General features: G+C 33.6%; 10 protein-coding genes and 1 long non-coding RNA gene across 18 annotated transcripts; 7 read left to right on the forward strand and 4 right to left on the reverse strand.

Annotated features, from left to right (window-relative positions):
• Window positions 1-6,332: 6,332 nt before the first annotated feature.
• CDC25 (Rhodanese/Cell cycle control phosphatase superfamily protein) lies at window positions 6,333-7,940 on the forward strand. Its single transcript, XM_078299534.1, has 3 exons — window positions 6,333-6,500; window positions 6,589-6,727; window positions 7,595-7,940. The coding sequence occupies exons 1-3, from the start codon at window positions 6,418-6,420 to the stop codon at window positions 7,763-7,765; spliced, it is 393 nt and encodes a 130-aa protein (XP_078155660.1). The 5' UTR covers window positions 6,333-6,417; the 3' UTR covers window positions 7,766-7,940.
• A 1,407-nt stretch (window positions 7,941-9,347) lies between these two features.
• On the forward strand, window positions 9,348-11,645 carry G1 (transmembrane protein G1P-related 1). Its single transcript, XM_078299539.1, has 2 exons — window positions 9,348-9,889; window positions 11,197-11,645. Exons 1-2 carry the CDS (start codon window positions 9,405-9,407, stop codon window positions 11,456-11,458), a joined length of 747 nt encoding a protein of 248 aa, XP_078155665.1. The 5' UTR covers window positions 9,348-9,404; the 3' UTR covers window positions 11,459-11,645.
• A 5,302-nt stretch (window positions 11,646-16,947) lies between these two features.
• SEX4 (dual specificity protein phosphatase (DsPTP1) family protein) lies at window positions 16,948-23,629 on the forward strand. 3 transcript variants are annotated; one of them, XM_078299536.1, is made up of 14 exons: window positions 16,948-17,098; window positions 17,198-17,285; window positions 17,373-17,424; window positions 17,806-17,892; window positions 18,314-18,390; window positions 18,473-18,549; window positions 19,079-19,159; window positions 19,679-19,811; window positions 21,195-21,254; window positions 21,607-21,663; window positions 21,862-21,957; window positions 22,282-22,341; window positions 22,782-22,889; window positions 23,209-23,629. In XM_078299536.1, the coding sequence occupies exons 1-14, from the start codon at window positions 17,073-17,075 to the stop codon at window positions 23,332-23,334; spliced, it is 1,128 nt and encodes a 375-aa protein (XP_078155662.1). In that variant the 5' UTR covers window positions 16,948-17,072; the 3' UTR covers window positions 23,335-23,629. The 3 variants fall into 3 exon arrangements, with proteins under 3 accessions (XP_078155662.1, XP_078155661.1, XP_078155663.1); XM_078299535.1 differs by having other exon boundaries at window positions 17,373-17,420; window positions 17,796-17,892; XM_078299537.1 differs by lacking the exon at window positions 21,862-21,957 and having other exon boundaries at window positions 17,373-17,420; window positions 17,796-17,892.
• Window positions 23,630-24,567: 938 nt separating this feature from the next.
• Window positions 24,568-25,398, forward strand: LOC144552039 (Pollen Ole e 1 allergen and extensin family protein). Its single transcript, XM_078300140.1, has 2 exons — window positions 24,568-24,798; window positions 25,055-25,398. The coding sequence occupies exons 1-2, from the start codon at window positions 24,621-24,623 to the stop codon at window positions 25,360-25,362; spliced, it is 486 nt and encodes a 161-aa protein (XP_078156266.1). The 5' UTR covers window positions 24,568-24,620; the 3' UTR covers window positions 25,363-25,398.
• Window positions 25,399-28,530: 3,132 nt separating this feature from the next.
• Window positions 28,531-37,152, forward strand: LOC144551542 (UDP-Glycosyltransferase superfamily protein). Of its 2 annotated transcripts, none has more exons than XM_078299540.1 (14): window positions 28,531-29,100; window positions 29,286-29,372; window positions 29,699-29,802; window positions 29,904-29,954; window positions 30,375-30,546; window positions 30,803-31,117; window positions 31,696-31,899; window positions 32,655-33,131; window positions 33,620-33,829; window positions 34,196-34,384; window positions 34,759-34,919; window positions 35,331-35,483; window positions 35,948-36,026; window positions 36,497-37,152. In XM_078299540.1, exons 1-14 carry the CDS (start codon window positions 28,702-28,704, stop codon window positions 36,881-36,883), a joined length of 2,988 nt encoding a protein of 995 aa, XP_078155666.1. In that variant the 5' UTR covers window positions 28,531-28,701; the 3' UTR covers window positions 36,884-37,152. The 2 variants fall into 2 exon arrangements, with proteins under 2 accessions (XP_078155666.1, XP_078155667.1); XM_078299541.1 differs by having other exon boundaries at window positions 36,502-37,152.
• Window positions 37,153-39,356: 2,204 nt separating this feature from the next.
• On the forward strand, window positions 39,357-50,859 carry LOC144551544 (coiled-coil protein). 2 transcript variants are annotated; one of them, XR_013510831.1, is made up of 25 exons: window positions 39,357-39,742; window positions 40,391-40,558; window positions 42,214-42,288; window positions 42,446-42,524; window positions 42,640-42,704; window positions 42,811-42,900; window positions 43,300-43,389; window positions 43,631-43,717; window positions 43,829-43,912; window positions 44,022-44,141; window positions 44,432-44,457; window positions 44,561-44,693; window positions 44,852-45,340; window positions 46,052-46,569; window positions 46,956-47,019; window positions 47,136-47,235; window positions 47,833-47,996; window positions 48,336-48,458; window positions 48,721-48,787; window positions 48,988-49,050; window positions 49,205-49,277; window positions 49,401-49,520; window positions 49,949-50,026; window positions 50,398-50,448; window positions 50,560-50,859. XR_013510831.1 is itself a non-coding variant. In XM_078299544.1 (25 exons), exons 1-25 carry the CDS (start codon window positions 39,539-39,541, stop codon window positions 50,668-50,670), a joined length of 3,246 nt encoding a protein of 1,081 aa, XP_078155670.1. In that variant the 5' UTR covers window positions 39,357-39,538; the 3' UTR covers window positions 50,671-50,859. The 2 variants fall into 2 exon arrangements, 1 of the variants encoding a protein (XP_078155670.1); XM_078299544.1 differs by having other exon boundaries at window positions 48,721-48,791.
• Window positions 50,860-54,181: 3,322 nt separating this feature from the next.
• On the reverse strand, window positions 54,182-54,903 carry LOC144551964 (uncharacterized). The gene is made up of 2 exons (XR_013510896.1): window positions 54,796-54,903; window positions 54,182-54,708 (listed from the first exon to the last, which is right to left on the reverse strand). It is a non-coding gene; the product is annotated as an uncharacterized LOC144551964 (long non-coding RNA).
• A 5,594-nt stretch (window positions 54,904-60,497) lies between these two features.
• LUT1 (Cytochrome P450 superfamily protein) lies at window positions 60,498-65,413 on the forward strand. 3 transcript variants are annotated; one of them, XM_078299547.1, is made up of 10 exons: window positions 60,498-61,031; window positions 61,516-61,812; window positions 61,954-62,151; window positions 62,736-62,837; window positions 62,927-63,067; window positions 63,655-63,762; window positions 63,846-63,928; window positions 64,176-64,338; window positions 64,852-64,910; window positions 65,097-65,413. In XM_078299547.1, the coding sequence occupies exons 1-10, from the start codon at window positions 60,570-60,572 to the stop codon at window positions 65,125-65,127; spliced, it is 1,644 nt and encodes a 547-aa protein (XP_078155673.1). In that variant the 5' UTR covers window positions 60,498-60,569; the 3' UTR covers window positions 65,128-65,413. The 3 variants fall into 3 exon arrangements, with proteins under 3 accessions (XP_078155673.1, XP_078155674.1, XP_078155675.1); XM_078299548.1 differs by having other exon boundaries at window positions 64,852-64,942; window positions 65,097-65,331; XM_078299549.1 differs by having other exon boundaries at window positions 64,852-64,931; window positions 65,097-65,331.
• A 7,841-nt stretch (window positions 65,414-73,254) lies between these two features.
• On the reverse strand, window positions 73,255-77,514 carry LOC144551545 (uncharacterized). The gene is made up of 7 exons (XM_078299546.1): window positions 76,632-77,514; window positions 75,970-76,082; window positions 75,323-75,871; window positions 74,590-74,899; window positions 74,024-74,189; window positions 73,764-73,866; window positions 73,255-73,605 (listed from the first exon to the last, which is right to left on the reverse strand). The coding sequence occupies exons 1-7, from the start codon at window positions 77,340-77,342 to the stop codon at window positions 73,488-73,490; spliced, it is 2,070 nt and encodes a 689-aa protein (XP_078155672.1). The 5' UTR covers window positions 77,343-77,514; the 3' UTR covers window positions 73,255-73,487.
• A 26,176-nt stretch (window positions 77,515-103,690) lies between these two features.
• Window positions 103,691-111,964, reverse strand: LOC144551543 (uncharacterized). 2 transcript variants are annotated; one of them, XM_078299542.1, is made up of 8 exons: window positions 111,638-111,964; window positions 110,477-110,674; window positions 109,947-110,069; window positions 109,321-109,358; window positions 109,118-109,223; window positions 105,824-108,649; window positions 105,279-105,325; window positions 103,691-104,065 (listed from the first exon to the last, which is right to left on the reverse strand). In XM_078299542.1, the coding sequence occupies exons 1-8, from the start codon at window positions 111,716-111,718 to the stop codon at window positions 103,909-103,911; spliced, it is 3,576 nt and encodes a 1,191-aa protein (XP_078155668.1). In that variant the 5' UTR covers window positions 111,719-111,964; the 3' UTR covers window positions 103,691-103,908. The 2 variants fall into 2 exon arrangements, with proteins under 2 accessions (XP_078155668.1, XP_078155669.1); XM_078299543.1 differs by lacking the exon at window positions 109,947-110,069 and having other exon boundaries at window positions 111,638-111,962.
• A 14,672-nt stretch (window positions 111,965-126,636) lies between these two features.
• On the reverse strand, window positions 126,637-127,994 carry LOC144551965 (uncharacterized protein At1g08160-like). Its single transcript, XM_078300074.1, has 2 exons — window positions 127,587-127,994; window positions 126,637-127,118 (listed from the first exon to the last, which is right to left on the reverse strand). The coding sequence occupies exons 1-2, from the start codon at window positions 127,883-127,885 to the stop codon at window positions 126,806-126,808; spliced, it is 612 nt and encodes a 203-aa protein (XP_078156200.1). The 5' UTR covers window positions 127,886-127,994; the 3' UTR covers window positions 126,637-126,805.
• Between the last annotated feature and the right edge of the window lie 16,185 nt (window positions 127,995-144,179).

Consider the following 144,179-nt stretch of genomic DNA (forward strand, 5'->3'; position numbering starts at 1 on the left):
ATTCTAGATGTGACCTGTTGTGTATCTAAGAAACCAAGTTAAATGAAAGAAATTTGAATTATGTTTTGCGTGTTCTTCCTAGCTTTTTTCATAGACAGGTGGTAAGTGTTGATGCAAGGGGTACGGCAGGAGGAATAGTGATTGCTTGGAAGCACACCTACCAGCTAATCTCGAGCTGGGCAACACCTCATACATGCACTGCGATCCTCAAACAAGTCTCATCTGGCCAGGAGATGGCGGTTACCAATGTGTATGGGCCTAGTAATGAGGCCTTTAAAACACAGTTCATTGAGGAGCTAAGAAACATTCTACCAAAAATTACCAAACCATGGCTCTTAGTTGGCGATTTCAATTTGGTCAGGTGGTATGTGGATAGACCTACTGATTTGAGAGGGTTTGTCCTGATGTGTTCCTTTAATGATTTAATCAGACAAATGAGGGTTATGGACGTGGAACTGAAAAACCGTTCTTACACGTGGTCAAACAAGAGACCATCACCTTCCTTTTCCAAAATTGACAAAGTTCTCATGTCTAATCACTGGAATCTCAATTTCCCGATAATCGACCTTACAGCTCTGGAAACTGTCTCTGACCATGTTCCTCTGCTGCTGTCATGTAGAGGCACGGCTACACGCTCGGTGCAGTTCAAATTTGAGAACTTTTGGTTGCAATTTGAGCAAATGCAGCAACTGGTTCACAACACATGGAACTCACATCAGGAAGGGGGTGAAATACAGCATCAACTTAATTCCAGAATTGAGAGGATGCATGAACAGCTAAGAATCTGGCATAGGACTAACTATGGCCAGGCACAATTGCAATTAAAGGAGTGCAAACAACTCATATTGCAGTGGGATAAAAAAGAAGAGCAAGGGCCTTTAACTCAAGAGGAGTTCTTTCAGAGGCAGAAAATGAGAGAAAAGGCTTACTTCCTAGCAAACGTCATAGAGGAACGATGGCGGCAGAGATCCAGATGTAGATGGCTACAGGGCGAGGACAAAAACACGAGATTCTTTCACGCATTTGCGTCTGCAAGGTTGAGAAGAAATTCTGTTTTATCTATCAAAACGGAGCACAGAATCATAACTGACCGGCAAGAAATAAAGGAGTTATTCTTCAACCATATGAGGAATACATTGGGAGTCACAAGGGAGACATCTGGTTTCAATCCTGGTGTTTTATACCAACCAATGCATGAGCTAGACTCCCTTCAAATCTCAATTTTCACAAGAGGAGATATTCCAGGCAGTGTGTCAATTGGCCAACAATAAAGCCTCGGGACCAGATGGGTTGACGAATGAATTCGTTAAGCATTACTGGGAAATCATCAAGATTGATATTCTCGAAATCTTCGCTAGGTTCTATAATCATGATATAGACCTATCTGAGTTGAATAAGGCTAACATCGTAATGGTGGCTAAAAAGGAGGCAGCTGAAGTGGTAGGAGAGTTTAGGCCAATAAGCATCATTAATTTGATCCCGAAATTAATCTCAAAGGTATTGGCAAACCAGTTTAGACCATGGCTTCCATAGCTAATCTCTCCAAATCAAACCGCGTTCATAAAAGGAAGAAGCATTGCTGAGACTTTCATTTCAACAAGGGAAATCCTACATCATATTTCCTCTTCCAAACGGAGTGCCATATTCGCCAAAATTGATTTCCGCAAAGCGTTTGATTCCATAAACTGGAATTTCCTGCTAGGGGTAATGAGAAGTAGAGGTTTCCCAGACAGAGTGATCAATTGGATTGCAGCACTTCTTGAGACATCATCTTCTCGGATTTTGATCAATGGCGATCAATCAAACTTCTTCCTCCACAAGAGGGGACTCCGACAAGGAGATCCCCTATCGCCTATGCTATTTCTCTTAGCTGCTGATGTGCTTCAGCGGATGGTACAGAGAGTGAACTGTACTCTGCACACCGGTTTCACAAATAAACTAACTGACCCAATTACGGCACTCTAATACGCAGACGATACTGCGCTGGTAACAAATGGGGAACTGGAAACAGTTATAACAGTTAAAATCATTCTCAGGATCTTTGCAAAGGTATAGGGCCTAGAAATAAACTATGGAAAGAGTTGCTTTGTGCCTTTCAACATGTCAGAGGATCAACAGCTACTCATTGGGGCGATTCTGGGGTGTCAGAAGACAGCCCTACCTGTCACTTACCTAGGTATGCCGCTTACAATCTCCAAACTGGGTAGAGATCTCTTTGCTCCTCTAATACAAAAGCTGGATCAACGATTGCAAGGTTGGAAGAGTAAACTTATCTCTAGAGGGGGCCGGTTGCAACTGGTACGATCGGTTTTATCGTCGATACCGGTATACTTCATGACCTGCTTCTTGCTACCTGAGTGGGTCATAAAAAAATAGATCACATTCGAAGACAATTTCTATGGGGCAAAAATGGGAAAGTCAGTGGGGGAATGTCCCTAATAAACTGGCACATTGCTTGCAAGCAAACAAAATGGGGAGGAATGAGAATTCTGAATCTGGAAATCCAAAACAAAGCTCTACTATTGAGATGGTGGTGGAAACCGCATTCGGAGGAACTGTCAATTTGGACTGAGGTGGTCAACAGGCTTAAAGTTAATGCAAACATCCATCAGGGACCAAAACTTTGGATTGCAGTGGGCAGTTTCTTCTGGAAACAGCTCAGGAGTTTGTGGCGCTTATTCAATTGGTGTACTAGATGGGAGATTGGAGATGGAAAACTCATCAGCTTCTGGTACCATGCATGGCAAGGCTTGCCTCTGAGAGATAACGGACCTCCAAGGCCGGCAAGACCAAATATCAGCCTCCACTCAGGGATTTCAATCATAACTGACCTATTGCCAAACGACCCATTACCAGAATTACCAGTGCTTACTCAGTGGACGGATGTCATAGTCTGGAAATGGTCAGCTAGTGGCGGATACACGGCAAAGTCGGTTTATAACAAGCTCAGTGGAGGAGGGATGATCAGGGATCGCTTCTCCAACATCTGGAAATGCAAGGTACCACCAACAGTGCGTATCTTCGGCTACTTGGTTCTTAGGGAGAAGATCCTTGCAAGGGATGTGTTGACCAAACGGGGGGTCAGATGTCAAACAAACTCTGTCTTGTGTCAGGGATGTGATATGGAAACAGCAACACACCTATTTTTCAATTGCTCGTATGCGTTGCAGGTTTGGAGAGAAATATATAGATATGCAGGTCATTGGGAGGTAATACAGCAAAACAAGATTAGAGATATTTGGGAGTTGTCAATAAAATTTAATGTACGCCGGGCAGAGCACTGGTCAAAGGCAGGACCGGTACTGATGTTGTGTGTTTGTTGGTACATCTGGACTCAAAGAAATGCTGTAATCTTCCAAGCTGCAAGGACGAAACCCCCACTGGTGCTGGCAGATTTGATATGTAGACAACTCCATTGGTGGTTTAAACTATGTTAATTGGTAATAAGCTACCTAGATAGTGTGGTGTTGTGTACTAAAAACTGTCTAGCTATGTTGTTGTGAGGATGTACCACTGGTACTGTTTCTGTAAATATACACATTATTAATGCAATCTTGGGAGCCACTTCCAAGTTTTTCAAAAAAAAAAAAGAAAGAAAGAAAGAAATTTGTGCCAAAATAAAATAGATGATTTGGATTTTGTTCTACATGGTCCGGTACCGCATGGGAGGAATTGGATTGACACCCATTGTTTTATTTCGCTTTTTTTTTTTTTTTTTTCTAGCTAAGCATTTTTCTTCTCTTTTGATTTTCCTTGTGTTTCCATTTTCTTTTTCCATACGTAAATACTTCATAAAAATCAATGAAATATGTGCCGGACAATATATAATACATGATTTTTTTTATAAATAGAAGTGGGTAGATAGCCTAGATTAGACTCATCGATTTCATTGAATTCATTTATCATAATAGAGAAGCACCAAGTATCTTATGCCTAACTCTTAGAATAATAATACACGATTATGATTGCATAATTAATTAATTACATCTCTCAATTGAATTATTGTTTTCAATTTTTAATTAAATGATTTCAATTGAGAAATTAAAACCGAACTGCTTTTGTTAGCTCATACTGCTCGATGACAGATCAAAAGTTAAGAATGTTATCTGAAATTTGAATTTTTAATTGTTAAAATATAAAGAAAAAAATACTAGTACGCTCACTTTATCTGCAATATGTTTGAATACTTACTGCTAATAAAGTCAACGATAGCTACTTTGCAAATGCGACAAATTATATGATGATGATGTGGAACTATGGACCGAAATTTTTATTCATATTAAATAGAAAAAAAAATTAAAAATGGAAAAATAAATGACAAATTTTAAAAATGAAAAGACAAGTATACGGTATGGTGTTTCTCTGGAATGTCGTATCGTAACAATAGCAGCAGCAGCAACAATAATAATTGTACGCATATTAATGAATATATTTTATTTTATTTGTTTTTGCTCTTGGTTTTTCACGGGTCCCACCAAGAACAGGGCTTGCATGAGAATAACAAAAGTGAGAGTTAGCGATATCATTGTAGCCTGCATAATCATAGATACGGTGTTTATCCTCAAGTGGACAATAATACACATGACCTCCCGTCAAACCAGAATGAGAGGGGAAGCAAAGCAACAGACATGAAGAAAGGAGAATATTGAATGTAGAGAATGCTAATTTTCCTGTTGCAACTCTATGTTAGGTCTTCGACGAACAGAGACAGCTGAAATTGAGGAATCATTTGTTTGTCGGATGCTTAATTGCTCATCTATTTACAAGGGGAAGAGGGATACAAAGTTAACAGCAAGTAGGAAGGGAAGAGGTTGAATTAAATTTAAAATTAATTCCAGAGTTAATAGCGGGAGTAAACAATTTTTCCTGTGGCAAAACAGGGGAAGTAGAGAGGAGGGAGAGGTAGAAGGGGTAAATGTGGGTCCTACAGGGTATTTTGTCAAAAAATTTAGAGAAGGGATATTTAATTTGTTTGATGATTTTGAAAAGTAGGGTACTTTGTAAAATTTTCTTGACATGAAACCCTTGGTTGCTCCATTTCAGTTTTTGTTCAACATTCCTAATATTGAGATAGAAAAGCAAATCAGAGAAAAGAAGTAATAGAGAAGTTTTGAATTACTGTTTCATTGATTTATCTCATATTTTTTTGATTAAAAAGGCCATAGGCCCATCTTCATTGAAGAAAAAACGTTAACTTACACCCTGATAACTCAGTTAGCTACTGCATCTTAATCAAAAACAGTCCTGTAAACACGAGAGCTTGCATGAAGCAGCTGCTCGAACCCAAAAATAGCAGCAGACAAGCTGCTACCCCCCAGAGATGCAAACAAAATAAGCAAATTCATAACAGAGTGCTTAATTTATCACATATAACATACATAAAGTTATATAGGTTTCTCAATATTCTAACTAAGGTTTACAAGACGAGTTATTATCTAACCACGGTATAACCAGTGACTGACAATGCTGACAAATGATTATGTTATCTAACAAATATCTTCTAAACAAACTATATTGAATGTCTGCAGTTGTGTGAGTGAATGGACATCTCTATTGGAGTGTGCATCACCTAATAATTTTTTCTGAATACTAATTTGGAGTTACAAATGGAGATCTCAACGCATGAAACCAGACTCCCCTAAAAATGGATATGTTATTCTCAAGGCATGACTAGTTTACTTTTCTTCTTTTTTAGTTGTTTTTTCTCAAACGAATTTATAATTTATAATGAATGTGAGAGTTGTAGGGAAGAGAAGAAAGAGAAGGAGGGGAAGATCATAACTGACATTTTATAAATTTAAAATGATTTTTAATAGAAAATGTAACAAAAATACAAAATGGATAAATTTGTGAGTTTCTAAAGTTTAAAAGGTTAAATATGATATTATGAAGTTTAGAGAAAACAAATACGTAATTTCAAATTTTTTAAAGGATATACATGAAATTTCTCCTTTTATAAAATCCAGTCACAATCGCTTCCCTTTCTTCTTGGAGTCTGTGCCCCCAAGGTACCTGAGGTGCCATTGATAAAAATGGACGGTTCAGATTAATTAAATCCAGACCAAACTCAATTCAGTAGTGTTGAGTTTGTAGAGTTATACTTTGAGATTCGTGCCAAATGAAATGAACGATTCAGATTTACCGCTTGCACCTCAGGTACCTGAGATGATACGGATTCCTTTTCTTCTTTGAACTCGTATCTTTCTTTTACTCGACGAAAAGATTCTATATTTCTAAGTCGTAAAATTTGCAAAATATCTTTCCCGTATCTTACTATATATAATTTAGTATTTTCCGCAAAAAAATATATAATTTAGTATTATTAGTATTTCTCCAGGACCCGAGATTGACCGTGTCGAGTGCCGACCATATTTGCTCCTTTCAGCCGGATAAAAGAAGGAAAGGAAAAGTGCAACAATGGCGAAAGGCCTCTCGTACGTCACCTCAACGCAGCTCCTCTCTCTCGCACGCAATCCTCGCGTGGCGATCGTCGATGTCAGGTACAAGATCTTAAAACCCTAGTTACTGATCTCTTCTTCCCTGGTCCCGACCTACTCTTGCTGATTTTTTTTTTTTGTTCTTATAAAGGGATGAAGAGAGAAGCTATGACCCGCACATAGGTGGATCCTTGCATTTCGCCAGTGAAACCTTCTCTCAGAAGCTTCCCGACTTGATCCAGGCTGTCAAAGGCAAAGATACCCTTGTTTTTCACTGCGCACTTAGCCAGGTTCTTTTCTGCCCCTTTTTCTGCTTTACTAATCTGTGCGTAGATTAGTTTTAGTTGGATAAACGCTCTTTGATTCGGCTTTGAAGGAGGCAAATGCGCTAGATATCCATGTTTTGTTCATGATAGGACCTACAATTTTTGTTCATGATGGGACCTACAATTTTTGCTCATGATAGGACCTACAATGCTAATTGCTGTATAATTACATTTTCATACTTACCCGTTTATATCTTAGTCGAGACTCTATGATTTGTGTGTTTATTACTTTATTGTAAACAAATCGAGGATCTATTTTCCCCATCCGAAGCAACATTTTATTTCATTTTGGGAACTGTTAGTAGGACAAATCTCTAACCAAGGATGCAAAGCATTCAATCCAGATGCTTTCACCAGAGCCTCCTCCCTTCCTTTGGTTAGTCTTGTGTTCGTTTTGCCAAGGTTTATTTGTTAGTTATACTACCAGAGAACTTATTGCCTCTAGATTCCCGAGAACCTTGTTCATTCTCCTAATAACTGATTGGTCGGAGTCTCTCCTATGGTGTCCGACCACACTTGAATACATCCACTTTCTCGTTTCAATTACTCTGTCAAATTTATTGTGCTTGCTTATGCCTCCCTCGGAGTATCACAGCAAGTTATTGCCCACCTACAACCTCCTCCTATTCTAGCTGCTAAATTTACAAGCTAAATTAGTAGTAGTTGAATGGATATGAAACTAATAACACTACATGTTTTCCAATTTGAGGAGAATCAAATTAGAGATTCTGTAAAAGATCAACCTGTAAGAGAGACAAATTTCTACAAGTTCCGAGATAAAATTAATATAAACTATGAAGTTCATCTTACAGATATAATTCAATGTTGCAGGTGCGAGGCCCAACCTGTGCACAGCTGTTTCTTGACCACTTGTCTGAATCAAAGGAAGATGTGGACATAAAGAATGTAATGGTTTTGGAGAGAGGATTTAATGGGTGGCAGTATGCGGGCAGACCTGTTTGCATGTGCATTGACTCTCCCTGCAAGGGGACTTTCTCCTAATCAACTCCAACTCAATTTCTGCATTTGGTGGGGGTAATGAGCTTATGGGATTATCATTTGATATTAATATTGTCTTGCCAATTCAAAGTCACTGATATAAGAGCTGTTTGTTGCAGTAATAGTGGCTGACACTTCTATTAAAAATTATGGTTATATATAATAAGGTATGCAATCATGTAAATGTGTCAATTTTATTGTCTTGCATGTTTAAGATGGGGATTGATTTGAACATACAGAACTGGGAGACGAAAAGGTTTTGTGTGTATATCCAACGGGAGTTCGTAACCTTGAGGGCTTGAGGCACTTAACTCAGGTAAGCAGCATGTGAACCATCCAATTGACTCATGGACACCTCTTTAGGGGGGCAGCTTGGAGATTCAGTCTGGCAATCAAGATACCTGAGATGCCAATTCTACCAGAAAATGTTGCCTTTAAAGTTGTAGTAGTCTGGAGCCATGAGTCTGGATCTTATGAGGTAACTCAAATTTTGAGTTTGGATCCGAACCCTCCGATTAAAATTCGGACCAATCCAGTTTGAGATGGAATGCATGGGTTCCTTTGATATTTGTGCCAAAGCAGGTTGGACCGTTCAGATCTAAACTCAAAATTTGAGTTAGCTTCGGGTTATATGAATTCCTGGAGTCACACTAAATGTTAACTTCGTTTTTTCAGAGTGAAGTGAGCTAATTTTACTAAAGAAAAAATATGACTTTCAGTCCCCTTCGACTACTGTTCTACACATATTAATGGGTTGCAAATTTTCGTTGTTTATGTCGTCTCTTGGTAAAATCGGGCTCAATTTTTCTATAACTTTTTAAATCGATAAAAGTGTATATTGTTTTGTGGGTAAATACTCATAGACGGGTCAGAAAGGATATTTGAAAAGGCAAGACCGGCCCATTCCCATTGGTTCAGGTTTCTGAAACTAGGTCCATTCCCCGTTCCTTTCAGTTTAACCGACATTTGGTAAATGAACCGCAGATGTACTTGTATCAATTTCGTGATTTTTAAATAATATAGTAAAAATTAAAATTTGTAATTCAAATGAAAAAATTGGGTGAAGTTAAAAACACCTTGGTTCTACTCCTATACATATTACCATAGCCTCATAAAGATAAAATAATAACAGTATAAACGAGCCTACTACCGGTCCACGGCGGCCGCAACTACCGGCGTGAGTTCAGATCCAGAAAAATACACTACCGCGTAGAACAAGGAAATTAACCGTCCGATTTAATCTGATACGAATCTCAAAGCTCAAGGATCTCCGTGCATCTTTAGCTGGTAAAAATATTGCTCGGCTGGAATTGTCCAGACTCCAGAGTCCAGAGTGATGTTGTGCCCAGAGGTACGCTTCCGATCCGAACAAGTATCCCTCTTTACAGTTTAAGATTAACTCCCAGCCGCTTTGGGATTCGGACTAGCGCAGAGGGGAGTATCATTTGGCTTTAAGATTCGTGCCAAATTAAAAAGAACGGTCCAGATCCAATAATTGTAAAAGATTCCCTATTACAGTACCGGAGAGGATGTGAATTGGTACGGTTCCTTGGCGGCGTTGACCGACGCTCCATTTAGACCAGCATATTTGCTCAACAGACTTCTCGAGTCTCGTTGGTATAAACGAACAAACTTCTCTCCAATGGCATCTCGCCTTCTCACCTCTCGCCTCCGCTCTTCCCTCTCTCCCTTACTCCTTCGCTCTTCTCTTAACACTCTTTCCATTCCCTCCCCTCCGCTACCTCCCAACCCCCTCTGCCATCCTTTACCCCTCACCCCTTTTTCTCTGCCCTTCTCCACTTCCTCTCGCCGCCTTCCCTCCTCCCGTCCTCGCCACGTCGACATCGGCGCACGTGCAAGGCAACTACAAAACCGACGGTTATGGACTTACGCTCTAACCTTCGGCTGTGTGGCGGGGTTTATTGTTATCGTGCTGAGCACGTTTCAAGATCAGCTTGTGTTTTACATAACCCCTACGGATGCATTGTCGAAATTCGAGTCGGATCCTAAGAAGAATCGATTCAGACTGGGAGGACTTGTACTGGAGGGATCCGTTGTTCACCCAAGCCCCAATTCGCCTGAGATGGAGTTTGTTGTCACCGATCTGATCACTGACATCCTCGTACGGTACTATTAGTTAAAATTCCACTATAATTATGGATTGATTATATTCTCAATTGGAACCTCAATTATATCTGTCTGAATAGTGGGTATCTCTGGTAAAGAGTTTTTGTTTTGGCAGAATAGTATTACTCTATTTTTTTTTTTTTTTCCCAATTAATAGTTAAAAGGGGCGTTAATTGAAGTATTATCTGATTAAGGAATTCATCGTGAATTTACCATTGGAATTTGGAGGAAAGGAAAGAGAAGTGTAGGAAATTTAGAGAGAAGTTACCTGCGTACAATTACACCGGAAACTAAAGGGTGCATGAAACTTCGAAAAAATGTGTAGAAGGATTCACCCCATTTCTCTCCATTCCCTCTCACACCCTTCCTCTCGCTCCTTTTGTAACCTCCATGGAAACACACAATGTTTCCTTCCCTTAGTTAGGTCACTTGTAATGGGTATTAATAGCACATCATAACCTGATATTATGTCATTTGCTGAAGCTAACCAAAATGGAATTAATATGGCTATTCATGCTTCAATTTCCCTCTCTTTCGTGAAGTTAACTGTTAACCAAATGGTTTAGTTAGTATGACATTTGTACTTGAATTTGATAATTCATACTAAAAATCAACTTTGATTACCAATTAAACAACAAATTATTTGGACAAATGATTGATCTGAATAAACTGGAAGTTCATTGATATTAGTTTCAGAGTGGTCAGCCATGGTAAGTACATACAGGGTTGCAACTCTTACCATAAATTCTCTGACTATAATGGGGTGCATAATGACTGTTACTTGTGGGGTTTTTACATAGCCCAAGACCACCTGACTTCATACTAAGGTTTATTTGTGGCCTTCTATTATAACAGTGGGCTGGTTTTGTTAGCATTGGGTTGGAGTTTGTACTTGGGTTGTTATTCCTTTTTGTAAGATTCGAATTAATTTGAGTGGACTCTAACCAACACCACCAGCATATGGAGAATTTGACCTTAAATCTATAGTTTTATACTAAAGTTGTCAATGAGGTAGTGCTTGAATAGAATCTTTTCTTGATCTTGGGCTTTGTAATCTTTTAGCAACATCAATTGGAAAAATAATCCCACAAATAAGGATTTTTAGCTCTATATTCATTTTTTACGGTTATGGGGTTAAAAGTCTGCTCATGAATCATGACCTAATCCAATCTGAACTAAATCACCAGGAAATCAAGAATCTCTGAAACAAAATCAGTAAGCAAATCGCCTTTGATTCCTCAATCTCATGGAATTTGTCTTCTTCTTTTTTTCTTTTTTTTTTTTTTTTTTTTTTTTTTTTTTTATAGCTATGAGGGGTCTCTGCCAGATTTATTTCGTGAGGGGCACTCAGTGGTGGTGGAGGGTTTTCTAAAGCCATTTCCTGAGGAGATAAAAGCTCAAAAATCGAAAGTATCAGAGAAAGCAAGAAGCACCGAATGCTTCTTCAAGGCAACAGAGGTCTTAGCCAAGCATGATGAGAAATATATGCCCAAAGAAGTAGCTGAGGCGCTAGAGAGAAACAAGAAAACGCTTGAGGCTGAACAAAGTGCAGCAACCAGTGCAAGTTAATTCATTTTGCGAGTAACATTATACTTACCTTGATATATATGTTTTTGAATTTTGGTTGCTGTTTCGAGAGAGTGAGGGATAGTTTTATAGATCAATTTTGGAGGTTACGTAGAGCCTGCTGAGAGTTTCAAATGAATCAAATTCATTTTTGATTGGCAATAATATTGAGAAACAATGCCTAATTTAATACAATTTCTTAATTTGTTATTCATATACTCAGTTTCTGTGGTTTATTATGTACGGTGTATGTAATTGAACGCGGTAAATATCACATCTTCAACCAGGAGAGGATTGGCTTTTAGTTTTTGTTATTTTGTCTGTTTAACTCTGGAGGTGTTCTTAGATTCGAACTCTGAACTGTGTGTACTCCTCTACGGTGTAACCACAGCCAAACATTCGCAGCAGGTGTTTTCTCTACGTAATTTTTTTTATTTAGAAATATATCAAATATTTTGTTAGAAAGGAGAAAGATGATTTTTCTTTCGATGCACTACAAGAAATTGAATTATCGATTCGGCTTTATACATTTTCTTTAGAGAGGCATGGGCTGGATATTAATTGTCGGCCCGGACAAGATACTAAACGTGACATAACGAGTTGTCGGGTGTAAATAAAGTCTCGTAGTTTTAGGTCATATTTTGTAAACTCATTCTTCCGCACTTCAACTGTTGAATGAATTAAATAAGTAGTGTACATTAAGTAAAAAATAATTATTTAAGTATCTTCACTCTATTACTTTTAAAATTCTTCTATTTTATTTAGAGAAATTATGTACTATGATTCTCACTGATTATATAGTCTTCACTATTTATTATTCTAAAATTCCTGCAATACTTTTTTCTATGATTTTCACTAATTATATGGTCCCTACTAGTTATATAATCCTCTTTTTTTCAAATTATGCACTCGGTCCTGCGTCAATCTTTATAGATATAAATATTTGGAAGATAATATATTAACACTTGAAAAATAAGATATTAATACTTTGATGCGTAACTTGTTATGATCATTCATTTTCCAGTCCCCCAATCGTCCCTGCGTCAATCTTCCTCTAATAAAATAGTGGAGAATCACTGCATTAATAGTCCCCAATCGTCCCCGTGTCAACCTTTCTCTAACAAAAATAGTTGACCACATAGGTATAAATACTTTGATGGATAGGTATAAATACTTGCGGTACTTGATATTAATACTTTTAAACGTTATTCAGTGTAATATGTAAAATATGCTTGCATGTATATGTATAAATACTTACATGATGAGGTATAAATATTTGTGTGACGACAGGTCCAAAAGTACGCCATCATAGATCTCATTTGAAAGAGAAAATTGCGTATAAAATTTTCGTGGTTTTAGATTCGCAAAATTTCTCACATATCATTAGAAATATAGACGAGATTAAACAGAGAAAAAAAAAACTCACCTCTAGAAACATGTATGGCCCCCCCCCTACAAGTATTTATATTGCGGGTACGTTTAGGAGATTTGACTGGGGAGAATTATTTACGTAAAAATTATTCACATCATAGGTATAAATACTTCCGTTTATCGTTATAAATATTTCTTTACATAGGTGTTAATACTTTAGAAAAAATTCAGTGTTAGAGTTTTTGCAGTTCATCCAGATAGTTATAGTAGTAATAATGTGGGTATAGTGTAAATATTGTAGCACGGATACCATTATCAACTCTCTTAAGTAGAAGCGAAGTGAGTTAAATTATCTTTTTAGATAACTCAACTTATTTTACCTTTAAAAAATACTGTCATTGATCAACATCTTATTTTTTCGAATAAATTAATTTACTTTAAACTTAACCTGCAAAACAAGATATAAATTAAAAATAAGAAGAAATAAACAATTTAATTCTTTCTTAAATTTAAGTTGCAATCAAGCATAGCATAAACTCACAAACACGGCCAAGAATTAATGGAAGATGATTGCTTTGTAATGAGCAATACGGTGAGGACTGAACTCTTTCCTACTGTATTTTCTGCATGTTAAATTGGAGTAGTGGTACCGATTTTTTTATTTATATCCAAAAAATAAATTAAATTTAAAAAAATAACCGTACCCACTGTGGAATTTGAAATCTACCCAAACCAGTTAACCGTTAACCGGATCAAATTTCCGGTTAATGGTTAACCGGACCAAATTTCCGGTTAACGGTTAACCGGAAATTTGGTTTGGGTCCGGTTAATGGTTAACCGGATTCGTTGGTTCGGTTAACTGTTAACCGAACCCGATTTTTTTTTTTTTTTTTTTTACTTTTTTTTAAAACAGAAAATTATAAATTTTTTTATTTTTCTATTGAAAATATACATGAAAATTCGTATTTAGATTTATCAAATTTACACCAAAAAAATTTGTAAATCAAATATGAAATTTAAAATTTTCTGTTTTAAAAAAAAGTAAAAAAAAAAAAAATCGGGAACCGTATATGTATATGTATATGTATATGTATATGTATATGTATATGTATATGTATATGTATATGTATATGTATATGTATATGTATATGTATATGTATATGTATATGTATATGTATATGTATATGTATATGTATATGTAGATGTAGATGTGTATGTGTATGTGTATGTGTATGTGTATGTGTATGTGTATTTTTCTATAATTTTAAATTTCATATTTGATTTACAAAAATTTTTGGTGTAAATTTGATAAATCTAAATACGCATTTTCATGTATATTTTCAATAGAAAAATAAAAAAATTTAAATTTTTCTGTTTTAAAAAAAAGTAAAAAAAAAAAAAAAAAAATCGGGTTCGGTTAACGGTTAACCGAACCAACGAATCCGGTTAACCATTAACCGGACCCAAACCAAATTTCCGGTTAACGGTTAACCGGACTCTTTTAAAGGGTCCGGTTAACCGTTAACCGGAAATTTGGTCCGGTTAACGGTTAACCGGTTTGGGTAGATTTCAAATTCCACAGCCGGTTCGGTTATTTTTTTAAATTTAATTTATTTTTTCGATATAAATAAAAAAATCGGGTTAAATGTATTGAATAATGAATATTGGCAAAGGCTTCTATGGACATAAGGACCTATTTGTAAAATGAACATATTTTTATTTTCAAAATTCAAACAGTTGATCCGAACCGTTCATCTTGTTCTCCGTATCAATATGTGCTTGGAGACCAAATTTTACATTTTTCTGAATTTTTTTACTATTTATTAAGATGGGTACAAAATTCAATGGTCTGAATTTGATACTTTTTGTACCCATCTTAATAAATAGTAAACAAATTCAGAAAAATGTAAAATTTGGTCTCCAAGCACATATTAATATGGAGAACAAGATGAACGGTTCGGATCAACTGTTTGAACTTTGAAAATAAAAATATGTTCATTTTACAATTAGGTCCTTATGTCCATAGAAGCATCACTCACGAATATTTATATAAACCGCTATATTTTTTTTTATCTCGCTGCACAATTATTTGATCATAATTATTAACATGGTGTTTTATTAACTTAATTTTTCCAATATTTGCATAAATTTATGTAAACTTAGCGCACTTGATATGCAAAATTATTTAGTTATGATGTTAAAAAAATTTAGATCACTTATATGTTCAAAGTAGACAATGGTATGTGTGCATAAATATTTAAACTAGACAAAATCAAATAAATGAAACCGTTTTTTTGGATCATTGTTTTAAATGTGAGCCTCACTTGGCATTGAATGTATGTTTGTTTGTTTGTTTTAAATAAATTAAAAAATGCACGGCTACATTTGCGAGTTTACTTTGATAAGCCCTAACATAACTGTTCAAATCTTTCTTAATTTCATCGTCTACCAAACTTTTTCAAGATTGTTAGAATATTTATATTTAGATTAAAAATGTTTATAACGCCATATTTTATATTGTTCTTTGCATTACTTAGTACTGCGCTTTATTATGTTATTATTTCAAATAAATTAACCAACATTAATGTTCAGAGCGTATGAATTTGACATTAAAAAATTTAGTGCTAATTTTCTATATTAATTTATAAAAAAAAAATTCTTACGTCATGATTATTTTCTTTTAAATTGTGACAAATGGTTTCTAGGATGTGAATTTGTGTCTTGCTGTGATATGTGGCGATCAAAATTATAACAGTGGTCACAACACACAAATGATAACGATACATTAGTCACGTTGTGACTAAACATTATGTGACTGATTACATTTGATAAAGTATAAAGGTTTAGAAAATAGAGAATCTTGTATTGATCTTGTGCATTGATTAAAATTACATAAGACTTATTTAGAGACTTAATTCTGATTAATTCTGAATATCTTGACGTACTAATTATTTCCTACTTACTACCTTTATATTTCTAATTATCTCCCATACTGAACACTAGCTAATATCTCCAATGTACAACTCTATTATCACGTGTAGTCATATTTAATTATATATTTTATTTCTAATTTAAAATTAGTTTAAGAAAAAAAAAATAAGAATAAGAAAAAAAAATGTAAACTACACAGACAATTGTAAAATAAGTTACGTATGATAAAATAAATAATGAAATTGTGTTATTTTGGTCGCGTTAAGTTACGTATGACTTTAATTTGTTAATTGACTAAGAATAGTTATACTTAGAACTGTACCAAAACAGATTTTTTATTAGATTGGAAAAAATGTTGCAGTGTTGTGTATATCAATTTTATAATTATATTGTAATCAATATAGTTATAGGAACATAATTGTAACTGTGTATTCGAAAGAATTACGAGTTTAAACTCGATTAGTGTTATATTCTAATAGAAATTTTGAATGCGCCTCTAATGTCACGTCGTGATTTGTGACTAAATTAATTTATATATCGCAACCGAACTAGTTTATGCACAGGGTTGTACTGTGCTATTTATTTGAAACGATAATTAACACGTAAATCATGTCATGCGACTTATACTGTACTAAAACCGTAATGCGCCGGAACCGTACTGAGCTGTCGGATCACGGCGTGAATATTGTTGTGACGTTCTACTAATATGTTTCTTCATTTCTTGTTCTTATTATAGAAACTATTTTCGCGCAATTTCACACTCTTGACTTTTTTGACCCTTCCATTGGAACGATAAAGAAGGATATTCTAAAAAAATCCCCGAGATTTGCATCGCCAAAAAGCGTACTCTCTCTTATTCGAGTGCATATCCTCTGAGATATCTCAACTTTTGCGTGACCGACGTGTCCGCTGCCTATTCGGGAGTGATGTAGGGGATCGGTATTATGTGTGCTTTGAGATTCGTGTAGAGAGTATTTAAACGGTTGGAATTTTTCATAAAGTCACGCAAAGTTTGAGATATCTCAGATGATACGAATTCCTCTTATTCGGGGATGAAAAGGTACGCTGACGTGGCGCTATCCTAAAACCTCTCCATTTATATACACTGGAGAAGTCCTGATCCTTAAAGAACCTCGTCGGTCTATTTACCTCAATTTTAAATTAACTGGAGTGATACTGAGAATTGCGGATCTTCGAGACTTCCACGATATTTTTTTCTTATTTTTTTCAATGATGGAAAACAATAAATATCTCCAGACACGTTCCCTTCAAATTGCATCTCAAATATTTTCGCAACATACATTCTCTTCTCGCAATGAACTCCCTTCAGTTTATTTTCAAGTAACGATAACAAAGGATTCTTAAATTTGACCTATCGTTACAATTATTCACTAGAATTTCACTGATCGGATTCTATTTTATTATTTTTTATCACAACAGAGAGCCAGTAGTTCTGAGTCCAAGATCGCACAGTCCAGTTGCTCACGGTACCTCAATTAACCTGAAGAAGCCTTTTTCTGTTAATCTGGTAATAAATTTTTACTTTGATTTTTGTATTTTAAAGGTTTGTGATTTTAATTTGGCTGCAAATCTTGAGTTTTGCTTTCTTATGCAGATGCAAGGGACGAGGCTTGGTGATTTTAGTGTGAAGGTTATTGGAAAAGTAAGTTTGAACCCAATCATAAATTCACACAACTCAGCTGAAGAAGGCTCATTCCTGTGCAGATTGTATCGAAATGCTTAAAAGGATTTGGCAGCAAAACATTTCTGTGATAAATTAGAAATTTGAATAAATTACATACAAGTCAGGTCGGGTGTTATGACTTATGAAGGTACTGGTACTTGCTGTCTTGTCTAAGCTTAACACACCTGGTACAACTGCTAATTTAATTTTTTTTTTTTTTTACTTCAAACTTCAATGCGTATATGATTAATAAGATGACATAGCTAGGTATTAATTGGGGGGCGTTGATATGATATTTAACTGCTCACCATTTTATTAGTCAACATTCTAGAACTTTTGGTTTATTTCTTTTAGGCACAATCAGCTTCAAGTACTGAGAAAATGAATTCTGATAAAGAAGATGCAAAATCAGACACATATAGCCATGACATGACAAAAGCAATGGGCGCAGGTACGTTGTTTAAGATTTGATTTTCTTACTACTTATATTATTAAATCAGGGTTTGGTGTAAACATTAAGGCATTGTTTGCAAATAACACATAATACTACCAAATTTGCCCTAAGATACGAAGATGTTTTAGAAACTTGCAAACAACAGGTGACCATTGAATCACTCAATCACTATACTGTAGTATAAACATAATTCTTCTAATTCAAGTAACTCCTTGTTTCTTTGCAAGTGATCCCTTAAAAATGGCATGATGCAAAAATCATAATATCATAAATTACTAAATACCTCAGTGCAACTTGCAAGAACACATCTACTAGTGGTTTGGATTTTTGTTTTTTGATAGTTAATTTGAAATGTTTTTGACATCTATCTGAATACTTTCTGTGCTGGTATATTTTTTTTCTTTTATTTTCAAACTAGTGTTGACATATCGACATGAAATTGGGATGAACTATAATTTCATTCGGCCTGACCTGATTGTGGGATCATGCTTACAGGTTTTCTTTTCCAGACTGTTTTGCATTGAATATTGTGCTTTTCTTCGTGCTTATTTTAATGGTTTAAACATCTCTTTCTCAGACTCCTGCAGATGTGGACAAGCTTCGGAATATAGGAGTCAAAACTATTTTCTGCTTGCAACAGAATCCAGATTTGGAGTATCCTTAACTTTCTCAATCTATTAAATCTTTATTTCTTTTGCATGTTGCTTTTCTAACTGGAAGAATTGTATATTCATCTGTCTACACGTAACTTTTTGATAGCCAAACTTCTGATAATGGATGTAAATTGTACACATGGTTCATAATATACGTGCCATATTTTTTGAGGGAAAGATGGTGGTCAAGCCTCCTAATTTAAATATCTAAAGGGGATTCCCCAGCCGGATTTTTAAACTTACGACCTCCCATAGGGAGGGCACTGCTTAATATATGTGCCATTTTGATCCTTGATTTCTATATGGGTTAGAATGTTTGCCATGCCATAGTAAGTACGGTGACTGTAATACTTTAGCGACCAAACTGGAATATGTACTATTTCAGTGGCTGGCACAGAACTGCTTTAGTGTTTGGTGTGCTTTTCTGTTATTGTAGGAAGTAAAACACAGGCATGTCTATACTTTAATTGTTTATTATCTTAAAACTGTACATCAATTATCAGTTTATCACTCTATACTACTGAACTCAGGTACTTTGGAGTTGATATTGCTGCCATTCAGGAATATGCACTGAAATGCGGAGACATCGAGCACTGTCGTGCTGAAATCAGGTAAATTTTAAGGAAATTTGTAACATAATCAGTGTCATTGCTAAAGTACTCCCTCCAATTATGCAGTTGTGCTTTTTTTTAGGCCAACAAAGCTGTAGGTAATCTCATTAACCATCAATTATCTAATCTTATGCAGCTAAACCCTCTAATTAAATCAAATTTAATTGCACTGAAGTGACTGAACCCTATTCTAACAATTCAAACTCCATTGTTCTTCAGTTTTACCTCAAGCATGCATTTGAACACCAGACAACTCGAGAAGGAAAAAAGAAATGAATAAAAGAAAAAGGTTTAATTCAAGTACCTGGCCAGCTAAATAGCAACATCAAACTTAACAAACAATCATGTCCTGGTGATCATCAAGTCACACTGTATATTGTCTTATATTACAATCTTTTTGAATGATATATCAAGAACCAATATAATTTTACTGATTATAAAGGTTTCGATGCATTTGATTTAAATATATAATCTCTTGGAAGGAAACATCAACAAACTTTTTAATTTTTGTAAGTTTAGGGATTTTGATGCATTTGATCTGAGACTGAGGCTACCAGCAGTGGTTAGCATACTACACACATTGATTAAGCGCAATGGTGGGGTCACCTACATACATTGTACTGCTGGAATGGGACGAGCACCTGCTGTTGCGGTATGTTTTACACAAGCTCCTTGAGAATTAAACACTTTGTGCTTGCTTTTCCCCTTTTTATATATTTCTACGAGTCTATGGTACTATGCATAGCGCACTGTGGTCCGTACTATGTATGCACATCTCTATTTTCAAAGTCCAAACAGTCGATCTGAACCGCTCAACATGATCTCTATATGAAAATGTGCTTGCATGCCAAATTTTACATGTTTTAGAATTTTTTTACTATTTTTCTAGATAGGTACAAAATCACTTGTTCTAAAAATTCCGGACCATCTGAAAAGTAGTGGTTTTCTACCTTATCTAAAATATAGTAAAAAATTGTAAAAAATGTAAAATTTGGCCTCCAAGTACAATTTCATATGGAGATCATGATGGACTGACTATTTGAACTTTGAGACTAAAATATAGATCCATAGTACGGACCAAAGTGTGCTATGCTTAGTACCATAGCCTCACACTTTTTCCATCCCCATCTTTTGAAAACTTGACAGATATGCCTGGCCATAATGTGTCACCTATGTTGCATGACTACAGACACAAGTACTGTATCTAATAGCATTCCAATACTGCGATACAACATTTGTCAAAAATCTAGGATATGATATGGCTGTAAATATATCATTCTTTTCGTAAAGAGTTAAGTGTTTCTAACTTAAATAAATGTGAAATATACACCTCTGAAAAATATTAAAATTGAATTGTTTATTTTAAATAAATTCACAACAAGTGAGGCTATGGTACTATGCATAGTGCATATTGGTTCATACTAAGGATCAATATCTTCATTTTCAAATCCCAAACAGACGATATGAGCCATTCAACATGATCGCCATATGAAAATGTACTTGCATACTAAATTTTACATTTTTAGAATTCTTTGACTATTTTTTTTAGATAGGTAGAAAATTACTACTTTTGAATGGTCTAGAATCTTTAGATCAAGTCATTTTCTACCTATCTAAAAATATAGTAAAAAAATTCTAAATAATGTAAACTTCAGTCAATTTTTTCATAATGAGAAGACAGATGAAGGGAGAGAAATAATCAATTAGCGTCTGTCAGAATTGCTCTTACCCACAGCACTTAAATTCTATCTCTAACTTTGTTGTACATTTTACAAAACAAAGGGCAGGGGGAGACACTTGTCCCCCCTACTAAAAAAATGTAAGAATATGGTTACTTTTGTTTATGGTATTTTGACACTTTTTTGTTATAATATGCTTGTAAGTTGTAAGTCAAAATAATTTCCTGGCTGACTGGTTCAGATCCTGAAAGCAGACCATCAAAATATAAGAAATTACGAAGTACTCCCATACAATAACAAAATACCTAAAATATTTATTGTCTCCATCATTAATTAATGTTTTGCTTTTTTCACAGCTCGCATACATGTTTTGGATTCTGAATTACAGGCTTAATGAAGCATATCATCTTATACTGGTAACATTTCCAACTTTTAATGTGATGTCCTTGTTATATTATATATCTGTCAGTTATGTATTCAGGTGATGTTTTTAGAAAGCAAACTTGGTAGTAGCTAAATTTCTATACTATGTAACATCTTTTTAGAGAATTAAACTTGAAAGGCTTGTTGTGATATGTTTTAACCATCCAATAACCAATTGTTGGTACACAATTTTCAACGAAGTTCTGTATATAAATGATTTTTTATTTTTTTAGGAAGAAAATTCAGGGTAAAAATGATATTCTTTTGTCAAAGAAGAAGGATATTCATGTAATCATTTTGTAGCATGCACTTTGGATAATACTGACTTATTATGTTGATCTTTAGAGCAAGAGAGCTTGTTTCCCGAAATTGGAAGCCATTAAAAATGCAACTGCTGATATGGTAAGTTGTTTTCATTCCTTTCAGAATTCCAACTAATTTTGTAAAAGTTTGTATACGATATACTTGTTCATCATGATCTGCCAATTTTTTACATTGGTTAAATAATTTGATTCATAAATAGGTTTGCTTATTTTGTCACCCCTTCTCACCTAATGCTAATTGATTAACCTTTTATTTCTATTATTTGTGTAATCTTAGCTGACAGGCATATCAAAGAGTACTGTTACTCTTTCATGGCAAGGCAGTAACTGTTCCAGAGTAGAAGTTTCTGGACTAGATATTGGTTGGGGGCAGGTAATTTTGCTCAATAGATTGCATTGACTATTGAAACCTTTTTACTAATTGCACTGAGAAATCTTAGAATTTGCAATTTGCTCTAGAAACTTAACAGAGGAGACTAAATTATTGGGGAGTTACCTTACCTATCTAAAACTTTCTTTTTGATATGTGTAGTATGAGTGAGTTCAGTTCGGCATAGTGTGAAATCAGCGTTTTTATGGAACAATGAATGACCACACTTTCTTTGCTGTAGTTTCTCTCTGTTTCAGTTTTCAGTACTCATATCCATGATTTAATGAGTTGATGAGCTAAATAAAGCTTCCTTCACTTTTATTCCAGAGGATACCTTTGACATATGACAAGGAAAAAGGTGTATGGAGTCTTAAGAGGGAATTAGCTGTGAGTTGGTCTAATTTTGCAATGTTAACAATTATTAAATGATTTGGTTATAATGCTTTCTTCCAAGGATTTTTTTTTTTTTTTTTTCTGGTAGACCAAAGGCGATCTCTCTTCCAAAGATGTTGTAGCAGATTTTGGTACTTAGTGCTACATAATACCAATATAACCAGATGAATCCCTATATTTTTTTTCTCATCCTTTGTGGTTAAATTGTTGATGCTTAAGCATCAAGACACCATTGAACTGGTACAATACCATGCAAGTAACCTTTTGGTGAGAACCAAAACTATGCTAAGTCAACACTACAGATGGTAGGTCCAAATTGCAATCGATCTTGCAGGAAGAACAAAGATGCTTGTAAAAGTCTTATCTAGAATTACTGGCATCTCCATGGTATTGATCGAGTCTTTTTTATTTATTTATTTATTAATGTTTTGAAGGATGGGCGTTACGAATACAAGTACGTAGTTGATGGTAATTGGAACTGCAATGAAAATGAAGCTTTAACAAGCCCAAATGGAGATGGACATGTGAACAACTATATCGAGGTAAGGTTATATTCAAATTAAAAATGTGAAAGAAGAAACTTATCTGGATAGGTCCAGAAATGCTTTGTTTGTGTCAAAGTGTCTTTTATGGTTATCAGGCATGTAGGTGCAGGTCCAGTACCTACCCTGATTGTTTTTGGTACATCACCGTCATACAAAATTCATTTTGAGTTGAGAAAGCCACCTACGTACTCTGCTATTTGACATCACCCCTTCAAACTTTTGATTTGTGTGTCACTATAAAGTTTGCCATGTAAAATTGTGTAAATGTGAAGATTATTATTTCATATGCATAGTCTTATTATTATTTTTTATATAGGTTTACGGTAAAGGCTCAAATGAGGAGGAAAGAGAATTGCGTAACCGTTTAACCAGTAAAAACTGTCGTTTGACAAAGGAGGAAAGGTTGATGATTAGAGAATTCCTAGAACAATTTGGCGAGTGAGATACGGCACATATATGTGCAAATATTAACTTATGCTTCTCCTGTTCTCCAGCTGCAGCTGCTGCTTTTTTTTTTTTTTGTAATTAAGGAAAGACTGCTTATTATTTAAATTTTCTTTATATTTCAAGAGGAATAGTAAGTAATGCCCGGAGGCATCCGTGTATTTGATGAGACAGGTGATCCTCTTTGTAGCTAGTCAAATCCTGTACATGGTTTTATAGGGGTTATACATAAATTAATAAATGCCATACCTAATTATCAATTTATTACTCTTAAAACCAATTTTATCTGTCAATATATGTCTTCCCTTTTCCTTATTAAGAAACTGTGTCACCGGAATATCAATTTGTTGGAGGCATGGGCCGGATTAGCTCGGATTCTGATCGAACGGTTCGGAGCTAAGCTTAAATGGTGCATTAATGCATCCTCTAATCCAAAATCTCCATTCATAATGTGAATCTGTATCCTCTGCATTAACGCAGTGTGAGCTAATTTTTTCGCTCGTGTGATCAGAATTTGTGTCAATTCAGCCATGTCTATAACACACTGGACGGTACAGTTATGGCATGGAACGGTACGGCATGCGTGTCAATTATGTATTGTGATTCGTGTGTTTCGTACTGTGATTATTCGTGTGTTGTGATTATTTTTAGAAAATTTGGCACGGCACGCTACATGAAAGATCTAGTCACGACATGGCACGATACGTGAGTCTCATGTAATTAGGACTGTTAAATCTTGATCAAATGATGAATTTTGATTAAACTAACTTAAATTATGATAAAATAGTCACGCAAGTCACGTTTAGGCACAGCACGCTTAGGTACGGTGTGATTCACGTGGCGTGACTATTCGTGTGCTGTGACCATCCTTAATATTTTAATCACGACACGGCACGAGTCCAAACTCACAGCATATTACTCACGTCACGACTCACGACACGACACATTTTTTCCACTCTACTCATGAGTCATGAAGCTTTTAATATTAGTGCGGATTTGAATCGGATGTTCAGATCTTAACTCAAAATTTGAGTTAACGTAGAGGATGCGAGTTCCCATAATTTAATAGTAAAGCTAAGTCACGGCTAAAAACTTTGTCCGGCCTCTCAAAGAAATAAATTAATAAAATAATCTTACCGTCTTGCCTCATTTTATTGGAACGCACGTCCGTTGCAGTATAGACTATAATGGATCTCACGTCGGTCCATCTTTATAAATCGATACCATGAACTGTTATCCCTGTAAACCGTGTTCGTACCGTAGATCAGAGAGAGAAAGAGAGATATGGCTAGGTTTTTTATTCCTGCTTTGGTGGCTGTAGCAATGATTTTGATGAGTGCGAATAATGCATACGGTAATTTGTCTACCACCGCGCAAGAGTTCACCATTTATGGTAAAGTGTTGTGTCAAGACTGTACTCAGGGATGGAACACTTTTGCCAATGGTGCCACTCCAATTCCAGGTAAAGTTCTACAACATATCCAGATATTTATAATTTATTCAATGGATTTTCACAATTTCAATTTATTTTTTCTCGAAATCTGTGAAAGCAGTTGGAATCAAAATGATAATTCAGTTAAAAAAAAAAATGAAATAATATCTCTGTTCTTATAATTTTTGTAAAAAAACAAAGCAATTAAGTTAGTTTGATAAAATATATATTTTTATTTATGGTTTTAAAAAAAATTCATTACTAGCTAATTAGTTTTGATCTGCAGAGGCCAAGGTTGACGTCATATGCCCGGACAAGAACGGCCGTCCGGTGTACCACGTTTCTGACTTGACAGACGAGACCGGAGAATTCCGCTTTACAATTCCTTACAACTACAATGGATTGATCTTAGATCCAAAGGACGCGATCGTGAGGTTGGTCTCCTCTCCCTCAAGTTGCAACATTCTCACAAATTTCAATCGCGGAAAGGATGGTGTTAGCCCGCAAAACCCGACTACCTGGCGCCATGACAAGGTCGAGTACGAATGTGGTCCTTTCTACTTCACCATTCCACAGTGTGGTGTTCCGGAGTAGAGCCGAGCGGCGTTGTTCGTGTGGTTTTTTTTTTTTTTTTTTGCATGCTTTTCTTCTTTTTTTGTCCTGAGACTGTACTGGTAATAATGTGAAGAAAGGGTTAGTTATGCTTTTATGAGGTAGATTTGTGCAAGATGTGTTTTTACTGTAAATTGTGATGTACAAGAACATTGTAACGAGCTTACCAAGTATTTTGTTCTTATTATTAATTCCTTGGGCTTATGCGGAATCATTATATCGTCTAACTTAATTTTATGTTTAGTTTAATTGAAACCTTGACTATTAGGATGGTATCGGTAAACAAGGGTGTTCAAACGGTTCGGTTTGTTCAGTTTTTAACTGAATCAAAATATTTCGGTTTAATTGAAATTTTAAATAATTTTAATTTAAATGGATCGGTTCGGTTTAGACTTCTCAAAACCGACTAAACTGAAACGGCCGGTTTATATTGCTTCGACTATAATTTTATTGGTGTTATAATGATTTCATTAAACCAAACCGTACTAAATCAAATGAACTTCAATTGTTGTGTATGACAATGTTTTCTTTTCGTTAATAATAGTATCAATAGGTTTACTTCGATTTAAACCAAACAAATCAAAATTTACTTCGGTTTGATTCATAATCTGTTCGTTACAGTTCAATTTTTGAAAATCGAAAAAAATTTAGTTGAATCATTTTACTTCGGTTTGAACCAAACCAACCATTTGAACAATCCTATCGCTAATTGGTCCATGGACTAACCTACACAAAAAGGTATATATATGAAAAATACATAATTCCTCTATGCGCATCAACAAAATTAAGACTTTCAATATTAATAGTTTGCATAATTCATTGATGGGTCCCACTGATATATAATTTTAAAGAAGTTCAATTTATATAAGTTACATTCTTGAGTTCTATTACAAAAAAAGAAGTTGTGTACATTGTTTGTGAATATTGAAAAATGTAAAGTTAGATGTGCAAAGTTAGGGCCGAAATTTTTAAATATACCCTTGCTAAAAAAAAAAAATTAAAAGACTACAGATTTGTAAGAATTTCAAATTTATTTGGACTGCAACGTTTGTTACTGGAATTAAATAAAAAAATACTTTAGATCTAAATTATTAATTTCAGTTCAAAAATCACTTCTAGGTAAATAAAAATTATCGTGTTCTTTTTAGTACATTCAAATTGTAAGATACTTCATCTATTTTCGAAAAAAAAAATTTGCCATCTAAATTATTTTTTTTTTCGAAAATAGATGGAGTATCTTACAATTTGAAGGTAGTAGAAGGAACGCGGTATTTTTTTTTTATTTACTTAGAAGTGGTTTTTCAACTAGAATCAATAATTCAGATCTAAAGCATTTTTATTTGTTTCCAGTAACACACCAAGAAATAGTTTAATTTTTTTTACAGCAAAGAAAATCCCGCCGGAAAAATGTTTCAGAGTCCTTCTAGTGCATCTAAATTATAAGATGTTTTATCTATTTGGTTTGATGTTCTTTCTAACATATTCAAATTATTAATTATTCTTTCTATTTTTCAAAATTATTAGACAAATGTATTAAATTTCAATGGAAACAGATGAAAAATTTGAGTTTTGCAAGGCCGCAATGACAAATGGCGGCTTCCAAAAATAGAGCCATCATTTGTCATTGCAGTCCTGGTAAATATGGAATTTTTTAAAAACAGTGATCTTTTGGTTTTTTTTTTAGATTGAGATTATATTTAAAAATTTCGAATCTGAATTATAAGATGTTTTATCTATTTGGTTTGATGTTCTTTCTAACATATTCAAATTATTAATTATTCTTTCTAGTTTTGAAAATTATTAACAAATATATTAAATTTCAACGGAAACAGATGAAAAATTTGAGTTTTGCAAGGCTGCAACGACAAATGGCGGCCCCAAGAATAGAGCCGTCATTTGTCATTGCAGTCCTGGTAAATATGGAATTTTTCAAAAACAGTGATCTTTTGATTTTTTTTTTTTTTATTTAGATTGAGATTATAATTTCGGAGGTTAGGGATAATGGTAACTATCTTGAGCTGCAATCAGTGCCCCTAGTAATATAGAATGAGGAGGGTTCAAATGCCTCCATGTTTTTGTGCCTCCATCATGCCTTTATCTTTCTCTATCATTTTCAAAGTTCAAACAGTCGATCCGAACCGCTCAACCTAACCTCCATACTAAAATATGATTGGAGACCAAATTTTATATTTTTAGGAATTTTTTTACTATTTTTTTAGATAGGTACAAAATCAGTAAATCTGAACCATCTAAAAACAGTATTTTTGTACCTATCTAAAAAATTAGTAAAAAAATTCCTAAAAATATAAAATTTGGTCTCCAAACATATTTTAGTATGGAGGTTAGGTTAAGTGGTTCAAATCGACTGTTTGAACTTTGAAAATAATGGAGAGAGATGGAGGCATGACGGAGGCACAAAAACATGGAGGCATTTCAACCCTCCTCATATTGAATACTCACAAATGCAGATACAGAGGCTATTTAGAGAGACTGTGAGAGAGTCCATATCCCTAGTACGGATCCCCTAAAGTAACCCATAATTTGAGCTTGGAAGTGGACCGTCTGATTAGAAATTCGAATCAATCCGTTCGCTGATGGAATGCATGAGCCCCTTTTAATCTTCGATTCTTCGTGCTAGAGCAAATTGGACGGTCCTAATCCAATTTATAAAAATTGGGTTACTTTAGAAGATCCGAGTTCCCATTTCCGTCGAGGCAACAAAAATTTCTGCTTACATAATATTATGTGAAATTATATTTGATGTTTTTAATAGGGAAAAATATTATTTATGCTCATTTAAATTAAAAAATATGAAATGTTATTGTATATAATAATTAAAATTTGAAATATAATATAAAGTTGTGTGTGGCTTGAATTTTTCTTTCTTGTTTTCATACAATTAAAAAAAAAATGATTTAAACACACACTACAATCGTTTTATACATCCGCATACGAAAAATAAAAACGGATACGGTTATGGTTTTATCACTATCCAATCCGTATCTGATCCGTTTGCACCCCTATTTCGATGGCTGCCTATGTTTTTTCTTTCCCGGATTAAAAAAATGATCGGCTTTTCCAATCAACCTGTTTACCCGAATCCGATTGTAGCACAGAAATTTAACAATAGGATTTGTTTATTGTTTGTTCATCTTTGTTTTTCAAATTCAAGACGGATGTTTCAATCTCAGATAAACCAAATAATTAATTAATTATATTCCTTCCTGGCCCCATTAAACAAATCACACCCTGCTTTCACTCACTGTCCTTCTCTTCTCAGTCATGCATTAATTCTCCAATTCTCCAAATTCCTTTTCCCAGATGGCAACCGTAGTGTCGAGGCGGGGCCCACATGTCCTTCCCGACAGAGAACCCTCCGTCCGACCGTTAGATCGTGGCGGCGGCGTCCGGCAGAGGCGGGAACCACGCAGGGCCACGTGGCACCGCAAATATTGCGTCTACTGCGTCGGCCTTTCTATGGTTATCGCGTGGGTCATTGTTCTCGCCGTTTATCAGCAGGGTTCGATCAATGTCGATGTGCGCCGTACTGCGGCTGAGATGTTGCTGCACGGTGAGCTGCGGAGCACGGAGCAGCGTGCGCAACGGATGTTGCCATTGTCGTCGTTGTCGGTGGAGGCGAGGTGTGAGGATGGTAAGCTTGAAATTGAGAGATCTAAGCGAGGGAATATTGTCGGGCTGAGGTTGCCTCGTTTGGCACTCGTGAGTAATCATTTGTTTCTGGTTTAATGAATTACTTTTTCCTTTGTTTGTATCCTTGTTTTGTACAATTAGATGGAATTCTTTGAGGAGTTTTACATTAACTAAATGGTCTGAAAATGTATAAGGAATATTTTGAGGGAAATAAGAAAATTCCTTGTGCCTTACATATTGTTTTGTGGTTTCAGGTTATAGGAAGTGGACATAGAGACGCACAGTTGTTGATGCTGCTAACTCTGACAGAAGCACTTACTGGACTTGGTTATAGATTTACTGTGAGCTTCTTTTCTACACTTCAGTTATCTACTTTTGTTTATCGTGTATCTATTCTAGCTGAATACCCAACATGATGTCATGAGAGTTCAAGAGTTCATTATTCAAGTCAAACTATATCACTTCTGTTTTATTTTATCTAAAATTATTTTAGCAAAAATGATGTTTGTCTATTTTCTTTTTGATCATAATATTATAGGTTACCTTTTAGTTCTGTTTTTCTTTTTCTTTTTGTCTGACCTGTTGCCTGTTGGACACATAATATTTGATAATTCTTCTTCATTTCTTAGCAGTGTGAATTTTGGCATGATTTTAATAATTTGATTAGGTGTTTACATTTGAGGATGGAGGAGCTTATTACTTGTGGAAAAGTATAGGTTATCAAGTGCACATGGTCAAGTCCCTGGGGCTCATGTCCATTGACTGGTCAAAGTAAGTTTCAAATTTTTGTTGGCACTGTAAACCTTTACATTCTATTGTTCCTGATAATATTGCTTTACTCACCTTTGCTTATTTTATTTATTTTTAATTAGTTATGAAGGTGTGATACTAGGTTCCCTTGAATGTAGAAGAGTTCTCTCCAGGTAATTATTTTCTAATATTTATACATTTGGCAATTTTAATTCGCTTCTTTCTGGGAAGTTCATTAATATTTTCTGGTCTTTTAGTCTCTGCACCGTGAAAGCCTTGTATATGAATTTTTTTCAAAATTACACAACCAATACTTGCTTGGTGAGCTTGCAACTCTGACCTAACGTCCCAAATAAGAGCAAAAGAGAAAAAATGCTAATTTCATATGTGATATTCTCCTTGCTCTGAGCCATACACTATATTCTGATTCTTATGCTGAAATTATCCCAAAAAAGAAGAAAAAGCATCCAGTGGTTATGCTGCCGAGGTTCTTTTCGTGTGTTCTAAAACTGCCATCACTGGCTCTAGGTTGTGTTTTTTACTTTTAAGAGCCTTCCTTGCATCATGAACTCAGCATGTTACACTGCATGCAGTCTTATGCAGGAACCCTTCTTATCTATACCTTTAATATGGCTCATTCATGAAGATACTCTCGGGAAGCGTCTCAGAGAATACGAAGAAAAGGGTTTTGATGGTCTTATTAGCCAATGGAGAAGCTCTTTTTACAGAGCCAATGCCATCATATTTCCTGATTTCTCCCTTCCTGTAAAGCACCTTTGTCTCTCATTGTAATTTATAATTCTAAAAATGGTCTCCTTTTCATTGTTTTTAACTTTTTCAGCGAACTACCATATTCTGTATGATAGATCACTATTACCATCCATGTATGGTTTGATACATCATGCACCTGTTCATTTGTTTGTTTGTGTGCAACGGTCAATGATAAATTGATGCTACATACTTGAGTCAATCCTTTACCGACGCTCTAATTATTTTTTTTGTTTTGAAAAATGCCTTTCAGTTGCTGTATGTTGCACTTGGTGCTACAAACTTTATGGTTATTTCTAGTCCCCTTGCCGACGTACTGAAGACCGAGAATTACTTGGCATCTCATTCGCGGCATCATGTGAGGAAAGATTATGGATATGGTGAGAATGAACTCATAGTTCTTTTCGTTGGGAGCTATTTCCACTATGATGACATCATTTGGGATTTTGCGGCTGCAATGCAAGCCTTGGCCCCGCAAGTTTTAGAACTTGAGAAAAGTATGAATGGAGGAGTTCATTCTATCTTCTTGTGTGGAAATTCTTCGGATGCCTACAGCTCCTCATTTCAGGTAATACAACTTCTCTCCATGAGAAACTCTGATGGTGACAGTTTTGTTTTATTTAGTGGTTAACCCTCTATTAAAACTCATTGTTGTCCTACCAGGCCAAAAGTTTGAAAATAGTTCATAGCTAATGCGTGACCTCATCCATTATGGTACCCAAATTTACCAAAATGACACTACTTGACCTGCCTGAGAAATATATGAAATCGAATTTTACAAATATACATGAGAGAAAGGACATGATCACTCTTCTCTCTCTCCCCCTCTCTCTATGTTCCTTTTTGGTTGAAATGAAGAACTTTTCCATCACATTGCTGTTCGCCATTTGCGTGCACTACTAAAATTGGGAATCGTGATTCTTCTAGGTGGCAGTTCTGTAGTAGTCCTTAACCTGGCACATGAATTGGTGTTAGTCCTCTTTACGAGCTTTCAAGAAAAACAAATTCGAGAATTGATCACTTGTTATTAAACCATTTTTCTGTGATAGTTTGGTTGTGTGCTACTTGACTTCAGTAAGTCAATCAAACATATCTTATAACGAAGATATTACAAAAGCAACAATCTTATCTAACTTTTATGATTAGGAACTTGCGACACAGATGGGTTTCCCTGCTAGTTCAATAAAGCGCTATCCTTTTGATCATGACGCTAGTAGTTTGCTACTAATAGCTGACATTGTCTTACATGGTTCCTTCAATGAGGAGCCTAGCTTTCCTCCTCTGTTATTGCAAGCCATGTCCTTTGGAGTTCCTATTATCGCACCAAACATCAGTCAAATTACAAAGCATGTAAGTCAAGTACTTCAGTAGTTTCTTTTGGCTCAATTTCATGTGTACTGCTGTCAAAATGTCAATAAATAATTTATGACCCTGCAAGAGAGAAATATCATAGACTCTATCCTAAAAGCACCCCAACAATCCCTTTCCTCATGATTTCTTCTGTAAATAAAGAGGAAGGAATGAGGGGTTACTGGGATGTTCTACAAGGAATTAGTAATGCTGTAAAACATTATATTTGCATTGTTTAAATGGGTATGTGAGGAGCTTCTCATTGTGATGGTTGCAGGCAGATGTATTGACAATTTGTAGGGTGCACATGAAATAGTTTCTCTTTTATGAATATTTAACCATGTGATGTGTAATTCAACTTATGTGCCTGTTCATTTTTGCATTGTTTTATTTTCTTTAATACTTTTTTTTGTTTAGTTCTATCTTCAACATTCCAAATTAACATAACTTAGAAAAACTTCTAGTTGGATCTTACTTTATTCTTATTTACATGGATATATCCTCACAGGCAATCACTTGTTAAGCAACTTAACCTCAACCTCCCCATGATTTTACAATTGAGCACCTGGGTAAGGAAAAAAAAAAAGGAAGCCCTGAAACAGTGGTTATTTTGGTCCTAGTATTATAAGGGTTGGTAGATACTACATACCACCAATCCTTTACATCCACTGGAAGTAATGATTGTTGTTTGTGAATGCAAATCAAGAGTAAACTACATACTGTTGTTTCATTGCTAACACAATAGTTGATGGCAGGTAATTGATGGGGTTAATGGCTTTCTCTTCCAACCGAAGGACCTGGCCACATTGACTAAAGCCTTCTCACGTGTAATAGGAGAACAGAAGCTCTCAGTCTTGGGAAACAAAGTTGCTAGCAATGGTAAAATGCTTGCAAAAAATATGCTAGCATATGAATGTGTTTCGTCATATGCAAAACTCCTAGAAAACATGCTATATTTCCCATCAAATGTGATGCTTCCAGCTTCTTCCTCTCAAATCCAACAAAAGACATGGTCATGGGACTTGTTTGAGAGGAAAACAACAAATGAGAATGATCAGAGCATGGAATTAAGTGTCCTAGAAATGCTTGAGCAACAATTTGAGAAAAATCTTACTGGAATGTCCCATTTTGAAAATGAGACCTTGAGTGATGACTTCCCCTCACAGCTAGATTGGGAAGATTTAAATGATATGGAAATCTCGGAAGATATAGAGACACGAGAATTGCAAGAGGTTAGCTTCATTTATACTTTAATTTCCTTTGTATTATTTGTTACATGTATCACTTTGGAAGTACATGTCAGTTTATTGAATTATCAATTATGAGATACATCAGATATGTATCACTTTGGAAATAAATGTTGCCAGTTTATTTGCCTTGTGAGAAGTTTGCAGTTTTTGCTAATATGGGAAATTCCTTTAGAAGGTCAACCCATAAACAACTGCCTTGACCAAAGCTAATTTTGTATACAGAATACCTCAAGAAGATCAACCGGATAATTTTTTTTCTTTTTTTTTTTTTGGAAAGGAGGTTCGCTATATTCATTGACCTAAGCTGACCTTTACGACAGCAAAATTACCCAAATAGCAAGCTAGTTTACATTGGGAAGGTGTATTCTCAACAGTTAAATATTGAGAAGGCACATGCCCCATACAGAGGACAGTGTTTACCCAAAACATGACTTCATTTTAGTTATTACTAAATAATTCATTTGGTGTAGCTTGAAGAAAGGATCGAGACACCCTTGAAAACATGGGAAGAGGTGTATCACACTGCCAGAAAGGCTGAGAAGGCAAAATCCGAGAAAAATGAGAGAGATGAAGGGGAGTTAGAGAGGACTGGACAGCCTGTGTGTATATACGAGATTTACAATGGAGAGGGGGCATGGCCGTTTCTACATCACGGCTCCATTTACCGTGGCATCACCCTGGTATCAACTTGATAAATTATGAGAACTTGCAATGTCTTTTTGCCATATTTTCATGAAAGATATCTGTTTTATGTATATATTGCATGTGTAACCTGAAAAACATATGATATATAATCCTCTGTAGGTTTTATACCTACCAGTACCACCAGTAAAATACAGAGGAACCAATTAGATTGTAGTTTACGCTTTTTATTGCTAACTGTGTTTTAATGGGAGGTTCTTTGGTGAGTTAGCAATAAATGAGTGTTACCATTATTGTACATATAAATGCAAACTGGTACTGTCAGACTCTCAGCTGTGTCCCAGTTGGGAATATTTGTTCAATTCTATATGTCATGACTTGTCAAATTTTCTCTTTTATGCCAGTCCAGAAGTGGCAGAAGACCAGAAACTGATGATGTGGATGCAGTTAGGCGGCTTCCTGTTTTAGAAGATTCACACTACAGAGATCTTCTGTGTGAGTTTGGTGCAATACTGTCTATTGCTAACAAGGTGGATACCGTCCACAAGTTACCTTGGATCGGTTTCCAGTCATGGCGTGCCACAAGTAGAATGGTATTTACCCAATGATCCCATGCCTTTATCGGCTTTATTACTTTTTTGGGAGTGTATAGCTTTAAATGATGGTTTTACCATCTATGTTGGGATCAAAGCCTTGGTGATTATATTTAGAATATGGCTAATAACTAATAAGATGATAATCATTGAAATATCCTTTAGAGTTGGTTATGGTTATGTGTTGACATACGTTACCATTTATGATCCCAATGCTGAAGTCCCATTCCTTTAGAAATGTTTCCTTTTGTGAATGAACTGCAAGCACTGAAGCACCCTATAGAAAAAGGAAGAAAGAAAGAAGTTAAGGAAACAAAAATAAGGAACTATAACTTGATATTGTTGGGGATATACTGATAAAGTCTTTTGTATAGGTTTCTTTGTCAAAAACTGCTGAAAAAAAGTTGGAGACGATTATTATGAAAGAAAACAAGGGAGATGCTGTTTATTATTGGGCACTTTTGGATATGGATCTGAATGCGAACAAATTTGACTTTTGGTCCTCGTGTGATAACCTAAATGCAGGTCACTGCAGGTATCTTTGTTTAAATGAATTAATGTTTTACTATCATTTATATTTGATAAAAAAAATTCAATGCCAAGCAGCTTGTACTCTAAATTTTTGAAGGCAATGCATGACAGGGTGGATTGTTTTGTTGGATGATAGTTGCCGGTGCCTTATAGAAGGACCATATTTGTGTTGTATTAATCTACATAATTATGGGCTTGATTTGTGTTATAACAAGTGAACTAATATTTTCTAAGGTTACTGAACTGTTGGCTCATACTTCAATTGGCAGATCTTTGCTCATTGATTATGGTCTTGTTTTCTTTATTCTTGTGTCGTCTTATTTTACAAGATTATGCTGTTGTTTTCTTGTGTTATAACAAGTGAACTAATATGTTCTAAGATTGCTTAATTGGTAGTTTATATTTTAATTGGCAGATCTTTATTCAGAGATGCATTCAGACTGATGTATGGTCTTGAAGAGACCATGGCATCCTTGCCCCCTATGCCTAATGGTGGGTCCTACTGGTCTGCTCTTCATAGCTGGATCATGCCTACACCCTCGTTCCTGGAGTTCATTATGTTTTCGAGGTATGCTTCGTTGCGAGAATAAGAGACAATAATCGTGCTTCAAAGTAGTCTCATATAGCTCGTTGTGGTATACTGAGACAAAATCACACTCGACCAGCCCAAATGAATAATTCATAATCCAACCTTTTTGAGCTCAATACTGGATTCCTATCTGATTTAATTGGGTTTACCTGAATATGAGTAACATGAAATCGCAGTTAACTTAAACCTGACCTGACTACAAAAATAATTCAATGTGCCCCAAAATAACTCACAACTCCAAGTTTACAAGGACTGGAACTACGGAGGATCAGAAATATACTTGAGGTGGCCAGAGACTCAAACAAGTCAAATGCTACCCGTAAACCCTAGTTACCCTTGTGACTCTAATTAAGTATAATTCTGTTAGGTTGATTGCTAACCTACCAGTTTGTCTAAAATATAAAGCTTATAGAGGTAGTAACTTCTATAGTATCTTTTCTCAGAATGTTTCTGGATTCACTTGATCAGCTGAGTTACAACAAAAGCAATCCTTCTTGTTTGCTGGGATCATCTGAAATAGAGGTGCTAAAATATCTCTCTACTATGGATTACTATACCAGAAATTTGGTCAGGTCACATCCAAATCAGTATGATATGCCCCCCTTCTGTTTATGATATATGTTTTTGTGGGCTTGTTTTGTATTTGGTGTTGGAAGTGAGGGTAACTTGAGACTAAACTGAATTGCAAAAGAGTATTGCACATTTGAGGGGTGGTTTAGGTAAAAATGGGTTAAATTTAGGCCTTGTTTCATAATTGAGGGTTAATTGAGGTTTGATTGAACACCTATGAACCAACTTCCATACTGGTTGTGCACCCATCAAAAATATCAATTGCAATGCTTTTTGTTATTTTCTGGTCGAAATTTCTGCTTATTGACGAAAATACCAATTGTAATGCTTCCTCACTCCAAATTGTGATCTCTATTTAAGAAGTGCTTTATAATGATCCTGAAGTGCCAAATCATCTTATCTGGATTCATCTTTTGGCTCAGAAAAGACAGTGTTACTGCCGTATTCTGGAATTCCTGGTAAATATCTGGGCCTATCACAGTGGTAGAAGGATGTTTTACCTTAACCCAGTTACGGCCCAGCTGTCCGAACGACACCCTCTTGAGCAAAGACAAGGGGTAATTTGGGCAAAATACTTCCAACCTACCCTGTTGAAGAGCATGGATGAGGATTTGGCTGAAAAGGCAGATGATGGCTTTTATCTAAATTCTAACTGGCTTTGGCCTTTAACGGGAGAAGTGCATTGGCAAGGGGTATTTGACCGAGAGAGGGAAGAGCGCTATGTAAAAAAGATGGACAAAAAGAGAAAGACGAAAGAAAAATTGCTTGATCGGCAGAAATATGGTTACAAGCAAAAAGCCTTGGGGTAAATAAGGTACTTAACAAAATTTTGTTGAGTTTAGTAAAAGAAAAATATTTGCCTATGCAGTCTCCTAAGGAGATTGCAACCAGAGGGCATTACACGGTAGATTCAGTTCTATTTACTTCTCTTAGGTTTCTGAAGTGCTCTAGGAAATAAATATCCTTCCCCACATCTGATTCCATTTTTACTTATTCAGCGCGCTACTAGAAATATGATTTTTTTTTTTTTTTTTTTGGAGGAAACTACTAGAGATATGATAATTTGTGTTGATTCTTTCATCATTCTTTACATTTGGTGAAAGCTGTAAGGGATCTTTGTACAGTGGATGCAGTGAAAATACCTTAATGAAAACCTTATTGAGTTACATCCTAGGTTTTCATTAATAATACCTAATGTGCCTGGATCAGTTTATTGATCTCATTTCTTGGAATCTGTTTTTGATACATCGAATGCATATATATATTTTTTTATCAGGATTTGACTGTCACTAATTGTTAATTGTTATGAATATCTCATTTACGCAATAAAGGTATCTTATTTGCGAAAAAAAAATGGGTTGTCAATTTTCGCAATTAGCAAGTAGCCGATCATGAACGGACATATAATGTTGGAATAGGCGATTATAAGATTTTCATAAAATTATTTTGACAAATTGTACGGTATAACTTGGTCGAGTTATTTATTTTAAGATTTTTATACAGTTCAATATCTTGTTGGATTCTCCTCTTTCCGTATAAATCATTTAATTCAGTGGTTCTAGTGTTCTTTAAACCAAAATAAAATCATTAATTGTCACGCACGGTGGATCTACAAATACTGAATGAAGCCAATTCACCTCTGTTTTTATTCAAAAATATAATTTATATATCATATTTCTAAATATTTTAAGTAAAAATATTATAAATACTCTAAATTCGCCTTCAAACTTTGTAAATATTTTTAACACGTGATTTTCTATCTTATCTAGACCCATTGAGCCAGCTCGTCAGACTTTCCAACCAGACCCAGCGAGCTAGCTCGGACGGGTTTGTCACGATTTCAAGTTGAGATTTTAGCTCGGATGTCCTAGATCTAACTCGCTCGGCTGTAGTTCAGTCTAGAATTTACAAACTGGTCTCGGACCTAGCTCGGACTGAGCCAGCTCATTGCCACCCTTAATGTCGATCTGAAATAAGATTTAAGAGACTCTTTTGTATAAATTTTAATTTGTTTATTTCCAATGATGGGACCCGATTTAGAATATTAGGCATAGTGAAAAAGCAAATGAAAACGGATGAGACAGGGTAAAGATATTAAAAGATTAGTTTTTGTTTCATGCAGTGTTCAAACAATAAAAGTAAAACAACGTCATATATGACTTGTGCGTTCACCAAGCAAAAACTGATATGTTAATGTCTCGGTAAAACTTTTCGCTATAATAATCCAACAGCTGGTCCGTTTAGTTCTGTTAAAATCAAATTAATATGGTCAAATTTAAATTTTATTCGGTATTAAAAAAAATCCAATGAACCTACAATATTAAACTAGCGAATCTAATAACAACAAAACTAAAATAGTTGAACTAAATTTCCATTTGTTTGATTGAACTGAAATAAAAGAGCTTAAATTTTAAAAAGTCAAAACTCAATATATACATAGATGTATTTATTAATCATAAAAATAAGAGGTGGTTTAAATGTCTCTAAAAACAGTGATTATGTATCTTTTTAAATAAATAGTTAAAAATGTTTCAAAAAATGTAAATTTATTCTCCAAGTATATTTAAAAAAAAAATATAAATAATGATTTTATCAATTCGAATTGATTGTTTGAACTTTAAAAAGAGATAAATAATATAAGGCACAACGAAATATGAAAGATACTAGGCATTTGAACCATTATCTAAAAATAAATATCAAAATATATATTAAAAAATTAAACCGAAATAAATATAATAAATAAAAAATCCAATCAAACCAAACCATTTAATCCAAAATTTATCGGGTTGGTTGAAAACTAAAATAAATTGCCAAAAAAATTTTAGTAACCATCCCAGAAAATCAAAATTAATTAATTACCACCCTAATTAACATATTTCAAAACATATCACCTACGCAGACCCAGTCCGCGGACTAAATTGGGCTGGAACACAGACTGGGGATGCGCAGACTGGATAAAAGCACTAATTACGTGCGCCAATCCAATATGCACATCAAATTAGTGCACATCTCTAATCGACGCACTAATCCAATTTGATGCGCGGACTCAATCCGTGTGAATGGTAGGAAATGAAATCTGACCATTAGGATGGTAACTAAAAAAATTTCGAAATAAACCGCATCCAATAAACATCCGAGGTCCGTTATGACCTTGAACGACTTTTGTTAAGTCCGTGACTTGACCGACTTCCTAACCGTCTCTTCAAGTTTCAACTTTCAATAGCCCTTCTGCAGTAACAGTATAACTTAAAAATAATTAATCATCATTTCTCTAAGTAAAACAGAATCTAACACTTTCCTCAACTATATTATTAACTCCCATATTATTATTAATATTTTTATTTTTCTCTTCACCCGATTTTTGCTTCGCTGCATCTCTCTCTCGATCCGATCACCGACAAAACCCTAACCGAGCGTCTCAGGCGAACGGTTCCATGGAGAGCTTCGGGTTTTCCGACTGAGATATGCAGAGAGACACGACGCCAGGTATACCTTCCTTCCTCGGCAGTGGTGGCGACTTTGATACACCTGGCCCACTACTGTTCCTTCCCTTGCTTCTCATCCAAGGCGGGGGCATGGATCTCTCGCGCGTCGGAGAGAAGCTCCTTAGTTCTGTTCGTTCCGCTAGATCTCTGGGTCTCCTCCCGACTGCTTCTGACCGACCTGAGGTGCACTCAATTCGCTAGTTTTATTGGGTCCTGTTGATTTTCATGTAGGGATCTGGTTTTGTGTGTGGTAATTGGGTTTTTAGTGATTGGAATAGGTAAAGAGATAATGCTGGTCCGTGCGTGATCTGTCAAGTATAAAAAAAATAACTAATTTGAGATGAAAAATCTGCTCTATATCTGGTTCATGATTAATATTTTTGGTCCATTTGTTATATAGAACTTGAAATTTTATTTCTGGAAATGCTTTAGCATTTGTGCTGCTTGTTTGGGTTTACCCTCTGACTGGCTTTTACTATGCCAACCTTAATTTTGCTGGTTTTTAGTACTCAAGTGCTGAAACATATTGAATTTTTTTTGTACTGTTCATCATAAGAGGGAATGCATGTTCATCTAATGCCAATTCCCATCAAAATCCAAAGTTTTGTGTTACTAGATATTATACAATAATACTGTTTAGGCCAGTGTCAGTATGTATTGTATTGCATATTTTGGCTTATTATATTGTGAGAATGCAATTGTCTGGACTAAATATTTGAAGGTCCAGCTAAAGAGACAGAAATATAAAAGAAACATACAAGTAAGGACCAGCTTGAAAAGCATAACAATTGCACTGAGTTGCTTCCTTGAAATTGTAATTGGTTTATGAAGGTTCCAGCTAGAGCTGCAGCTGCTGCTGCTGTTGCACGAGCACTTGCCGGCCTACCGCCGCACCAACGGATTGCCCTTCCTTCCAGCTCTGAAAACTTGGTCTCAATTTACGGTAGCAACCCTCAGGGTCAAACGGTAGAGGAGCTTGAAGATGACTTCTATCAGGAGGTTCCCCTCGTTCTCTCTCTCTCTCTCTCTCACACACACACACACACACACACACACACACACAAACACACACACACACACTCAAACACAGACATATTCATGTGTACACAGACTTTGGTAGTTTTTTTTGTTTTTTTCGTTGTTTTTAATGGCATTTTTAATTGAAGATTCTTTTTTAAAGGCAAATGCTTGACTGAGCATTAGCATTTGGTTTGGTGAAGTTACTTAAGTCAATCAACTTGTGAACTTCTGTTTCTGTTTATATTAGGCTGGGAAGTTCTAACCTGAACTGATAGATCTACCAGACCCAGTTAATTCCGGAACCATGAGTAAGTACCTCCAATATAGATCGGGATAAAATTTGACCTGTTGGCAGGCTGGGTCTGAAAGAACCTGTTTGGCACCTCAATTGAATTTTTTTCTAAATAGAAGGCTAAACTCCCAAATATATCATAGCTTATAGTCCAAAATAAAATTTTGATGATTATGCAGATTAATTAGAGAATGGCCTACTAATTGGTCTTGGCGGCTGATTTGTCTTTTAAAATATATTATCATTATTCATAATTCAAACTATTTTTGATGATTTTGCGGCCTAATTGGAAAATGGCTGATTGATCTTGGCAGCTGATTAGTCATTAAGAATTGCAAAACAACCTCTGCATACAGAATATGTGATGGAGTGACCTCCAATCCGACTATTCGGCCACCAAGACCTTTTTTTACAACACTGATAAAAATCGAGGAACATTTAGCAATCTGACACGGTTGACTCATCTGAGTAATCTGTAGAGCTACAGAATGTTGCAGATATAAATAGTCGTAATCTACACTATATCTTATATCTTTGTGGATATGGATACAGATACTTTATGTGGATATTTACACAGATATATAAGGAAGTAATTTAATAGCCCCTTTTAATATAGATATGGATAAGAAGGATTTCTGTGGATTTCTGTAGATATTTACATAGTTTTATGAACTTGTTATCTATTATGCAAAATTGCAAATAAATATTACATGTATTCTTGTTAAATTTTTTGCACTTCAGAAGTCAGCTGTTATTTTTCTTAAAATGTTTGTTTTGTTGTATGTGCAGCCTTTTGTTTTTATTGTCAATGCTTTAACTTATTTGATTTACTCCAATTTCGTATTCCTTTTATATACGTTTCATATCAATATCCGTAGTACTGCAGCTGTGGCTTTGAATTTATATATCTGTTTAGCATGTGTATTCCTATCCCTATCCGTTTAATAAATGTGGGAAGGAAATTTGTTTTAGACTATCTGTTCTGTACCTACTCTGTTTTGACCCCTACTGACCTGTGAATGGGAAGGTCATGTCAGCATTTCTTGGCCTGTTTATGGCTGGGTCTAGCCTACCTGGCCTGGTATTGTTTCAAGCACAAGTGACTGTGAGTGGTGGCCTGAACCTGACTTAGCCTGACAGCCTTGACCTGTTGCTACCTCTAGATGCTCTTAATTTTATAAACACACTTTAGGCTACCAGGTCCTTACATTTGGTAATGGACTAATTGAACTCTGAAAAATTAAAGAATTATTTTATTTACTTTGGCTGGCAAACATATTGGGTCAAGTAACTTAGGTTTACCTTCTATAATTTCCCTTTTCAATATATATGTTTATTGCAGGAATTTGATCCAGTGAAGTACATATTGGACAACATTCCATCTGAAGATAGTGATGCTACCTATTTTGATAAACAGGTTTGTGGAGCCAATAATTTAAATAATAAAAAAAAAATTAGCTTTTAATAATGCTTTCTTGTTTTGTGTTTTGTACTTGATAGACTTTGCTTGTTTCTTAATATTTTGAATATGTTATTTTCTTTTGTCACAACTGTTATATGTGGTATTTTTGCAGTCTACCCTTAGATTGGCGCAGCTTGATAAAATTGCAGAACGATTATCAAAACATGTTATGGAGCACCATGAAGAAATGGGTAAGCCATTGGTTTATATATTTATTTGACTTTTTCCTTTATTATATATTTGTTATGTATCTTCTGACTTTTTCTTTGTCAAAATTTAAAACAATTGTTGTCTTGGTTGGCCCAGTGAAGGGAATGCAGTTGGTAATGGAGCTAGAACAAGACCTGAAAGTTGCAAACGTCATATGCATGGTACTTCTAATTATTAACTTGTGGATTTTTCCAAGAATTTTCTCTAATTTGCGCTGTGCTAGTTTTAGTGGGCAATTAGTTAATCATGTGATGTAAAAATTTACAGAATGGGAGAAGACACATAACTTCATCAAAGCTTGAGGTGTCAAGAGACCTTGTGGTCAATACAAAATCAAAGAGGAAGCAAGCTCTCTTGGTAAATTAGTTTGTATACTAAAATTGTAATTTTGTTTCACATGCATCCCTGTATATAATTCAAGTCATGTCCTAGTAGTGAAACCTTCAAAGTCCCTCTAGCTACAACTAAAAGAGTAATAAAAAAGACGGGAAACTGCAACCTTGCATCCAACAGTCATAAATTTAAATGAACCAAAATATTCATAACACTTATAAACCTGCACCATTTGTTACTTCTAGTGATATCCCTGTATGTTACTATTTTGTTATAAACCTGTACCACTTGTTCTGGTCATCAGCAAAGCAATACTAACCATTTGCAGTTGGAAAAATCGCAAATCAATTTTAGACTTTCTACTTGTACTTGTTGATTGAGAAAAGGAGACAACAATGAAACTCTATCTTACTTGCAATGCAGGACATGCTTCCCATTCTTACAGAACTTCGCCGAGCAGTTGACATGCAAATGGAACTTGATTCTTTGGTTGAGAAGGAAAACTACTGTCAGGCAAGTCATTTTTTTGACTGCATTTTACAAGGATTACCATACAATTTGGTACTGGCATACATTAGGCCTGCCTGTCTTTTTAAAATGTTTAAGGTTAACTTAATATCGTTGATTCTTGAAAAAAGAATGAACGGAAAAATCTTGAGTCCAATTGGTACATATTGAATTAGTGACACTCTGGACAGTACGTATTGTACTTTGTCTTCTTAGATGTTCATTTTCTTTTGTTATTCCTCTTTAGGCATTTGCTCTGTTGCCTGAGTATTTGCAAATTTTGGATAATTATTCAGAGCTACCTGTTATTCAAGAAATGGGCCGTGGTGTTGAGGTTAGTAATTTTTTTCTATTACATTTTAATGACCTTTTTTTACTCTCTTATCTGAAACTCTCATCTGATATGCTAGTAGGTGAGGTTTTTATGAGATGATTGTATTTTCAGGCTTGGCTAGCAAAGACTATTCAAAAGCTAGATTTACATTTGTTAGGAATTTGTCAAGCATTCAAGGAAGAAAATTATATTACGGTAAGAATTTGTTTCTATTTGCAGTGGTTCTATCATATCTATTTTCTAATCAAATGTCTCTCTTTTTCTAATTTTGTTTTCGAATGTCATATCAAAACTAAAATTTCAGGCGATTGATGCATATGCTTTAATGGGGGATGTCAGTGGCATGGCTGAAAAGATGCAGAGTTTCTTTCTTCAAGAAGTTCTCTCTCAGACTCATGCTGTTCTTAGAGACGCGCTTCATGAAGTACAACTCTAGTCTCTTCCTTCTTAATTTTCACAGTTTCTTTTTTATCTTTGTACTTGCCGTGGCGTGCCAATTTATTCTGTGGCCTCTGGAAATTGAGGTTATAGACAAATGAACAGTAAATAAGTACTTTTGAACATAGATAAAGCAAGAACACAGAAATAACATATCATACACAACAATAAAAAAATGGTTTCCTTGCGAAGTCTGGGTTTCGCTGGTATCAGATCTCATTATTTGGTTTCATACTGAATCTCTGAATTGATTGCTTTTTTTTCTTATAATGGCAGGAAGTTGGTTGGAGTACACAAAGCAGGTGACATACTAAAATATAGTTTTGTTCCTTGTTGGAATGTGACAAGTTCCTAATTTGAATTTATTTGGTGATTTGACTATCTTATGTGATTCTTTTGTGACAGACTTACATATAGCGATCTGTGTGACTTAGTTCCTGAATCCAAGTTCAGGCTGTGCTTATTGAGAACTTTGGAGTGCTTATTTAGGCTGATGTGCTCTTATTACTGTATTCTAAGTTTCTGTTCAGAAGAGAAGGTAAACTGTGGTTGATTATTTTTTGTTATTAAAATATTGATTTAAATTTGATTTTGTTTTACATAATGTTCCTTTCCCTCCTATTCTTAGTTGAACTTCCCTTTGAAGTTTCTCTTATTTTCTGATTTTCTGATTTTTTGAAAATCTGTTTAATATAGGATTCAGAACCACAGACATCAGGCACTAACAAGGTCAATCGCAATGCATCTGACAGCTTAGTTGGCACTACTCTTGGCTCACCGGAAGATATTTCTGGTGAGCCAAGTGTTCAAAATCTGAAAATTGAAGCATTGGAAAGTTCAGCCAGTACCAGCACTTCATCAAATTTAGCTGCTGGTACTGGCTCAATGGAGAACAATTCCCCCTTCTATCAACTGAGAAAAGAAGCGACAGTGCTTGTTGCAAACACTCTAGAAAGAGGAAGAAGAAATCTTTGGCAACTCACAACAAGTCGTTTGTCTGTTCTACTCTCATGTGGTGCTGTTTGTTCAACTAGTACATACCAGTTTCTGAGGAATTATGAAGATATGTGCATATTTATTTTGGCTGGTGAGGCCTTTTGTGGTGTCGAAGCTACCGAGTTTAGGGCAAAGCTAAAAGCAGTTTGTGAAAACTATATTGTCAATTTCCACCGCCAAAATGTTTACGTAAGCACTTTTTACCCGCTTTCTTTCCCTTTTTTATTAATTTTCATCTGCCTCTGATATGAATATGTTTCTGGGTTCAAACTCTAGGCGTCAAAGGGATGTTATATGCTACTTGCAGTTCTGTCAGTTGTAATAACTTTATTTGGCATATTTGTTCTAATTAACCATGGGCTGACTTATACTAATATGTTCTGATGAAAGTTTATTGTGAAAATGTTAAACATATAAAGCTTACTTGTCGGTAGAAAATCTAAAACAAATAACTGAAGAACATCACTTTTGTTTTCATATATAGCATACTATTGGTGGGATCTGCCACTATAAGAGGGCACGTGAGTACCCCAAGAAATCCTTCTTTAATACTCTGCATGCCTTCTCTGACCATAATTCCTTCCACTAGGCTCTTAAGATGGTTTTGGACAAAGAATCCTAGGTCAAGTTGTTTTGAATTCTTGTTCTGATTAAATATGGGCTGATGTATCCAAAGATTCCTCTCATGTAGTTTACTGTAAAAAAAGCATGAAAACCTGACATGATGATAAAATAATCACCCCAATCTAAAATAGATTACTAAGAGAACAACACTTGTTTTTGTATACATTCACTACTGGTAGATTGGATAGATGTAGTGAGCAGGTGTAGTGTACCTGGCACTAAAATTTTTCTTTAATGCTTTGTAATACCTTCCCTGATAATTATTACTTCTACCAGGCTCTTAAGATGGTTCTGGACAAAGAATCATGGATCAAAATGCCAGCAGACACACCGCAAGTTGTTAGTCTGGCAGGCCTAACCGGTGATGGTGCCGCCTTAATCACTCACTCCACTCCCAGCATGTTGGGCCAGAGCTACAGAAGAGACATCCACTCTTCCTCTGATGCCGGAAGACACAAGAGCGGCTTTGCCAACTGGCTCAGAATGGATAACCCCTTCTCTGCAAGACTAGAGCACGGCTCGAGGGAGTCATCTCCCAGGTATAAATCAAACGGTGGGGTGGTGGAGTTATGGCAGGGGGATAGGGTATCTTTGTCTTCTTCTCCTAAGAGCGTTGAAAATGGGAGCAGCTCTGTTCTGGAAGATGAAAATGAAGATTTGCTTGCGGATTTTATTGACGAGGACAGTCAGTTGCCGAGCCGCATCTCGAATTCGAGAATTAGACGAGGCAGTTCGGCACACTGGATTGACGAAGAGATCTCGGCTCAAACTGGTTCTTCCATTTGTTTGTTGAGGTACTTTTTTTTTTTCTGCTGTATGTTATCTTGGGGTTTGTTTTTGTTGTAAATTACAACCATTGTGTGCTGCTTTTGCAAAAATGTCCTATGCATTTCTTATATGCAACTAATGGCCATTCCTTTTTAAGTTACTTTGAAGTAGTGCAATACCAAATCAATAGAACTTAAACTGAGGTTACATTAAAGCAAAGTAAATGAATTGCTTTGATTTTTTTGTAGTAACTGATACTACATGATAATTAGGTAACATAAAATTGTTATTTTAATTTAATAATTTAGTCTCTGGCAATGTGCATGACATGAGACTTGCTATAGTGATGATAGTCTATTGCTAATAATGATATCCAATGTTACAGTGGAAACCTTTTTACTTTCTTGTTCAGGTTGATGGATAAATATGCTAGACTAATGCAAAAGTTGGAGATTGTAAATGTCGAGCTTTTCAAGGTTTGCTTTCATATGCAAATGTGTGGATATTGTTCTCCTACATCATATATTGCTAGTCTTTCATTGAACTCTTTTGTTTATTTTACCTTCCATTTTTGTATTGTGAATAATTTCAGGGTCTTTGTCAACTATTTGGCACCTTTTTCCATTTTATTTTCGAGTCATTTGGGCAGCCTGGAAGTCAGAATGTTAAATCCACTCCTGATGCCCTGTCCAGTAAGCATTGTTTTGTTGTTTAGCTTGATGCCTTTCTCACTTTTTAAACTTTTGGTTGGAAATTGGATTTTTGTAACTTATTTTCTGTATGATAGAAGGATTACCTGTATGGGTTTGGTACAGTATTGTACTAATTCCGTCAATATTTAGTAAACCATCTGAATGAGCCTCAGTTAAAGTTGTATTTGTGCACTAGTTTTTCACCTACAAGATTTCCTTAATCAAATGTCTGGCCATACCTCTAGACTCTAGTCAACCTGACATTGTTTATTCAAGCCTAGAAAAATACAAAATAAACTATAGAGGACATTTGATAGTATCATGTAGGTTTAGGTTAAAAAATACTGGAGGTTATGTCAATTAATATTTAGGTTCATGGCACTGAAATTGGTATGTTAATCCTTGGATATACTTGACTATTATTCCGAAGATTGAGAATATAAGTTCAGATACTCTTGTTAAAAAGAGAAGCTTTTTTTATCTCTACAAGTGCCTTCTCTCTCTTTTTGCTTAAATTGGTTATTAGAATTACTAAAATAACATTGCCTTCTGGTATTAATGGTCTTGACTCATTTTCCCCTGTCTTGTGGTATCCAGCACGCCTTAGAACAGCTATATCCAAAATAACACAAGACTGTGATCAGTGGATCAGACCTCTAAGTAATAATTCGCCAACCTCATCAATATCATACAATCCAAACTTATCTCATATGGATGTGATGCCTACTTCACCCTTAGGCCATACCCCTTTTGTACTGAAGGTATGCATATTTTCTTGAAGCTGCTTTTGCAATTAGTTGATTGGTTAATGCACAGATCATAATTTAGTTGAGGCTGAACTAGATCCTGCCAAACAGTATGCCAAGTAAAAGCAATTATGCGTACCATATTGGTTAGATACCCTACCTTTGAATTCTGGTGCTGGTAATACTGGCCTGTATGAACCAAAGTTCCCCATGTGTTACAAACTTAAAAAAGTAATTTGTGTTCTAGTAACCATGAAGTCATCTGAAGCGACAAGAAGCATGTTTACATTTTGCTTTAGTAAAATTTTATGCTTGTCAATGAGCTAATGCTTGAGATGCATACTGCTTTTTCAGGAGAGATGCATTGCTGCTGAGACACTATCATTGGTTGCTAGGGTTTTGAATAGATCTAGACCTCATCTACAGTCAATGTTACAGAACAGGTCTTCTATTGTTGAGAACTTCTTTGTACATCTGGTAATGTTCATGAGTAATTGCTTGATAATGTTACCTGCTCAAAATGAATTGCGTGTGTGAAAAAAGATAATTAATATTTCACCTACTGGTGCTCTTGTTGTGTGTTTTTCATTTTTGTCTGAAAATTAAGATTATCAGCATGTATTTCAGGAATCTTGATCTTATATGAAGATAAACTTCTCTGTTATTGTTTGCGTCTTTGTCCAATTCTGTTGATATTTGATTTTTTTTCTTTTCTTTTCCTTTTCTCTGGCTTTTTCAGGTTGATTCTGTACCAGACCTGATTGAGCATATTCATAAGACCAGTGCAATAATGCTTCTTCATATGAGTGGGTAACGCACTAGAAGCATTTAGTTGTATATAATATTTTCATTTCAAGAGGGAATTTCTCTTGTAGTTATGTATTCTTACTTGCCTATCAATATTCTCCCACCCAAACCTTGAGCTTCATTGTCATAAGTCAATCCATCAAATAGCTTCTTTGATGAAGTAAAGGAATGTGTAACTAAAACATGTTAATGTATGCAGGTACATTGACAAGATTACCAATGCTAAATGGGAGGTTAAAGAGCTTGGGTTGGAACATAATGGGTGTGTGCTACTCTATATTTAGTCAACTTTGTGTTTATGTTGTTGATTCTTCGTATTTACTCTCGAATCTCTCTTTCGTCAGCCAAAATGAAAAAAAAAAAAAAATTCCTATCATGGCTTTTTAATTTGTTGCTCCATTATTCTGTTAATCCAGTTATGTAGATTTGTTATTGGGAGAATTTAAGCACTTCAAGACAAGATTATCCCATGAGGGAATTTCTAAGGAGGTGGGCCTCATCATTCTTTTCTATTCTTGTCCTTTTTATTAAGCATATTTCTACCTTTTTAAAAAAAAAATCTTTTATCTTCTTTTCTTGTTGGATAGTGAGTTATATTTATTGAGTTGCTAGGTTCAAGATATGCTTCTTGATTACGGAGTGGAAAGTATTGTTGAAACCCTAATTGAAGGATTATCGAGAGTAAAGAGATGCACTGATGAAGGCCGAGCTCTAATGTCACTTGATCTTCAGGTTTTAATTTAACAAATTGAAGTGCTGGTTCTGTCTGGTAACTGACATCATTGTATATACTGGCCAACTCTCCTCTGGCATATCCATCTGGCCGTCAAATATCAAACTCATAGCAGTTTGGAATTCCTTTTTTTTTTCTTTTTCCTTTTTGTGATCTGTGCTTTCTGGTGCTTAATTTAATTGTTTAAGCAGTGGTCCTACCACGTGCATGCACCTGACCTGACCTTATGTTTTACTGGTCAATTCAACACTGCCTGAGATACTGGGTCACAACATGATGCAGACCGGAACCCATATGAACCACAATAAATTACGGCAGGGGTCTCGCTTGCCTTAAAAAGTATGGCACAGCATTTTATGACTTGATAGGGCTAATCATTGTTGAGAAAAAAGGCTAAAAAATGAAACTAAACTTTTTTTTTACGCAGGTGCTAATGAATGGACTAAAACATTTTGTCCCTGGGAATGTAAAGCCGAAGTTCCAAATTGTGGAAGTCTTTATTAAGGTTAGACATGGAGCCATATCTTATATCAAATTATATTAATAGATGGATAGAGATGAAAAACAGAAATGACAGGTGAATATTGAAAGTCTTATCAATTGTTATGTAACACTGATGGTGTTTCTAACTCACTATTTGAGAGGGTCCTGGGATTCCTAAATTGACCAAGAATCATTTCATACAATAATTTATTCATGTGAACTACCAAACATATGTATAGTCCATATGGAGCATCGATCAGGTTGATCTTATATGAGAATTGTTTTATACTTGAATCTTGGTTGAGTTATCACAAATATGATCTCTGATCTTATCACAAAGCATTTGCTTTTGCAAATCCTTAACAACAATTCTCTGTTTGTGTACTGAAACAGGCTTATTATCTCCCAGAGACTGAATATGTACACTGGGCCCGTGCTCATCCAGTAATCCTTCTTTCTTTTATAAAATAAATAAAAGAAAAAAAGTTTAAGGGTTTAATCAAAATTGTATTAGTTGCCTCTGATATATTTTGATTTTGTTTTTCTGTTTTATAGGAATATAGCAAAAGCCAGGTTATTGGGCTTGTAAACCTTGTGGCTACCATGAAAGGATGGAAAAGAAAAACACGATTGGAAGTGATAGACAAGATCGAGTTCGGACCGTAGAGTTAAGGCTGGTTTTCTGATGCTGTAGAGTTGTAATTTTTCCCCTCAATTTTTTTTTCTTTCAGTTTTGTCTATTTTTCCCTTTTCCCCCCCTCTTTTCATTATTCCATTGTGATGTGTATGTTATGCCCCCTGTATATTTAGTCAAATTATGTATCATATCTTGTCCGAAAGAATCACTTGTATTAACTCACACATCTGTCCATAACATGTACTAGTTCCATAATCAAGGGTATTTTCATGTAACAAAATATGGCGAGATTAGCATAAAAATAACTATATCATGAAAATAAAAAAAGGAAAATTAATTTTGAGTAGAACTAGGGTGTCTCTAAGTTCACTAAGTCTTTTCATGATATAGTTATTTTGAGATTAGCATAAAGAATCACTTGTATTAACTCACACAAAAATAGTGAACTTAGAGACACCCTAGTTGTACAAGGAACGAGAAATATAGGCACGTGAAATACCTGAACCAATGAGATCATATCATTATTGCTTTTTTGTTTGGAAAAAGAGCATCAGAAGAAATTGGTGATTAATGTAAGTGTTGTAGACTGTAGTAGAAATGAACCGAACTGGTAACAATGCTATGTCTGAAAATGTTGGAGAGATGGTGAAGAGCAATGAGATGGATGGTCGATCGATAGTGAGAAGAAAGGAGCTGACAATGTGAGACCGAGCGTGAAATAACAAATATTGATACTGAGCCTTTATTTGAGTGTGAAGTGATTTCCAAAGTGAACATGTAACAGTGAATTTGCAGGAGAATTATCCCTCCCTAAAAGAAGTTGCCACTAAAGGGGTGCTTCCAGAGTTGAAGGAACAAAGGGGGTTCTGATGTGCATTGGACCAATCTTTGGTCTAGGCTGTTTGATTTGCATTGAGATTCGTACATCTGGTTTAGATTCATGGGACGGTTTATAATTTTAACTTTTCATAAATATATATATATCGATACGGATGAATGGTAGGAGGATAAATAAAAACATTCGTATAACTTTGTTAAATTATAAGAGATAAATGGAGGGACAGATAAATGAGGAGATGTCTTCAAAATTTAAAGAAATCTATTTCCTTCTAATTTAGAGGGTGCAAACTTTACATCATCATTTTTTTTCTTCTTTCCTCCATTCTTCCTAACTCGGGAAAGAGGCAAGGAGTTTGTGACTTAAGATCCATGTCTTGTCAACCTCTTCAAAAGCTAAAACGAGGTCAAGAGTGAAGGACATGGCCTCAGATGCACTGAAAGGTGTTTCTCTTCTGACTTAAGTTCCATTTAACCGTGTGATTAAAATAGTTAATGATCTTAATAGGAATTAATAGTATAGATATGGTATTGCAAAAGACAAAAATTCAGGCTTTCTCTGGGAAAATGTTTAATATTAAATTATTAATTGTAGCATTACAATTTAATATTTGACGTTGCTTACTAGGCAGATCAATTAGGTGTCATCTATTTTTTTTTTTTTTTTTGTGTGGGGATTCATTAGTAATAAATTCCAGATTAAATGCACTTGTTAAGAGTTTTGTTTTTCAGTTATTATAATTTTTTAAAAATAAAATGATTCAGTAGAATGGGTGTGTAGTATATATATGTCAATGGAGATAAGTCTTTTTTGTGAATTTAACTCTAAAATTTATCGGATTGGTTTCAAACGAAGAATTCAAACCGTTGAAATCCTTCTACATTACGAGTAATGCATCTACATGTGAAAAATTTTAACTTTTGAATTAATTTAGTATAAAGTCAAGTTGTCAAAATTAAAAGGTTTATAAATTAATTTTAATGCATTCATTTTTCGATGCCTTTTGACCACTTGACTCTAGACAAAATTAATTTAAAATTTAAAATTTTTCACATGTAGACGCATCACTCGTAAGGTAGCAATTTTTTAACAGTTTTGATTCGTCGTTTAAAATAAATCCGATAAATTTTAAAGTTAAGTTCACAAAAAGAACTTTGGTGTACTTAGGAACACCTAGTTCTACTCGACATATATAATTAAAAAAATGTAAGGTTGCAATAGAACCATGATTGCTTAGCGGAGATTTTGATGCAATAAGAGTTAGAAATGAAAAAAAAATTAGGAAAATGATTACAATGTGAAAGTAAGTGAAAAATTCAACACACTTATCATGATCATATTTTAATTGAATATGGGTTAAAACTCTAAAAAAATTACTTGGTTATATAGCATTAAATTAAGTTGCTTATATGCACTAGCTTGTCCATTATAATAATTTATTACGTGAATATGTTGGAAACTCATACGACTGTATTCAATCAAACATCCTCGGATAAGTTTATCTTTTGAGTAATAATATATATTTTGCTTGTTAAAAAAAAGCATTTAGATGCCTCCACCTGATCCGTAACGTACCATTATCATTATGGAATGGATAAAGATAAAGACTTTTTTTTTTCTGTTATCATTACGGATACGGTATGAAAATACCTCCATCCGACCCGTACCGTATCCGTTGACACCCCTACCACTAATGTTTCTTTATATCCAGCAATTAATTTGCATGTTTTATAGTTGAATCTCTTTGCTTGTCACCACTGATTAGCCTTTTTTTCCTCCAAATTTTCTTCATGTATACTATATTTCTATGCAAATGACTCTTTACTTGTCTCAAAATTGACTTAATGTAGCCTGTTCTCCATTTTTGTGGGGGTGCTTTTTAGTTAACAATTTGTTATGAAATTCTCGACGAATCAACAATGATACAAGCAGGGGGCGGAGCCATGTATAGCGAATGGGGGTCAATTGACCCTCATTAATTTTCAATTTTTTTTTTAATATTTTTATATGATTTTCTATATAATTTCAGAACAAATTATTATACCGGTATTGTCAAATTGACCCCCATTCAGTATGAAAAAATTTATATAATTGACCTTTTTCATCTGTATTTGACCCCTATAACTTGAAAATCTGGCTCCATCTCTGAATACAAGCGAACCATATTCCGCAACCCGCAACATTAATTTGCCCCGTGTTGGCATTGCACAACATGTTGATGAAATTCTTTTTAGGAAAGCAAATTAAGGATCGAGCCTTAATTTCTGAGATAGAATTCGTGTATATCCCCTTAATTAATTATATTTTAGAATAAAGATGTGAAGTAATTTTCTCACCTTTTAAATATCCATAAAGACCTTTTATTTGGATTTAATACATGCGACCTAGAACAAACTCAAGTTCTTAGGTCGATGAAATTATCATACACATTTAGAAAAATGCCTATAGCTCTCAAAAATGTAAAAAAAAAGAAGCAATTCCTTTACTTGAAAGGTGCTAAATTATATATCTTTTCCTGTGAAAAAGATAGAAGCAGATCATATAAAATTTCTCAGAAGAAGCGAACTATTGTTTTGAATGAAGAACTATTAATTAATCAACCCACAAAAATAAACATCACATGTAAATATGTAATTGTATACTCTTATATATGGATATAAAAATCAAAGACCTAATACATATCTCATCTAGTCCTACCTAGGTAATAAATTCATCTTTATCAAAACATGATCATCAAAGCTACAACAAATGAATTAAAAAAGTAAAAAGAAAGTTCAACCTACAAATTTTAACTATAAAAACCAAAAGAAGGCCAAGCATCTATGTCACTTCTAACCACTGATTAATTAATTCCTGTTCAAATTCAAATACCAGTATCTAACTTTTTCACCTTAGAATCCAGAGGCAAAGAAGACACCTTTGCTTCCTGATCCCTCGATCGAAACCATTCCTCTACCTCTTCATACTTCACAGAGAGAATATCCACCTCCATTAATCGTTTCTTGCACGAAGCCGGCACAAACTTCTTCCTTGGAGCAGGAGGGCAGGTGTTAGGTGCCGACACCAATCGATACTCCTCTCCAGTCGGTGTGCGGCATTCTTCCTCTCCCTTTCTCTCTCTAGTAACATCGTCAAGAGAAATGAAGGAAATGGTGTTGTCATCGACTGGCTCGATTGATGGTCGCGAGTATTCCGGTGAGGTCGACATGTTGCGGTGAAGAAATAAATACTAGATTCAAATGAGAATAGATGAATCAAGTCTCTGTTTTTCCAAGTGCTTTGTGTAATAAAGAGGTGAGGAGGTGAAGAGACGTACCAAAGAAGGAATCTAGAATTGATGCTTATCTACTTGCTATGAATATGTGTAAAGTAGAAAACTTTTCTCTTAATTCTTTCACGGGAAAGTGGAGGGAGAATTTGTTTTAAGGAGAGGGAGAGGGCATTGGATACCCTCCCTGGGTTTTGACTGCTCTAAAATTATTTATGGTAAAATCATCATACAATCAAAAATTTAGTACCTTTCTTTGGGTTTGAATGGTATTAATTATTAATATTATTTTTAATTTTCTATCAGCAAATGAAACTTTCATTTAGAGTTATATTTAGAATTACCTACAAAAACTTTTTATAAGTAAGTAAATTATGCTATAATTAAATGTCAGAAACTTTTTATAGCTTCCGTGTAAAGATTTTTAACTAGAATTACCTACAAAAAAAATTCTATATGTGGCATTAAAAGTATGTATAATAAATAGATTAGTGCTTTTAGATGCTAATATATCATATAGATAGAGATGAAGAATCTAGAGAATGATAAGATAAGATCCATATTTTTTCTACATTTAGGTGTTTTGAAATTTAATAAATTTATTCTTATGATGAATCATAAATACTATTTTGATTTTGGAAATATTTTGATGGTTTTGTTCATATTCGATTAATGACTTTCCTATATATCTTCAATCAACATTCTAGCGCATGCCGATATTTAACAGCAGACAAATCAATTAATATTTAGCGCATTACTTAACATTTAGCGCATTATTTAATGAAACATCAAACCAATGCTTTTTAAAGGTATATTTTTTCTTTCTAATTTTATAATATACAAATTATCAGTAAACAACTCTAAATATAAGAACATCATAATAACTTAAAATATATAATAAAATCATAAATATAAATCGACATTATAAAACACATTTCACACTTTAATATGTTACTTGTGCGCAAGAGTAGACCTAAAAAATTTAAATAGAGAACTAAAAAGATAAAACAGACGATATAAATATATAGCCATTGGAATTTGAATTCAAGTCTTCACAAAATAGATTTCCAATCCCTAGACTACATGCATACATTTAAAAGGAATTAAAAAACTTTAAAATCAGTGCGTTTCTAATCCAATTTGGTGTTTTCTCCTCGGAACAATTGTAGAGGAAAGAATCCCCTCATTTGAATAGGAGACAAATGGGGATGTGGGCTCTTTGTAAGCAGTAAAATGAATGGCTTCCCTACCGTTGGATCGTTTGTTCTTGGCACGTGTGGGACCCGTTGAAGGGGTTGGAACGAGTCAAACTTCAAAACATAGGATGCCGAATGATGGGTTTGAAAAAGGAAACAGTGAACGCAATTAAAATAATTTAGTATCAGCTTTGAAAACCGACTTTTAAAGTACTCGAATCCTTGTGCGGCGACAGTATAACTTCCTTAGATGTAGCGAGTTCTTGACACATGGGACCCATAGAGATAAATAAATTATTCGGATTCGGTTCGGCGACATCAAAAATTCGTGATTCGGAAATAATTCGGGTATATTTCGGAAATAATTTGAAATTATCCGGATCAGAGATCTCAGTCCTGCAAGAGAGCAAAAAAAAAAATGTTCTGGAAAAAATTCGAGTTTAATTCGGTCAAAATTCAGTCAACCGAATAATTCGGCGTTCGGTTCGGCATCACCAAAAAAATGAATTATTTGAGTTTAATTCGCTAATAATTAGTGAATCTTATGACTATGGGACGCACGATTTCTTTACAGATAATCTCTTCTACTGTACTGTTAAGCCATGTCATTATTTTGTTCACAACACGATACACCATATCATACATGGTTCAGAAAATCAGATCTAATGTATCCCTGTTGAAGAGACAGTATGTGAGATATCCTTTGAGGAAACAATCGAATCTACACAAAAGATGCTTCACTTTTATCTGACTTGTAGTTTAGAGCAACGAGAAGTCATGAACAAAAATGAATGCATTAACTTCTGAATCACTCGCTACACTTTCGGTCATTCATATATGTTCACAAAAATTCAAACTCTCACACGTGGGAATCATTAAATTAACAACAAAAGATAAACTTGTACAAGATTTTTTAGGATTTCAGTGCCATTTTTGTTTGTTTGTGTAGGTTCTTTTAGTCTAATTATTGAGTTAATTAAGGTAATGTTTTTGTGTGTATGAAAAATTGTATGATGAAAATTCAACTCTTAGTTTTTTTTTATGAATAATTAAAAATTTTAATCTCATTTTTATTTAAAAAAAAACCAAAATATCAACAGTGCACAGTTAATTTCTATTTTTGTCAAATGACTTGCACTAATTTCTGCCGCTTCTGTTATTGCTGCTGGATTGGCTATGGGGCTTGCTTCTATTGGACCTGGAATTGGTCAAGGCACTACTGTAGGTCAAGCTGTAGAAGGTATTGCGAGACAATCAGAAGTAGAGAGTAAAATACGAGGTACTTTATTGCTTAGTCTAGCTGTGAAGTTGTGAACTGATTTCAAATTATCAGTGGCGGCTTATATAGAAAGAATGGAGTCAATTAACCTTCATTTATTTTAATTTTTTAATTTATATATAATTTTCTATACAATTTAAAGTAAAATGTCATGATATTATAATTTTTTATTTTTGAAAAATTTAATAGTGACTACTAAATAATGATATTGTAAAATGATCCCCATTCTTTGTAGAAAATTTTATATAATTAATCTCTAGTTCGAAAATTTGACTCCGTCCCTTAGGTTCAACTCCAGACGGGGGAATGCGGAGGGAGCGAATGACAAATTATCTGTGCAGAGGTGAGAGCTAGAGAAATCCGAACTGACCAGACGAGTTCACTTGCTTCAAAAAGAGGACAATCAGAGCGGGAGCGAATGAAAACAAAAGAGAGCAAATACTGTTATGATGGGAGCGACAAGGAAATTTTGACACATTTCACCCTCAATTTAGAATATAAATTTTACTGTTCGAAGAGTTATCTTCCGTCATCCCGTCCCTTTCATTTCCTTTAATGAGGATTTTTTTTCCGATACTGAAATACAGCATTACACGCTACAGACAAAGGAAGCACTACATAATTAGCTATATATTTCTTAAACTTTCCAGCAGCCAACTATGACCACTGCTTGAGCTGACCTGGCGAGACAGAGAGATAGGGTTGGCATGTGCATAAACAGATTTAAGTCTGAGGGTTTAGTCTATAGAGTGGGGGACTGGGGGCCGTCCGATCAGCTTCGGATCAAATTAAGTAGTCTGATGCTTGATCGTAGCCGTTTGATTCTTATTAATTTGATATTTATAAATTTTAAAGTTGTCCGCATGAATTTTAATGTGAATTAAATTTTTAACATACATCAGATTAAATTTGATCCGATTTCTATCAGAACGTCACCAATTTTTTAGTCATAATTATGAATAATTTAAAGAGATTGTTAATTCTGCTCGTCCGATTATGAACGGATGATCTTTACTTATTTTATTTTTGATTTAAAATAGATTTGTGAGAAGAATTAGTTTCTGTGTGAAAGGTCGCTGGTTCGATATTTAAATGAGAGGTTTTTTTGTAAATTTTTAAAAGTGAGAGGGTTTTTTTTTTTTTTCTCTTTATCTTAAAAAAATAGTTGAGTGACAATGTACGAATCTCTATCTTAGAAATTAAAGCTCGACCTCCTATTTTTTTTTTCTAAAATTAAAAAAAGATTTGTAAGGATTTTCGGTATTTAACTGGAAACGAAGAAAATTATGCTATAATCTACACTAAAACAATTCGACATCCGAATTAATTCATATAAAGATTTATCTGAAATCTCATATCATTGAAACTTACATGATCCAGATCATGGTCACTAAAAACTAGAAAAAAAAAAGAATATAACAAATCCGAATAAGCCGTTCTGATGTAATCCGAATTCAAATCGAATCTGACTAAATATCACTTAATTAGAAACGGAGATTGAGAGGGAGAGGTGAACAAACTATTGTAACATTTTTATTTTGTGAGAGGGCAAAGGAATTAAGAGACAATTATTGATAAATGGTCGGAATATAGCGATTTTGTTAAATACTTAATATATAGTAAAAAAATTCGAAACAATGTAAAATTTGATCTGCAAGCATATTTTAATATATTCATTATGTTAAACAGTTTGAATCGACTGTTTGAATTTTGAAAACTTTGAAAATGAAGAATGTCATTCGGTGTCACCAAAAAAGATGTAATTGAATCCCTCCTCTTGATGAGGTATAAATAGATAATGCATTTTAAGCATCTATTTAGAAAATAAATCACAAATTGGATAATATTCGTGGCATGATGACACGGAGTTCAAACCTACTATGAAACGATATTTTTTTAATGTTATCATCATTCTAAATATACAGAAAAGTACAATTAAAAATAATATTGTTTTTGTTGCTTTCATTAAATTTTGCACGAGTAAATTGTAAAAAAAAAAAAAAAAATTCCCTTTAAGATATCATTCATGTTTTAATTGTCTTTATAGTTATAAAAAAAGTATGATTTTTATGGTTAAAACTTTCAGTTATTACATGTCAAGAACCTGAGTGCAGATTCATGTTAGCATTTATATTATAACGATATTTATGTTGAGATGTTTGAAAATATTATTTCTAATTAATTAATGATGACATGAATATTGATGCTAATATCGATTTAATTGATATATAACAACGCAAATTATTATATCAGTATACACATTTATTTTGTATTATATGTGTTTGTTCACTTGTCCACACTGATTTTATTGCTAGAATAAAATTGATTTATTATTATACCAGTTCAGTTCAAATTGAAAAAGTTCTACAAATCAATTTTTTTTTTTTGGGCCAGTGAACCCCGTAGGCAAAATCAAACTGTAATTGAGCGATTTTGTATAATTTACTCTTTTCACAATTTTTTTTCATTGGAGCCCAGTCTCTCAATATACAGCTGGATCATGGGCCTCATGGCCTATGGGCCTTTGAATTATTATCATCATCTAAAAACTCCAGTTAGATCGAACTGGATCAACTACGGTAAAGCTTTTAACAGAGTAGTTTTAACTTCATACAGCGCAAAACTAGAGAACCAAAACAGAAATACATATTATTCGTATGCTGGCAGAAGCCAAACCCGTTCATAAAATTTACCTAAACCCCTCGAATTAAGATCCGCAAGGTACTCGGTTAGATCTGAGTCGTTCAAGACGAATTTGCACGCATCTTAAAGTGAAGCCCCCTCGAGGTAGTGGAATGCACGGGTTTAATATAAATCTTTTAATTTTTTCTGACGTGGCAGAACAGTTCGGGTGGTACGGTCCGTACGGATATAATGAGCTACTTTTGGGAGAGGGGGGTTTCCGATGGGCATCGGACCAAATCCGGTTCGATGGGGGGTTTAAACCGTCAGATCTGCTTTAGAATTCGTGTGTACGGATTTTAAAGCAGATGCGAAATTGCGGGTGCGAATCCTAAAGCAGATCTGACGGTTTAAACCCCCCATCGAACCGGATTTGGTCCGATGCCCATCGGACACCCCCCTCTCCCGCTACTTTTGGGATCCGAATTCGCCTCGCTGGCTCGCTCGCTTCCGCTCTCACCTGAGTGCGTATCACCGCAGGGGCCAGTATTATTTGAGCTTCAAGATTCGTGCAGAACATATTTGAACGGTTCAGATGTTCCAAAAAGTCACGCAAAATATGAGATATCTCAGAGGATGCGAATTCGTCTCACCTCATCCCGACTATTCGTTCTCTTTTATACCTCTCAACACTCAAGCCATCACTCTCCCCTCGCCAAGTCGCCATGGCTACTCTCTTGGCTGTACCTCTGCCCCCTCGTGTTGCACCGTCAATTTCACCTCGCCGCTTATTTAAACCCCACAGGAGCCTCGTTGCCACTGCCTCTCTCGACAAAAATAAAGGATCTGGCGGTTCATGGGTCAGCCCGGACTGGCTAACCTCGCTGACTCGAACCATCTCTCCGCGCGACGACTCGGGCATCCCAATTGCCAATGCCAAGCTGGATGACGTGTCGGACCTGCTTGGTGGGGCCCTCTTCCTGCCCTTGTACAAGTGGATGATGGAGAACGGCCCGGTGTACCGACTGGCAGCTGGGCCCCGCAATTTCGTGATCGTGAGTGACCCTGCTGTTGCAAAGCATGTCTTGAGAAATTACGGGAGTATATATGCTAAGGGCCTTGTGTCAGAAGTGTCAGAGTTTCTATTCGGCTCAGGGTTCGCCATAGCAGAAGGTTCGCTCTGGACGGTATATGAATTTTGTCTTTATTTTCTCTATTCTATTATTTTTTTCTATTTTTGTTTGTAATCTGTTAGTATTAAGAATTATGTATTTGCCTATATTTTTAGTACATGGATGCTCTTACACATGATAATCGTTCAGGATTACCAAACATTGATGCTCCATTATGAAAATCAGCACTTGTTCTAACAGTCATTATATGTATTCCCAAAGTAGAAACTTCATATGTGGTCAATAGTTATTTCAATTGTTATCTGAGTGTTTTCTGAATTTTCCAAGTAATTTGTTCATAACCAAATCAGTTTAGGATCACAGTGGCTGATACTGCAAGTTGGCAATTGCACATTTTGGTTTTCTTTAATTCTAGCCCAGTCTAAGCTTAATACATTCAATAATTTGGACAATTTTATTGTTCTATACACATTTAGTATCTACCATCAATTGTTTTACATGTTTAGGTAATTATTTGATAGTTTGTTCAATTACACAGATAAGAAGAAGGGCAGTTGTTCCATCTCTGCATAAGAGGTTTCTATCAGTGATGGTTGAAAAAGTATTTGCCAAATGTGCTGAGAGATTAGTAGAGAAACTTGATCCATATGCTTTGTCTGGGGAGCCTGTAAATATGGAAGCAAAATTCTCTCAGCTAACTCTTGATGTAATTGGTTTGTCATTATTCAACTACAATTTTGACTCGCTAACTTCTGACAGCCCAGTTATTGATGCTGTATATTCAGCACTGAAGGAAACTGAGCTTCGCGCTACTGATATTTTACCATACTGGAAGGTGTGTTTATATTGTAGTTAGATTTTTCATTATCAATTCCCTGCACTGATTTTGCTTTTCTTTTTTGTTTTTCTTTCTTTTGGTTTAAATGACCAAAAACATTAAAAGTAACTGTCTTTTTTTTTTTCTCTCTTATGTTAGATAAGTATTCTTTGCAAGATTATACCGAGACAAATAAAGGCAGAGAGAGCTGTTAGGATAATACGAGAAACAGTAGAGGAACTGATAAAGAAATGCAAAGAAATAGTGGAAGCTGAAAATGAACAAATTGAAGGGGATGAATATGTAAACGAGGCTGATCCAAGCATCCTTCGATTTCTACTAGCTAGCCGTGAAGAGGTCTTTCAAAATACTTAGAAAGTTATGATATCATCGTTTGCTTTTGTTAGTATCTCTGTTGGTTATCCATTATTTTTCTGAAATTTCTTCCAATGATGGCTTTTCTTTTGTGTCATGTTTGGTTGTGGAGTAAAGCTAATGGAGGATCAAATTGCTTGCTCCATCTTACACATATTTTACACCTTGTTTGGCATTTTAAGTCATGTCTTAAATTAATCCGCCTGAAGGAGTAAGATGTTGGGAAATGAACATCTGCTAATAGGTGGAGTAAGTGTAGAGTAAGTTAAACTGCCTGGAGAGGTGGAATAACTTTTAGGATTAACTCACCTCTTATTTCCTCTTACTCCATCTTACTCCTCTTTTGGCGGCTTAAATGTGGAGTTAGGGGTCTCCATCTCTTACTCCATAACCAAACACGGTCATGTGTATATGTTTATGCTTAGTAGTTTTCATATGACTACATTATGAAAAAAGTTAATTTATAGCTTCTGATAATGCCTTTTTGCAAAAAAAAATTCTCATAACAACACAATTTCTCATCATCTTTGCTGATTTGCATTATTTGGTATCGTTGTTTCATTTAGGTTTCCAGTGTTCAACTGAGAGATGACCTCCTATCAATGTTGGTTGCCGGTCACGAAACCACTGGCTCTGTTTTGACATGGACATTGTATCTATTAACCAAGGTGTATATGTCAGTGTGAATTCAAGCATTATGAATTTGATGATCATTGTTAAAATAGTTCAACCATCTGATATCTGGCGATGTTTGTAGAATCCAGAAACTCTGAGGAAGGCCCAAGAAGAGGTTGACCTGGTTCTCCAAGGCAGAGTCCCAAGATATGAAGATGTGAAAAATCTTAAGTATTTGATGCGATGTATAAATGAGTCTATGCGCCTATATCCCCATCCTCCAGTACTTCTCCCGCTCTTCTTTGTACTTTATCATCTAAACTAGCAATGACAAACACTTGGGCCAGTATTGGGTTCATCACTTCATGGCAAGTAAAAGAGAAGTTTTGTAGCAGTATAAAGTTGCTTGTCATTTGTTTCTGCCGAATCACATTCATGCAGTTTTCGGTCATTCAGGTCATATTATGGTGTGTTTTGGGCCCATTTTGGGTATGTTTTGGTTATGGTTTGTTACAGTTTGGGTTTGCGTTAGGTGGTATTTTATGTTTAAACCCAGACAATTTCTATTTGGCATTTCAGTTGAGATTTATTTTTTGGGTTTAGATCTGGTTAATATTAAATTGGGGCTTCAGACCACTTAGGTCTTGGTGTTTAGCGCAAATTGGGTTCAGATGTAACTGCTGGTCATTTCAGTTGCAAGTTGGTATCAGCTCTGGTGCTCAACTTATTGCAAATATTAGGTTGACATTCACAAGTTGGTTATTTGGTTCATTTTTTTAGTTTTGCCGACTGCAAAACTTACCAAGGATTTAGTACAATTAGCAGAATTATCTTATGTTACTAATACCACTGTTCAAAATTTAAATTTAGGTGCTAATAAGACGGGCACAGGTAGATGATGTGCTTCCAGGAAAATATAAAGTTAATTCTGGTCAAGATGTCATGATTTCAGTCTACAACATACACCGATCGCCTCAGGTAACCTGCATTAGATTCATAGGCTACTCCATTTTTTTTGTTTCTCAAACCCCTAGATTTCATTTATTTGGGTTATGTTGAAGGTTTGGGATCGAGCAGATGAGTTTATTCCTGAGAGGTTCGACTTAGAAGGGCCTATTCCAAATGAATCCAACACAGATTTCAGGTTGGAATTTTTTATATGATTGATATTTAGTAATTTATTCTAGATGAAGAGATTTACCAGTTGCTGACCTCAGAGTTTAAATTATAATTTTTTTATTTACAAACATTTTAAGTATAACAAGCGCTCATCTTAACAATAGCTTACCTGTTAATGGCGCGTCTCTTCTTGAGAGTATCCTTAAATAATTACTTCTCTGCGGAACTATGTAACTTAGTGGCATTTTGTTACATTTTTTCTTTTGCCACAGATTTATTCCTTTCAGTGGTGGGCCTCGAAAATGTGTTGGGGATCAATTTGCATTGCTAGAAGCTATTGTAGCACTTGCAGTTGTTTTGCAGAAAATTGAATTCCAGCTAGTACCTGATCAAAAGATCAGCATGACTACTGGTGCAACTATTCATACAACAAATGTAAGTACATTGATGCTACTGTTTTTGACATTGGAGCAAAGAGCAAAACATTATTTTAAAAATTAAAGTACTCCACTTAGTTAAATAGGCATATTCCGCTCGATGAGTGTGTTATTACAATTTTCTATTAGTTATTTTAGTCTTGTGATAGAGCACAGTTTGGCCAACACAAAACCAAGTGCGTAGTTTTCTCTTTTTCCATGACTGTACTGTGACATAAATTTCCACATATTCCATGAATAGCATCTTGTAAGAAATTGCAAAAATTTTCAGCTCGAAAATATCAGAAGTTAACATGATACAATTCAATTATAGGCTTAGGGGTTGTATTGCATTTTCCTTCCATTTCCTTCTAGTGATTAGTACTGTTGAGTGATTTTGTTGAAATTGTATGCAAGTCAATTTCAATAATAATTTTCCAGTTCGTTTATATTGTAAACAATTAAAGTACTTGGAAGTTTATCCTTTTCAAGTTAACTCCTTACTAGAGTTGGAATTTTATCTTATATGCAGGGCTTGTATATGAATTTGAGTCCGAGGAAAGTTTACCAAGAGCCAGCTCTGACACTGAAGTAGAAAGAAATATCACCCTTGTTAGTACTTTGTATAGATTGTATACTCTTCATTTTACATTCCATCTCGTGGTATCACTTAATTTCACATTTGAACTGTATATGCATGTTATTTTATTGAAACATAGGGGATATCTATGGTTAAACTTTAGAAATGACTTTCATGGTATCTTCATTAATTTGCAGTGAAACAAATCAAGCAAGTATTACAAAGTAGAATATAGAGAGGATTATATGAAGCGCAAACCAAAGGAAGAGGAGGATTTTTTGGCATTGTTTTAGACTTCAGAGAAAAAGGAGAGTTGCACATGCAGCATTGTCTTCTAAGGCTGGTAGCTTCTCTGAGGCTGTGCATGTTTCCAGTCGTCCGAGTAAGCAAAACTTTATGTATAGCAAACTGTTATGGGAATCGTCGTATCCAAGTGTATATGTATCATTTATCATGTTAGATTTGCTTATTGTATCATAAATTGTGTAGGTATGTTGTTTGTCTGTTACCTGCCCGTTGTTGGTGTCACTGCCATCTCACATCACTTGAGAAGCCTGAAAAAATGTAGCGAACATATCATATTTAGAATATAGGAAATGTGATGCTGATTATCAGTTCACCATAATTTGCTATGGCAAGAATAATTTGTTTTAGATAACATGACTCAACAGAGTAGAATAATTTATCTGAGATACGACTGTAAGGATGTGTATGTTGATATGAAACGTACGACCGTAGGAATATATTAAAGGAAAAATTTATGCCATGACCATCACCATGTCCATGAACTCATCTTTTAGGGAGCATTTAGTTCGCTATATAAATCATTTCAAAAAATAAAAAATAGAAGGATTTTAGAAAATATAATACCATAAATTGTCATTTTAGATAATGTGTTGTTATCATGTTTGGTTTATATGTGGCTATTGCTTTAGCATTTCAGAAAATGTGTCATTATCATATTTGATTCGTACGTGACTATTATAATATATAGCTATCAAGACATGTTTTTACTATTTTTAAATTATTAACAAAATAATATTACGTTACTAAAATTTTATATATTATTTAAAGATAAATTCTAAATCAGAAATCAAATTAATGTAAAAAATAACAGAACGTGAAGGTTGATCGATTTTATCAATACAACTTAATGCTATAACACATAATTATATCATTTGGACAGAAACACAAGACGATCCAAGATTCAAAGGAGACCTGCTACAAAAACATAGAATATATAACAATAAACTTGTTAATACATAAATCATATACTTCATACCAATTAAAACTTTTTTTAAATGATAAAATCACAAAATAGAAAAATGACTATATCATTCAACTAATAATATATCGATTCAGTGATTATTTGTAGAACTTCTCCACATGCTAAACATTTCATTAGCTAAAATGTCATTCCAATTGATCTCTTGCTCCTGTTTTTGCGTGACAGTCCCACGCTTAGAAATTACAATTGTTGTTTCCAATAATCCAATCCAACATGTAAACATGAAAATTGCAATTGCCTACCTCTATGGTCTGTACTTCCCCTCCAGAGGAAGCGATTAATTCAAGGTTATTGATTCCTTGGTTAAAAAACAATATAGCAAATGCAAATAAGATCACAATAGAAAACAAATCACAGGAATGGAAATTTAGCCGAAATTTTTAAATATACCATGGTTCAAAAAAAGATAAATCCAAACACCCTTTTTTTGAAAAATTTCTAATTTTGACACGGCCGCATCCCGAGGGAGCGGCCACCTTATTTCGGGCCGCTTCTAGGCGATGCGGCCAGGGCCGCATCCCGAGGAAGCGGCCACCCTGTTTTCAGTTCAAAGTCACATGAGAAAAAAGCAAAAAAAAAAAAAAAAAAAAGGGCCGCTGCCCCTAGATGCGGCCCGCAGAAAAGTGGCCGCATCTAGGCGATGCGGTCATGTCAAAATTCGAAAATTTTCAAAACCGAGATGTTTGGGTTTATCTTTTTTTGGAATGATAGTATATTTAAAAATTTCGGGAAATTTAGTTCTAGAAAACATAAACCAATGGACTAGACAATATAGTAGAGATTTTAGGATTACTGAGTAAAGAGAAAGGGACAAATTAGGGGAGTTGGGGTCTTCTAAAGTATTCCAATTTTTTTAGTTTAGATCTGGATTCAAATCGGGTTGTCAGATTAAAGGGACTCTGTGCACTCCACCTCGGATTGGATTGGTCCGGATTTAAATCGGACGGTCCAAATCTAAACTCAAAAATTTAGTTACTTTAGGGGATCCAGACCCAAATTAGGAGGCTTTGAGAGAGAGAGATAGAGAGAGAGCGCACAAATCTGCAAGAGAGGAACATAAGAGGGAGAGGTCAGGGAGACTCCCACAAAATCGGAAACGAAGAGTAATTTACAAAATGACGGGGTGAAAAATATCAGAGAAGAGGAAAAGAAATATTTTTTCTAAGAAACCGCGCGCTGTTGTAATTTCTGTCAAACGAGAATGAAGAAATTATGTATTTTTTCACTATCGCGATAACTACAAATTTGACTATCCGAAGAAATTTTGTATTTTTTTCTTCAATTTGCGATAACTACAAATCAAACCTTTTCTTTCTTTTTTTTGAAAAGAAGAAGAAAAAAATATAACCAACCAATTCAAATTTCCTATATGACTCTAGTCTCCCCATGAAGAGATATCAATGAGAGAACTAAAAAATTTTATCACCCTACATAAATGTTAATTTTATGTACTGTTAAATAATTATCACTAATTTCTTAATTAATAAGTTAAATTGAGCACGTTTAAGTATCATTAGTAGGAACTCTGATTTCCAACATTTGTACCTCTTTTTTAGATTGATTGTAACGCGATCTTTGTGAACTAACCCGGTGATGAGTATTTTAGAGATACGGAATTGTGCTTGATGTATACTCTTTATGTCTTTAAATTTATTACCTTTAATATCCAAAGAAATGTTTGTTGCAAGCGCACAACCAATCAATGTAGTACTTAGGGTGTTGAACCACAGGGAGTACGTTTAGATATTTAGCTTAGAACTTTAACAATTAATTTCAGAAAATGAAAGAAAGTAAAGTACAATTGGGGAGGGTTTGTTCTATCAATCCTAAGTATGGGTTCAATACCCGAAAAGAGGAGTTTTTAAACAAAGAATGAAAATAAATAAAGAAAATAAAAATTGATTTGCTTTCAAGTTGATGAGATCTAGGGGTAATCGGTTTACAATCATTTGCTAATTCTATTTATTCATTTGTTTAAATTCATGTTTGATTATGACGAGGTTTCTAACTTATGTTGTTCTTGGAATAAATTTTGACTCCGTTATCTTGGGTGGATGGTTTAATGTTCTTCAAACTTTAGGAGTTTTACCTTGCCTAGCGGGATATTTAATACACATGCTCCAAAACAAACATCAATATTTATTCTAAGAAAGCTTAAAAAAATGGTTTATAACTTGTGTTAGCCTTTGGAACAAATATTGATACAAATACTTTGGGTGGATGCATTAATCAGTGGCGGAACATAATAGAGTTTGGGGGGGTGCTAAGCCTCCCTATCATTTCAATTATTTTTTGTCAAGTATATAGAAGTTTGAGTAAAATATAATTTTTGTACATAGTAGCCCCTCTATGTAATATGACAAATGTATAGGGTCTTAAGATAAAATTTGAAAAATAATTATGCAATATGTTTGCTTCTGTGAATTTTGCTTTCATATGTACTCTTGACTTTTGCCCCATCAATATTAAAATAATGAAGAAATTTTTTAATTTGAAAAGTTATCAACGTACAAAGAATTGAAATAAAAACATTAAATGTCATTGAAAGAAATAAATCTTCTTAATTAAATCTGAAATCTCATGTAGCATCGATCTCCAGTTCATTAAAAAAAAAAACAAATCAATCATCTCTTCAGAAGAGTTGCGATGTGCAAAAATTATAGAAAGCAAAGTTAATCAGAAGTGTAGCGAAAATTCAATTTTAATTAAGGTTTGTGTTTGTTTATAGTTTTTAAATTTTTTTTTTTATAACTTTGAGATAAAATGATAATTTATTTTTTTTATATATAATTTGTATAGATAAAATTATATTTAAGAGAAAGACATTAGACTTTTATTTCAAGGCGAAGGAAAACAACTCAAACTTTGACATGAATTTCAAGTCTTGATAATTAGATCTCTGAATTGATTACATAGTTCTTTAAATTTTGCTTGTGATGAATATTGATCAAAAGCAACCTTCACATAGTTCTTTAAGATCATTTAAATATGAAAGAAATTCAGAGAAACGCCTCCAACTATCAGATTTCATGTTTTTAGTTTAGTTTTGATAGACATGGTATTTTATTGGAGTTAGTTATCTATTGTATTTTTTTATGAAATCAAATAGTGAAAGATTTTGTGCTATAAATTTGTTCAATTAATTTTTTTAAAATGATGTTTAGCTCCCCCTATATTCAAATTCTAGTTCCGCCCCTGCATTAATGTTCCTCGAATTCTAGGGCTGTCACTACCTAGAGAGATATTTAAGTCACATGCTTCAAAGTATATATCAATATTTGTTCTAAGGTGTCATAATTAGGTTTTGACTTCAATTTAATACTTCACCAAACCCTAACCTTAATTTCTGAAAATACGGTTTTGATATCAAATTGGTTCTAAGATAAACTAAATCATAAGATACATGTTTATGATTTCAATTAGTACTATCCTTACCTTGACCAATACTAGAATTTAACAAACTAAAGCGGAAAGACATGATATAACATGATTTCAAGCTACTTCAATTCATTAAACCTAACAAGGTGAACTATAATTCAAGTACTAATGTAATTCATAAAGAATAAATCACAGAAATTAATATAAAATCAAACAATCATCATAAAAAATAAAATCCGAATAAAATATAATTAAACAAGTTCATGCATTGTCCTAAATTCCTAGAGAGATATCTACTCTCTCTTAGAGAGATCCATTATAAAAATTGGCAAAAATAAGAAGAAATAGAATAAAGAAATGATTACACCCTTTATCAAATTAAAAACCTCAATCCTGGATATATTTTCTTCTTCTCCTTCCTAGAAAAGCCTCTGGAACTCCGAGAATTGCTGCAGATTTATTGCTATATTTTATGGAAATAGACATGCACTTAGGGGTGATGAGAGAGATGAGAATGATGCCTTAAATGGGAATGAACCCCCTCTTTCCCCTCTTTTATAGCCAAAGACCATGTCCAATTTAGAGGCTAGAAGGTGGGGTTAGTGGGTGCTATCTTTGGATTATTTTCTAGACTGTCATGTCTAAATTTGATTGTTAAAACGCGCCTTTAGTGAGCCAGAAATAAAAAAAAACTGTCGAAAATGCGTATTTTCTGGCTGTCTGCGGATCCAGTGTGGATACTCTGGGCCACACTGGAGGTGAGTGCGTCCGCACTAGGCTCGGATTTTTCTGTAAAGTGCTGAGATGCTGAAAATTCGTCCAAGTATTGAGTGCGTCAGCATTGGTTCCCAAATTTTCTTTTTTAGTTTCTCATGTTGTAGATTTTCTCACTAGCTTTCTGAAAAGTGGTCATATGCCTAAAACGGAGTTACGAGTCAAAATCTATGGCCGTTTTAAATTCAGGTTCTATTTTTGGTTGGTTACTAAGTGCGTCTGCATTAGACTCGGACTTTTTCTATGCGACCAGAGTGCGGTTGCATCAAGATTCGTGCGTCTGCACAAATTTTGATGCACAGCACATTATATCTTTTTAAAATTGGCGTGCGTCCAGAAATCCATCTAAGTACTTAGTGTGGCAGTATCGCAATCCGTGCGTCCGCACTGGGTATTTTTCTTCGGTTTTCTTTATTTTTTTTCATTTCCTGCAAGTTAAAACCAAACAAATGCAGTAACTTGATTCTAGGTGTATTCTATTTTTTTTTATATTCAAAATACAAATCGTGATAAAAATCAGATCGAATGTGTATATAATTTAGGCCTATCACCAGATTGTTAACATGTTTTATTTTCAAGAGAAACAAAAGATGGCATTGAACAAACTTTACATGTGAGAGTATCACAAGTTCGAAACTTAAAATAAGGACTTTTTAAAAATTAATATTTGATTTAATGACAAAAAATAACACTCACCATATGAGAGATTACGATTTAAAATCTGAAATGAAATATCACATGGATATAAAAAGTCCCGGTTGTGCCACAAAAAATCCAAACCTACTTAAAATATGAGAGGCAACTTTAAAATTCATGCAAATTTAAATTGAATGATCCGGATCTAACTAGATAGAATCAAGTAGACAAGTATCTAACATGATCTGTAATCAATTTTTATGGACATTAAAAAAAAAAAAACTAGATTTTCATCTTTGTCTAGATTTAAAAATAATTTTGATATCAATGGACTATATATGGTACATGAGACTTTGAGTGGATAATACCTAGATGAAATCCAGAGACATGTGATTTCTTTTTTTAGAAAAACAGCACGAGGTATTTAGGGAACAAGTATTCTCTCATATATTGAACAGTGAGGTCATAATTTTACGGTAAATTATACTTGACAGCTACTGTCAAGAGTTTCAAAAGAGGTCATTATTTTACGGTTTAGATTAACTCTCAGCTGGACCTAACTCAATCCGGTGCATCTTAAGTGTAAGGGGTTCTCTTTAAAATTCGTACAGAGTTTAAAGAACAGTCCGGATCTATTAATTCTAAAATATTTTCTTGTCCAGTACCAGATATGATCCGAATTCGGTACTCAGATGGGAACTAAGTTGATGCCAGAGAAGCACTCCACACTTGCTAAGTTGATTCACTGTACTTTATTTGTAACGTCAGAATTGTCTGAACATAACCTACATTAAAAATCATGTGTAGTTTGTATGACGGGAACATGTCTAAATAAATTTAGATTTATACATGTAAGAAAACATAAAAAAATACAATAAATAAAAAAAAAAGACAAACTATTTGATTGGAAGACTGATATTTAATTTAAAATTTAATATTTTAATCACAACTGTTGGCAGCTAAGGACACATATGTGCTTAATATAAAAATAAAAATGGAGATATCCACAAAAAATTTCTCCATCCGAATTTCGAACTTGCGACCTCTCATACGGAAAAATACAAACTACATTCTCCAATATAAATATACATAAAAAAAAAAGGTTTTACTGAATTTGAAATCTATGACCTCTCCTAAAAATACAAACTACATTCTCTTAATTACTAAACTAAAGACTTATTTACAAATATCATCAATAAATTTATTTTCAAAATTTTTCACTGAAAATATATAATTTATCTGTCTGCTTAGGCTCTGTAATTTGTGTCCACCGTATACTTGACAGCTACTCTCAAGGTTTAAAAAAAAAAAAGTAATTTGTGTCCACTATGGTTCGGGTGTCACTTGAAGACTCGATCGAGAATGCTTTGTTCTCATTAATTGTTTGCGAATATTTGTGGTTGCATTCGTTGTACTTTTTCATTTGTACGTAAACATCCAAATACATAGATTTTGGAACTTGTAATTAGAACATCAAGCTTAGTCAAAGATCACATGACTATATATGAACCCAACTAGATATCATAGAAAATTAAGTTGCGTATCTTCTTCATCACTGAAAGAAAGTATCACAAAATTATAAAATAAGCCAAAATAAATCTAAACACATATTACGTAGCATTTGTGTGGATACATTACATGTAAGAAAATCTTAATTGATATACGCATTTTTCAAAAATATTCCGGTAGTACATCTCAATAATATTATTTTGTGCATTATCTCAAGTTTATTTCTGGATATTCTCTGTGAATTAATTAGAGTTTCGCAAAAAATCCCGTGACTGCCAAATAATTCTTAGGGCTTTCTGGGCAGATCCAGTATAGATAGCCGCCTCCTTGGATTTCGAGTTTTAGTGGTGATCTATCGATATTAATCGACTTTGTCTCTTCCTAGAATTTTTTTTGCTCCTCTCTGAATGTTTATTTGTAATTCGGGTTAAATTTAGTGTTAAAATCAAAATAAATTTATTAAATTATTATTGGTAATTAGAATTATAAGTTAAAACATCATAAATTATAAGTTAAAGTATTGAAAAATATAAGTCAAAGTATTGTTTTTTTATCGAGTACCCAATTAGTTAATGAGTTTAAATCCGATAAGCTATTTATATCCGATTTGATATTTTTTTGCCCTCCGACGAAAATTCTGGGTCCACCTCTGTGGGGAATAAGGATTTTATTCCGGTATAATGTAGTTTAGCTTCCTAATAATTTTTGTACTTATTTATAAAATAAAAATACATAATGATTATATAATTGCTCAATTGATCACAGTATATGACAACAACAGGGATATTACACTTATTATTCATTATTGAGTGATAAAATTATGATACAAAATGGAAGGCCCAAAATAGAGCGCCTAAAATTACAACTAGCAGAAAAATCAGGGCCTTGAGGTCCTCTGTGCATCACTGATTACCTGAGAATTAATCGTACCAGTAGCGACAGATAAATAAGTAACCTAACATACACCGTGACTTGATGCCTGTTACTAACTCAATCTAGCTGGTTAAAGTATAGAGTACGCTCGAATCACCTCCACAATGGGTGCACGGCAAAGTGGACACTTGTCGCCACCTCGAGCTAGCTCGTTAGCACATTTGGTGCAGGTGCACATGTGCCCACACCTATTAATCAACAAAAAAAATTTAAAAATGGATGAGAGAACTCTTGAAATATTTTTCTTTTTACCAGAAAAAAAAAAAATGGGGATAGAACCCTTGAAAATGATGATAAGAAGAAGAGAGAGACCAATAAAACTCTGAAGAGTGCGCATAAAACATACCTATAAAGTACAGAATCAATGTGGCTATCACAGCAGACGCAGCAGGTACCCTTCCTTACATGGCTCCATTTTGATCCATAACTTGTGGTCTCTCCCTCCATTTCTGTTATCATCAGAAAAAAATGCTTAAACTCAATTATCTCTGTACCAAGTTAAAAGGCAATTTTATATGTGGATAAACTGTTATTGTTCTAGCCCTCCTTTTTTTGGATAAAAGATTGTACTAAATTATTGGTAAATGTACAGTTAAGGAAAAAGACCTGTGTATCCAAGAGACCGATTCAGAGCGGCAGAGACTTCTTGTTTGACAGAGCGCTGTACCTCCAGTTGCATCTCCATGCATGCCTCTAGCATCCGTTGCAAGTTACCCATTCCCTCTTGAAGTCGGCTCATCTCTTCCCGCAAAACATTTACAATATCCCAATCCTACATACATCCGGCAAACAAGGATACATATATATAACGGACAACAACATATTAAAGCATCAATAATTGATACAATCTAAAGTAATTTGATTTCGATACCATACAATGCATTAAAAAATATGCAAGTTACTTACACTAACTAGTAATTATCATGAAAAGGAAGATGTTCTGCAACTGTTACTCATTTTGATCTGATTTAAGACTCAATCAGCTATAGTATTGATCAACTTGTCTCACCTTAACCTTATTAGCCCTTAGTTTTGTAATTCAGCACAAAATAGGAAAAAGATAAAACTAAAAAGGGAACTCTATTACCCCTAGCATAGAAATGCAAGATGAAATCAGAGATACAATCAATGGCATACTAAATAAAACAAAACATATTTGACGAGTTACTTACAATCTCAGGCTGATGAACGGTTTGACGAGTCCAGCCACCAGTAATCAGGTTAGACTGCCAGAGGGGTTCCGGAGGAACAGGTGGAGGTGGTAAATTAACCGGTGATCTCAAATCCTCGTCAATATACAGTTCATTTGTAGTGTTATTCCTCTCCTGAGTTTGCCCCTGTTCTGGTGAGGTGGCAGCAGGAGAAACTGCTTCCTCGAGATCCCAATCAAAGGGTGTGTTTTCTTGCCTTTGTACATAGGACTGTATAAGCTGGTCTAAGCTTTCCCGAAAGTTGCTGCTAAGAAGGGTTGAAACACTACGCCTGAATGTGTAAAAAAAAAAAAATGAAATATTATTAAAACAAATGAAGTATAACAATGTCCGCTAACCTCTATTGACTCAGCTTAGTACTGAACTGGTTTAGTTTAATATAGTAAATCATATATTCTGTAGATTGAAATGTAATTACAAGAATCCCCTTATCATGTAAGGCAGGGTACATATAAGGTTAATGCTTAGCATGTAAACTTTGGATATGGTTCAAGTTAATTCTATGCTTATGAAGCACCTCTAGACAACACATGCCGTATCCATGGACACCCCTCCTCATCTAACAAGAAACAAGATAAAATGCAGATGTACATGAATTTTTTTTGAAATTGTTCCCTGAACAGCTGTGACACGGATATATCTTTAAATAGGCTTGAAATTAAAAACAACGAATTAATTTGAAGAGGGAAGATACCTGCTTAAAAGCTCCCTTATCTCAACTCCGTAAGTGCTATCATCGTCAGTTTGACTAAAGTTGTTAATTCTTCTGCCAGAAACCAGATGCGGGCCTGGTATATGATGTGAAACCAGATTGTGCCAGCTCTCTGCAGTATCTTCAAATGCATTTTGCGACCATTCCTCGATATTTTCGGCAAGGTTCGTTTCTCCATTCTCAACTAGTTCCCAGCTAATATCAGTTTCTTCTTCAACCCTTTGTTGAGAGTTTGTATGTTCTTCCACTTGGCTTTCGTCTTGATCAGTCAAACTCTGTTCATTGCTAACATGTAATATGTTTCTTTCAGTTTCGATAGCGTCATTTGTCGGTATCAATTGATTTACCGCTAGATTGTGTGCATCTGTTTCGGACTGGTCTTGGTCATTGCTTGACATTTCCATTATGGAATCTTGAGAATTGCTTCTAAAGATACTTATCGGCTCGTCATTGTTATCAATATCATTACTACCAAGTCCTGAACTTGCATGAATCATGAAATTGCTTTCTCTTCTGAAGCTAAACCCTTCCCTAGTTCAAAATCAAGTCTTGTCACAACTTAATAAAGAGTAGCTGCAATGTGTGTTGAAACATGAAATTGCTAGAATTACAAAGATAATTAAGTGTACCTCAAACCAGACACAGAATGTCGTTGCGTAATCAAACCAAGCTCTGTTTCAGCCAAAGACTGAGGCCTCTCATCATCAATTGATCTCCGTAAGAACCTACCCCTAAGGAGCAACTACAAAAATAAAAATGAATAAACTTAGTTTAGCGTTTAATTAATTGATTAATCTTTTAAAGATGCACCAAAGTGAGGTCCCTATTCACTGTCATTATTGCATATTAGAAGAAGGTATCATGGGATCGGAACAGTGTGATCTAATTTGAACTCTATGGATCAGCACGCCAAATAACAGGAATCAGTCAGGTATATTTTTCATTAGCATGCTGTTCTTGGGTAATGTCATGATGCTTCTACTGGAAGCAGATGTAACTGCAGTAGAAAATCATATACTGTATCTTAATCTTTTTTAATCTTTTCTTTTTCTTTTCAATAACCTCTCTCTTGGCATTGAGAGTTTGAGACCCTTTGACTGGGGTCAACATTAGACTTCCCTAATAAATCCATTGACGGTAGAATTAACCAAAGTAAAATATAAGCAAAATATTAATAATAAAAAAAAAACTAGGTGCAAATGCGCCGACTAGATATTATCTCCTCTTTGAAAACTACAACAATACAATTAACCAAAGATGCAAAAGAAAAAACAGAGCATGCTACACTAACATGGATTCGATTCCGATACGCAAAATCAGAGACAGCGCGGTGCTCTGACAGCCCTTGAAGCTCTCTCTGCCTCTCTCTTGTCATCCTCATGATGACGTCATCTCTTGCTTGTCTCCCTCTCAACCTTGGCACCTCTCCAGTTCCACCTCCAGTTTCTCTCTCTCTTTCGCCTCTTCTCCGTTGTACTCTCCCCTCCCCTTGACTCGCCATCCACACCCGTTCCCTCACAACCCTTACTCTTTCCCTCTCCATCTCTCCTAACCATTCTCCTCTCGACCTCTCGTCTCTGATTGTGCCATGTCTTTCTGGTGAATCCATCATTCCTACAATCTGTCTAACTCTTTCCCTTTCCACATCGACACCACTGGTTTCAGGCGAGTGCTCCCGACTCCACCTTCCATTGCTGACTTCAGCGCGACTCTCCTCCTCCAGTTCACGCCATCGCTGGAGAATGGAGGCGGTGTGGAGTTCAGCTAGCGCCACCAGCTCCGCCTCCCGACGGCGGCGGTCATCGAGAGTGGCTGTGATTGTCTCACGCGCTATCCATCTGCTTAAGACACGGGACTGTCGCCGGACAGCTGCTGAAGTCTCGGCTGCATCGTCCCCACCAAGGTCCGACCTCCACCTCCGGCGATCGTCGTCGCCGGAGGTGCTAATCCATCCACCGAGACGGTGACATATTGCTTCTTGCTTCAAACGGACGCACGCCATTGAAAGTAAATCTATGGCATTGTTCACGATCGTTTTTTCTTCTCTCTATCTATTTGGGATTGGTTTTTTTGTATGATCTGGAATTGGAGGGAAGAGGTGGATTCGAGTTATTTATAGAGCGAAGGAAAGGAAAGGAACTGAGATACAATTTTTTTTATTATTATTAAAATGAGGTTATTTTCTTGTGTAGCGATAGAATGGTCGGCTCGGATCTTCCGAAGTAACTCAAATTTTGAGTTTACAACCGAACCGTAAATACTCACGGGATCTATAATATTCGTGCAGATTCTCATCGGACGGTCCCAATACAAACTCAAACTTTGAGTTACTTTAGAGGATCCAAATTCGAGAAATGGGTTGCACCGCCGATCCCAAGGTTTTTTTGGGAAGACAAAAAAGAAAGGGAAGGGAAATGGGGAATGAGACGAAGCACGAGGCGCGAGAGAGTGGCGAGAAAGGGATTAGTTATTGATTATAGTTTCTAATTTATCAAATATGGGTTTAATTTAGTAAATTTTTTGTAATGCTAGTAGGTCGTCTATATATGTCGTAATTTCAGGGGAAGTGTAGGGGTTGCCACGTGGAACTGTCAGTTTCTTGAATTTTCTTTTTTCAGCAGAAAACCTGTGAATACGGGAAAAGGTTTCCCGGAGAAATATTTTTTTTCGAGAAAAAGGGAAATTCCGAGTTACAGTCAAAGCAAATAATATTATTATAAAGAAGATGTGTTCAAAGAATTTATTATTTTCATCTTTTAAGAAAATGAAAAAGATCTATATAGATCAGAGTAAATCTATGAGGTAAAACAAAAATAACGTAAATCTACAGTTCTACACACTACTGGAGACTTTGAGAGCAAATCTATACAAAATGAATATCAGCGTATTTTCGGTAAAGGAAAATCAATATATACAAATAAATATACACTATACAGATGAGTGTATTTTTATTTTCGTTGAACGTGTTGTTTTAATTTGTTTCTCTTACTTGGGTAAATATATTCAAATTCATTTTTTTTATCTCGCACTCTATTTTTTTTTTCCGTTTTCGGTCACTGAATATAAATATTTATTCAAAATTAATCAGTATGTTATCTTTCTGTTAATAAATTTAACGGAACAGTTATTCCGTTAAATTATGTTTTCTTTCAACTCTATTTGTTTTTTCTTAATCTCTACAAGAATGAGACAATATCTGCAATGTATATTGTCGGTATACCTTCACAGATGCTACCGTCGTTAATAGAAAAACACATTTATGTCGATATACCCTCACGAATAATCACTTCTTATCCTCGTAGATACTATCTCATTACTTTCTTTCTCCCTTCAATGCCTGTTCTCTTGCTAACCTCTTATTATTTCTCAAGTGAGTATTTCCTACGGCACTGCACCGCAAGGTATAATATGAATTTCAGTCAAACTATAAGAATTTCGGATTTATTTGAAGAGTAAGACTTGAGTGCTATAGATAACATAAGGTCTTATGTGCCACAGTTTTAAATACCTTTGATATAAAAATCAAACTTCGATCTAACTATCTCAGTAAATTGATTATATAATGAACTTGTAGAATATCATTTTTTTACTATTTTTTATGATTTATGAAATAAATAATAAAAATTAGTATTTTATAACTTTATTATATAACTAGTTTACTGAACTACTTAGATCAAAATTTAAAGTTTATACGATAAGTTCTTAAAGCCGTAATACGGAAATTTTTATGATATCCATAGCACCAAAGTCTTATTCTTATTTGAAATATAGGATGACCCAGGGAGAGGGAAGCCAATCTGCTCCTTTTCTTGAGAAAAGGAGGACCCTCCTATTCTCCAATCTGAACCGTTCAACATCGATCAAACGGCTTCAATTTTTTTTAACATGGCATGAATCTCAAAGCACAAATAAATCAAATGTAATTGAAGCCGTTTGATCGATTTTAAACGGCTTCAATTTTTTTTAACATGGCATGAATCTCAAAGCACAAATAAATCAAATGTAATTGAAGCCGTTTGATCGATTTTAAACGGTTCGGATTGAAGAATAGGAGGGTCCAGATTTCATTCCAGGGAGAGATGGGAGAGAAATGAGAATTCTGATCAGGTAAAGTACTTGAGAGACTTAGATTAGATTCCAATAAAAAAAATATTTACAATAATTGTACTTTGTACTTTGTACTTTGGATTTTGTTTCGATGTTATTTGAAATATTTTTTAAAACAGTGCTAGGCGGTGCCATTTGAGTAGAATTTCTCATCAACTTCTACAGAAATTAAGCATTATTTTATTAGAAAAAAAATTTCATATCGATGGATTTCATATATTATATTATATACGGATATACCTCATGAAATATCATACGTATGAAAATATTAAACCATAAATCCGTTTTATGGATTTGTATATTTGTTTTCAAAATTCAAACGGTTGATTTAATTCCGTTCAACATGATCTTCATCCGAACTGTCGATCCAATTCCGTTCTACACTTCATATGAAATTATACTTAGAGATCAAATTTGACATTTTTTAAAATAAGCAGAGAATCACCTAATTAAAAATTCTGAATCATCCAAAAATGGTGATTTTAAACGTGTCCAAAAAAATTGTAAAAAATTCAACAAAAAATAGTAACTTTCACAAATACATTTTTATATAGAAATTATGAAGCAATTTCGATCGACTATTTGATAAAAAAAAAGCTACGAATTCATAGTACGGACCGATTCGTGCTTTGCAAAGTACCATAATCTCACTAAAAAAATAGAGATATTATTATAACTTAGACAAACTAAAACACATTTTTTACAAATAAATTAAGAGATAGAAGCAAGATATACGAGTAAAAAAAATCGGACCAATATTGAGAATAGAGATGATGGGAAATATAACTAAGAGAATTGAGGCTTAACATTTTTTATGGAGTGTCCATGTCAAATATCGTTCAAATTATATAAAATTCGAATCATATCAATATTTTGTCTATATTAATTTTCTTAAAATCTTTTAGGGAGAATTTCATATATACCACTCAAAAACTGTAAAATTATATATTTACCATTCAAATTTCTACAATTACGTATTTACCATCTAAAAATCTAATAACTCACATATTTACCCAATTAATCAAAAAATAAGATTAATTAACTTTAATATTTTATAAAATATAATTAATAAGCTATTTAGTCTCTTCTCTTTCTTCGTCCCTTTCTCTTCTGTGCACACATTTCCCTCCCTTTTTTTGGATGTAACTTTTTCATTTTCACTGAAACTCTCTCCTCATCTCGTTTCTCCTGCTGAAACTCAGATATTAGAATTCCATCTCCAGCTTGAACATCTAAAAATAAGGTAACCACTCAAACTTTTCCAATAAAACAACTCGTACTGAATTCGACGCTAATATCGCAACCCGTTATCAAAGTAGTAACTGAGTTTGAGAATCTATGTTTTGTTACTGGATCAGTTTAGAATATATGTTTTTAATCTTTTATATTAGATATAAAGGAGAACGGTTCTAATAAAAGAAAGAGAGGGTGCTAAGTTAATCCCTAATTAATAATTAAAAAAAAAAATAAACATAATTAATTTGAATTTTGAGTATATTTGATATATAAAAAGAGGAGGGATCAAGTTACAACAATTTTTGAGTTACAACAAGCATTTTCTACATTTTCAAAGTCCAAATCGTCGATTCAAACCGTTAGATGTGATCTCTACAATAAAATGTGCTTGGAGACCAAATTTTACATTTTTTTTGAAATTTTATTACTATTTATTAAATGGGTACAAAAATTAGTCAAATTTAGACCATTGAATACGTAATTTCACAGTTTTTGAGTGGTATATTGAAATTCTCCCAATCTTTTATTTCATGCATCTTCAAAATATTATAAAAATTTGAAACTATTCGGCTGTCAACATCGAGGAAATTATAAATGCATTTGAACAGAGCCTAATTTGTCGCCGTAACATTCCTTACCTCGCTAGTCGTTAATTAACAGTGAGAGCAAATTAATTATTACTCTCATGATAGCATTAAATAAAATACTGTTTAAGTGATCCAATCTTGATTCATCAATCTTCCACGGGATTTGGTATGGACTATGGACCACAGTGACCAGTGAAGCAGATTGGTTCTGGTATTAATTAATTATTTTTGTTCTATACTTTTCTTTTCTTTTTTTCCTTTTTTTTTTCTTTCTTGAGTACAACAAAAATCTAGATTCTTTGAAAATGAAAACGATTAGATATATAAACGGAACACTTTACCTTTTTTTTATTTTGTTTATTTTTAACGAACAAAGCATTAGAACTGAAAAGTTATAATATTCGGGGAATTTCAAGTGTACCCCTCAAAAACTTCAAAATTACGTATTTCTCTCTCTAACCTTTCACAACTCACAAATTTACTCATTTAATTATTGTATATTATGTTAAAACTCATTTTAACTTTATAAAATACCTATTTTACCCTTTATTAAAAGCATAAAAAAGTTGTACACTTGTTTAAGAAAAAATGGTATTTTATAAAGGGTATAAATGTATAATGCATGTCTTATAAGACCAATATTTTTTTTTTTTAAAAGCTCCAATTTTTTATAATTTTAATAAACGGTAAAATGAGTATTTTATAAATTTAAAATGAGTTTTAACATAAAAGATAATAAAATGGATAAATTTGCGGGTTTTGAAAGTTTAGAGGGGATAATATGTAATTTCAAAGTTTAGAGGGATAAATACATAATTTTGAAGTTTTTGAAGGGAATATATGAATTTCCCCTATAATAAAAGATACAATTCTGATAATTTGAAAATAATATTTAATGTGTGACAGATTACAGTTTTAAAATTCAAATAAAAAATTATTTATGAATATTTAAAAGTGAGATATACATTCTTTATCTAAAAAAGTTAGTTGAAGCCAATGCACAAAATTCTGATCTCTCTGTAATAGAGACTGGACCTTCAACTTTTCTGACTCGAACTTCAACTTTTTATATATAGAATCGTCAAATTTTCAATTGACCTCACTTAATACATTGATTAATTTAACCTCACTTAATTTGTGGAGTTACAATTTTAATTTAATTAAGACGAGAGAATCTTATGCATGTATAACCCTCCAAAAAATAACATAACATTATGTTATTTTTCTTTAAATTTTAAATTGAACTAAATGTACTCTGCTTATAGGAGTAATATATAAAATGGTTTGGATAAGTATAGTTGTATGGAGGTCAATTTTACAGTACTCATAATATTTTAAATTTACTCTAAATTATATAAAAAAATCATGCATAATCACATAAATTTTAAAATGAATGAGGTCAATTAATTAACTTCCATTTCTTCTTACTGAATTGAATCTGTCCCTGAAATTCATAGCATTCCGTGACAAAATCTGCAGCGACATGACTACAGTGAGCCATGGAGTAAAACGTATTTGTACTCCACGCTATATTTTCATTTTGAAAGTTCAAACAACCGATCCGAACCATTAGATGCGATCTCTATATTGAAATGTGCTTGGAGACCAAATTTTACATTTTTTGAAATTTTTTTACTATTTATTAAGCCACTTTGAAAATGGCTGTTTTACTGTGAACAGTAAAACAGTAAAAATTTCTAGACCGCTGGATTAGTGATTTTTAAAGTAGTTTAATAAATAGTAAAAAAATTTGGTCTCCAAGCACATTTCAATATAGAGAATACGTTGAACGGTTCAGATCGGTCGTTTGAATTTTCAAAATAAAAATATAGTACCATAGAGTACCAACTCATTTTACTCCATGACTCACTGTAGCCCATTTCTTTCACTAATTTACATATTAGCTTTGCTTACATCTTGAGAGTTGCATGCACCATAACAGATTGACAGCATGTTCCCTGGTGACCCATCACTGCCCTAAAAAATGGCTGTTTTACTGTGAACAGTAAAAACAGTAAAAAATTTTGGACCGCCGAATCAGTGATTTTCAAAGTAGCTTAATAAATAGTAAAAAAATACGAAAAAATATAAAATTTAGTCTTCAAGCACATTTCAATATAGATATCACATATAACGGTTCGGATCGGTTGTTTGGACTTTAAAAATAAAAATATAGTACTATGAAGTACCAACTCATTTTACTCTATAGCTCACCGTAGCCCATTTTTTTCACTAATTTACCTATTAGCTTTGCTTACATCTTGAGAATTGCATGCACCATGACAGATTGACAGCATGTTCCCTGGTGACCCATCACTGCCCTGAAAAATGCTCGTCCCAACGTACCATCCAAAACAGGATCATTGCCTCGTTGCTATCTCCCAAATCCCCAATCTCGGTTCTTCGTTCATGCCTTAATTCATGGCGCATCCATCACTTTTCTTTAATTAAAAGAGGTACATTTCATTAACCTTTTTAAACAATTAAGCCTGCTGATATATATATACGTACAAACTATTTTTAAAAGTAAAATATTCAAAAGTAAATCTCAAGCTATTAAAATTCATTAATACGCGCGGGAAATCATACCCTCTTTCTCTTCTCTTTTAGAATTTCATTGGATTTAATTCTGACGATAATCTTTCTTTAATGCTATCATGCTCTGTGTGAAGAAAAGTTTATCCTCTCCATCTCTCTCCCATTTACTCTAGCTGTGTGAAGAAACTTTTCTGACGAACTCATCAGAAAATGTACAAATTAAAGACTGTTATGCCCTATGCATGCATATATTATGCAATGGCGACATGCGCACAAATGATCTAAATATGGATAAAATTATAACAAAATATATATATTTTTGTAAAATGTAGGGTTTTTTAGTTAGCCGTACGATTTGATGCCATGCAAACGGCGATATTGTGGCCAAATCTGTTTGTTTGTTTCTTAGCTAACTAAGATATATAGCTAAGTGTACATGTGCCCACCACCTTTACCTAAAAATTATAAAATATACAAGAACATGTGTTATATAAGATGTGAAGGTGAACTCTTATGTCTCTATACACGCCCTCATGTTGTCATCTACATCACCAAAATGTGAGCCCATACAGAACCACAGTATACACTATACAATTATGCATGGATTACATAGGCTAGATGCCAGGGATATACATTCTAGGTTCCCAGTGCATGTGCCTCTCTCTCTCTCTTTCTCTCTCATAAGGTAGGGGTCAGCATGCTAAACAGGGAACTCATGACTAATCTGGCTGTGCAAAATATAATACTGCATTGCATGCTTTTCGACTTATCTTGTTGGAATTTTGTATAGATGATTCTGTAGAGAGAGACATGGATGACTAGCTTGAGCGTCTCATTACATGCATAAAGAAACCCTTTTTCTCATCCCGGATTTTTTAATTGAATAAACAATATTTTTATGTTTAATGTTTGATTAGTTAATTATTATTATGTTATAAAAGCTTAGATCTACAAGGATATCTGAATATATATATAATACATCATGTTATCTGCCAAATATATATTCTGACTATTTTAGACGTATGAGTTCAAAGAATATTTTTGAACACACGTACTGTCACATTTGTCAGATATTTGCAAATGGAAATATTGTTGTTATATATTTTAAATAATAGGATAGATAAAAAAGTGTTTTAGAAAGGAACCTTTTCGAATGGAATTATGGAACTTACATCGCATTATACTACTAGTATAGAAACGCAAAACATGTACTGGATATTATATACCTTGCTAAAAGTTTCCATTAAATACATGTTCAGAGCAAGAAAACATTAATTGTTCTGACAATTTATGCATATTAATTATACACGGTTTTACTGTTTACAATTGTGTATAAATGTGCACCAACATTTATACAAGGTTTTTAGTAACAAACCATGTACAATTTGACCAAATTGTACACGTTCTTTTATTAAAAACCATGCATGTGTGTTGGAGGGTATTTTCGAAAGTTCTGGAGCATATTTTTGGACGGGAGTATATGAGATGTTTAACAATTTTACACGATTTTACTGCATATAGTCCGTATGTGATGAATGAAATACAATTTTTTCCACATCATAGATCCGTGCCCTCTTGATATAATGCATCTCTCTTTATTTTTTCTAAGTTACTTCTAAAGCTTTTCTTCCCTTAGACTGTACATGATCATTCTTTGAATCAAGTAAATCTAAAAAGGCGAGGCTATGGCGAGGAATAAGGCATGATAGACAATATCTTCACCGAAAAAATGATTTCCGATGACAAAACTTCAAACAACCATAAAACGACGTGAGTGACTGATTTCAGTAAATGACCACTTTTCAGAAAACTTGAGAGAAGAAGATATTGATGGTGACCGCTAGGTCATTTTTCGAAATTCAAAATTGCAAAAAAAAAACAAAAAAACAAAGGGGAGAGTCTCAAAACATGAGTTTAAGTTTTCAATTAAATTTTTTATTTCAAATTTTCAAATTTTTTTGTTCTTTTACCATACTTCTTCTTAGGCATTTTTCATGTAAATGTATGAAGTCATAGATATAGGGTTATTTGTTATATTTTTATTTTTTTAGTTAGAATGTTATTCATGTAACTAATAATATGTGATGTAATTGTAATTGTTGTTTATACATTGGTAAATGTAATGTTGTAGTGTTTATATTTGAAATTTAGTTTAGTATTTTGGTATTTATATTTAGGGTTATTTAATTTGAATTCATATCTAGAGTTTGATTTGAATTCAGATCTAGGATTTTATATGATTTTTTTTTTTGTATGATGTGTGTTTTTATACATGGTTTTACTTTAAAAACCATATTTGATAACTTTCGGCGAAAAAATCAGCGAAAAAATATGGATTATACACGGTTTTTAATAAAAATAACTATGTAGGATTAGTGTTTTTGTACACGGTCTGAAAACCGCGTAAAATTTAGTGACCTCATTGTACACGGTTCCAAAACCGTGTATAAACCTATTTTGTGACCGTGATTTGTTTTCTGTAGTAGTGCATACATGCATGACATATACATTTTTGTATGAATATCATATAATCTATCTCTTATCAGCAAATAATTTTGATTAAATTATTTTCGCATAATTCAGAAAAGGGTGACGACTCATGGCACAAATTGCATTTTTGAGGGCACAAACATATCTTTTTAATTTATACCGAATTTGCCCTTCATTTAAAATTTCCATCTAAACAAGACAATACATCTTTTAAAAAAAGAAGGTAACTAATACACAGCTAATCGTGTATCTTTATCGTAAGTACTATCAAGTATCGAGTAAAGTAATTTTCTATCGCTCTTTCCATTTTAGCATTTGGTAAGACTAGTTTTGTTTTGTGAAATTTTAAAAGTTAATTTAATTTCTAGAATGATTATTTTCGTTCAAAATATGTAGTATGGTACTGTGAACAAATAATATTTTGAAATAAAATTGGGTGATTAAACAAGTTGTCACAAAAAATGTTAGGCTCCAAACTTGAATATATAATTTATCAAGTTTTTTTATTTTTAAATTTCACCAAAAATGATTGGCTCATTAAAGTTCATCTTACGATGGAGTATCAAAAATATATTGAGACGGTTAAAAATAATTTGAATTGATAATAGTTCGTATATCTTATAATTTCTAGTAAAACCCGTATGAGATGATAAATCAACAAATATTTTGATTAGAAAACCCTTTAAATTTAACAAACAAAATGAGAAAAAAAAAAAGTAAAAATGTTGTTGAAATCAATAGGCAGACACAAAAGAGATCACAAATTTTTTAAAATGTTCACATAATATAACCCGCAAATATTTTTCTATTTAACAAGTTTTGTTGTTCAAAACTAAAATAGTGGAGCAAATAAAGGTAGTCAATTTTTTTTTATAAACTATTGAATTAAGAAAAATGAAAACCATTAGCTGAGTAAAATAAGACACAAGCATGGATTAACATTTAATAATTTTTGTTTTAAATTGCACTCACTGTTCGCTCAAATTATATTAGAATAAATAACGTACGTTTAATAAAATGGTTTAGAATATTATCTTTCTATTTAATTTATTCCAATAACTACAAATTACAAATTAAATTGGACTTCAAAATATATCATATTTAGTTTCAACAATGATCATGGCAAAAGATATTTTCAAACTACCTCATCACAATGTTTCTTTTATAAAGCATTCTTTGTTAGACAATGATGTCAAGATAAGAAAAAAAAGTCAATCAATTAGGGCCTGTTCGGTCTGGTTAATGTTTCTGTGGAAAAAAGAAAATTCAATTCAACTGAATTTTTTTTTTCCACCAAAACAGTAAAAAGCATTGCAAATTTGGAACATTCCTATGCCTATGTCCATTCCCATTAGTGGGCCGAATAGGCCCTTAAAGAGTAAACTAGACAGTAAGAGAGAAACTTTTTTTCATTGCTCTCAATAATTTAATTTTTACTCTAAAAATATTAATATTTTTACAATACCATACTACATAATTTGAACGAAATAATCATTCTAGTAATTAAATTAAGTTTAAAAATTTCACAATAATAAACACTAATCTTACCGAATGCTAAAATTTGAAGAGTGATAGAAAGTAACATGAGTTAATAGTATTTTCCATAAAGATACACGTGTTAGCTGTATATTAAATATCTTCTTTAAAAAGTATATTGTCTTGTTCAAATAGAAGTTTTAAATAAAAAGCAAATTCGGTATAAATTAAAAACATTTGTGGATGCACTCAAAATTGTAATTTGTGGCTTGAGGCTTGAGTATATAGCATCACCCTTCAGAAAAGGCCACTACTCATAACAAAGAAATGTGATAGAGAAAAGAAAATAAGAAAATGTTGAATCTGTCAATTTCAGTGAGAGAGAACAAATTAAGGAAAGAAAAACATTCAATAAGAGAAGAGTTAGAAATTCAATCTGTCAATACAACTGTCATGTATGCCGATTGCTGTTTATAAACGAGATATATATGTAATGATAATGATAGAGACTCCGTTTTACTTTCTTGATTACGTCCATGTCTGTCGGTAAGACAATATACTTGCTAACGACACGTGGGTTCCAGAGAGAGAGAGAGAGACAGAGAGACTTAATAAGCAGGATAAGATAATTACTAGAGTAAATCTGAGCAAAAGAGGTTGGCTAAGAGATGTAGCTTGTCTGATTTGTAGGCCACTTGAAACAATATATTACTTGTTTGTGCAATTTTTTTTTTTTAGAATAATTTCGAATTAGATAGCTGATTATAATAATAAGTTTAGCTAGAGGAAGAAGATATAGTTTGAATGATTTTTTATATATATTTCACTGTTACACTATTCTGTTTATATAGCCATTCGGCTTTACAATTTAACTATAGTCACACTGATCTAACTATGGTATAACAAAACGCAATAGCTGTAACACAATAGCAGAAAGATTGTTGCTTGTCAGTCTCCATTTGATAAGTGACTGGAGATGTCCAGAGTAGGTTTAATACCCCCCCCACAAGCTAATGATGGTGCAGTCACAAGCAGCTTGGTGCGCAAAAACAGAAACCTGGCAGTAGGAAGTGGTTTTGTTAAGGCATCTGCAATTTGGTCATTAGAGCACAAAAATCTGACACATAACTCCTTGGAAGCAACCCGCTCTCTTACAAAATGAAAGTCAATTTCTACGTGTTTTGTTCGAGCATGGAACATGGGATTAGCCGCAAGGAAGGTGGCCCCGATATTATCACACCAAAGAGTCGGGGCAGCAGCTAGTGGAACATGTAACTCGGATAGAAGATGCTGAAGCCATAAAATTTCTGCACATGTGAGAGCAAGACTACGATATTCTGCCTCGGTGCTTGATTTGGAAACCGTAGGTTGCTTCTTGGCACTCCATGAGACAAGATTATTTCCCAAATAGATGCAATAGCCCGAAGTTGACCGACGATCATCGGTTGAGCCAGCCCAATCGGCATCGCTATATGCATCAATGCTCAATTTAGGGGAGGAATGAAAAGCCAAACCATGAGAAATAGTACCTTGAAGATATCGCAAAATCCTTTTTGTAGCTATCCAGTGAGCAATTGTTGGTTGATGCATGTACTGGGAGACCTTGTTAACGGCGAATGAGATGTCAGGTCTCGTTATGGTGGCATATTGTAAAGCACCTACAACACTGCGGTAGAGATGAGGCTCCTCAAATAGTTGGCTGTCAAGGTGAGATAGGGTAGGAGAGGTTGCCATGGGAGTATTGCAAGGTTTGCAACCTGTCATGTTAGTGCGAGCAAGAAGATCGACAACATATTTTGTTTGAGAAAGGTGCAAGCCTGAGTCGGTAGGTGTGACTTCTACTCCCAAAAAATAGTGTAAAGAGCCCAGATTCTTGATGGCAAACCGATCGTGGAGGTGATGGAAACAAGCCTCCAAGAATGAAGGATCACTACCCGTTAAGACAAGGTCATCGACATAGACCAATAGAATTGTAGTATGCCCTTGAGAGTGATGAATGAACAAAGACGGGTCATAATGAGAGGCATTAAACCCGAAATCTTTCAAAGCAACACTAAGTTTATGGAACCATGCACGGGGTGATTGTTTAAGACCATAGAGTGATTTTGAGAGAAGGCAAACATGATTCGGTTGAGAAGCATCAACAAAACCGGGTGGTTGAGTCATATAAACCGTGTCCTCAAGATCCCCATGTAAAAAAGCATTTTGCACATCTAATTGGTGAAGAGGCCAATGACAACTAACCGCTAGAGCAAGAATAACCCGAATAGTCGTAGGGCGGACAACCGGGCTAAAAGTTTCAAGAAAGTCAATACCTTCTTGTTGGTGATAACCCTTGGCTACGAGACGGGCCTTGTAACGCTCAATAGATCCATCAGCTCGTCTTTTTAGCTTGAAAACCCATTTGCAACCGACAACGTGATGATTAGAGGGAGGTGGAACTAGAGTCCAAGTCCGATTGGTAGCAAGTGCATCAATTTCGAGTGCCATCGCTTTTCTCCAATTCGGATTTGTATTTGCCTGTGTAAAGGACCGAGGCTCATCATCAAGGGAGGCAAGATAAGCCACATGGTCAGGATAAGTACGAATCTGACGGGTCTGATCTCTAGTGCGAGTCACCATTGGATGAGTAGAGGTGCTAGAGGGAGGCTCAAATGGAAGAGAAGATGTAGCTGCTGGAAGAGCTGTTTGAGGAGAAGCAATCTGATTTGGCTGGGGAGAAATTAAAATGGATGAGATATCGGGTGGGGGTTGTAGAGGAGAGGTAGAAAAGGTGTTGGTGGGCTGCTGAGAGATAGGGGAATTATTTTGGGCTGTTGGAGAGTTAGAAAAGGAATTTTGGGCTGTGGGCCGAAAATTAGAAGGATATGAAGTGCCATGAGAAATAGAGGTAGAATTATTTGTAGGCAATAACTGTAAGTACAAGGAGTCAACCGAAGGCAGAGGAGATGTAGTTTCGGCTTGAGCAGGTAAATTGTGAAAGGGGAAACAGTTTTCATCAAAGACCACATGTCGTGATACAAAAATCCTGTTAGTCGGTAAATGCAAGCATCGATATCCTTTTTGAGAAAGAGCATAGCCCATAAAGACACATGGTAAAGAGCGAGTTTCCAATTTATGAGCATTATAGGGTCTCGTGAGAGGGAAGCAAAGACATCCCAAAACACGAAGGAAATTGTAATCGGGTTTAGTTTTGAAAAGGCATGTGTATGGAACTGATTTTGTATGGGAAGGCATGCGGTTAATGATGTAAACAACACTTGCAAAAATGTGATCCCAATAGGGCATCGGGATAGAGGCATGAGTCATGGAGGCTAAAGCGAGTTCCACAATGTGACGATGCTTCCTTTCGGAAACACCATTCTGTTGGGGCGTGTGAGGACAAGTAGTTTGGTGAATTATGGTAGGAAAAGCTTTTTGAATGGGTTTATACTCCGTACCACCATCGGTACGAAAAATTTTAATTTTAGTGGAGAGTAAGTTTTCAATTTGCCCCTTAAAATGAGTGAAAATAGAAAGAACTTCACTCTTACTTGCCATAAAATAAATCCATGTAAATTTCGAAAAATCATCCACAAATATCACATAATAACGAAAACCACTAGAAGAGGTTATCGGGGAAGGACCCCAAACATCCGAATAAACAAGTTCTAAAGGAGAGGAAGAACAAGAAGTAGAGTGAGTAAAAGGCAGCTTATGTGCTTTCGCCAAACAACAGGAATGACAATTGAGCAACTTGTTTGAATTACAAGGTAATTTCCAAGAGTTCAAAAGAAGCAAAGTGGTATCATGATTGGTGTGAGCAAACCGAGCATGCCACACATTGGCTGAAACCCGAGCTCCAACATAGGCTTGAGGAGAGGAGGGATGAGGCAAAGAAATGAGGTAGAGGCCTTTAGTGCGAGGAACTTGAAGGATAATTTGCTTGGTGCGGAGGTCCTTGAAAGTGCATAAAGAAGAAGAAAATTCAATTAGTAAATGAGGGTTGTCATGTACAAGTCGAGAGAGACTTAAAAGGTTCTTTGTAAAGGCTGGTACATGTAGAACTTGATGTAATTGAAGTAAATGAGAAGAGAAAGAGAGAGAAGAGGAACCAATATCCTGGATTGAGAGACCCAAACCATTGCCAATATGAAGCATGTCGGAACCTTTATAGGTGTAAAACGAAGACAAATTATTGATGTCATTCGTTACATGATTGGTTGCACCGGAGTCAAGGATCCATTCTGATGAGTAAGAGGCATCAACCGGAGCTGGCAAGGCAGAGTAGGCCTGTGGTGTAGCCTGCACAGGTTGAGGGTACTCTGGGTCATTATCATATCGGTACCAACAGAACCGAGCAGAGTGGCCTGTTTTCTCACAAACTTGGCAAACTGGTTTGGGGTTATTTGGGCGTTGACCAGTGGGAGAAGGGTTATATGAAGGTTTAGGATTAGCGGGTCTTGGATTAAAACGAGGTCTAGGTCGTGGAGTGTAAGAACCAGGTGGATAAGAAGGTCTAGGATTGTAAGAACCATGCAGACCTGGTGTGGGTAAAAGAGGCTGATACTGGGTCTGAGGTCTACTAGATCGGTTATAACCGGATCTGTTGTTACCAGGTGATGCAGGGTACCGGGTATACATGGCAGAAGGATTAGACAGAGAAGGGAGAGATACCTGAGGCTGGGGTAGTTGATGATGTGAAGAGATAAGATTCTCAAAGTTAAACAGAGAGCCTTGAAGATCAGAGAAGGAGATGGGATCATTACGTGCCGATGTAGTAAGAGAAATCACAAAGGATGTGTAATCGGATCCAAGCCCGTTAAGGACATAAGTAACCAAATCATCTTCTGGAATGGCAGACCCGACAAATGAAAGCTCATCAGCTATTTTCTTCATTTTTTGGAGATAATCAAAACAGGTGGAACTGCCTTTGGTGGTGGTTTGAAGCTGACGACGAAGGTCAGTGGTGCGAGCTCGTGAGACGGAGGAGAAGGAGCGCTGTAAGGACTCCCACAGCTCAAATGTGGTTTTGCATGAAGATGTTTGGCCAAGGATTGATTCCGTGAAGGAGGATCTGATCCAGCCGAGAAGAAATTGGTCTTGCCGGTTCCATCGATCAAAATCTGGGTTGTCAACGAGTTGACCAGCAGTGGATTGAACCTTTTTGGAAGGGGGTGGAGTGGTAATGTGGCTGCTCAGATTGTAGCCATTGATTAGGGGAAGTATTTGACAAATCCAGGTGAGATAGTTAGTAGAATTGAGCTTGGTAGAAATTGGAACATTGAGATGAACTATTGAATCTGTTGGAGAAGAGGAGGAAGGAGGAGTGTTGGATCCGATGCCTTGGTTCCCAGCCATGAGGCTCTGATACCATAATAAGTTTAGCTAGAGGAAGAAGATATAGTTTGAATGATTTTTTATATATATTTCACTGTTACACTATTCTGTTTATATAGCCATTCGGCTTTACAATTTAACTATAGTCACACTGATCTAACTATGGTATAACAAAACGCAATAGCTGTAACACAATAGCAGAAAGATTGTTGCTTGTCAGTCTCCATTTGATAAGTGACTGGAGATGTCCAGAGTAGGTTTAATATATAACAATTTTGTGTTTGATATTATGACTATGGAGGAATTGTGTTTTATTAATGATTTAATTCATTTTAAAAATAGGTATTTGATCGAACTTGTAAGAGGGGCAGTATTGTGAGTCATGTGGTTACCAAGGAATAAACTTTGTTTTCAGGGAATGCTGGATGCATACTTATCTTAGATCTATAGGATCTCAAATTATTTCTTTAGCACAATTTTGGGTGAGATTCAAAGGAAATGGTACTTTTCTTACACTATCCTTAGTTCTACTATTGATGTGATGCAATTGTCTGTTTTCTTTGACTAGATGTTACATGTGTTATTTCGTCTATGTTGATAGTTGATGGTTTGGTGTTGCAAATTATTTTCTAGTTTCAGTTTGTAGTAGGATATGTGATTTACTTTGATGTATCAGTTACTTTGTAGTAGGATATGCAGATAGGTGCCAGAGGTTTGGTACCACTTCTGATAAAACTTTGTAGGTTTCGTTTCTTAATAAAATCGGTAGTATATACCACTTTTATCCAAAAAAATAATCATCTTGCATATTTTATTCAAAAAATATATAAAAAATATGATTGTGTTTAAAATAATTATATACTTATGTTATATTTTAAATTTTTTTATCTCATTTTATTCAGACTTCATTCTTTGCTCTGTTACTATACATTCTTTTTTTAAGAGAAAATATATATCATCCCTGATTTTCTATCTCTAAATATGATCAATCAAATTAAGCCCCGTTTTGTTGTTGTAGTAGCTTGTATAATTTGTATAAGTTGTAGCTTGTAATTTTCTTCCCTCTCGTCTCTATCTTCTAGAGCGAAGAGCAGAATGAGAAGAGAAAAGGAAGCCAAGTTGAGTGGAGTCAATAGAAGCCGACAGTGTGGTATTGTCGGAGCTAAAAATGTAGTCTTTACCTCCATCTCGATTGAAGGGCAACGGTAAGAAAATTCGGCTGTCGGAGTGTGGCGGCTATCGGACAAAAGGGATCCTGTCATGGAGAAATATAGAGAAAGAGGTAATGAGTGTTTAAAAATATAAATAAGTAAGATTAATTGATTATGATAGTTTATATTGTTTGATGAGAATAAATGACTCGTTGTAATACGTTTTTTTATCAATGAAATTGTTAGTAAGTATTTAAAGTCACTAATTTTGAAAAAAAAATGTAAAATTTAATTTACAAATATTTATTTATATGAAGACTATATTGAAAAAAAATATATAAGACATAATAACAAATCGATTGTTAAAACTTTCAAACTAAGTCTATAGCATGGTCAATATACGTCGTTATGTATAATAAAGTAGCCTTACTCTTTACAAAACCTGATAGTGTAATTTTAAATACTTGGAGTTAACTTGTGAATACATATTATTTTTTGTGATATTAAAAATAAACAATTGATAACAATAAGTCATACCTGGAAGCTATATAGAAATGTTAAAAAAATCACGTCGTGAATAGATACTTCACTGTACGGTATGTGTCATGATTTTTGTGTCTCGTGTTGTCATTATTCAAGTGATGTAACCTATTCGAAAAATTGGCTTGTCACAGTACGCGAACTAGTTTGATCACGGCACGTGATCATGCATGATCAAAACCGTTAAATATTAATCAAATAGTGAATTTTCAATAAACTAACTTAAATTATGAATTTTTTTGTTAAACGTCGCCTAACATGACAAACGGCACAGCATGACGTGTCTTGATTGATCACAACATAATATGACATAAAAATCTAACTTAATCACGATACGACACAATGCGTTACGAACTTAAATCACTATCCATAAATATTTAATATTTATAAAAAAAGAAAGGAGGAAAAAACAGAGTTCAGATATATATATACTTGCGTTGAGATATTGTTAAGCACTCCTCTTTTTAAGACTAAATTAATATCATTAAAACGGACAAGCCATGCAACTATGCAAGTCACCATGCTTGTCGCAGTATAAATCAAGAGTAGACACAGCAAAAACGAGCGCAAATTTATTATTATTCTTTTCATGGGCGGATCTAGAATATCGAATCGGATTTAAATAACTAATCGAATTTAAACCCATTAACTAATTGGATACTCGATAAAATAATAATAATAATATTTTGACTTATATTTTCCAATACTCTAACTTATAATTTCTGATACTTTTAACTTATAATTCTAATTATCAATCATAATTCAAAAAAATCATTTAGATTTTAACACTAAATTTAACCCGAATTACAAATCAAATATTCAGATAGAGGCAAAAAAAATTTCAGAGAGAAGCAAAATCAATCAGTACTGATAGATCACCACTAAAACTTAAAATCTAAAGAGAGAAGGGGCATGTGCCCCTATTACATGCTGGGGCCACCCTGTCTTCAACGAAACTTTCCTATTTTACTTTTTGTTTGCTGTCATTTCTTTATTTGTTTTAATGGAAAGAAAGAGAAATAAAAATATAGAGACAAATGGCTCCATATTTTGTGCTTTCATTTATATTTTATAATTTTTTCATAACAAAAACATTAAAACATTTATGTGTCAAAATAAAATATTTAGATCTGATCTATATTATTTTCTTTATATGCACGTAAAAATATTATTTTTTATAAAAACTAATAAATTAAAAAATTAACATCTAAAATTATCCATAACAGCATATTTTTACAAGTTCTTAATATCAATCAATACAAAGTCAAAATATATAAATTTTTTCTCCTCTTTAGATATATATGGATATAAATAATGATATAACTTATATTCAGTTGTTTTATTTTGATATTTGAACTAAATTTGTAGCCATTAAAGTTTTCAAAAATAAGACCATATTTGACATATAAAAAAAAATAGTGACATTATTTGAATGCTCTTAAAGGATAATTGACTATCACTAATTAACATCCTGCTCCAAACTTATTGAAATGTATTGAATTTGGAATCAGGGTCAGTCCGATGTCTGATCAGAGTCTTTTGATTTGTATCAAGATTCGTGCAAACAATATTAAGATTGTGTAGATCAAATATGTATGAATTTGACGCTTATCGAACGGTTACGATTGAATTTGATCTAATACTTATCGGACAATATATCCTCCCACTCAGTATAGCTTGGTAGCTAGGGGAGAAGTATCATCTACATTACTGTAAAAGATTCTCTTCACTTTACGGTTTGAGATTAACTCCTAGTCGCTTTGAGATCTGGGCTAGCAATGGGGACAATATTATTTGGCTTTGAGATTTGTGCCAAGTTAAAAAAAACGGTTCAGATCTAGTAATTGTAAAAGATTCCCTTCACTTTACGGTTTGAGATTAACTCCCGGTCGTTTTGGGATCCGGACTAGCAAGGGGGGCGGTATTCTTGGGCTTTGAGATTCGTGCCAAGTAAAAAAGAACGGTCCAGATCCCGTAATTGTAAAAGATTCTCTATTATACGGTACCGGAGAGGAGCTGAATTCGTAGCTGGGGTAGGAGTATGAAAGAGTATGGTCATTCATTGATATAAAATATTCTAATAGAAGCTTAAGCCTAAAGGAGAAGAACAAAAATTGGTTGTCATTTTGTGTAATGTAACTTGTATGGTGAACAGTGGCCAGTGTCTTTTCTCATTAGAGAAGAGAAGCACATCATGTGGGGGTCTCCGTTTCAAGTTCAGCTAAGTCATCCCCTGAGAGAATTGAAGCACTTGTCTTCTTTGCTCTGAAAAGGACTTGTTTAGGATCCAAAGTTCTAGGTACATTAATTATGTTCTTTTCTAAATACTAATTAATGCTAATGGTATAATTGCACCATATTCCTGTCCCCCCAGGCTTATCTTATAAAGCACCAAACAGTTGCTAGCAATGGAAATTGTAGAAGAAATATTAACAAATTTTTGTTCCAAAATAACAAATGAAATAGCAGAATTATAAGAAAAATCAATAGAAAAAAAATGGAAATTCTGAATGTTGGTTCCTGTCAATACTGCAAAGTTGAAGATCTAAGTCACTAAATTATTATAATATTCATATAGAATTTATTTTCTCTTAAATGAATGATATTATCTTAACTACTAAATTAAAGGGTGATACTAATTATAATGGATTTAATTGGACCATAATAATTAGGACTACAAAGTACAAACTAAATTTTTATTAAAAAGTTTAATCAAACTATATTAGATAAAAGATCATGCATATAAAAGTTGGGAGGAAAAAACAAGTACCTTCACTATAATATTTTTATTGGGACTCTGAACTAGTTTTTGATCAAGTGGCAAAGACGCAATCTTTATGTGAGAGGTTATGGGTTTCAAAACTCAAATGGAAGAAATCTTTTGTTGTAATAACAATGATATTAAATAGTTTTGTGACTTGACCTTCAACTTTACTCAAAAAAAAAAAAAATTGAGACTCTAATTTTAGAAATATAGTTCACTTAGGGTGTGCTCCACAGAGGGGGAAACTCCTTCATTAATTCTCAGTTTGGATGGAGAGTAGAGGAAGGAATGGAAGGTAAAGAATAGAAAGGAATGGAATAGAATAGAAAGAAAGATTAACATATTTAACTTCTTCGTGTTTGGATGATTAATGAGAGAAAATATATGTAATTTTTCTTTCCGTCTTATTTCTTATTTTGTTGATTAAAATTTAGGAAATTAATGAGAAATTCGGTGACTGTTGTAAGTTTGAGAAAAAAAATCTTATATAAGAATTATATATGTAAGATATGTGGTTAGGCATTTGTATCATTTTTTTTTTAATATTTGTAACAAAAAAAAATTTCATCCGCTACACCCCAATTTAGGAGGGAAACTGATTCTATTAATTATAATGGTAGAAGGTTAAACCTTTCACCTCCTATACCCTTCACCTCCGATATAATTTTATCAGCCAAACACGATTTAACGGAAAATTTTTGTTCATTTCCATTCCCTCCCTTCCTGTACTCTCTATCCAAACAAGATGTAAAGGAAAGGAAGGTAACACGCACTCAGACCGAAACTGTCTGTGACATTCACTCGCTCCAAAAGCGAGGAGATCAGAGAGAAAAGGAAGAAAAGCGGCACTGTGTCAAAATGAACTCCACGTACAAAAGTTATAAAATCCGTCCCTCCTGATTCGAGACATAGAGGGAGTAAACCGGACTCGTATTCCTTCGCCTTCCGTCCCCTTCCTCTGCGCGGCCCTTCTCTGAAACACAGCCTTAATACCATGCATTCGACTACCAAAATAAGAGCTTGAAAGGTTATTATCAGAACAAGACGTGTCGGCTACTGGGTTGATGGCCAGTGAGAAAGGGGAGATAATTCTCTTGATGCATGAGCAGCAGAGCAAGTTGGCCCCCTAGTTGCCCATCAATATTTACGATAACAGCAAAATTCCAAGTCCCTAGGAGCCAAACTATTGAATTATCTATACAACACATCATTGATTTGATTTGATTTCTTGTTTTTTTTATATTTTTTTCTCATTATTTGATTTGCTTTCTGTTTAATTACCTTGCATAGATCATATATTACTCCGGTGATCGTGTCATGTGTATATATTTAGACTTTCTGAGCCACGATGGATTGATGGATCCCCACGGGCTGTTTGGCAACAAAGAATTAAGTCTCCTCAAGACTTAATTCACTTTTTTTAACTTCCTTAGCCGCTTAATCTTACCGAACACCGGTTCCTTAGCGCAGATTAAGAACATCTCCTTTAACTTTCTTTTGCCAGGACTTTAAGGCACCCATACCCCTTCCTTTAACTTTCTTAATTTTTATCTACGGATTAAGACAACTGAACATCAGTTCCTTAACGCTTCTTAAATTCTTAATTCTTCACTCTTAATCATTTGTTGCCGAACGACCCCACAAGAATTATCTTATGGGAACAACTTAGCTGCCCTTATCTATCAATTGTAAGAACACGTATCCTCTGCATTGATGAGTTAATGTATTTCGGTCATTTAATTTTAAACGAAATCAATCTGGTTGTTTGATTTTAATACAGGAGCCTTTTAACATTAGTGCGAATCTAGTCTGCACAAATTTGAAAGCGGAACGGATGGTCCAAATGCGTTAACTCAAAAGATTCCCTTTTGAGTTAATGCAGAGGATATGAATTCCAATTGTAAGCTATTTCTATTGTCATTTCTCTTCTTTGTTGGACCTCAATTGTATGTGGTACGACGATACTTCCATTTTTGACGGAACTTGAAATGGCTGAAATTTTGGAGTGTGTATCTTCAGGGCAGAAGTAGGATTTTTTATTGAGGGTTTGACAAAATGTTTTACTGATACAATTAACTTATTGTGGACTGCTGTGAATAAACCAATTTATACTGTAACTTATATTACTGATACAACTTGCAGTTGTTTATTTCTGATTCAATGTGGTTCCGCTACGGTGTATCCTTATGTGTTTCAAGGAATATAGTAAGTCTCAATCAAATAATAAGAATTTCAGGCCTATTTAAAATATAGAGGGATTCATTTTAAAACTCGTACAAAATTAGATTCAACGATTCAGATCTAACTAGATTTTAAAAATTTTCTCTAACAACCTCTAACTAATTCCGCACCCTCCCTCCCAAAAGGTCGTAGATTCAATTTTTTTTTTGTAAGTAAAGTTAGAGATCAAGCCATCTAATTATTTAATAACATTGTTTTATAACAAAAGATTTCTTTCCTTTGGATTTCGAACTTATAACCTCTCACATAGAGATCATGTTCATTTGTCACTAGATCAAAAAACTAATTCTTCATAGATTCAAAATTTAAATGGGAGAACATCTTTTGTAAAAAAATATACTGAAATTTGGAAATCAAAGACCTCTTTCAAAAAAAAACTTCTAACGAATTTCCTCTGACTCATATGTACACAGACTAGATCTATAGTGGCTTCAATGTATCCTTTTCTCTATATCTTTCAGTTCTTAATTTTTTACTATCTATTTTATTATTTAGCATATACCTTTCACTTGCATTATTGGGGATTCGGAAACAAAAGGATGAAATTGACTAGTATTGACTAAAATGTGATTTAGTATTTCAGTTTCAGACGACACTCGACAGAACGTACAATAGATGAATCCAAATATAGTTATTTGTGGTAGGGATGGAAATGTACCAGATTATCAAGAAATGCACCAGATTGTATGTAGGTGCACTAGCATGAATAAGACTAGATAGCTAGCTTGATGTCACATGATTTTATCTATATGTTGCCTTGTTAAAATGCGGCGGTTCTAATCAAATCATGATCCATTTTTCTTTATTAAATTTGGTTTGTCATGTTAAGTTCAGTGAATGGTTAGTTCAAATTAAATAGTCATAATAATATATATACGTCACAAATCACAATAATAACAATGATACAAACACTTTAAATTAGGATGATATATAATTTGGTTATATCATAAAAGCTAAAAATTGAGAGGGAGGGTGAAAAAATTGCATCAATAAAATATTATTTGCTTAATCATACATAAATCAAGTAATTTTATTATTCTTTTTATGAACATCTCGTATTAAATTCTTTTATAAAGTACAACAATTTTACAATTTGGTCCATTTATTTTAAATAAATAGACAGGAATAAAATATAAAAAAACGACATGGCAGCCATGACAGCTAGCTTTTAGCAATGATAATTGCTCTTTAGGCGACAGAAGCCCTTTTCTTAATTGAATCTCTTAGTCAAAGTAGACAGTTAATCAGAATTTTAGGCAACCAGCAATTAATGGTGTAAATGTGTAATCATGATCCATGAGCACAATTTTATTAATCTTTTTGTGACCCACTCGAATGGCTCCAACCATAGATTTTTTATCTTAAAACGAAAAAAAGTCACATTTCTGCACTTATGGATAGAAACATTTTTGCACTTATGGAAAGAGTGGAAAAAACGTGTTGTGTTGTATTGTATTATGATTAACATGTCGTGATTTTGATTTTGTACCGTAATCAAGTTATTTTTTTACGTGTTGTGCCGTGTAATGACCAAAATGTGAAAGGGAAGGTCACGGTACGCGAATAGTCACAACACGTGAGTTACACTGTATCCGAACATACCGTTATCAAACGTGACTTGCGTGACTCGCGTGACTATTTGATCATAATTTAGATTAGTTTATTCAAGGTTCATCATTTAATCAATATCTAACGGTTCTAATTACACATGTGACGTGATCACGTACGTGTCATGCTATGCTGTGATTAGATTATGTCGTGCGGTGTTAAATTTTTAAAAGATGATCACAACACGCAAATAGTCACGACACAAAGTGACGACACGCATACCGTATCTTTCCATACTATAATTGTGTTGTTCCGTGAAGAGCTGGCTCCGCCGTATCATTTGTCCCTCTACTAGAAACTGAAACTGTCAGAACTTATTATGTGATATAGGAATTTTCACTACGAATCAAACTAATGTGTGCCAATCTGAACCGGAGAAAAGAATAGAAATTGAGTAGCATTTCACATAACACGACGAATCTTTCTCCATTAAAATATTAACAATGCTGACTTGGTACAACACAGAATTATATATTGTTTTATTTTAACTCTAATATGCTACATTGAGGTAAAATAACACTGTTAATATCTTTACCGTTATTTTCAAGTTAAAAGTACAAACTCACATGTCAATAGGACTATAAATGAGCCGAATTTCAGCGAGTTATTCCCAACTTCTGCTCAGTTCATTTATTAAATAAGCGAGTTAATTCGAGTTGGAATGTCAATAACAAACTGTAAAGCCAATTCGAGTTGGCTCACACTTATTTATAACTCGTTTGACTAGTCAATTTTTTTAGTTATAGTTATATACTAATAAGAGTTTATATAAACAAAAATAATTCAAATGATTTAGTAAGAGTTTATCTAAATATAAACAATTCAAATATAATTAACAAGACAACTAACAAAATAAATAAAAAATCCAAACAACAGCTTAGGAGTTATTTTGACAGCACATGAGGATTTATTGTGACGAATTTTGTGTAACTCGAGTTGTTAATGAGCAAGTTGGAGTATGTTCAAATTCAGCTCATTTATTAAACGAGTCAGCCAACTCGAGTTGGAACTGACTCAAGTTGTAAATAAGTAAGTTAAAACGAACAGTTAGCGAACCAGTTATGAGCGAATTTGAACGATTTTGTACAGTGCTACATGCCATACACATAAGTATATACTTGAAGTGAAAAAAAAAACAGAATATTCAATTTACCTTTTATGCTTATATATAATGCACACACAGGAATGATGTTTTGTTTGTTTGTGAACTGTGAATATTTGCTGTTTGAGAATTTAATATAAGGCCTACGGGCTATGTAAGAACCAAAAAAAGCAAAAAAACAAAAAGAACGTAATATATTATGAAAAGGTACCTATGCTTGTGAATTTATCTGCTAGTTAACTAAACCTTTTAAGGCCTTGTCGCCTAAATACGGCTTGGCATTCTTCAGTAGAGATTCGGAAGAATAATTTTTTTGCAAAACAACTCTCATTTTGGGGGAAATTTTTTATTCATAGAAATTATAAAATTCGGACGAACAAAAATAGAAAGAGTACCTCGTTTGTATTAAATATAGTAAGATCGGACTTATAGAGTCGGACCCATAATTTTTTTTTTGTTTTTTTTTTTTTGCAAATTCTCTGTCAGAGGGTTTTGTGTCACAGGAAATCAATTAGAAAATTTATGAATCTCACTCAATGATCTTGATTCATAAAGGGATTTATTTTATGCGGTACAAAACCCTATGTATTCGTAGAAAATCAATAGTTATATAGGGTTTTGTGCCGCATAAAATCAACCCATTTATGGATCGGAATCATTGAGTCTGATCCATATTTTTTTCTTTTTTCTTTTTCTTTTGATACAAATAAGAAAATGCGAAATCTTATTGGTAGACTACCGATCAACATTAAAAAATGCGAAATCTTATTTTTGTTTGTCGAATTTTCTTATGTTCATCCCTGGTTATATCAAATTTAGAATGCCCTTGACTCAGATAAGTAACCAAATAGTACTCCAAAACTACTGCGAGATCCCATATACTGTTACTACAAATGAGAGATTCGTGCGTGGCCATTTATGATTGCTCAGCTGTAACGGGATTGCTAAATGCTATAGGCAGTCGAACACAGTTGACAATTCTGACCATCTACGACCGGACAAAAAAGAGATTTGGGCCTAAATGAACGCAAAGAAGCCCAAACTATAGTAAGCCTTAACATGTTCAATTCAGCCTTAACATGCTCAAGTATCTTAATTGCTGGTGCTTTTGCTGATTTAATCACTAGCATTCGTCAAGTATTTGCACCCTGCACCTCACTCCAATTTAAAGGTAAAAAGTCATAATTAAAATATTCTAGAGAAGAATGATATTTATCAATTAAGATACTTGAGCAACTTCCAACGTTAAACAGAAGAAGCATTTGTCAGACAAAATACAAGCTCGTATGCCATTATGTTTTCCTACGATTCACCTAACATCTATATACCTCGACACAACCAAAGATAAATTACAGTATATAAATTCAAACGAACTGAGGAAATGCGCCTGAAGCATCTAGAAAACATTGTTAAGAAAACCATCCCTTGGAAGTCGGTTTTGTGGCTTTGAGCTTCAGAACTAGCTCCTCGCGCTCAGCCTCCACCTGGGCATACTGAAGGCTCATGTTAGAGTATCTTTCTTTCATGTCTTTCAGCTCTGCTTCTAATGCTGCTATTTTACCGTCACTGTGGACCAATAGAAATAGAGAAGGAATGTATGAGCAAATTATAAAAGATCAGATCAAGGCCTTTGAACCATTTAAACTTCTAATTTCAATTTTGTTTACATTTTGGAAAGGGTAGGGTTTTTGTCCAAAGGGCTTTGGACAAAGCCTACAAAGCCTTATCCAAAGCAGGGCCTAAACCATCCCATTCATAAAAAAAAATCACATGGATAGTTTAGATTCTCGTGGTCGTCTAACTTTGTATGCACAAATCTCAACACAGATTGGACAGTTTAGGCCCAACTTTGAATAAATTTTGTCCAAAGCCCATTGGACAAAACCCTATTCCTTTTGGGAATGGGATTCTCCACAAACCATAATCAATGTATCTGCATACACCGATAATAACCCAACAATTTTCAAATTTGCATTCCAGTTTCCACCTCATTGTAATAAATATATATAAAACAGACAACAGCTACAATGACAAGGTCACTTGGAAAAATTACTAATGCCCTTAAGCATTTCATATAAATTCACGTAAATACTTTAGATAGGAAGTTTTGACATTTCCACTTATAACTAGACCCATTAGTTGTGTCATTTTGCTGGAGAAGGGGCAAAATAATTGCAATTTATAGAATACAAATTTTCCGTCACAATAAAAAAATGGCCATGCGACCTTTTGTGAATACTATAAAAAATGTGGAGACCTTGAAGCAAATGTGACAATTATCAGTGTGCTATTAAGCAAAAAAGGATACTAATGTCAAGGTTTCACAGAAAAATAATATCTCTGATATAAGCATCTTGACCCTAAATTTGGAAGTTGCCTTTTTGTCATGTTTATTAATGTCTCTAGAGTAATATAAATACTATGCCTCCACAAAAAAAAATATTATAAATACTATGCTGGCCCGTCAAAATTTAGTGACAATTTGTGGAGTGACTACTTAGAAAGGTGCATTTGACTGTAACTAAAATATGCAGCTTCATTAACAAGCCAAATTCTTAAAACTCTTCACCTACTCATGTAGAAAACTTTTTGTTTTCGGAATCTATTAAGGCTTTTGTTAGTCAACAATTTGTTTACGTCTGAAGTTCCAGGTAATCCATTTATTCCCTACTCTTATATTGATTAATAAAGTTAACCAGAGAGCAATTTGTTTTAGTTTTTTCAAAAACTGTAATTACAGCAAATTCTCTAGCACGTATCATAAAATGAAGAAGATTACCTTTCTCTTTGCACATCTCTCCGTTCTTCAGTTGGCTTCTTGTTATCCTACAAAATAAAACAAAGAAATCAAGAAAACCCCAAAATTAAACATTGCAGATGCACAACAAAGACACTGATTAGTAGGTACAGACCGGTATAGAAATCATACCTTTATGACTAAATAAAGTATTTTCCTGTTGGGTTAGTGAGTTCTTAATTATAATGGGATAACTCAGTAAACTTTTAAATAAAATCAGTATACATCCCAGAAAAGCAGGTGCACCTGCAAATGCCAGAATATAATCAATATACCGGCAAAACATTCCCAAGACATGACACAATCTCCTGTCTCCTTCCTTCCCCATAATAGTTGAAAAAATGTTCTATATCCTCACTGTTCATGTATACAAGTAACAAAGGATAAACCAGTATCTTTGCCAACTACATATCTTAGGGATACACAAATCAGATATTTTTGCCCTGAGCTCATCAAATTACTTCTTTAATGTTACCTTTGAACTAGCTAATATAAAAATCTTAATCTATGGAACATAAACCACGTACCTCTTCCTGGGCGCAACCTTGACTCCTCAATAGCTCCTCTTTCTCCTGTTCCAAGCTCTGAATCCTCCTCTGATACTCGTTATTACTTCTCTTCATTCTATTAATCTCATTTCTCAAATCAGCCTCAACCGCCCCGGCTGCATCTTTTAGGGACAAATCACTCTGAAGCCGCACCAATTTCGCCTCTAACACTGTTTTACTCCTCCTTTCATCCTCCCCAGTATTTAACGCATTCTCCATGGACCCCACTCTTTCAGCGAGAGACTCCTTCTCCCTCCTTAGCTCTTCATACTCATCAGAGAATGATTTCAGTTTCTTTTCGAGCTTCTCCTTCTCAAATTTGTTCTCATCAATCAAGCCTTTCAAATGTAAAATCTCTTCTTGGAGTTGGCTTATCTTTTGGACTTGTGATTTCAAGTCCGAAATCTCTTCCAAAATTTGCTTTTTCTCATAATTTGCGGATTTCAGCTTTACCTCTAGTTCATTCAATCTTCTGTTCAAGTCTTCTTCGTTAGATCGAGTGGTCTCCACTAAACTCCTCATGTGCTCAACATCAGCCATTAACATTGCTTCGCTTTGTTTAGATGCATTTAGCAGATCAACTAACCCTTGAACCTTGTTCTTGGACTCCCGCTTAAGGGTTTCCAGTTCTGATTCGTAAGTCTTGATTTGCAAATTGGCAGCAGTTAAGCTTGATTCAAGTTTAGCCTTGTCAGCCCGAAGATTGGATACCTCAGGAAGAGTATCTAGCTGCATTCTTTCTTCCTCATTATCAGTTGACGAGATTCGTGAGGTTAGTGCCTCAATCTCCCTATGCAGGCTTTCAACTTCAACCCCTTTCTCTATTTCGAGCTTATGAAACATTTGGTGGGTTCGATTTATCTTCTCCTCTTGCTCCTTATGCTCCTCAAATAATCTCTCCACCTCAGACAGCATTGTTTGTTCTTTTGATGAAACATCTATTTGCAAGGACAACAATTTCCCCTCCAAATTCTCAGCTCTTCTAGAAAATTCTACACACTTCTTTTGTGACTCCTCAAGTTGTAACTCTAACCGAGTAACAGTCTCATGCAACTGCACCTTCTGCTTTCTCAAGGTTGTATTTAAACTTTGGAGAGAGCTACACTCTTCAATCAAACCCTCAGCCGTGGATTGTACTTTTGCATTTGACCTTCGCAAAGACTCAACCTCCTCTTGTGCTTGTAAAAACTTCTCACTGGCCTCTTGCAACTTATCCCTCTGTTCTAACTTGGCTTGGTCCACTTCAGCTTGCTGCTTCACCAATTTCTGCTTTAATTCTTGAATTAGAGATCTAGAATCTTCTAATTCAGCTCGATTTGATTCTTGCTCATCCTTCAAATACCTTGACTGTGCCTCCAACCCAGATATACGCTCTGATAATTGAACATTCTCTTGTTCTAGCTCAGTTATCTGCAACTCGAGTTCTTTGTTGGCAAGTTCAAGCTCTTTAGACTTCCGTTCAAGCCCTTTGTTGGAAGCTACATGTGAGTCAATATCTCGTTTCACTTCTTCCAAGGATGCCGAATTGTTGCTTCTCTCATCATGCAAGATTTCTATCATCTCCTCTAGCTCACCATTCCTTTTTTCTAGTTCAGTATTTGAATTTGTCAAAATCTCAATTTCCTCTTTCAGACTGTCTGTGGTCTCTGATTTGATTTCCTCTAATTTCTCACTAAAACTAGCATTTCCAAATGCTAGCCTCTCTCTTAGCTCATATAGTTCCTTGTTCTTTTCTATCATCTGCTCTTCACTTTTATGCAACCTTGTCAATAATTTATCATTTTCCTCCCTGAAACCTTGCAACTTGATTTCAAGCTCAGCACATTTGATCTCAAAGCCATTAAGCTGTGATATTTCAGTTGCATCTCGGCGTGGAATTTTAGTAATGTCTCCATTGCCAAGATCATTCATTTTGTACAACAGTTCTAAATTTTCCTCTGTTAACTCAGCACAATCCCTCTCCAGTTCATGTATTTTAGCTTTCAATGCCTCATTCTCTCTCTCCAAATCAGAATTTGATTGGTTTCTGTCAGAATTTGCACCTGGTCCACTTGGTCTATCGACCACTTGAGCTAACTTCTCTTTCAAAGCAGCTATCTCTTTATCCTTCTTAATTATCATATGCTCAACATCATTAATCCTGGAAAACTCCAGTCTCTGTGCTTCAACAGCTTCCTCTAGCTCTTGGATTACAGCAAGAAGCTCCACATTCGCCTCCTGAGTCTTTTTCAGTTGCAATGTCAGATTTGCATTGGATTCCTTCTGGAACTGCAACTCTTCCTCCAACTCTCGATGTGAATTTAAGATCTCCTCATACTTGGGCGATGCCACATCATCATATTTAGCAGTTCCAAAACTTTCTCTAGCGCTAGCATTAGCACGTAACTCCTCTAATGAGGATTTCAACTGCTCAACCTCCACCTTCAGTAAGTCCCTCTCAGCACTTGAGCTAGAGAACTCTATCTGAACCTCGTCCAACTGTTTGGCCTTCTCTGCATAATCCTTTTTCAGGTTCTCCATTTCAACCTTGACCTTGCGGGAATGTCGCTCCCACATTTTGGCCTCATCCCTCAGCTCCTCTATCGTCTCTTCAGCAGCTTCTAGAAGGTCCTTAGTTGAGCCAAGCGACGATGCCAGCTGAGAAATTCCGTTTGATTTGCTGAAAGATCCTGTCGAGTCCTGTCGGCCCATGTGAGAACCAAAATAGCTAGAGTTGGTGTTTTGAGGGGAGAAGGTGGTTCGGTCGGTTGATATATCTCCAGAATTGGAGCTACAGTGTGACTCAGATGCCGATAAACTAGCTTCCTGAAAAATTGAAAATGGACAAGCAAAAGTGTGAGGTAGTCATCCAAAAATCAGTATTGGCCTGGTACAAATTGAACATACCAGATGGCATTAGTGCTATGCGATGGCATTAGTGCTATGCGATGGCATTGTACGGGTGTTAATAATTTAAAGGAACATATTTTTGATGTGTGCGTAAGCTAAGATTAAATACAACTGCCAACATGTACTAAAGAAATCATGTATTTCTTTAGCGCATGAATGGACAGTGATATGGCACGCATTGTATCCAGAATTATTTGCTTCGCTCCTTTTATCATCTTTGTTTTACTCCAAGCTAAACTACAATTATTAATTACTATAACTAACTTTTAAATACCAGAACTCAGTTTTAAAAAAAAAAAAAATACCTTTGGCAGAAATCAATTGGATAAAAAATTATTATGACCTGCTTTCTTAAGTTGAAACTTTTAAATTAAAATTCCATACCCGATTACCAAGTTCATCGGGAGTAGCAGATCCATCTGATTTGCTATCATTGCCAGCACTTAGCTCTTCATGGTAAGATGAACCATCCTTTGCAGATTTTGCACCCCTGCACAATACAAAAGGCTGTATGTTAAAAGTTTGAATCTTAAATATGGTACAAAGTTAGAATGAAATAGGAAAGGACGGACAACATAATAAAATACCTGAGCTTAGACTTTGTAGAAAGGCACTGAACGTTGAACTGCACAAGCACACAAGCTAAGTTAACACAGATAGGTTGGGGAAATAAGATATAATAATTGATATTAAAGTAAATTATTTGACATGTTGAATACACCAATCTCAAAATTAATGATTTCAATCACAAAGGACAGGTGTACAGCTGAAAATTTTTGGAAGCAATTAAAAACAGTCACATAGATTTTAAATGGAAAATTTAAACTCTTATTGGATACCATCGTGAACATCAAATCTTAGAGAATCACGGAAAATCATTAGTCGAATTGTTTGATACCTGTTTGATTTTCTACATAAATGCCTGACCAAGCTATTGTAAAAGTTCTATGCTGGACATAATAAAAAGACAAGGTTTCTTGTGACTCAATCTAGAACTAATTACAGGAACAAAATCTACTTTTAAGACATAATAGAAGCTTAGAAGTTCTATTTGGAAGCTTTCAAGCACCAGTTCAAAAGCAATTGCTTCAACTGCTGATTTACATAGTACTAGACATTCAGAACGATATATATATTAAGACAGTATAATATTTAACAAAGGCATTGAGATATGAAACATAAGATCCATTTATGTACATCTTCTCGAACTTACTTGTAGGGTTGTGGTGAAGTTACATTTTTTTAATTGAGAAGAAAAAACACTAGAATCACCGGAGCTCAGATAATCAGCTAAATTTAATGTGATCTCCCCGAGAATAGTTGTTCTAGTTGATCCCTGTAGAATATTGATAATTAGACATCAAAACAACTACAACATAAAAATTGAACTGATACTCTCTCAAAGTATATTACAAGGTACCAAATAATTGGCTGAATTCTCAAGTTCAATCTATTTCTAGTGCCTGATTCCCCTATTTAACTGTTGTAAGTTGGCAAATTTCAGGAGCATTGATGCCATATTCGTTAATGCAATCAAAAAATTTAGGAGAAGGTGATGATAAAGTTTGGTTGGGGATAAGTGACTTCAGCTCTGTGCATAATATATTTATATCTCAAAACCTTGTTAGGCTTGTGCCAATTCAAAATTAGGATTTGTAATGAGAAGGTAGGAAGTTGGCTGTCTTCTAAACAACAACAACAACAACAAAAATAAAAATAACAATAAAGGTCAAGATCATTTACCATTAACACAACAAATCTGTACTGGCACTCTTCAATCTCCTTAGTTGTTACATCTTGGTAAAATGATATAAATTCAGACATGGAGTCGGGCCAATGACAAGTTCCATTTCGTACTACTGCCCTACTCGTCTTTGCAATAGACTTCCCACTATCCACACAAACGGCTGAAATAAATATCTTATCCCATCCTTTTGGAATCTGAAAATGAAAAAGAATATTAGGATGCCTAGATCTATTATTTTTGTTTACAGTATGTTTTTTAAAAGTCTTAGAGCTGCCTTTAAACACAGGAATCTGCAATCTCGCACGTGTGAGAAATCTTCCCAACCACACAACCTAATATAGTCAGGTTTTCTTCCAACAATATAAGCATGGAACAATTTCTCATGGTGTAACAACCAAATTATATGTAGTCTATGAGCATGGAGATGGGCCCTTAATTACGAATCAACTTGTGATGATGTAGGTTTAGATTAGAAAACATCAGTCAAGTAATGAGAATCACAAAAATTAACTAGTTGTTCCAAGATTACAGTGGAAACACGAAAAATGCAGATCACTTGTACAATTGACACATCAATGTATATTACTTTCTAGTTCAATTTCAGTCTGACTATTAGTTTAATAAATCACACTCCAGAAACTAATATCTTCTTTAACCGGCACAATGAGAACTTAAATCAACAGCTACATAGCCAATTAATCAGATAAAAATTCACACAACCATAGATGTTGATATCTGGAGTAGGAATGTCCAAACCAAAACATCTATTTAGAATACATGCACAGCTTCTGAAATTGAACTCCAAAATCAAAAGAGAACAGATAGATGGTATTATCAACTTGCTCCGAAACCCATCTTTCTCCTGCTTCGCAAGAAAATACAAAATCCATCTTTTATCGGATCCTTTTTTCAACAAAAGATTTTATCAGGTCCGTTGACCAATGTATTGGAAATCATTCCTCCCCAACTCAGCTAAAAAAAATTTAAAGAAGCTCATCTAAACCTCGATCCATTAAATTGTGAATCACGATAAATGCGGCTCACCACAGTAAGATAAACAGATTAAGGTAACAAATAATAAAATTGAATTGAAAAGCCGTCCAAACTAGTAGTAAAAAAAAAAAAAAAAAAAAAAGAGGGAAGAAGGACTACATCACCTGAGCAGCACGAAAATTGGAGAACTTGAACTCGATCCTTTCTACCACCCTATCTGACTTGTGCCTGTGTAGCTTAAACATCTCTGCTTCTTCCTCAACTCCTAAAAGCAATCTAAAACCCTCCCCAAGTCCCCATTACAGCTCAAACATCGCGAAAAAGATCAATCGAAGAGAGGCCGTTTTGCCCGACAGGAGCGACGAGCAAAGAAAGGGAAGTGGAAGGAGGCGACTTGTCGCTGGCTTATTTCGTTTTTCTCCTTTTCTCGAATAAATCTGATATAATTCTGGTGTTTATAGGGATTTTTTGGCGTTATACTTTTGTCTATTTTTTTTTTTTTTTTTTTGGCAAAAAGTCGGAAAGTTGTGAAAAGAACGGCTTTGAAGAAAAAACGTTGGGCAACTTTTTCCTAACCAAGATTCCCTGTGGATTTTAAAAAATTACAAATTGTGTGGCGGTCACTGGAGTAGGGTGAAATGAATTTAATAGTAAAATTGCACACTCGATGATATTCTAATTCCGCCACAGAGATATGGAAATAATTGTTAATGCAAGTAATGACAATTTTTGGCAACGCCCGGACCATTTCGTATGTGAGATTCTGTTGCCAGCTTCGGAAAAATTCCCAAATATCCATCACTTTCCAATATTTACGAAAGAGAAAAATTACCCGGCACTTATGACGTCATATGTTATCTTAGTCTTTGGATCAGAAGTTGAATTTTATATTAAATTGTTCATGTGGTATCTTTTACAGCAAGGCAGTAATTATAAATAAGTAGATGCCTATTTGATCAATATACTAATACAATTTCATAATTTGCATTGCACGCTTTTCTACGACCTAAAAGTGCATTGGTTAAAGATAAATCTTCAAAGCATACTTAATTATTTCAGAATCTCCATCATTTACCTTTTCAATGAACTCATTGCTATGTGTTAACAAAGATTGAAAAAAGTGAAAATACATGTAGCACCAACTTTACAGATAGAACTGCAGACATGATTTAAAGCATAGATACGGTTTTAATTTAAAAACTGGATAAGAGTAATTTATTTGTATTAAGATTTTTGATGCCCGTTTAGATGAATCCGTATCTTTCCACGGACAAGTATCATCTCCAATATTGTAAAAAAAAAATTTCAATTTATGATTTAAGATTAACTTCCAGCCACTTTCAGATTCAGGCTAGCGCAGGGGACATTATTATTAGGCTTTGAGATCCGTGCCAAGTTAAAAAGAACAATCTAGATCCAATAATTCTTACAGTACCGGGAAGGATCTGAATTCATCCTTCCAGATACTACTCAATCAAATTACAAATAGAAAACCAGATCAAAATCAATCTGATACTTGTAGAAACTATAAGAGATTTGTTTTGAGATTCGTACCAAGTTAAAAGAAATAATATAGATAGTCCGTTTGTAATTTGCTTGAGTCAAGTACATGGGGTGATCCGAATTAATAGAGCTGCCGACTTTATTATTATTTATTTGATTTTTCATTGAAAAATAATAATTATCTCCCAAAAAGATGATAATGATTGATGATTGATGATCAACACTTTTTAACAACAAGATATATGATCTTTAACTGCAACCTTATTGTTAAAAAAATTCGTTTGTTCATCATAATGACCGAATGCATGATTACGATAGTATATTTTGAAGAAACAATCAAAAATTGCGTAGCAAACTCTCAAGCTCTAATTTTTTTTCTTTGGGAGAATTTCACGTATACCCCTCAAAAACATCAAAATTACGTATTTCCCCCTCTAAACCTCAAATACTCACAAATTTACCAATTTTATTGTTTTTTTATATTAAAACTCAATCTAGATTTATAAAATATCCATTTTACCATTTATTAAAAACATATACAACCCATGAGACTCAAATTTTAATATGAACGGTTCATCTACTGTCCAAACTGCTTTTAGATCTGTGCGCGCAAGATAGACACAAATCTTGATGCGAACACACGCATATTTAAGTGACATGCATAGATCTTAATGTGATGCTTGTGGATCGGAATTGCTTTAAGATCCGTGCGTGTTAGATAAGCATGAATATTGAAACGATGCACACAGATCTTAATGCGATGCGCGCGGATCGAATGGTAGAGGAACCCTTCAGATTTAAATTTGAGTCTGATAGACTTTTGTATACTTTTAATAAAGGGTATAATGGGTATTTTAAAATTTTAGAATGAGTTTTAATAAAAACTAAAAAGACAATAAAATGGGTAAATTTGTGAGTTTTTGAAGTTTAGAGGACGAAATATGTAATTTCAAAATTTGCAGGGAAAAATATGTAATTTTGATGTTTTTGAGGGGTATACGTGAAATTCCTCCCTTTTTTTTCGATGTTCGCCGGTGGCTTGGCTTCATTTGTGTACGTTATCGATCAAACTGCTTTCATTTCTTTTTTTTTCTTTCTTTTTTTCCTTGGTTTATTTCAAGGTTCTAAATAGCACGCTATAGCGTTTCCGGACCATAAAAGCTATGAGAATATCAGCGCTATAGCGGCGCTATTTGGGCATATCGCTGTTTTTTTAACCGGTCCACTATGACGCGATAAATGCTATTTAAACCTTTGATTTATTCTGTTATTTAGGGACCCATTATATGATTATGGACGTCGGGTATCATTTTTTTTCTTCTCACAACAGAGCCACAGAAAATCCGAATAAATTCGCAGAACCCAAAGCGCTGCGCGACACACAAGGACAACGCCTGGTAAAACTGGAGATGTAATTTAAGAAAAGATGGAAAACTGGACGGAGTAATAGCCGTTCGATCTCATCATCGAGAGACTCGGAGTTTGTCCCCCAACTTCGAGGATGCATCCTGTGTTGTGTTCTGTGTATCTCGCCATTCAAGGCAGAACATGGATTAAATAAAAAGCTCCACCGTTTGTCATACGTAAAAAAGTCGTAGAATTTAGAAATAACATAAAAATATTATACTATATTACGTGGATGACAAAGTTTCTCTCTATTCTTTTTTTCTCTATTATACCTCCACTATTTAAATTCCGAATAACAAAAATTCTAACGTTTATATTATTAATATAAAATTGTTCAATGTGATTTATATTATTTTATCTATATATACATAAAAATATATTTTTTGTAAAGTTAACATTCAAAATTTATCGATGTAAATTGATGTATTATTTCAAGTTCTTGATGCTAATCAAATAAAATTAGAAACCACGATCTTTTACGTGTGTATAGAGAAAATAATGTATATTATATCTAACGGTTTTATTTTAATATTTAAGTTTAAAAAAAAATGGAAACATGTTGGAAGTACAAAATAATGGTGGCATTTGATTCATTTGTTGGAGAATCATGAAGGCCAAATATTTATGTCTTATCTAAGAATCAAACACTTACATTTCGGAAAATGAGAAAGAGTTTCCCACCTTAATCTAAGGACTGTTCTATATCAAAGCCGACTCACAAAACATAATCATAAGTGCATAATAGAATACCTGATTCCATAATATTGGCCATGGAATCCTCAAGTGTGAAGAGTCGTCTCCGTGAGCACGGGACAACTCTTCAACGGCAAGAAGTCTTTCTCGCATTTATGTTGCATGGTCGTAGACTAAGTCTTTCAAGACAGCAAGATGTGACCCTTAATAAATTCTCTTCAAAATTTATAATGGATTTTTATTCTCAGTTTTTTTTTTTATGGTGGAAGAAAGGGGAAGGCACTCAGATTCTGTTTAAAATCATCGTTGTTCAAGAATATGAGTTGTGTTGTTACACATATTACATCTTGTGCTTTGTTGATCCATCCTTATATAGGGGTACACTATTAGACAAGGTTCTAAATAGCGCGCTATAGTGGCGCTATAGTTTTCGGACCATAGAAGCTATGTTGCTATTCCGCACTGTAGCGGCGCTATATAGACATAGCACTGTTTTTTAAGCCGTTCCGATATGACACGATAAACACTATTTAAACCTTTGCTATTAGATCATACGTGGGTTGCACATATTCTTAATTTGAATAGACTGTTTTTCGAATTTACAAATATCATAATGAATTAATCAATAATTTGATCTTTAGTTAAATTGTTCTACACATTTAATTACGAACCACACCTTATTAAATACATAGATTATCTAATATCTTAATTTCATATTAGATCACTTAATTATAGTAATTATATATGAGTATGACAGTATATAATTTCATATTATATCACTTAATCACTTAATTATCTGAATTGCACACACCGCTCCAAAACTTACACTAAAATCCAACAGCTCATGAGGTTCGGTTCCTTTAAGAATTTCTAAAGGAACCAAACCCTATGATTGATTCCTGCAGGTGCTAAATTTTATTTGCATTGCTATAAAACTTTTTTTTTAAGAACTTGTTAGGTTATTTTTCAATGTTTTTAGTATATAAACCCACTCCTTCCTCTTCTACTCCAACCTCCATTTTTCTGTCTAACTTCAGTTTTGAAACATCAATTAAATTTAGCTATACTAGCCACAAATATACATGCAAGCAACACACCAAGTAATATCACAAATTAAAATAAGTCTCTAATTTAATTTCATAATTATGAATAATTCAAACAAAATTTAACTTGTACATTTTCAATACTCCTTAATTAGAGTTATCCTCCCAAAATTATACTTGATGCAACGAAAAAAAAAATATTGTCAAGAAAATAAGTATGATAATTTATCCGCAGTTGAAATTACCATTGAATAGGTTTGTAACTCTGATTGTGATTTGAGTAGGAGGCTGAGCAGAAAAGAGGGAGGAGGAGCTGCAGCAAAATAAAAATAAATTAAAGCGGAAAGAAAACACATCTCCAATCGAATTCGCATCCTCTGCGATATCTCATATTTTGCATGACTTTTTGGAAAATCTCAACCGTTACAATACGTTCTGCGCGAATCTCAAAGCTCAAATAATACTGGCTGCCGACGTAACCCCGAATAGGCACCGGACACGTCGGTCACGCAAAATATGAGATATCTCAGAGGATACGCACTCCTCCAATCGAATTCGGGTGCGTATCCTCTGAGATATCTCAACTTTTGCGTGACCGACGTGTCCAGTGCCTATTCGGGGTATGTAGGGGGTCAGAATTATGTGTGCTTTGAGATTCGTGCAGAACGTATTTAAACGGTTAGCATTTACCATAAAGTCACGCAAAGTTTGAGATATCTCAGAGGATACGAATTCATCGAATTCAGAGTCCAGTTCATTTAGGTTCTGGATATTTTGTGGCGCTGAAACAAACAATCATGCGTGCAGAGTAGTATTTAAAGAAACTGGTTGCTGGGGTCATAGTGACAAATGAATTATTCGGCTTCGGTTCGGCGAGGTCAAAAATTCATAATTCGGGAATAATTCGGGTATAATTCGGAAATGATTCAGAAATATCCGGATCAGAGATCTCAGTCCTGCAAGAGAGCAAAAAAAAAAATGTTCTGAGAAAAATTCGCAAATAATTTGTAAAATTTGTGATTTATTCGGGTTTAATTCAGTCAAAGTTCAGTCAACCAAATAATTTAACGTTCGGTTCAACATTACAAAAAAATCGAATTATTTGAATTTAATTCACGAATCTTGTGACTATGGCTGAAGTCAATTCTTTTGAGGATCCATCTAATAGGTTATATTTTCATATTATTTCTATAAATTAAAAAAAAAATATGAACTGAACTGATCTGCGTGTGCAGGTGAGCATCCTCAGCAGCATCATACTGTCTAAAATAACTTTCATCAAATTATTTCGGTACTTATTTATGGTGCGTTTGGATGAATCAAGGAATAGCTCGGAATAACAGCTATTCCTGGGTTCGAAATAGCTGCTAATCCAATATTTCATAGGAATAGCGGAATAGCAGCTAACCCAAGCTATTCATTTGTTGAGAATAGCATTTTTTTTCATCCAAACATGCTATATTGAGAATAACTCATCAGAAATAGTAGTTATTCCTGAATTAGTGCTATTCCTGTGTCACCACGAATAGAGTAAGATTTAGATGCTATGATAGCTACGGTAGATTACCACACTAAATTTAAACTCTGATGTGGCGATCTATTTTTCTTTGCTGGGAATTCTGAACCTCGTAATCTTGATCAGAAGATGCGTATTTTTTATTCATTTTTTTTTAATAACTCCAGCTAACCATATTTATTATTCTCTAATGGTCTATTAAGTGGACTACTCTCTGCAAATAGTATTTTTCCTGTTCGAGCTTTTCGTATTTTATTCAAATGAAATATGGTACCGTTTAAAAAATTAAATGGTCAACTCAATGATACACAAAATCCTGTAACATTGATCTGTTCTATAGGATCATACTACTATTTTTTATTTTTTATTTTTAGTAAACAGTCCGTAAGTGATTGTATTGATTGAGATAGTTACAAACTAGCTGTTACATAAGATTAGACAACGAGTGTCTATGAAAACATATAGCTGTAACAAAAACACACAATGAGTACGTATATGCATTATGTGGACACACAATTGGATCATCTTTACTTGATTAGACTGATAGAAGCGTAGTGATTGTTGCCACTGTATGTATATTGCAGCTAAAAAGATACTAAACTCAAACCGAATGGAAAATTGAATCAATCGGACCAGAATAATCAGCAATCAGCTGAAAAGACACTAAATCAAATTGGATTGAAAATTGAATCTACTAATCCAGAACAGGAGGTATGAAGCAACACAAAATAATACACAAACATTAAACCAAAAACGAAAAGTATACCTACTGTATATAGACGGAAGACCACTCCCTCTTTCGTCACCGAAGAGGAGAAAATACCTGTAACTTATCTGTTACGTCAGTTCGACACTCATAACAATAAGAAAAACTCAGCAAAAGGTCGCCATGATTTTCCTCTTTAAGTTTTGCCTCTTTTTGTTGTGCTTATCGTAACCGCTCAAGGCACCATTTTGAGAGAGGGATTGGATCATAATTTCAAAAAAAAAAATTTGTAACAATGATTTAAAAAAAAAAAGAACATTTGTTGTCGGAAAACGGATTCATATTCAAATAGATCAATTCGACTTGATATTCAATTTGAATCATTTGATTTGTGTTAAAATTTACCGGAACAATTTAGATTCATGCAAGTATAGATCCATATACACAAATCTTAATACTAATAATTACATGAGTATTATCGATCATCCGACCAAATTCGACCTTTTTTTCTTTGGTCTAATTTAGCTAAAAATTATCGAACATCCTACTAAATCCCGAAAACTTTATTTATACCATAATAATAAAAAAAAGATAAACCAAAACACTCTAATTTTGAAAGAATTCTAAAATTATCCAGACCGTCAAATGCCTCTGTGGTCTTAAAGATTGAGGATCGCTAATTAGCCATGCAGTCCCAGTCTAGAAACCTCCAAATAATTTAGCAGCCCCTTTTTATTTTTTATTTTTACAAAAAAATTATTAACAGACAAATAATAACATTGTGAATCATTTGAATCATCTTTGTCGTCCTTTGTCCTTTATGAATGATAATCCTTGTTCTTTGGGCAAAAAAATAAAAGGAGGGGGGCTAAATTATTTGGAGGTCTCTAGACTGAGGGTCGCTAATCTGAGACCACTAAACAGTTTGGCAGTCTAAGTGAATATGAAATTCTCATCAAACTAGAGTGTTTTGATTTATTTATTTTGTAATTATGGTACAAAAAAAAAAAACTTGGGTACCAAATCCGACCAAACCTTGAACATGTATAAATTATCTGAGTTTGAAACCGTCAAATGCTTCTACTAGGCATGAGATGAGGTGTTCATTATCAAATTATTAATATAATCAATCAATTTTTGTTCTTTAATTAATTAATATGGAAGACAGCACTAAGCCAGACAATATTGCCCCCGCGTTCTTTTTTTTATGATAGTCTTTATTAGGATTTGAAAGAAAAGAAAATTATTTTTAATTGAATTCTGATTGTTATTTCAAGATTCAATATAGTGTCTATTTATCAGTGTTCTAAATAGCACACTATACCGACACTATAGTGTTTTCAGATCTTAAATGTTAAGCTATGAAATATAAGTATGTTATTTTAGTTATAACTGCTATAGCGGTAACAGCAGTCTGCCATAGTGCATAGCGTGTAGCGCAAATAGCACACGTTATGGTACGACTTTTATTTAAGGCTTAAATTTAAAATTTCTCTTAACAACTAACTTTTTTAAGGCCCATATTACTTTTTCTTCTAAATAGAAAATTATAGATAGTTTATGACATGCTGCTTAGGTTATTTTGAATTTAAAAAAATTAATTTATGTCATAATGCTTAGCTTATTTTGAATAAAAAAAATAAATAGTTTATGATATTACTATGGATATTTTGAATAGAAATTTGAATTTTGCACTAGTTCAATATGAATATTATAATTTCTTAATCAATTTAGTGTTACTTATTGCTTTGTGAGACTTTAGATAATGTTGATAATTAGTAGAATTAAATAATATAATTTTTTGAAAAAAAATGTTATGTAGGTAAGCTCTTGCTATAACTACGCTATATGCGATAGCTTTATTTTTTTTAATCTTCCTGCGATAACGCGATAATTGCTATTTAGAACCTTACTATTATAGGTTAGAGGGTTTAAACTTTAAAGAGCTGTTGCAGTGTTTCTTAATATTATATATTTTTTTTAACTATTTACTACATATCTAATTGAGTTAATTGCAATTAATACAACAAATTAAAGAAAGATGTAGAATTAATAAATTTTCAGATTTTTCTTGCTATTTCCTAATTTTTTTTTAATCTTCAACAGTCTTTTAAAAGTTGACTTGGTAGACACTATCAAAAATTTCTAAAAAGACCGTCTGATTTTTGTTAAAATTCACGTAAACGTTAGAATTCAAGAAGTCATTTAAATTTTTTAAGTTTTAATTTTTTTGTACAAATCTTAATGCAGAACGGGAGGTTAAAGTCTGACTTTGAATGAGAATTTTGTACAAAACTCAATTCCTTTTGGTTAATACATCCTCACTCTTTCTTAAGGCTCTGTTCGGCCGCGTTACTGTTTCCGTGGGAAAAAAAATTCAGTTCAACTGAATTTTTTTTTTCCACAGAAATAATAAAAAGCAGTTCAAATTTTCACCTTTTCTATGCTCACACCTATTTCCATCGGTGCGCCGAAAGGGTCCTAAATGTCGTTTTATATCTGTGTTATATTTTTGCTTACATGCATGCCGATTGGTGGGTGACACAGTGAGGATTCTAGCATTAAATTCCGATGACATAGCATGAAATATAGTTGGTGAAATGTTGATTTCAACTTTTGAAAGTAATAAAGTGGAATATATATATGAGGTCAATACAAGCATCAAGTGTTGTTTAGGGTTTAGATCAAGTAGGTAGAATAATTGAATCTCAACAGTCAACATGCACTGGGAATAGAACAATTAAAAGTTAATAGTTCCTCTCCTGTATTACTACATTTACAGCACTTTATACTTTATAGAGGCAATTAGGATAAAAGGCATTGGCAGTCTATGTAGAATTCACATCCTCTCCAATACCTGATAAGGGAATCTTTTACAATTATTAGATCTGGACTGTTCTTCTTAACTTGGCACGAATCTCAAAGCCCAATAATACTACCCCTATGACAGTCCGAATTCCGAACCGGTTGAGATTTAATCTCAAACCGTAAAGTGAGAGTAATCCTCTGCAATACCTCAGAGGATATGAATCCGTCTATGTAGAGGTAATCACATATTTTTTAAGTAAAACACGGGTACTTGAGGACAAAAACAAGAAATAAATTGTCCTTTTAGGACCATTTTGTAATTTGTATTTCTTTAAAAATAAAATTGTAAATAGATGACATGTTTTATTTTTTTTAAAGGTTGGAGGTCAAGTCATTCAACTGTTAAAAGTTAGTTTTCGAATCTGCGACTTTCTGCACGGAAATTATTGCCTTTGCTACTAAATCAAAGACTGATTCTCGATGACATATTATTTTTAGATCACAAATGAACTCTTCACGTTCATTTTATATCAGAAGAGGTTTAAATATTGGTAAGCAAATATTTGAAACCGTTACTGTGACATTTATTAGATAGAAAATATTATAAATACCTATAATTTAGACATACTATATCAATTTTGGTTCAATTGAAAATAGATTAGACATACTATTAGAAAAATGTTGATTTAATTTTATTAGTACTTAGTAATAGCTAAATGACTTTCTTATTATCACAAACTTATATTTTGGCAAATTTAACTTAGTTTTTTTTTTCTTTTTTGTAGTCTCATAAATTTTATTGTCGATTTATGAGAATGCGACAAAGGGTTACATAATGTTATCTATAAAAAAAAAGTGAGAGAGTATTATACATATTGCTATGAAAAATGTTACCACTATACTGGTATCAATGTGGATACAATAATTTTTTTGAATCGGTCCATCACGCTTCAACATCGTTATTTCTATTTTCAAAGTTTAAACGGTTGATCTGAACTGCTCAATATAATCTTCATATTAAAATATATTTGAATAAAAAACTTTATATTTGTTTGGAAATATTTTGCTATTTTTTAAGATAGTACAAAATCACTGTTTTTAGAAAATTATGGACCATTAAAAATAGTAATTTTCTACCTCTCTAAACAATTAGTAATTTTTTTTTTATAAAATTTGGTATCCAGGCATATTTTAATATGAAAATTATATTGAATGGTTCATGTCAATTATTTACAATTTGAAAATAGAGATAATGATATTGGAGTATGATGGGTACAAAACTAATGAGACATTTTAACCTTACTCTTTATTATGAATAACAAAACAAATAATATGAATAAATAAACCACTTAACATAAATTATAAAATAAAACAACCAAAGTAAATATAAGCACTTAACTTGAATAATAAAACACTCAACATGAATAATGAATGTCATGTTTTACAATTAATTTTGTTTTGTTATTCATTTTGAATTCTTTATTATTCACCTCTGTTTTATTATTATTGATGATTAATTAATTATTTGGTTTGTGTGATTTATTATTCAAATTAAATGCTTCGGCCAGAATTTTACCGGAACTCATTCGCTAGTTATTATTTATTTCGAAATATTTTATTATACACTTTAATTGCTTTATTTATTATTCACATTACATATTTCCAAGGAAACATTATTCATTTCGAGTTATTTATTATTTACTTTAATTGCAATGTTTATTTTTCATTTTAATTTCATTGAAAGGATTTACTAGTGATATTGACAGTAAATGTGAGTAGAATTAGAGTGTTTTTAAACTCATTAATTATTTTTGGTGAGCTTAACTCTGAAATACATTGGAAGATTTTTAATGGCGAACTCAAAAATTTGAAATCGAGAGGTTAATTTTAATGTGTTTATTTTTTTTATTGTTTTTGACTGCTTGACTTTATACTAAAGTAATTAAAAAAAAATTATAATTTTGATATGTGAACACATCACTTGTAAAGTATATCGATTTCAACGGTTTAAATTTGTAGTTTGAAGTAAAATCGGTAGGTTTAGGAGTTAAGCCCACAAAAGATCTTGATGAACTTAAGTAGCACTTTAGTTCTAATTGTGGAATAAGATATATCAATGAGTAGAACTAAGGTGTTCTTATACTCACCAAGTCCATTGTACTTCAAGATCTATTCAAATGACTTCAAATGTCGAATTCAAATTATTGAAATTAATCTTTTTCACGAATAATGCATTTACATAAATTTATAGATTTGAAATTAATTTAGAACAAAATCAAGTTGTTAAAAAACAATAAAAGTGAACATATTAAAATTAATCTACAACTCTTATTTTTTTTTTACAGCTTGACTTTATACTAAATTATATACTAAATTAAGTTGAGATTTTACAAATTTAACATGTTAACATCTCACTTTTGAAGTAAATTTATTTTAACAGTTTGCATTCATCAATTTAAATATTTTTATAGATTTAAAATTGAACTCACTAAAAACAACTTGGTGAGCTCAGGAACAATCATGTTTTGCTCTATGTATCGATTTTTTTTTAGAAACCATAAATAAAAAAATAGATTTTATCAAACCAACTTAATTGTTTTGTTCTTTTATAAAAATCATAAGAACCGAGATGTCATTTCGGTTCTATTTTTTTGGTACCGAAATGGCAATTCGGTCCGAGTCGTTGACAAAAATGTGAAAATGTATTAGACCGAATTGCCATTTCAGTCTCGAAAAAAAAATCTGACCGAAATAACATTTTAGTTCTTGTGGTTTTTAGAAAAAAAAATTAATCATGTTGTTTCATTAAAATATTTTTTTAATTATGGTTTATAAAAATAATTCCTATATATGAGCTCCCCATTGTTATTTCCGGGGAGAGAAAGTCAACATGGTACTTTGTGATTCAGGCTTCTCATTTCTCAATTCTCATGTGACCTTTTCTTTCCTTATCTTCTTCTTTTATTCTTTGTTGAAGCATTAAATTCAAAATATACCTCTCATAACTGTTGTAACATGAAGAGAATGAGATGGTTAGTTGGTCGGCATATTCATATGCTGAAAGTTTTGGAAAGAATTAAAATCAAAGGAACAGGATGAGAACGAACTTGAACGCATCCTCTAGTCTTTGGCTACTTGCTGATGGCTTAATTCATGCAAGTGACATTGCTTGAAAATGACTTGCTCAAACAACTCTGGTACTGGTAGTGGTAACCGGTAAAAGGGTATGAGCCATTGATAAGATAAATGTCACAAATCAGATTAAAATAGAACACGTATCCTCTGCATTAACTCAAAAAGAAATATTTTGAGTTGATGCATACCGTCTGATTTTAACACTAGAGCTCTTTAATATTAGTGCGGATTTAGTTCGCACAAATTTTAAAGCGGATCGGATGGTCCAGATGCATTAACTCAAAAGACTCTCTTTTGAATTAATGCAAAGGATACAAATTCCTTAAAATACTTGCAATACCAAAATTTGCAGACTTAATATTGAGTCCGGTTAGTATAACATCGGTGTCATATGACACTAACTTCAAAATCAATTAAATAGACTTCAAATGACTAATCCAAACCGTTTAAACCGATTTACTTTATGAGTGATGCGTTTACATACAAATTTTTTTTTATATTTTCGAGTTATTTTAGTATCAAATCAAGCGGTATAAAAGTTGGAAAATGAATGTATTAAAATTAACTTAAAAACTCACACATTTGACCGCACAACTAATGAAGTAAATCGGTTTGAACGGTTTGGATTCACCGTTTGAAGTCGATTCGATAGGTTTTGGAGTTGGTGTTATATAGGCTGAAATGACACTGATGTTATACTAGCCATACTCCTTAATATTTGCAAATTTCGTCCAGGATTGAACCTGAATTTTTTTATTTTTTATTTTTTATTTTATGAAATGTTTAGACAATATTTTTATTGTAATCCTCATTGCTACTTATGAACTGAACCAATCAATGATAAATCATTTAAACAAATTAACGCATCACGAGCCGTTAAGTAGATTGGTTTCAACAGCTTAAATTTATCATTTAAAGTCATTCGATAGATTTTGGAGTTAAGCTCACTAAAGAATTGGTGAACTTGAGAACACTCTAATTTGACTCTAACTCTAATAATAATAAGAAGAAGAAGAAGAATTATAATAAGAATAAGAATAAAAATAATAATAATAATAATAATAATAATAATTGAGATACGAATATATTAGCTCTAGACTCTAGTCCATTTTTTTTTTCCTTGGCGATGTGCTTAGCAGAATAATAGTCATTACCATCATCATTGTCATCATAAATAACAGGATCTGATGCCAATATAAGTGGGACCCCCAATAATATATTTTTAAATTATAATGTAACAACAACCTAAACCAGACCCAGAAATTATGGTGCATTTTAGTGCTGCTTCATTATTGAATTCCAACTAAACATTTTAATTATTTTCTTTCCTATGGAAAGTTTAGCTAAACCTTAACATATTTCTTCTCTTAGAATAATGTTATCAAGTTTTGCTAAATATGATTTAGGTACCCCATTGTTGGAAGTAGTTAGACAAACATGTTTGTCTTATTCATGGCATGACTCACAAGCTTGGTAGGTCTCAAATATTTAAATTTAGCTATGTACCTGAAAATAATCCTTTTTTTTTCCGATCCTAATAGTACAAATGTCACATATATAATAAATTGAAATAAAAATATAGTATTTTTATAGTAACTGGGCTTAATAGGCCATTAAGTGGTGATAACTGGGTTTAACATTTTATAGTAACTGGGCTTAAAATGTCATATTGAAATAAAAATAGAATAACATGCATTATCTCTTCATGTCTTGGGCCCATTGGGCTTTCACAAAAAGGGCAAACAAATTCAAGCTGATGTATTGTCTTTACATAGTTGATACTTTCACATTAAAAACAAAACAAAAGGTTGTTAATCCTGTTTAGGTTTTTCTTTACTGTCTGCCATTGTTGGTAGGGGTGTTCATCGGTTCGGTTCGGTTTAGCATTGCAGCCAAACCAAACCGAACCAAAGTTTTATTTCGATTTGTTCGGTTCAAACTGAAATATATTAATTTTTTTATTTAAAGCAATTGATTTATAATAAACCGAAGTATATTAAGAAATAAACCGGGGTATTAAGAAATAAATTGGGATATTAAGAAATAAATCGAAGTATATAAACTAATTGATTAAGAAATAAACCGGGGCGGTTTGGACCAAATTCATAATATATAAAAGTTTGGTCAGTTCGGTTATTTCGGTTTTGAAAATTTCCAAACCGAAGCGAACCGAAGTTATAATTCGGTTTTGAAAAGAAAACCAAACCGAACCATTAAACCAAAAAAACCAAACCGTTTGGTCCAAACTAATTCGGTTTGGTACAAAACCGAATAAACCGGACCCGATGAACACCCCTAATTGTTGGTTCTAAGCAGTGTTTGCTTATAATGAGAACCTATTAACATAGTGAATTAGAAACATATAAAAAATCAATGATCTTAAAGTGGAGCAACCATTACATGAGAAAGCAGAGTATCCAAACCAAAAGAAAAAAATACAGAAGGAAAATGCACAAAAGATAAGCAATCCTTAGTCTCTGCAAACAAATAATTCAACCAATCCAAACTAAAAACCCGAAACTTAAATATCAACATCACAGTAGACTCTATCAAAATCCGTCGATTTAGATTTAGAGAAGTTCACGACCACGGGGCAATATGCCCGCAAGGTGTAGTGCTTGGTCTTGGCCAACCCAACTTTGAACCTGATTCTTGATCTGACTCTAACCTCCAGTTCAACCTTTCCGCTGGATCGGTCATGCTTCAAGTCCTTTGTAGCTGAATCAAGCAGAGGTGTGGACTTGGACAGTGGGTGTACATCGAGTCTAGTGGCATTGCGCTTCGGTTGGTGGAATGGATCGACATTGCTGAATGCTATCATCTCATCATCATACCTGTCAAGCCAACAATTTGGTAGTTAAATAGTGTTCTTTATTAACATAAATATTATTTAGAAAATGTTGTCAGATAATTTTATCATCTTCTTCAAAATAACATCAGCCTATGTTTTTCATTTAAAAAAAAAAAAATAAAACATTGGTTCTGCAAGTAGAAAAATATAGAGTATAGCGAACAGAGTGTCCGATCCCTTAGTATTGACTGAGAATTAAATTGCACAGCATTTTTTTTAATATAAATTCAACATCAAAAATTGAAGATTGTTACCAGATACTAGATATATACTGCAAAATTTAGATGTATATGTTATCAGATGTTGGAAAGCAGCTATGGCCTATGGAGAAACATAATTGGTGAACACTTGTAACGGAGAAATAGACACGCACACACATGTAACTGAATAAATGGTAAGAGCATGAGCATGCCAATTATTACTTTGAGAGAATTACTGAAAATTGCATTACCAGACAGTGACTTCGACGTAATCGTAGTACACTGAAACCCTGTGATTGCGATTGTCTGATACAAGGACAAGATCAAATGTTGCATTAAGCGCATCCGAAGAGCTGATGTTAAAATCACGCACGCTCGCACCATCAACATAATAGTCAATTGGCTTTGGACGAACGACCAGCCAGAAAATGAGAATTATAAGGCCGACGATTACAGCAATGGTTATCACTAATGCTATCAAGCAATAAAGTAATCGCCGGGCTCCACCAGTTTTCTGGGTTGCTTGGTGGCTGCGCCCTGGGGCAGCCATTGTTAAAACTTTTGTTGGAGATTGAAATTGTTTCTTGAATGAGGATAGAATTTGTGTAGTGTTGTCTGGAGAGGAAACCAATGTGCCAAATGGTGCTTTAAAGTAGTGAAGAAAACAAAAGTGGCGGTATACAAGCTGGAAGAATATTTAAATTCAAAGGTTACTTGATCTAGAAGTGTCCATATCTTTTCTGACTTTTGTGTGTATTGTTCTGCATTGCGAGTCGTATAATTGGTTAATATTTAAAGTTGGTACATCCAGTGACCCGCTTCGTGCTGTTATACATGTATGTGTGCAGAGAGAACTCGAAAAGGGATTGTGGGAATGGATGAGTAGGCTAATATGCTTTGTGCTTTAAAGTCTGTAAACAACTCTTTGCTTTGTTTTCTTTTGCTTTTCCTCTCCTTTAGTTTTCCTTTGTCTCCTTTATCCATTGAATTTGAATTTGGAATCCTTCCTGCACACTCAACAAGGATGTTTTAAGGTTATCAACAAGGATGTTTTAAGGTTACTGTTTCAGATTTCATTGTGCTGTGAACTCTTTGCAATTCTTTCTCTTTGTCTAGAAGATATGAATCTTAAGATACCTTTTTGTCTCTGAGCGGGGGCAATTTGATGCCCGGATAGAGCTGTTCGATCCGCATCAAGTTTTTTGAGCACTTGCTCTCCACAAATCTTAAAGTTGCCCACAGGAATATTGATGCAGGTCGGACGGCTCTGACATGACATCAGACCAAATTTAGTCTGATGCCATTCCTTTGTCTTTACCTTTAATTGAATCCAGAAGTACTTGAACAATTCGACGGGTGTCATATCAAATTTGGTCTGATGCCTGGATAGTGCTATTCGATCCGCAACAAATTCCGCGAACACTTGATCTGCACAAATCTAGTTGTTTGCGAATCTTGATGCGGATCGAACGACTTTTAAATAGCATCAGACTAAATTTGGTCCGATTACCTTTAAATGAATTACAGGTAGCTAACATTGAACCAAAAGCTGTTTGTCATACTAGATATGATCAAATCCAGAAGTACTTTCCAGTTCCCATCACATCCATTTTGTAGACGCCAATGAACACTTTCTATCATACACTGATACACACTTTTAGATACTGGTACAATGACGAAATATAACACACATAATTAGAACGAAAAAAAAGGTGCGTGATGAACAGTCATTTGTATTTCATGATAAACTGTTAAAAACGCTGGAAAAAGTGAAAAACCTTATCTTATTTTACATATGGAGAACAAATTTCCTGTACCTCACTGGTAAGAGAGTTTGGATTCTATAAAATGACACATATTTTGAGTTGCAGAATCCAAGTAAATCTGGATTAATTTAAAATTTTATGGAATTGTTTTAAAATTCGTGTCAACTTATGACGAACGGTCCAGAATTCAAACTCAAATTTTAAATTATGTTAGGAGATCTAAATTCATTGTGACCCTAGAATTCTTTCCCATGCCTTCTGCAACGGTCCAGTTAAGGTTTCTTTTAGAAAAGGCTGTCAGGTGGGGTCCGTAAAAACAGAATTGGAGGGTCAGTTTTAGCAACAAACGGAGTAGTCCAGTTTAAGGAAATAAAGAGTGTTTAGGAGAGTAGGGAGATCTCCATTTACTTCTTTTTTTTAGTTTGTTACGATAAATAAATAGTTTGTTAGTCTGATGTATCATCAGCGGAATTAATCGCATGATTCGATCAGCAAGAGTTGTAATTTCTTTTCTCCATAGTTTTGCCTATAAATAGGCATCCACTGTAACCGATTAGGATATGAAATAGAATAAGAATTTTCTGGTTTATCTCTTTCGTTCTACTTTACTGTTCTTGTATCCAAGATCCGATTTCTTTGAAATTAGTTCAAATTGTTTGAGTGTTCGTAAAATTCCTCTTCTCTCTGACCTTTGCGTGATCAAGGTCATAGCACCTTCCCTCACGTATTATTATAGCTTTGTGTTTTGTAAGAATATCTCATTTTATTCTGATCTTATCCTTATTTAATTATCAGTTTAAAAGCATAGCATGAAGCGACTCCGGTCAGTTTCGTTCGATTCACATCAAGATTCGTGAACATTTGATTCTTCAAATCTCAAAAATGTCAGGACGAATATTGATGCCAATCAAACGGATGAGACAGAGATTAGTCTAATTTGGGCCGTCCTCGATTCAAGGAGTTATTGAATTGATTGAGTCATTTGAGTGGTCCTTGGGCCACCACAGTGAAGGGCTATAAAAGCCCAAAGAGAGGCCCAACAAAGACTAAAGCCAGCACGAGATCATCTTGAATTATTTGGTTCATTTAAAATTATAATTATTTAATATTTTTATTAACATTGAAGACGCGCAATGTTTGTATTTGAAAATATTGAAATTGATTCGCAGCAAGAAATATGTATCTTTTATATAACTTTCAGGATCTAATTATACAATGAGATGTTAGTATGTTACTCCTCCAGATCTAAATAGGATTTTCTTTAAATAATAAATTTTATTACAAAATCAACATAATTTATAGCTTTCTTTTCACTTTCATTATTTATAAATAATATGAAAATAAGCATGCAAAATTTAATAATTGAAATTCGTGTTTAGCTCAAACTCGATATTCATTTTTTGAATTAAACTAAAGCCAAGTTGAAAATCAATTTTTGGTCTAGTGGCAAAGAAAATCTTTTCCATTTAGAAAGTTGCAAGTTCGACATCCAAAATAAAACTCCGTTATAAATATTAAATAATTAGATGAAATGATCTTTTAAAAAAATAAATTAAAAAAAATAAAGCCAAGTTCAACCTTTTCTAGTTGGATTATTTTAACGGTATTAATTAATAGAGATCAAGCTAAGCAGCCCCATCGTTAGAAAGCTATACTATAATTATCACCTAAATATTTCTAATCATGATGCAACAGCAGTGAGATATTATAAAGTATAACAGTAAGATTTTTGTTTGTTTATTCAAAGATAAAAGTGACGACATAGAAACCTACCCACAAATGTCAAAAGGAAGACATTGGCCATTAAAAAGCAAAATGATTATGGATTATATTAGGTCCATAACATCATCTCTTGAGCCTAAATTAAATAGTAATATATTTACAATAGGTTTTACAATTTGTTGGGTTAGATTTGAGACATTCCTTTCATAGACGTATACTCAAATTTTTTAGTACCAATTTCTTTAATAGTTTGCTTTACACGTGTCGGATGCTGATTGGTTAGAACTGTATTTATTTTTTTAATAGCATCATATCAGTGCTTTTTACTAAAAAAGAATGATGAAGGAGTATATTTAAATTTTCTTTACACGTGTCGGATGCTGATTGGTTAGAACTGTATTTATTTTTTTAATAGCATCATATCAGTGCTTTTTACTAAAAAAGAATGATGAAAGAGTATATTTAAATTTTCTTTACACGTGTCGGATGCTGATTGGTTAGAACTGTATTTATTTTTTTAATAGCATTATATCAGTACTTTTACTAAAAAGAACGATGAAAGAGTATATTTAAATTTGCAACCGCTGCTTGACATCTTTCAAACTTTAATTTAAGGCCCTTTCCTACGCTCCAAAACAAAAATATCTTCCATTTGATACATGGACGGTCAATTATGTTAGGATAAGTTTAGGAGTAGAACTAGGGTGTTCTTAAGCTCACCAAAGTGTTTGGTGAGCTTGACTTCAAAATTCGTCAAATCGGTTTCAAATGATGAATCCGAACCGTTGGAACCCGCCTATTTTACGTGTGATGCGTCTACATGTGAAATTTTTAAACTTTCGAATTAGTTTAGTATAAAGTCAAGCGGTCAAAACATGTTCAAAAAATGAATGCACTAAAATTAATTTATTAACCTTCTAATTTTGACCAAGTGACTTTATACTAAACTAATTCGAAAGTTAAAAAAATTCACATGTAGACGCATCACACGTAAAATAGACGAGTTCCAACGGTTCGGATTCATCATTTGAAACCGATTTGATGGGTTTTGGAGTCAAGCTCACCAAACACTTTGGTGAGCTTAAGAACACCCTAGTTCTACTCTAAGTTTAGTATTATAGTTAGAGTGGCAAAAATGACACGGCGGAGTCAGCTTCGTCACGTTACGGTACCGAACGGCACGGTACGTACGTGTGTCAGTTACGTGTCGTGATTCGCATGTTTCATGCCGTGTTCATCTTTTAAAACTTTGACACGACACGGCATGTCATGTGAAAAATCTAGTCACGACACGTAGTCACGCGAGTCACGTGTAATTATGACCATTAGATATTGATTAAATGATAAATCTTGAATAAACTAGCTTAAATTATGATTAAATGATCACACGAGGCACGTTTGAACACGGTGTGACTCACGTGGCGTGATCATTTGCGTGCCGTGATCACTCCTTGATATTTTAGTCACGACATGGCACGAGATCAAAATCACGGCGTGTTAGTCACAGCACGGCACGACACGGCACGTTTTTTTTCCACTCTAATTATAGTATACATTTAAATTTTAATGAACAGGTTATATTTAGTGTATATTATGAAAAACTATAATTTATTTTAAAGGACAGAATATCATTCAATGATAAAATCAAATCTGGTATCTTTTATAATACGAAATTCTTTTCACCTCTATATCTGTCCAATTAATGTAGAATATTTTTCTTTATCTTCCTATCATAAAATTGTCAAAACTATCTTTAAAAATTATTGTATTACCAAAAATTTAATTATAAACATCGGATGTATACCAAATAGAATGTGTCATTAAATTTGGATGTACGATAAATAAATTGTTAGATTAGAAATTGTTTCCTTTTCTTATCTTAATAAATTATAAATTATGATCCGTCCTCATAATTTTTAAGAATAAACTTTTAATTTAATACCTAAAGACAATATTCTTTTTATAGAAAGTTTCAGGTTTTAAATCTGAATGAAGAATTATTTATGAATATTTGAAAGAAAATAAAGAAATTAACACAAAAAATAGTTCCATTTAATATATACGATCCAATTGTTCAAATTTAGTAGCCGTTCAAGAAAACATTTGTATCACAAATTCCAACTATGAATAAATCAAACAATGAGATTTTATGAGAGCATAAAATGGTTGGGTTTTGAGAACAAAATAAATAAAGGAATTATCTTAACTAAAACCAGATCATTAGAAAGATTACTGGAGGAGATGGAAATTAACAAACTAAGAAAATAATTACTATAACTTCATAATTTTGTCTTTATCATTTAGTTGTCATATACAAGAGATTACTTTTTAAGTATAAATTTAGTCAAGTAATTCAATTATTTTATATTTATAAGATATTTTTATTTAAATTTTGAACTTGTGATATCTCATGGAAAGAATATTATATTTGTTATCATATGCATGGGATTTTTGAAATTTTCTTTTTTGGAACAAAATTTATTTTGATTAATTTTGATTTAAACTTCATGAATTTTTTCTTGTAATGAAATTGTTAGATTACCAACCAATTTAGAAAAAAAGAAAAGAAAAGAAACTAGTGTGAGGAGTAGAACTTGGGATCCGACTCTGCTGCTCTTCAAATAGGAGAGCAGGATCCTGTTATTCTAAATCGAACCGTTGAATTTTTTTATGCATGAATCTCAATACAGATGAACCGTTCGATTTAAAATAACAGAGTTCTGCTCTTCTATTTGGAGAGCAGCAGAATTAGTTCCTAGAACTTGTGCTCCCCTAGACTCTTGGAAAGTCAAAATCAATTAAGTCCTATTCTTCCCATTTGTTTGAGAAGATCCTCTGTGGCAGTCACTGGTGCTGGCGTTGTGTGAGTGCTCTAAGTGACCTTAATTCTCAAAAAAAAAAAGTGTTTCCAAATTATTATTTTTAATTTGACACCTCCAATTATTTTTTAATTTGACGATTTTTTACTTGATAAAACAATGTTTATTGCATATTATTATAGCATTTACTAAGTTTTTACAATCACTTTGTCAACATATCAAATTTTATTATAAATTGTTTTCTTTGCAAATCACTTGATGGTTGACCTAGGAATTTTGGAATCAAATTTTCTATAAAGCTTTCATTTTAAAGAAAAAAAGAAGAAGTTATGCTTGGTTTCAGGATAGGCGACTAAATTGTACTCATTACACGAAATGCCATAAAATCAAGCACCAGAGAGGATCCAAAATTATACAATTGAAGCTCAGTACGGCAGTACCTGCTTCATCTACAATTTTTTTTTTTTTGCTTTATATTAATATTATACAGCCGACCATTATAGGTTTATTATTTTCTTTGAAAATGATACCGACAGTTTGCAACCTGAGTTATTTTTTTTAGGTACTGTTATTTTCAACTTTATAATTAATTTGGTAATCATTGAAATTAATTGTACCCAAAATTCTAAACCTGTTGAATTTTATAGGTGAAAAATTATATCTTCTCAAGGACAAGCTATATACTTTACATACATTACTAACCTACTAAAACTATATAATCGTATACACAACATATACTTCAATTATAATTGGTTCCACGATACTTAAATCAGTGCAAAATATTATGAGGCTATATTGAATCAAATACAACACTTGAAAAACTTTATTATTTAACCCTAGTAATTATTTATATTAAAATTTGGTACACATACATGTATGATATATTATACTGGATTTTTATTTTTTTTTATCAGAATTTGTCAAAAAATACAATGAGAGCCCTAACTCTGATGATCCGAAAACCAGGTGCGGCCCCCTTGGATTTTGAATTTTATTGGAGATCAAGACGTTCCGATCGACTTTGCTCCTCTTGAAATTTTTTGTTCCCATCTGAATATTTGAGTTGTAATTCGTGTTAAATTTAGAGTTTAAATTAAAATAAATTTCTTGAATATGATTGGTAATTAGAATTTTGGGTTAGATAATTAGAAATTACAATTCGAGTACTTAATTAGTTAATGGATTTAAATCCGATTAGCTATTCAAATCCAATACTGATTTAAAATAACAAAAGTCAGATTTTTTTTTTAAGTAATTCAAATCCATTATAATTTCATCCAAATACATACCGAATTGTCCGAATATAAATAATTCATACCCGAAAATTTGTCGTTTTTCCATTGTTTCAAGCTAAAAAAGGATTTGGGGAGATGAAACATCAATAATCTCAACCTCACAAAAAAAGTTCACATTATGGCAATATACGAAAGAGATTACACCCTAACGATGTTTAAGAGTTGTCTTGTCGTTGAAAACATTTGCAAAACACCTCGAATAAATCCAAATTTAATCATATTAGATTAGGCCATTTCTTTCAAAAATCGTGGAAATGGTCATAATCTTCTCTTTTTCTTTCTTTCTTTTCATTTCTCTTCTCATTCTTGCTATTAAATCTGTGCTACAATTAGGGGTGAAAACGGAGCGGATACGGAGCGAATAATGCTGATACTATATCCACATTCGTCGGATAATGAGCGGATAGTAAACGGATATCAAAATTCAAAACCAAATTCACCTTAAACGGATACGGAACGAATAGTCCACGGATTTGAATACGGATATATTAATTATTAGACAGAGAAATAATCATAATTTTTAGACAGAAATTTATATATTACATCTAAATAATCATAAAAATTAGAATTTATTGAATGAAGTTATAAAAAATTAAAGGCTTAACATTAACAATAGATTAAATACTATAGTTACAACAACATAGTGCAAACGAAATCTTGGTGGAGTGGTTAAAGGTTTTGCCTTGGCGCTAGGAGATCCCAAGTTCGAATCACGCCTCACGCAGAAAAATTTCACATTTGCGGTGGTGTATGCGCGGTTCACAGGGGAGACAGCTGTGAAGCGGAGAACTTAAAAAAAATCAAGTCTATTTAGTCCCACTATTCGTATTGAAACAGGTGAATATCGGTATATAACCATTCTACTTCAATAAACAGAAGATAAAGTTTGGGTTTCGGATATATGCGGATATCCGCTCCGTTTTGACATCTCTGACCGAATCGGTATCCGGATATTGTACAACTTATCCAATAAATATCCGGATCCGTATTCGAAATTATCCGGATCCGTTTGATTCGGATTATTAACGGATTAGGAGCGGATATCCGTTGGATAATCCGGCTCCGTTTACACCCCTAGCTACAATACATTGATTAATTAACGAAATTAGGTAGAGAAAAAGGTACATAAACAGAAAAAAGAAAAATACAACAGGAAATTTGTTGAAGAAGTGACTAAACCTTGCATCTTATCAAATATTAGTCATTGCATTTTAATAGTTTCTATATAGAAAAATGATGCACAGATATTTTTGTCGCTATTGTTGTCACTGTCATCTTTAGTATTCACGTTCATAACTTAATTTAGTGAAAATCAGCTTTTGATTTAGTGATAAAGGTAATGTTCTTCATGTAAGAGGTTGCATAATTAAAACCAGATAAAAAAAATGTGAATATTAAAAATAGCGTTTAAACATTTTTTGTTTTTTTGTTTTTCTTTTGTAAATCACTGAGCAATTTTGATACCATTGATCAGTCCAGAATTTAAGTGATATATTTATCCCAGGTGTGTATGAAACACTCATATCACCTACCAAAGCAGATAAGAATGAGGAGAATGCAACTGAATTGTGAGTAATATATTTATACACAACTAAGGTTTTCCAAGAACTATGATACTCATTATTTTTTAATTTCCACCACTATTTAAGTAAAAGAGAGACATTCATTTGCCTAAGGTTAAGTATACCTAATCCTCCAAAGTTTTTGACTAAACAAGAGGTGTACCAATCTATGAGAATATTTTTTTTTTTCTTTTTAGAGTTGTGTTATAATTGTGGTATGGTATTTTTAAAGTAAAAATGTTCTAGTATGTTATATAATGAAATCTTAATTTTTGAAAATTGAGCAGTTGATTTAAGCTATTTAATGCGATCCACATATTAAACCTTATTAAAAACAAAATTTTGTATTTTTATTTTCTGAAAAAGAAATAGGCATCAAGAGAATCCAATTAACTAAAAATTCTGAACCATCCATAAGATACTAAAGTATTTTAGTATCCTACCAAATCCAGTCTCTTGAGAATATAAGGTTTTTTTAGTAGTCTGATCAAGCCACCAAATATTTTAATATTCTCTATAAATTATCCATTTAAATTTCAAATTTGTTACTTTTCAAACATAGCATAAATAAATGTTAGTTATAACAATGAGAAAGAAGTAATCATTTGTAGATATTAAATAATTGAGTGACTTGACCTCCAATTTTTACTAAAAAAAAATTATGGGGAAAAAAGGATATAAATATCAGTACCCTAGCATCTTGTTTAAATCTCTAGATCTTCTTCTTGTCACTCATATATTTAATTTAACTTTTCTTTGATTAAAATAAAAATATAATTGATTTTTAAAGAAGTTAATTAAAAATATGTTTACTGGGCAATCACCATTTCAAGAAATACTACTGCTATTACAGTCTTCTTTCTCTAATTATTTTGTGAAAAAAGCTGGTAGTCCATCTCGAAATTACTTTTTAAAAGAGGAATTTTGTATATACCCTTCAAAAACTTTAAAATTAGGTATTCCTCCCTAAAATTCATAATAGCATATTTACCCTTCTAAATTTCCAAAACTTACAAATTTATCCAGTTTATTGTCTTTTCTATTAAAACTTATTTTAAATTTATAGATTACTCATTTTACCTATATTCAACAAATTAAAATATGTGGCATGTTTAAAAGAAATGTTCAGTCTTCTAATCGGCCGATTGTGAAGATAAATCGTTCATTTTCATACTCGAGACTAATGTTTAAAATGTAGTTTTTTTTCATATATGCGGAAGGTATGCAACCACAAATGTGGATTTTAATGCGGACTTATATATGCAAATTTTAAAATGAATTGTTGTTGGATCCTAAATAGGTTGGGCATATGTCTAAGGAATTTGCCATATTAATTCATTGAAAATTGGGTGAGAATAATATTCTAAAATCCCAATTTCTTGAAAGTCACTAATAGTGAACAATGATTTTCATGAAACAAAATACATGATAAAATTCATATAAATTCACTCCTTTTGAGTTTTTAGAGTTTCTTTATATCAAAATTGATGATAAAATTATACATAAAGATCATGAATTTTGATAGAAAGAAACCCTAAAAACTCAAAAGGGATGAATTTATATTAATTTTGAAGTTCTGGAGACAATTATGGGTGCACCGAATGAGGTACTCCTAACATAAATCCTAATCAACTCCTTGGTGTCCACATGTAGTATTATGCTCCCGCATGACCGCATATACGGTCTGCTTATTTTACACGTACATGTGACTACATGATATTTTGAGCACCGCATATATGGTCCGTGCAGTCAATGCGGCCCATACGGTCACATGTGAAAGCGCTACTTGTAATACACACATAAGGTATGTGTAAATGCCATTGTGTATGCATCATGAGTGGAGAAATAAAATCATGTCTCCGGAAACCAACCAATTAGAAGACTGAATAATTTTCTTACATAAAATGCATATTTTTTTTAATAAAGAATAAAATGGATATTTTATAAATTTAAAATAAATTTTAATAGAAAATGCAATAACTCGGGTAAATTTTTTAGTTTTTGAAATTTAAAAGGGTAAATATGATATTATAAATTTTAGATGAGAGAATACATAATTTCAAAGATTTTTGAAGGATATAAAATAAAATCCTCCTTTTAAATTTTTTTTTTCTGAAAATGTCATGCCCATTTACATTCATATTTTAAAAAATGGACAATTTGGACCCGGAATTGTCAAGATGTTTACCTCTGCTAATACTTTAATTCCATCAAGTTCTCAAAATTCCACAATCCCTTGCAAATGTTCAAATGTGCAAATGTGCTAATTATACGAGAAATGAGAAAAAAACCCAAACACATAAACAAGAAATAAACACTCAGTAGATAAATTGCATTACCAAACCTAGCTAGCTAGCACAAGGGGCACAACTGTTTTCTCCTCTAAAAGATAAAAATCTATGGTAGCTTAATTAGCTCCCTGGGAATAAGCCAAAATGACAAAAGTTGACAAGAGTTTTCCAAGGGTATTTTCGTCATTCACTGTCAAGTCATGCCGTTTGTGTTCAAAATTAGTAAAGATGATAGATTGAAGGTGGAGATGTCATGTTGTCAATTTAAGTGCAAGTCACACTAGAATCCCACTAAATTTTGGGTGGGAAATTGGGGATTGCTTGTAGATCATTTTGCAGTGGACACTTACATTTGTTGGTCAAGTAGAAGTTCTCTATATTTTTGAGGATAAATATCTCTTTGTTATCATTATATATTGATTTATATTATTGACACGTGTATGAAAATATATTATAAAAAATGATTTTATTTTTAAGAGAAATAATAGCTTGAATATTTAATGTATTATTCACATTAGAAATTTTTTAAATTTGTTTGGTGCTAATCACAAGAAAATGAAAATGTCATAAATTTTTATATACATATAAACAGTAATAAAATCGTATATGATGATTTTATTCTGATGTTTGAGTTTTACTATTTGAGATATTCAAATTTTCAAATTAAAGACATCTATGGTGGAAGTATAAAAAAAAAGGAAGGCATGCAAGATGCTATTAATTATATATTTTTTTTGTATTAATCTGCAAAATATATAAGAATTGGGTTTATTCAAAAAAAAAATTGGACAAATTTTATCCAAAATTATGTTTAAATCGTCTAATCTGTGTCAAATCAGACACTGATCATACAATTTTGAACGATTCCGTAAATCTAAATTGTTTGTACAAATTTTGACATGAATAAGACAATTTAGAACCAGCTTTAAATAATAGACTTTGTCCAAAGCCCTTTCGACAAAACTGCAACCAAATATATATATATTTAATGAGGAGGGATCCACTTACATCCTTTTTTTGTGACACGTACCAGATTACACCTTAATTACATTTTCAAAGTCCAAACAGTCGATCCAAACCGTTCGACATGATGGATATATTAAAATGTGTTTGCAGATCAAATTTATATTTTTTTAAATTTTTTTACTGTTTATTAAGATGGATACAAAAATTCAATGGTTTGAAAACAATGATTTCATAGAAATAGTGTGTAAGAGGATCCTCATATTTAATTAGTTGTAACGGTTCCTGTTAATATTATTTGAAATTCGTGTATGGACAACAATCATTTGGGCGGCAATAATTAAATATGTAATCAAGTGCAGAAAAAAATAACTAATCCAATGTTTATTTATACTTCATTACCATACGTTGCAGGATTAGAGCGCTATTACTTTAATAAGTCTTTAACACCATTCCTTGATATGGTTGTTGTTGATACATTTACTGATCTGTCAATATATTTTGTTGATATCTTTAACCCCCAACTTAATGCGTCACTTACTTAATTATTAGTCTGATTTTCTGTAGCACTTCATCTTATGCACTTTGGTCATGTTTGGTTGTGGAGTAATTAAGTGGTAGAGTATACCCTCTACTCCACTATTAAGGAGTCAAACGAAAAGTAAATTTGAAGGAGTAAGATGCAGTAATATTTGAGTTATTCCAGATTAAGATTCCATTTCTGCGGTTAGAGTACACCATGTTATAATTTTCTCTCTTTATGAGTTTACTCCACTAAACTCCAACCAAATATAATCTTAACTCGGAGTAAGAAATTTAATCCATATTAACTTTATTCCACAATCAAACATGACCTTTGTATGTGAACCATCCTATTGGTGATATGTATATATATATAGAATACATTTTCAACTAGGTAAGTATTAATTTAATTAATAGCAATTGAATGTTGAATGCACATCCTTTTCAAATTAATTATAGATATAAATATAAATATTATAAGTGATCACTTAACCACTTTTTAGATAACTGTTAATCACTTTTTACAAATTAAGGTTTTTAAAGTTTCTAACTCTTACATCTCTGAAAATAATTTTAGAGTTTCTATTAAGTCACGTCAGCAACAAATTAAAAAAGAGAAATAATTTAAGCCAATCATTTAATCAGCGTGGAGTTTATTAACAGTTTCTTAATAATAAACTTTACTGTATAGTTTCTAAATGAGAAACTCTCTCAGATCCCTGAAACTGGATTAAAAACTGCAACATCAGATCAGAAACTCTAATAGTTTCAGGAATGTATATGCTTTTAAATTGGCTTTATGATTTTATCAAACTGTAATTAATCACCACATGAAAATTGTGGATACGCTTGTATATGATATTTATCACCAGAATGTAATTAATTAATTAAGCACCACAAGAATTAAAGATTCAATTAAGCACCACAAAAATTTATGGATTCAATTATCTACTCTTTCATTTTTTTTTTTTTTTTTTTTTTTTTGTGACAAGAGAGTTGATTGAGCCTTAATGGCCATATGTCAATCTGTAAGAGAAAATTGAGGAATAAAACACAGAAGCAGAATATATATCTCTTCAATCGTGCATGCGCACATATTACATTACATGGTCTGCTATGTATATATCTATACACACACACACACCCCCCTTGCAGTCAACTCTTGCAAAAATAAATTTAAACGTGTGAGCTAGTAAGAGATGTATATATATATAGAGAGAGAGAGAGACAAACTTTCATGATTAGGTATCATGCATTTAAATATATTTGAGGTAGAGTTAGTCAACGAAAAGGATTATTAGTCTCGTATATTTGTTATTAATTTCAAATTTCATCATATTATGGAGAAATTCTGCCAAGCCGGCCCTCGTTACCTATTTGCGCATAAGAGACAACTCGATCGTGATGCATGCATATATATAATAGTTGAGCATCCCTCTCTTGTACTATTGTACTAGCTTATAGAATTGTCAAGGACGGATCTAGAATTTTCTTCAGGGGAAGTAAAAAAATATCGAATCGGATTTAAATAACTTATCGGATTTATACCCATTAACTAATTGGGTACTCGATAAAAAAATAATGTTTTGACTTATATTTTTCAATACCCTGACTTATAATTTCTGATTCTATAACTTATAATTAATATTACCAATTATAATTCAAGAAATTTATTTTGATTTTATTACTCAATTTAACCCGAATTACAAATCAAACATCCAGACGAGGGGAGCAAAAACATTTCCAGAGAGGGGCAAAGTCGATCGGTATCAATATAGCATCACTAAAACTCGAAATCCAGGAGGGGCGGCTGCTCCCTCTGGTGCTACAGTAGATCCGCCCCTGAGAATTGTCATTCCATTTGGTAAACAATAGTATTTTCTCTCGTTCATTTTTTGGGGCTCAAATTTTTGACAGAGAGTATTTTAATAAGAGGAGGGTTTCTATGTTTTTATAATTCTAATAAGAAAAAGTGTAAATTGAAATATCATATAAAATTTCTAGATGTGATTAATAGTATTTTCATAAAAATTACCACTTATTGACTTTATTTTATATGAATTAGTATGTTAAAAAATTGTCGGTAAGAAATTATCTATATTAGCGTATTTTTTGAAAGCTCTTGATGTCAGTTAAAATAAAATCGAAATGTTGTAATATTTTACATGTGTATATAGGAAAACGATAAATATTATATTTATCAATTTTATTTTGACGTTTGAGTTTTAAATGTTAAGTTTTTGATCCTGATAAATATGTTGTTAAATCGTGTTTAGAAAATTAAAAACTTTAGAAAAAATTTATATATATTTTGTTGTAGAAAAATGGTGTACCAAAGTTCATCCAATTTAAGTGTTATTTGATATTCAATCAAACGTACTGTTAAATACACATCGTTGCAAGTTTATATAAGTCGTTTGATTAATGAAAATTAAACAAGTTCCATCAATTTTATGTGCATGATATAAATATATATATAGTATCGATTGAGTTTCAAAAATAAGATTTGAAAAATACCGAACTTTTTAGCATTATTATATTAAGATTGTCAAGGTAATACATTATCAATAATACCAATCTTGTTCTTTATACATCAACAAACAAGATTAGACTCGAACTTATGTATTATATGTATGAATAAGAGGAGGGCTCAAAGGCTCAAAATCAATATTTTTAGGAAATTGTGAATCATCTAAAATCAGTGATTTTGTATCTATCTTAAAAAATAGTAAAAAAATAAAAAAAAAATTAAAATTTGATCTCGAAGTACATTTTAACGTAATTATCATGTTGAGCGGTTCAAATCTTTTGTTTGAACTTTGAAATAAAAAATAAAAATGCTGAGGTACGATTAGAGCATAAAGTAATAGGGTATTTGAGCCATCCTCTATAAACAAATAAATGATTAGAGCATAAAGTAATAGAGCATTTGAATTTTGAAATAAAAAATAAAAATGCTGAGGTACGATTAGAGCATAAAGTAATAGCATTTGAACCCGTAAACAAATAATCTTTATTTAGTTTATTATATTCTTAACTATGTTAGGTCTTTATATTTGTCCCCTTCTGATTCTCACTTTTTATTAATGAAGACCACACGACTTATATTTTAATGTTTATTTCTTCATTAATCTGAAGGGATGTATTTGATAAGTCTGAAGTACAAAAAACTACCAAGTGTTGTAATTCATTTCTATTTTTCTGCAGCAATTATTGTACAATTTATCATGGTATAAATTTTCCATTGTAAGATCTTTAGTGTTGCCAAAAACGAAGAACCTTTTTTCTATACAAAATTAATAAATACATGCTATTTTAGTTTTTTTTTATAATTATTTTTTATTTCAGAAAAGGTTTTCAAAATAACTCTAGTAATTAATAATGACTTGAAAATGAAAAATGAAGAAGCTAAATATGATTTCTTTCAGGCTCCATTGTTCCAAATACGAAAAGTGCAGAGATGTTTTAGCTTAATTATTAGCTAACATGAAGGTTCTAAATAACGATTATAACATTATAGCTTTTAAGGTCTGAAAAAGTTATAACGCAACAATAACTAGCTATTTAGAATCATTATAAAAGAAAAATGGTTAATAGGATTATAGCTTTTGAGGTATGAAAAAGCTATAGCTAGCTATTTAGAACCTTGGGCCTAGCATATATAACATAAGCATTGCTCTTTTCATATGGTGATAACAATTATAACAATAATCATAGTGATATTTCTCATGTAAACTAATCTTCTTGTAACTATATAATACTAACCTAGAGACTTTGTCACAAAGTAAAATACATTTTTCAAAGTAATTAATAATCAAAGATTGCTTAATATAGCACGTTTCAACTTTGTAAATTTTTTTTTTGCGACTTCCGTGTCGTTTATATTTTTGCCAATGGTAAAGCA

This window comes from Carex rostrata, chromosome 3 (genome assembly GCF_964058835.1).
Source record: "Carex rostrata chromosome 3, lpCarRost1.2, whole genome shotgun sequence".
NCBI classification, from domain to species: Eukaryota; Viridiplantae; Streptophyta; class Magnoliopsida; order Poales; family Cyperaceae; genus Carex; species Carex rostrata.

Excerpts from the sequence above, each read along its gene's own strand:
- CDC25 (XM_078299534.1), top strand. The coding sequence starts at position 6,418 with ATGGCGAAAGGCCTCTCGTACGTCACCTCAACGCAGCTCCTCTCTCTC. Across the intron at positions 6,501-6,588 it reads GTGGCGATCGTCGATGTCAG|GGATGAAGAGAGAAGCTATG; the intron begins GTACAAGATCTT and ends GTTCTTATAAAG. Across the intron at positions 6,728-7,594 it reads TTCACTGCGCACTTAGCCAG|GTGCGAGGCCCAACCTGTGC; the intron begins GTTCTTTTCTGC and ends TCAATGTTGCAG.
- G1 (XM_078299539.1), top strand. The coding sequence starts at position 9,405 with ATGGCATCTCGCCTTCTCACCTCTCGCCTCCGCTCTTCCCTCTCTCCC. Across the intron at positions 9,890-11,196 it reads ATCACTGACATCCTCGTACG|CTATGAGGGGTCTCTGCCAG; the intron begins GTACTATTAGTT and ends TTTTTTTTATAG.
- SEX4 (XM_078299535.1), top strand. The coding sequence starts at position 17,073 with ATGAACTCCCTTCAGTTTATTTTCAA. Across the intron at positions 18,391-18,472 it reads TTGTGGGATCATGCTTACAG|ACTCCTGCAGATGTGGACAA; the intron begins GTTTTCTTTTCC and ends TCTCTTTCTCAG. Across the intron at positions 21,664-21,861 it reads AAAATGCAACTGCTGATATG|CTGACAGGCATATCAAAGAG; the intron begins GTAAGTTGTTTT and ends GTGTAATCTTAG.
- LOC144552039 (XM_078300140.1), top strand. The coding sequence starts at position 24,621 with ATGGCTAGGTTTTTTATTCCTGCTTTGGTGGCTGTAGCAATGATTTTG. Across the intron at positions 24,799-25,054 it reads TGGTGCCACTCCAATTCCAG|AGGCCAAGGTTGACGTCATA; the intron begins GTAAAGTTCTAC and ends TTTGATCTGCAG.
- LOC144551542 (XM_078299540.1), top strand. The coding sequence starts at position 28,702 with ATGGCAACCGTAGTGTCGAGGCGGGGCCCACATGTCCTTCCCGACAGA. Across the intron at positions 29,373-29,698 it reads GACTTGGTTATAGATTTACT|GTGTTTACATTTGAGGATGG; the intron begins GTGAGCTTCTTT and ends TAATTTGATTAG. Across the intron at positions 35,484-35,947 it reads GAGTTCATTATGTTTTCGAG|AATGTTTCTGGATTCACTTG; the intron begins GTATGCTTCGTT and ends ATCTTTTCTCAG.
- LOC144551544 (XM_078299544.1), top strand. The coding sequence starts at position 39,539 with ATGCAGAGAGACACGACGCCAGGTATACCTTCCTTCCTCGGCAGTGGT. Across the intron at positions 40,559-42,213 it reads AAGATGACTTCTATCAGGAG|GAATTTGATCCAGTGAAGTA; the intron begins GTTCCCCTCGTT and ends TGTTTATTGCAG. Across the intron at positions 50,027-50,397 it reads TTGTGGAAGTCTTTATTAAG|GCTTATTATCTCCCAGAGAC; the intron begins GTTAGACATGGA and ends GTACTGAAACAG.
- LUT1 (XM_078299547.1), top strand. The coding sequence starts at position 60,570 with ATGGCTACTCTCTTGGCTGTACCTCTGCCCCCTCGTGTTGCACCGTCA. Across the intron at positions 62,838-62,926 it reads CATTGTATCTATTAACCAAG|AATCCAGAAACTCTGAGGAA; the intron begins GTGTATATGTCA and ends CGATGTTTGTAG. Across the intron at positions 63,068-63,654 it reads GCCTATATCCCCATCCTCCA|GTGCTAATAAGACGGGCACA; the intron begins GTACTTCTCCCG and ends ATTTAAATTTAG.
- LOC144551545 (XM_078299546.1), bottom strand. The coding sequence starts at position 77,342 with ATGGCGTGCGTCCGTTTGAAGCAAGAAGCAATATGTCACCGTCTCGGT. Across the intron at positions 74,190-74,589 it reads CCGTTCATCAGCCTGAGATT|GATTGGGATATTGTAAATGT; the intron begins GTAAGTAACTCG and ends GGATGTATGTAG. Across the intron at positions 73,606-73,763 it reads ATTGATTCTGTACTTTATAG|GTGTGGGCACATGTGCACCT; the intron begins GTATGTTTTATG and ends GTTGATTAATAG.
- LOC144551543 (XM_078299542.1), bottom strand. The coding sequence starts at position 111,718 with ATGTTTAAGCTACACAGGCACAAGTCAGATAGGGTGGTAGAAAGGATC. Across the intron at positions 108,650-109,117 it reads CCGATGAACTTGGTAATCGG|GAAGCTAGTTTATCGGCATC; the intron begins GTATGGAATTTT and ends TCAATTTTTCAG. Across the intron at positions 105,326-105,823 it reads AAGGTTGCGCCCAGGAAGAG|GATAACAAGAAGCCAACTGA; the intron begins GTACGTGGTTTA and ends TTTATTTTGTAG.
- LOC144551965 (XM_078300074.1), bottom strand. The coding sequence starts at position 127,885 with ATGGCTGCCCCAGGGCGCAGCCACCAAGCAACCCAGAAAACTGGTGGA. Across the intron at positions 127,119-127,586 it reads TACGTCGAAGTCACTGTCTG|GTATGATGATGAGATGATAG; the intron begins GTAATGCAATTT and ends TTGGCTTGACAG.